We start from the raw sequence: 143,684 nt of genomic DNA, 5'->3' as shown, positions 1-143,684 counted from the left end.
GTTCGCGAGGTGCCCTGGCTCTCCGGGGTGGGTGGCCGCACTTCCAGCGGCCCCAGGATAAGTAGGCAAAAGAGAGGCAGCTGGGGCACAAAAGCAAAGACCCTGTCAGTGGGGACGCAGACTAGCAGAGGGTTTTTTCCCTTTGATGCTAAGTTTGCAGGCTTTGCCCGCTGGCGTGCTCTCCTCCATCCCTCTGCACTGCCGTCCAGCTCCCAGCTTCCAGCGAGCTGAGGCTCTTCCAAGGGTGGGCTGGGGCAGCAGCCCCTGGGAGCGCAGTGGGGCCGTGCAGAGGGACGAGCTCCCGCTGCAGAGAAGCACCTGCTCCCTCTCGCACTGACACATTCTTGGGTTTCTTTTGGGGTTCGGAGGGAACATCTGCTTTGCTACAGCTGGCAGATTGCGGTGCGGCCGTCAGACTGACTCTGCCAGTGGGGTGCTCTGGCAGAGCCCCTTGGCCGTAGCCGATACGCGGCAGGGATGGGCAGCCTCCTGCCCGAAAGCCAGCGCAGCCCTTCCACGGGGTGCAGTGCGCCCAGCGGGACTTGCCAGCCATGCTGCCTGTGAAAGGGGCAGAGATTAGCAGAAAAGAAGGCTGCGCAGCCTGGATGCAGGGTCCTGGGGGGCTGTGGGGTCCCAAGCTCTGTAGAAACAAGGAAATCCCAGGGCTGGTCCAGAGTCAGGGGTCATAAAAACGAAAGTGAGAGTCGAGCCCCTTCATCTACCCAGGCTTCATGTGCTGTTCCCTCAACCGGTGAGGGATGCAAGCTTCTTTAACCCCCAGCCCATTTCGTAGTTAAAGCCAAATGTCTCTTCCTGCAAATTCCCAGAGGCTCTGAGGGTGGCACCAGCAAGGCGAGAGCCGGGACCAGGTACCTGAACCTGCCATGTCACATCCGTGGTGCACACGGCTGGGCTGGGAGCGGTGCAGCCTGCCGGTGGCTTTCTGGGAAGGTTTCCCCAGTGCCCCCCAGCCCTGTTTGGCCACCAAATCCCCCCCACCATTTTCTCCGTGCCGCGCGGAAGCACTGGTCTCCCTCGGCGCAGGTTCACTGCAGCCCCTGCCCTCTCTCTGCCCCCAGCCGTGCGTGCAGACCGGATGCGCGGAGGGAGGAACAAGTTTGGACCCATGTACAAGCGGGACCGTGCCTTAAAGCAGCAGAAGAAAGCTCTGATCCGTGCCAATGGCTTCAAGCTGGAGACCGTGCCTCAGATCATGTCCCCAATGCAGAACGACTACAGCCTGTCCTCCACCATCCACAGCATCCACGCCATGTCCAAGACCTTGCCACCCAACCCTGCCGCCCTGACACCCATCGACTATGAGCGCAGCCCCTATGGGACACCCTCCCTGGGAGTGACTGTGCCCAGCCACATGCCGCTCGCCAGCTACCACTACCCCTCCTTCCCCAACCGCACCATCAAGTCCGAGTACCCGGACCACTACACAAACGTGCACGAGTCCGTGCCCGCCTACGTGTACCCAGAGACCTACCCCAGCATCTCCCCCCCCGACATCCCCGAGGTCATCCTGAAGCTGCTGCAGCTGGAGCCCGACGAGGCCCAGGTGAAGGCACGGATACTGTCCTGCCTGCAGCAAGAGCAAGGCAAAGGCCGCCATGAGAAACTCAGCACCTTCGGCCTCATGTGCAAGATGGCCGATCAGACCCTCTTCTCCATCGTGGAGTGGGCACGGAGCTGCATCTTCTTCAAGGAGCTGGAGGTAGGAGCCTGGGCAGGGGGGAGGGACGCTGCACTGGGCGGGTGGTGGGAGGCAGGTAGGACTGGGGCTGAAATGGTGTGAGGATGGGACGCTGCCATGGGCAGGACAGGCTGAAATGGCGTGAGGACGGGGCAACACCCCGTGGGCACAAGCCCGGGGCTGCCATTGCTGAAGATCTGCGGGTGCGTCCCTGGCCCGCTCCTGGCCCCCCACACAGCGGCGCTGGAGGCAGCGGGGCCCGGCTGCAACGCCGGAGCGATTCCCACTGTTGCCGCAGGGCTAATGAGTTCAGATTCATCATGGCGGGGCAGGTGTGGAAGCAATCGCCGGCAGAGTGACTGCAGTGTCAAGCCCAAGATATAATTGAAAAATGTAACGTTGAGGAATTATAGTTGAGACAATTCTCTCCTCCGCCTTTAGGAGGAAAATCGATGCCTTCGCATGGGTGCCTGTTAGCACCAGGCAGCCGGGGCAGGGCTGGCCGGGGCGGGGGCACCGCCAGGCCTCCTCCGGAGCCACTTCTGCTGCCGGCAGCCCGCGAGCGTGCCGGGCTGGGGGACCTGGAGCTGCCCCCCATCCTGGCAGGCCATCCCCTCTAGCAAATCGCCCCAAATACTTACGAGGCCAAGGGATGGACGAGCAGGGGTGGGGCAGCCTCTGCCATCCTGCAAACCTTGCCGAGCATTTGTGTCCGGGGCTGACTGAAGATCCCAAACTGGTGCAAAAATGGGAGACAAAATTTTGCAGCGTGGCCAAAACCCAGAGCGCCACGTCCCGGGGTGGCTGGGAGACCCCCGGCCCCTTCCCGTGCTTCCAGCGTGAGGCTGTGCTACCCGGCTCTGGCCAAAATCACCTTCCTCCCGCAGAGCCATGGGGACTGTGTCCCGGGACAGGGCCAGGCTCTTCCCCGTGCCCGCCCCATAGGGTGCCATGGGGCCGAGCGTGGCAGAGCCTTGCGGCTCAAAATAGCCCCCGGCTGCCAGAACAGTGTCAGGAAACGGCATTGTGGGGGTGGGTCGGGCTCGTTTCAATCGTATCAGTGTCCAGCCTGGATTTTGGGAACAGGGTGGTTGTTGTTTTGCAGGAGATATTGTAAACAGTGCATTGCCGCGTAGCCTTGTAACTCCATTGTCAGCTTGATTGCGCCACCAAAACAGGCTGTTTCCGTGTGAATCCGCTCCTCCTCCCGTGGGGCGCGGGGGGGGACGGCAGCGCCGGCGGCCTCACCTGGGCAGGGCCACCAGCGTCCTGCCGGGAGCGGGGACGTGGGGCGCGGTGCCCAGGGATGGGAGCTCGGCTGGGCATCCCCGTCCGTCATTGCCACCCCAGGGGCTCGTGCCTTTTGCCTTCATCCGCGCGGGGAGCGTGGGGCGGGCTCCCGGAGCCCCACGGGGCCAGGTTCCGCAGGACGCCACGTCCCGCCCTGACTCCAGAGGGAGCATGGTTTGAAAGCAGGGCGGCAGCTTTCCCTTGGGCGTGCGGAGAGAAGCCGCTGGGAAGCAGGATTAGGGCTGCAGCTCCTGGAACCCCACTCCTGCTCCTGCCCGGCACATAAAAGCAAACAGCTGCTGGGGTGGTAAATGAACTCCTGCTAGTGCAGCGTTTATGGCTTTACCCTAAAGCCCACGAGCACGGAGTAAAATCACGATCTCAGAGATCGACGACCGTCAGGCGGGCGGTGCCTGCTGGGTCCTCAGGGCTTCTTGGAGCGGGGGATGCCAGCGGCCCTCTCCAGCCCCTGGGAGCGTGAAGGCGATGGTCTCCATCCCCAGCCGGGGAAGGGCGGTTGGCCAAGGCCAGTGTGGGGACCCGGGCTGCAAGGGCATCGTGCTGGGACGTGGCTCCAGGGCATCATGCCGGGCTGATGCCCAGCGGGGAGGGGGTGCAGGCGGGTGAGGAGGTGCGGGCAGATGACCCCATGTGCGGCTGAACGCTCCCAGCACCCAGGGCCTCCTGCCACAGGGCTGTTCTGCAGGCGGCTGGCTTCTCCCCCGAGCCTGGCAGGGAGCCTGGAGAGGAGGGAGCAAACCCACGGGGCACGGGGACCCGCTGGCTCGTGCCTGGCCAGGACGGGCCTTCGCTCGCTGCCCAGGGAGCGCGGGAGCAGGTCCCCCCTGGAGCCGGCAGGTCTTCTTCCCATTCCCATTCCCACGCTAGCAGCCCGGTGAGGGGCAGCGGCAGACCGGGTGCTTTGCCATCGAAGGGCTGGCTGGGGTGAGGGGCTTTGGGGAGAGCCCCCCGCGGCTCCGCCGCTGCGCCCGGGGAAGGAGGGGGGAGGTGGGCTAATGGCCTCTTGACATCGGCTCACACGCCACGTCCGCCCGCAGGCGCGGGGCAGTCAGATTGAAAACAGATTTAACTTCCCAGATATATCGTTTCATTTAAGGGCCAGTAATTCTGTCAGTCTGCCACTGACAAACGAGGGTCCCCATGCCAATCCGCCGGGGAGACTGATGTCGCGGCGTTCATCTCGTGTCACCAGGCAGAGAATTACGGACTGCGCTGGCCTTCGGAGGCGAGACTAATAATGCCGCGCGGCAGAGGGGGATTTGGGGGCCTGCTTGTTTATCGAGGGCCGGCCAGGCAGCCGCGGCGCGAGGCTGCGCGGGCGGAGGTGGAAGAGGTCAGCGCTGACGCCCATAAATACGAACTTTAACTGAGTCTAGATGAGATGTGTCAGGACTGAGGGAAGATTTGCAGCATCTCTTCAGGAAGAAAAATATGGGCCGGGGGTGAAATATATTTTGTTGGGTCACGAGTCTCAGGCAACTTTGTCCTTTCAGATGTAATTTTTTTATATATATATGGAGAGAGACAGACAGAGAGATGTGCATACACACGCACACTTGCACGCTCACATTGTGTCTGGTTTCGGTTTGGTTTACATACACGTATCTTGCACGGCCTGGTTTACATAGGCGTTACTGCCATATGTACGTATAAATATCGAGCATACAGGGGGGCAGTGACCTTTAGATTGAGATGAGCAGCCAGCAACGTTAAACAAATTGCCACGGTTTCAGCCCGACGGCTGGGCTAGGCTGGGCATGCAGCGGGTCCCTGCCGCCGGCGGCGGAGCATGGCATGGCTGTGGGGGGGTGGGCTGATGCCGGTCCCCTCCTGGGCCCCTCCTCGCCGTGGGGCTGGGGAAAACTACCCTCCCAAGCATGGGCAAGTACCAGTGGGGGGGTGCTGAGGGCAGCGCTGTTCCCACGGGACAAGGGAACGGGTCGCTGGGTCTGTCTGCTGGGCTGCTCTCCCTCGCTTCTCATTAGAGATCTCAGAGCCACGACGAAGCCTATTTGTAGTCAGTTGCTTCTCTGCCTTTAGCATGCGTGGGTCATCTTGACCCCATCTCCTGGCTAACAGCCAGAGCGTTTTTGGCAGATTTAAAATCTCCTCCTGGTCGTGGATGCTGCAGCAATGTTTAGCATCCTGTGCACTGGGGGAAATGTGACGGCTTTCCCTGCTGGCGTCCCGGCTGGCACAGCCCTGCCCTCGCTCCCGGGGCGCACACGCAGGGCCACGATGCCCACGCAGCCGTGCAGCCGGCTGCCTGCGAGCACCAGCAAAAAGCAGCAGCCTGGACCACAGCAGCGTGCTCTGCCAGCCGGGAGATGAGATCCTGGCCCTGCCACACTGATCTTGGTGGTTTTTCACTTTAAGATGCCCATCGCGGTGGTATCTGGGCAGGGCGATGGGGACCCGCATTGACCATTAACACCTTGGACTTGCGTGGAGTTTCGATTGCGGGTGGCTGGTGGCTGGTAATCCACTTTTGCACTTCTCGGTAGCCAGGGTGACAGGTCCTGCTCACACCCAGCAATTGCCCGGGCTGCAGCTCGGGGCGCTGGCACATGCTGCGCCCCTGCGTGGGAGCTGCTGGGGCAAATCCTGCACCAGGGACCTGGGACCTCCCAGTGAGCATCCCTGGGAGGCAGGTCGGGGGCATCTGAGCACGTCTCGTGCCCGTGGCGTGCTGAAGCCGGGTGGGGAGAGGCTGGGGATCGATGTCCTGGGACCCACTCAGGGCTTCCAAACAAAGCGGGGTTGCTGGTGAGTCCCTGCTTCATAATGTGGCAGGGATGTTCGAGGGCGGACGGCAGTACCCGAGGTGGGGGATGCCCCGGAGCAGCTGTACAGGGAGCAGCGAGCACAGCGGGGCTGCGCCGTCCCCCTGGGCGTTTGGCTGCGGGATGCTGAGGCACTGGGGTGGCCTGGGCACATTTGGGGGAGACCCCACTCCCAGGGCTTTCCTCCCCTCGCGCCTACGAACCTGCAGGGAGGGTCGCAGGAGGTTTAAGACTCTCGTGTGGCACATCTGCATGCGGGTCCTGCAGCCCTGCGCCTGGGTAGCACCGTCCGTGCCTCCACACACCCTGCCTCCCCTCCGGCCCTTGCTCCGAGCCCATGTGTCGCAGAGAAATGGATTTTCCTGTGGGTCGCAGGCCTCCAGCAGCAAGGCACTTGGGGCAGCTGTGCGGCAGGGGAGTGCTCGCCCTGCGTGGGGAGAGTTTTGCTGCTGTGTTTTCTGAACGGGTTAAATGCTTGCTTTAAAAAAAAAAAAAAATCGCCTCTTAAAGACAGCTTGCATCAGGTCCTTGATAAAGCACTCCGTTGAAAAGCCTTGACATTAAAAGAGGAAGATCCTTTGCTTAACTTTTAAGGGCGAGAGTGCGTGCGTGCCGCCTTGCCGGGAGGATTGATTGACTCCGAGTGGCCGTCCATTAGCAGCCCGCTGCTCCCGGGAGGCCGGGCCGGCGCTGGGCACGGGGCGGTGATCCCCGGCCGGGAGCTCCCTTGCTGCCGGAGCGGGACCATGCGGGGATGCCCGCTGCCACCCCAGCCCGGGGCATGGGGATACTCAGCTTGGTGCTGGGGCGCGGGCAGGGCTGGGGACCCTGAAGAAGTCCCAGAGCCCTGCCCGGCCCCCAGAGACCCCAGCCCACCCAGTCACGCTCCCAACCACATCCCCCCATGCTGTGGCCATATGACTCTGGCATGCAGCGATGCTCCCAGGAAAGGGCACGGCACACCGGAGCGTGCCTGCAAGGGAGCGGCCGTGTGGCAGGCACACAGGACAAAATGTGCCACTGCTGGGAGCCAAGTGCTCTGCCAAGGGAGCTGAACCTGCTGCGGAGTTTGGGAGAAGCTGATTAGTCATTTTTAAAGGAAGAAAAGAATATTTCAAAATTGTTGAAATGCTTCCTTTTGAAAAAGCCAAATTTTTTTAAACCATTTTCAGAGCAAAACCTTCAGTCTGTCCCTTCCGGAGCTTGTCTCACTCAGGAATGAGGCACAGGAAGGAGCTTCCAAAACAACACTGCGACTCAGCCGGAGCGGAGGAGCTCGGCACCGGCCAGCAGCGTGTGGCTGGGCCGGCAGCGTGCTGCTGTGCCGGGAGCCCCGCTCCCCGCGAGGGCTGGCTGCGGATACAGCCAGCCTCTCGCCTCGGGGCAGAGGTCATCAGGAATGCAGAAAATCTCCATTTTGTTTTGATGCAGAATGAGCTTTTCCCCAGTTCTTTGTTCAGCAGCTGAACAGAAGCCTCACGGTCTGTACAGCTGGGCTGTGTACCGTGGGTCCTTTGCTGTCTCGGGTGATGTGGCGGAGCACCCGGCCTTGGCAGCCCCGTTGCACGCACCCATTGCACCTCGCTGCAGGCAGGTTTCACGCGTCGGGCAGGAGCGGGCGCCGCAGCCCCGGCCTCCGGCGCTGCCTTCTGTGCCGCACCTCCCTCCCCGGCGCTGCTGCGCGTCCAGGTCTGACCACCCACCGCACTTGAGAAGCAAATCCCGGCGGCTCGCGGGGAGTGCTGCGCTCCGAGACCATAAAGCTCTTTCTCATCTGACTTCCATTCCTTTTGCAATCTCCCAGTACTGGTTTATTGCAGCCTCTTCAGCAAAACGAGGGTATTATCCAGCCCTGTGATACTGCATCTGTCTTCCTTCTATTACGGCAGCGAGCACAATGGCACTGCAGAGCTCTTCTGGCGCTGAATTTGCTCTGCAGGGAAGCATTACTGATAACCCCCGGCCCTTCCCCTACGGCAGCCTTGCCGGAGAGGGGACTCTGGGCAGTGCGGGGGTTCAGCTCTTCGCAGAAAGGAGTTGGGGTGTCGCAGCAACGAGGGGATGCAGCTGGCGACCCATGGTGGTTCTCGGCAGGGCAGTGGGGGAAGCAGCGGAGCAGCGTGCCTGCTCCCCGAGGACCTGCACGGGGCCCGGCACAGCTCTTCGTTTTGCCGAACGTAGCTGTTGGCTGCAGCAGCTCATCCTGCCCGTTGCTGGCACTGCCTGCAGCCCACCGGCTTTCCTGCAAGACCTGGGGAGGCCCTTGCAGTTTGTGTCCCGGCTTGAGCTTTTTACCAGGGGCACTTGCAGGCATTTCTCTGAAAGCGTAGCTGTGCACGCTTAGAGCTGTGCCTGCACATACGCACCAGCGAACATGCACACGATCACACAGGTGTTGATGCGTGGGCAGCGGCCAACCCGGCATCTGCAGGGCACAGTGACGCCCCGTAGCCGGTGGCTCCCCCGCGGCCGTGCTGCGCTGCGGCAGCTCTGTGCACCCCCCGAAACCTGCCACCCTGGGCAGGGGGGCGAGGATGGGCGCCGTCTTCTTTCGCTGTGAAGTGTCTGGGGGGCCAGCCCGGAGACACGGTGCTTTGTGCAGCGGCGCCTGTCCCCCCCGCCTGGGTGCCAGCACACGGCCAGCAGTCATTTTGTTAAAGGTTTGTGTGCGGTTCAGGGAGGTTGTGCTCAGTGGCGGAAAACCCACGCTGATAAGGGCCAGCAAGTGCCACCGAAACATGCTGAGCTGCTTCAAAGCAGGCTCTGTGCAGCCCCCCAGCCCGTCTCCTCTTCTCCAGCCCGGGGTCCCCCTTGCTGGGGTGCAGCTCCAGCTCTCCGCGCCATCCTGAGGGGACCTCGCTGCCAGGCTGGCCTCCCCGGGGACATCTGCCGGGCGCGGGGCCGGTGCTGCGCGAGCGCGGTGCAAGGCGTGCGCGGGGCCTGAGCCTGCAGGTGTAACCCGGCCGCAGGGCGCTGGTGGTTGCAGTCCTTCCCGCTGACACTAACCAGTGCTGTGGGCACCAGTGTTGCTGTCCTCTCCTCCCACCCGCCGTGGAGGGAGGGCTGGAGGTGATGCATGGGGTACCAGCACTGAGATGAAGTGGGGCACCACGTCCAGCCCAGTTACGTGCTGGTACGGGCAGGCGTGGGAACCAGGAGCCAGACCAGGCAATTAATATTAATTGCAATTAGTATTTTATTAGTCAGATGCAGCATCTCCTTGCTAGGAGCTTGTTCACAGTCAGACTGCAATTTCTACATATAAATGTGTGCGTGAGACTTTGGGAAATGCTCTGCAGGCAGCGGAGGTGAGGAGGGTTTCAGGTTCTTAAAAAAACCAGGGCTTTTGCCAGGTTGCGAGGGTCAGGGGCAAAGTCCTGGAGGACAAAGTCCTGCCCCACCTGGAGGATCTGGATCCCCAAGGGCGACGGGTCATGCCCCCTGCACTCCCTGCGTGCTCCCGCGACGGGCCAGCAGACAAACGTGTGCACGGAGCAGACCTGGGGCCGGACCAGTCTCTGTTGATCAGGTCACCTGGGAGGTTTGTCACGTCTCCAGCACATCATGGTGATGCCTTATCCGTGCCAAGGCATTGCTCATCCTGGTGGCGGGCGGCCCCATCCACTCTCTGTGTCATGTAACAGCATCGATGACCCGACTCGCTTGGGCGCTTGAGCAGCGAAAATAGGTTGTTTTTTGACACTGATGCCAGTTTGGCAGAAAACCCCTTTCTGTTGTGCCCAGGGTGAGACACAGACGGGTGCGGCTCCCGCCCAGGTCCGATGCTAATACAGCAACGTGCTGTAGCGGCTGACGGTGCGAGTTTGAGCCGCCGCTGCCGCAGGGCTGGAGTGTGGAGCTGGCCCTCAACATGCAGAGCCGGCGGCTGGCGTGGTGGTGCGGGGAGCCGGGTGGCCCGACCCTCTCCTGCCAGCCTGGGCCCAGGAACCCCCCCGTGCGGACGCAGCCCGGGGCCACGCACGGTCGGCTGTGCCCCGGCGCGACGGGCGCCAGCGGTGCCGCTCTGCTGTGTTTCAGGTGGGCGACCAGATGAAGCTGCTGCAGAACTGCTGGAGCGAGCTGCTGGTGTTTGACCACGTCTACCGGCAGCTGCAGCACGGCAAGGAGCACAGCATGCTACTCGTCACCGGCCAGGAGGTGAGCGCTGGCCCACAGAGACCGCAGCGGCCACTGCGGTTGGGGTGGTGGGGGCCAAGTGGTGGGGCTGGCCAGGGGGGCGCGGGAGTGACTTTTGTCTTCTGGCTGAATGCAGCTGAGCCAGCGCGGGGCGGACGGGATGTTTTCGCTGTGCTGTGGGACTGCTTGTGCAGAAGGTCCCGTCCCAGCTCAGCCCGTCCCACCCTGTCCCACCGCCCAGCTCCTGCTTCTGGCAGCAAATACTTCTCGTGTAAAGACTAACGGCTGCGCCTGCACTGGCGGAGGCGGGGTGTGGGAAGGGGCTCGTCATCCCAGCGCTCTGCAAAGGGCCCCCCTGTTTTAAGCAGCGCTGGAGAAACGGGGTTCCCGTTTCACCCACCAGCCTTCCCTTTGATGCCCATAATTCTCGGTCAGCGCTGTGGGCTGGTGCCTGGCTCCTGCCCTGCGCAGGGTCCCCTGCGGCGGGTTCGGGGGGGCTGGGGCTGCAGTGGCTGATGCTGTCCCCGTTCCCGCAGGTGGACATGTCAACCGTGGCGGCCCAGGCCGGCTCCATCCTGAACACACTGGTGCTGCGGGCGCAGGAGCTCGTCCTGCACTTGCACTCGCTCCAGGTGGACCGGCAGGAGTTTGTGTGTCTCAAGTTCCTCATCCTCTTCAGCCTCGGTAAGCGCCGCCACAGCGGGCACCGGGATGAGGGGCGGCTGTGCTCGAGGGGGCGGGGGGCGGGAGCGCAGCTGGCGGGAGCGTGCGCAGCCCCGGCTCCAGCCGTGCTGGCTGCTGTGCTGACGGGCGACGAAGGAGCTTTTAATGAGGAGCCAGGAGCGAGAGCTGGGACCTGCCGCCTCCCCCGCCTTGCCGAGGCGTCCGAAACGTCTCCCGCTGCAGGGCCGGGCTCTGCCCCCAGCAGCGGGGGACGTTGCTGCCCCGTTGGCCAAGCGGAGCCTGTTTTGGTCACTCGCCCGTCGCTCTGGGCAGGGAAACAACCGGCTGATACGGCCACGGCAAAACAGGCGTGTTGGCAGAGGCTGCGGCCGGGGACAGCTCTATCTCCCGGGACTTGCGTCAGAGGGCCCGTGCCGCCACGGTGGGGCAGGGGCTGCGCGTGGCTCCTGATTAGGCTCAACCCCGGAGCCTGCGGTCAGGCCGAGGCGGCGGGTTCACATAGTCCTGCCTCACCTAGACAAAATACACGGGAGCCGCCGGCGCTGCTGCCAGAGCCCGCAACGTCCCCGGGGCTGCACAGCGGCTCTGCCCCAATCCTGCCCCGCTCCTGCCCCAGCCATGCTGCTGCCCCACAGGGAGCATCTCCCCATCCACCACGGCCAGGGATGTGCCTCCTTGCCCCGCGGGCATTGCCCTAAGGCTGGGATGCCTGTCGGAGACCCACCGGAGCGATCTCAGCCCTCAGCAGGGTGGCATGGCCGTGGCCAGTGGGGGCACCCCAGGGCGCCCGGCTACCTTCATTAGTGGTGCTGACACCTCTTCCTCTGCCCCGTCCCGGCGGGAGATCTCACGTCCCGTCGCAAGGACGGCGTTGGGGCCTGTGAAGGGCTCAGCTGGCTGCCATGCTCCTGGCTCGCGCTTCTGCCGCTGCGGCTGCTTCATTTCACACGCCTCCATGGCCGCTGCTAATTGCATGTACCAGGCAGGGCAGGAACCGGCATTTCCCCAGGAAAACTTGTGCTTGGGTCCCTGCAGAGCCCGGGTGCTGGTGCCGAGCTGGGACAGTGAGCCCAGCTCGGGCAGCCCTGTCCCCATCCCAACCCCAACGCATCCCCGACCCCATCCCCATCCCAGCGCCTCAGTCCGCACCTGCACCTCTGCACCCACGGTGTCCCACGCAGGGAGGGTGGGTGTCACAGTGGGTGTCACAGGCTCTGTGCCCCGTCGCCAAGTGCAGCAGGCCATGAGCAGCACTCCTGCACCGTATGGACACTGCCGTGTATTTTGGCGGTTTGGCGGGAGAGCTTGCGTCACGGTATGTCACCGTCGCCGGGGAGCCAGCCTGCTCCAGGAGCAGCACTGCCATGGCTTAATGGGTTAAGCGGGAGCACTGACATGCTGCAGGCAGTGGGAATCCACTCCCCCATCCGAGGGGCCAAGGTCAGGGCCAGTACGGTCTGAAGGACCACCGGTTTGACTCAGGTTTACTGTGGACGTGTCCCTGTTCGTAGGCGAATCCGGCAGCCACGGGCACCCCGGGGCCCAGGCAGGGCGGGTGTCTCGGGGTGCAGGAGCTGCACTGCCGTCCCATCCTGCACCTGCGGCAGCTCCTCCCGCTAAAACTGTTTTGAAATCCAGAGCAATTAGATACGATAATTTGCTGTTCAAACAGGGATAAGGTGTGGCACAGACAGTGCCGGGGCTGGGAAATACAGGAGCTGGTGGGGCTCGTGCTCCGGGCCAGGACCTTCCCCAGCCGCTGCCCCACAGGCTCAGCACCAGCAGGGCTGGTCCCCCGTGCTGCCCTGTGGCACGGCACGGCATGGCACGGCACAGCATGGCACGGCACAGTGAGCAGGAGCAGCGTCCTCCCAGAGCGCAGCCAGCACCAGCGGCTGCCGTGCCGAGTGTGGCTGCGGTTCTGCTTTCCCAGAGCAGCGGCTTTCAGGGAGGGCATGGAATCAAATAGCTGTATTTTCCCATACATCGTTTTGCCCAAATCCAACTTTTTCTCTCTGTATCGCAGAGCTCACTTGGAGTAATTTGCCCTTCGCAGGCTCAGCTGTAGAGGATGGGATTGTGTATTATGTGCAGGATGTAATTGCCTTTAACAAGAGAATTTCCACATTTACCACTCTGCCACAGCACAATCAAAGCCAAGCCCTGCTCACAAGAGATGCCATTTGAGTTCTAAATAGATTTCTCTCCTGAGCAGGTAAAGAGATTTAATTAAAATTAGGGCTTCTCAAAATAGCAATATTTATGAGGACGGCACAGGTTAGCTTTGTTCTACAGAAGGGCTTAATAGAGCCTTAATGGATTGACCTATCATTCGATTTCATGACTTACATTCATGAAGCAGCTACTCTTGGGGAGGGGAGGAAGAGAGGCTTTTATAGCCCACATTCCCTTAAGCGTTTGCAATTTATCAGCAGCTTCTCCCAAACAAAAGGAGCTGTGAATAGGAAGAACACTTGAGGGCATAGAAATAATCCCAGGCATATCTGTATGTGTGATGGGAGGCTTTGTCACAGGACAGTCTTTGCAACTGCTGCAGTGTCTCTAAATGAAGTGAGTCAATGTTATTTGGACAACATTCTTTATTCCTTGCAGGAATGAAAAGATTATTCAAATATTCAATTAAACAGTGAATAGGGTCTTTCAGAGAACCAGGTGAGTTCATCGAGTAGAACTAGCTATTGTTGAGTCAACTCAGGGGATAGATTTGACATTTATCAATATAACTTCTTTTTTTAATGACATGCACAATAACCTTATGCAGATAAAGAGATTTCATAACAACAACCTGGGTGCAAGGGAGACCGCCACAATAGGAGCAAATGTGCCGCAGGAGTGAAAAGGGGAGGGTGATCTGATAAAGTGCCTCTTGGCACGGCCCTCGGCACTTTGTGCCTGCGCCCCGCAGCACCCGGCCCGGCCGCACAGCCCGGGCTGTGTCTCCCCAGCAGCCCCGCAGCCCCCCCAGCTGCGCCCCCGCTCCCCGGGCTCTGCCCGAGCACGGGCCAGGGGTCCTGGCTTTGCTGGGCTGGAGCAGTGCTGGGTGCCATGGCCCTCCTGAGGGAGCCCTGTGGGGCCAGGTCGTATGGGGGGGCCATGGACACCCCTACTCTGTAATTGGGGTCCCGTCCACCCCCTCCTGCTCAGCCACCTCCACCGCCAGCACCGCGCTTTCTCCTCCCGGCAGCTTGCTCAGCCCTTTGGCTACAGCAGGGACCCATCCGGGTCAAAGCCATGTTTGATACCCCTCTTTTTTGGAGTGAAAGCTAAAAATAAACCTCAAACACCCAACTGCCTCAGGCAGAACTTGTGCCCAGATTTCCCAGTTCCCAGCCCGTGGGCGGGATGTGTCCGTTGGCAATTTGGCGGTGCGTCAGCAGCCGCCGGACGTGGGCAGCAGGGCTGGCAGCGCCGTTACCTGGGCGCGGCGCTGCTGGGTGCCTCCAGCAGTACGGTAAATCTATTAAATCCGCTCACCCCAAACGGTCTCGGTGCCAGGGCTTGCAGCAAGGTCTCCCACGGGCGGGCGCAGAGATACCATCGCTGTGTGTGGCTGTAGCTGGCTGACGGGGCGATGCACAGCACCATTTCCTAAAGCCACCGAAATCTGCATGTGGGGCTGGTTCAACAATGAGTCGCGCAGCTTGAAAACCAGCGCTTCGTTCAGAGAGCCCTCACGGCGCCCGAGCCCTGAGGCAGCGTCCTTGGAGGGCAGACCCCGGCTCAAGCTGCCCCAAGAGCCTGGCGAAACCCCGGGCCACCAGCCTGGGTTGTCCCGCAGTCGCCCTCCTGCCGTGTCTGCGGTCGCAGCGCAGTTACAGACCGGTCATCCCCAGGGACGAGCTCTGCCCCGCGGCTGCGCATGCCCCAGCTCTGCAGTGCTGCCATCAGGGCTGCGATGGCCCCTTGGCTGCCAGACCCTGCCTGCGCGTTGGTGCCGCTGCCTGCTGCGCCGCTTCCCACCGTGCCGGCAGCAGAGCTGGCAGCGGGATTACCGGGGAGCTGCTGCGACCCTGGCGAGGTGTGGGGGATTAGGGTTTCCAGGCTGGTGAGCCCTGTTGCCACACTGGGCAGACGAGGTTGATCGGGGACTTAGCTCAGCCGCGTCCTCGACCTTCGGGAATTAAAGGCGGCTGATGGCAACAGCTCGTGTGGGTGCAGCCAGGAACAAGTTTCGGCTTTGTGGCTTTCTGGGTGGGGAGGGCAGGGGGGCGCGGGCCCTCCCGCTGCCAGCAGAGGTTTGGGCGTCCGTCTTCAGCGCGGGGGGAGACCCGGGAGGCAGGGCAGGGATGGGGAGCCCGCGGCCGGGCAGGGGCAGGGCGCGGGGCCCCTCCCGCGCTGCGTTCCTGTGCACGGGGGGTGTTGATGCGGGAGCACGGGTTCCTCCGGGCGCAGCGCAGTACGGATGGGACGCACACGTGGGTTTGGCACCGTTTCACCGTCCCATCCCCCCCTTTGCAGACGTGAAGTACCTGGAGAACCACACGCTGGCTAAGGACGCTCAGGAGAAGGCCAACGCGGCGCTGCTGGAGTACACCATCTGCCACTACCCCCACTCCGCGGACAAGTTTCGCCAGCTGCTGCTGCGGCTGGCGGAGGTCCGGGCGCTGAGCATGCAGGCGGAGGAGTACCTCTACCACAAGCACCTGAGCGGGGAGGTGCCCTGCAACAACCTGCTCATCGAGATGCTGCACGCCAAGCGGACTTGAGCGTGGCCGCGAGCACGGACCCGGCAGAGCCCCGGCACTGCCAGCGGCATGGCAGGGGCAGGACGCGCGCCCAGGGCGGGCGGGCCGGCACCGCCTCTCCACCCCGCCTTTCTCAGTGATGCTGTTTAACCCGTACTATTGGAAAAGTCCCAGATGGTTTATTCTAATACACAGTGAGGAGGGTTGGTGGCTGTGGGGCCGTGGGCTTGGCTGCCGGAGTGCCCCATCAGCAGTGCTGCCCCCCGGCTCCTCCGCACAACCGCTGCTCGACCCGTTGCCTGCCCGACCCGGCTCTGTGGCGCGAAGGAAGGGTAAAGGCTGTCCCGGCATTTCTCCTATTTGTGCTCCTCTCCTGCTGCCCCTACCAGCCGTTTCTCCACCACTGCCATCCCTCCCCACCCCTGCCCCATGTCTCAGGGCCCCTCGTGCACAGGGCGGGGGAGAGGCGACGTGAACCCCCCCCAGTTGTGGTTTTGCGGGGGTCAGGGTGTCCCCAGGCACCAGCACGGAGGCAGAGGATTTCTGCAGGCGCCAAGCAGAACGCCGGGGCTGGGGCTGGAGTCGCCAGCCCCACGCAGCTGTGCTGGGACCCCAAGGTGCACGTGCCAGGGTCCCCGCTCCTGACTCCCTGCAGTATTGCTGCCTTCTCCGTGTCCCGCTGCAGCCCCGGCCAAGCAAGGGCAGGAGGGGACGGGCAGTGCTGAGCCCTCGGCTAAGATTCATTTTCTTGGTGCTTGCCAGTGCTGGAGGATGGTGCCCCGGGCCGCACAGGTCCTGCCTTGCTCCAGCCGTCAGCCATGTCCAGGCAGTGCCTGGAGAAGAGCCGAGGGGCCGGATGGGGCCGGGGATGGCCCCTGTCCCCTTCCTGCCTGCAGGTGATGCTGGCAGAGCAGCCGGGCAGGAGGAGGTGCAGGGTCCAGCAGCAGGTTCAGGCTGCAAAGAGCCCAGAGCTGCTCCCGCGCCAGCACGTGCCCAGGGGCTCAGGGGAGCTGGGGGCTTTGCAGCCCCCTCCTGCATTTACCTGCCCAAGCGTGTGGGTAAGGAGTAATAAGAATTGTCCTGTGCTTCATGCTGGGTTGAGCTGAGCCCCCAGACCCCCTGTCGCGCTCTGCCGTGTCCCCAGGTGACATCAAATGCTGCGCTGAAGCCATAAGCGAAGAGCTGTCGGTTCCTCTCCCATCATGGGACAGGGGCTCACAGACACAACTGGGCAGCACTGGGGGGGCTGCAGCCCCCCGAGCTGGGATGTGCCAGACTCTCGCTGCTGCTTTCTCTCGGTCTCAGCCATACTCTCGCCTCCTCCCGCCCTGCTGCAGCCACCGGGCAGCCCAGCACGGCCCCCGCCACGGCCGGCGCTGCTGGGGCTCCTCCAGCGCAGCTGGGGTTGGTTCAGGTCCGTTTTCCACGGCGGGTGTTTGCTCCTCGTTGGGAGGGGGCTGTCATCCGCTGCGGCGCCGCGCAGAGCCCGTGCCTTGAGGAGCTGCAGATGCTGCACCCGGAGCCGCGCGGTTTACGGAAGCTTGCTAGATGCAGAAGAGCGTGTTTGTCTCTTGCTTTTCAACATGTTTGTGCATTTTCCTCCTGAAGTCTGTGGTTCGGTTTGACCTTCTTCTTTTTGTGAACTTAAAGAACTGGAGAAAATGGTTTGGGAGGTAAAAGATGTTTTATTTTCAGAAAATGAAAAGTGTCCTTAAGTGTCTCTCTCCCTCTCTGTCTCTCACATCCTTTTCTCCCTCTCATCCCTCCCTTCCCCACTCCCCACCCTTCCTTCCCAGGCAGGAGGTTACCAACTTCCTTGTCAGGAGCAAACCACTGTAATAAATTTTGCAGTTCATTTAAAAAGGCAGACTTTGTCTTTTTTGACTGTCTTCCTAACCCTCCTTGTTGGTGCCACCCCCCCGGCTCCCACGGGCGGGTGGGATGCCCTGTCTAGTGACCGCCCAGGAGAGCGGCGCTTGGCCCCGGCAAGCCCCCGGTGCCCCCGGTGTCTCTCCTGGAGAGCCGCCTGCCTCCGGCGGGCCAGGGACGCACGGCTGCAGGAGGACGGTCGCTGCTGTGGTGTGATTCAAGGCATTGGCGTGTCAGGATCTGGCTCAAAGCGCTGCCGGGAATTGCCGTAGTGACTCTGAGGGTGTTTTGCAAGTGAGCTCACGAATGGCAACGTTTATGGGCAATTAGCTTAGACATGGGGTTTTTCATGTGGCTCCCGTTGGTCACCGTGGCCGAGAGCCCCCGGCGTGCTGTGCGCTGCGGCCAGGAGCAAAACCACGGCAAAGCACAGAGCTCCGCCACAGCTTTGATGACCCGCCTGTAAGCGCGGCAGTGCTGGGCAGTGCCCCGTGCCCCGGCTCTCCCCCACCCCAGCAGCCGGAGGTGCTGCTTGGCTGACCCCGACACCCAGAGCGAGGTCTGCACTCACACCCCGCTCTTCTGTCCAGCACGGGGCTGCTCGGGGGCCGCAGCTCCCAACAGCGCTTAAATGCGTGCGGGCCCGCACACGCTGCGCTGAGACCGGGGGACGCAGCACAACACGGAGGCAGCACACGGGAGCGTGCAGGGCCCCGATCCCCCGCGCCGTGGCCAAACCGCCCGCCCTGCGCTCAGCCGCGTGCAGCTGCTGCACGCTGCCACGCCTGAACGGAGCCCGTTCCCACGGACACGTTGGAACAAGGAGAGAAGGTTGCCTTTAAAATCAGCATTTACTGTCATCATAATCGGCAAAAAAACCCAACACGTTTTATGTGGTCTAAACACTAGGGAGGTAAGAGGAGAACGAGTCGGATGCAAGGAGCAGGGGGAGAGAAATCATAAGCCCAGCTGGCGAGGGGCCACGCCAGCCCGAGGGAGTCCCGGGAGGAGCAGGGAGAGGATTTTTGTCCTAAATAGCAGAAGATGCTATTGAAGTCAGCTGCTTTAGAACAGACGTGAAGCCAGCTGCTGTCTTCCTTAGCGCATGTGCTTCCTACACGGCCCGTCCCCAGCCCTGCCCCGGCAGCGCGGCGTGCCGGGCCGGCGGCGGGGCTGGGGAAGGCAGCCGTCCCTGCCGGCATGGAGGCGCGGGCGCTCCGCCTGGGCACAACTGCCATGAGTAAAGCTGGGCTTTCCCCCATGCCGCCGGCTCCAGGTCCCCCAAGCTAAACAAGGTCTACAGGCAACAACAAACACACGCAACTACGTGCTGCCGGCGGTGCCGCGGGGCGGCTGGCGGCAGCGCTGCACCAGGCCGGGCTTGGCTGCCCCGGCAGAGGCTACACGAGCCGCGGGGACCCCCGGGCCGGCACGCAGGCTGGGCAGGAGTCACGACGAGTACCTGCCAGTTGGTTGCCTGCCCCTGGAGAGGAGCAGGGCCGTCTTCAGCGGCAGGTGAAGCCCCGTGAGATCCCCCTGCTACCCTGGTCCTGTCTTGGTTTTGTCTGCACATGCTGCTAGGAAGAAGCACAGAGCTAACAGCTCTGCCTGGGCTGGGACAGCCCTCCGCATGGAAGCCAGCTCCTCCGACCTGCCGTCCTCCCGGCTGCTGGAAGAGCCTCGGCACTGTGGGCCCATCACTCGGAAACTTCTCAGAAACCTAAAGCAAAAGAGAGGTGGTCTCAGCCGCGCCAGCGGGGAGGGGAGGGCAGGGCTCCGGGGCAGCGGGTGCACCGGTGCGGGTCCCACAGCGCGCTGGGAGGAAGCACAGCCCAAACCTGCCGTAGGACCGAGTATGGCCAGCCCTGCCTTGTGCTGGTGCGGCTCTGCTGTCCCGCGCCCCCCCGGCCCCTTTAGGGGTCTCTGAAGTTCGGTCCTTGTGGCAGGGAGCCAAAGCAGCCTCCGTGCGCAGGGCTGGGGCTGTAAGGAGAAACCTCTTCTTCCCCCTGCTCAGTAATTAGCCCACCACGCACAGCGCCGAGCTCTGAGCACGCTGAAGAATGAGGTTTAAATGGGATTTAATGAAAATACCAGCGCTACCGTGGCAGAGAGCACTGACGACGCGTGGGCTGCACCTCATTCCGCCAGGGCATAAGGTACCCTCTGCCCATCGGGAAGGATCGTGGCACGGACGGCAGTGGCGATCCCACCACGGGAGAGCCCGGCGGGGTCAGCATGGGGGGGTCTGCATTTCTCTGAGTGCCCACGACACTCAGGTGCTTTCCTGGCTTTGAATCCCAAAGATTCATAATGTCCTTATTATTTTAAAACCAATCTTATTTAACAGGGTATGGCGAGAGTTGCAGAATTACCCGATATTGATCACAGAAAGGCTGGGCCATGGAGACAAGATCCATGTTGCTATGCGTGGCTTAGCAACATATAAATGTATTCAAACAGAATAATGAAATTATGGTGGGGAAACAAAGCAGCCATCACTTGAAGAGATGGAGGATGTGGAGGCCGCTTGGAGCTCTTGTTCGGCAAGACAAGGAAGACGGTACTTATTGTTTGTGCAAATATGTGAACCCCCCCAGCCATCCCCGGCTTGCATAAAGGGTGTAATGAATCCGGGCAGCGCGCTCGCTGCAACGCGCAGCTTTGTACAGCTGGGCCGCAGCTCATTACTGCGGAAACGTGCGGCCCCTCCGAGTGAATGGAGTCCTTGCGGGGGGAGCCCTAAAACTGGGGGGGGGGTCGATCCACAGGGCAGAGCGCAGCCCACGTCTGCCTCCTGGCCACAGCCACGCTGCAAAACTCCTCATTCCCGTGGTTCTGAAGCTGACCCGGGATTTACCTGCATTTTATCCGCCCTCATCCTCACCCGTGTTAACGCGCTGCCAGGAGCCCACCCCACTTCCCCCCCGCACCTACGGGCTGCCTCTTGCACCGAGAGCCAGCGCGATGCCCACAGCTCTGCGGCAGCACAGCGAGGCACTGGAGCAGAGAAGAGGTGGATCTTCAGCCAGAACCACCCAGATCCAGCACAGCTTTCCTGGGAGACTGCGAGCAAGTCATTTAAGCCCCGAGTCTCCCCCTCGTGCCCGGGGTCCAGCGCTCCTCCTGCCCACCAGCCCTCCCGGCTGGACTGCGGGCAGGCAGGCTCCTCCCGGGTCTCTGCAGGACCTGCTCCAAGCCCGCTGCAGGTACCACCGTCATTTTCACTGGGCCTGGCTGGAAATTTTCAAATAAAGATACCTGGGCAAAATACGTCTCTTTTCAATAAACTGTTGTGAAAGAAAACAAACAGAAGAGGGGAAGCAGTGTCTGTTGGCATGATTTGTCACTCGTTCATCATCAAGCACCAGGCTTACGGTTTGCTTCCCCCGGCAGCTGTCGTCCCCAAGAGCTACACGGCATTTTGCTCTGTGAAGACGGGAGCCTGTGCGACGCTGAGCTGCCCTGGGGTCTTCCAGGCATTGCTACGGGTGGGCATTACTGCCTTTTATTTTTGCTGTTAATGGCTGGAAGCACTTGTCTTTGAGCCCGGTGCCTCGGAGCAGCGCAGCGTAGCCGGCACCGGCGCTGTGCCGCACGCTGGCTTGCACGTACACAAGTGTGCGGAAGAGTGCTCTTCTGGTTCAAGGAGATCTTCTCGTTCGCCCCGGGCTGAAGGACTGCCCAACCGAGGGCTCCCTTGCCCCGCGACGCGCGAGGAGCCGCTCTCGGCGCTCGCGGAGAGGGTGGTCGTGCACGGCGCTGCCATGCACCCAGCGGCTGCTTCTGCAGCCGTTGTGCATCAGCCGGCGTGTGAGGGAGCAGGCGCCGAGCCCGGCCCGGCGTCCCCACCGGCCTCTGGGCAGACCCAGGCTTTGAAAAATATGCTGAGGGCTTACCTGAGAAAACAAAACCAAACTGAACAACCCGCCTCTTTGCACAGCTGGAGTTTAATTACACATGTGGCTAGATTAAAATACGCAGGAGCAGCTGAGGGTGAGGGTGCGGGGGACCGAGCACAAATGCACGTGCTGGGTGCAGGTCTTGCTGTCTCTGAGACCCCACTGCTACGCCTGAAATGCCGCAGCACTTTTACTCCCGGACGCCACCGTTTCTGCCTTGCTCATGTGTCCACTGTGGGGAGGAAAGCTGCAATGCTTCTGGGTGGCATCGTCTCGAAAATAGTCTAAGCACGCCCTGCTTAGACACTTAATGTGGAGCAAAATCAGAAACCTGCTAATGCACTCCTTCCTTCGACAAAAGAAACTGTAACAATGCAGAAAAAATAGTATCGGGCCATCCCTGGACCTTCTTCACTGCACTGTCTGCTTGAGTGACCCCATCCAGAGACCACACTGAGGGTGCTGGGAGTACTCGGCAGCGCTTGGTAAAAAAAGTAAAGCTAAACGTGCTACACCCGTGCCCAGAGGAGCGGGTGACTTGCCCAAGGGCAGGCAGGGACGTCGGGGTGGGAGCAGGGAGCTGCGGCAGGCCGGCCTCTCCCCAGCGCTGCAGTTGAGCAGAGGTCTGGGGCTTAGGAGGGATTTCTGGTTTTAATTCTATCCACCTCCATGGTGACATTGGCCTTTCTACAACCTGAAACAAAGGAAGCTAAACGGCTGCTTATAAGCTCATAAATCCAGCGCCGGCTGAACGCCCCACCTCTCCTGGCTGCCCGTCTTTGGGAGCAAGTCACCTGTAACGCCCGCCAGCGCCTTCGGCAGCAGCTGCTGGTACCCCGTGGCAGCAAAGAGCTGCTGCCCCCCCGGGAGCAGCCCAGGTGCTGCCGGGCTCCGAGCGTGCCGCGGCCGGCCGTGCCTCGCGGCCGTGCCTCGCGGCCGGGGTGCGCAGGCGGAGCGCTCAGCAGCGGGCACCCGCTGCGCCTCTGCTGCCGGCCACGGCCGCGACCCGCCGCTTCGCCGCCGCGGCGGGGCCCAGGGAGCCAGTGCGCAGCAAGCTGCAGGCACCGGGCGGCAGCAAGAAAGGGGCAGAGACGCGGGGAGAAACCCGGTGGGTGCTGTGAGATGGGCACCCTCGGCTGAGCCACCAGCGCTCTCCGAGACTCTCCCTGATCCGTTCAGGGGGACACGGATCTCCCCACAGCCTGGCCAGGACTGCACCCACCAGCGCAGTTTGGAAATAAAACGCTTCCTAAAGCCTGAGCAAAAAGCACCTGCCCTCCGGGCAGCTCTCCCCAGGCAACCACAGAGACCAGCATCAGCAGTAACAAAAATTAAAGAAAATGATGTGGGCAAACGTTACCTGAGGATTTGAACGCTGTCAGCTCTACAGCCTGAAAGAGGGGAGAACATTTGTTAGCAGAAGGTATGGATCTGATTGCTTTGCTGCTGGCAACCCCCGGCACACTCCCGGGGGCCAGGCAGGCCCCCCCAGCACCCCGCTGCTGTGTCTCCCACCGAGCCTCCCACCCGCTGCGAACCGGAGCCTTCATCCCAGCCCTGAGGGACGGGCACCGTGCAGCGTGCCGCCAGACGCAGCGGCACCTCTCGGCAGTGCTCGCGGGGTGAGCTGCCGCCCCGCTCCGCTCGCCCTTCCGGGGACCCCTCCGGCCCCGAGGTGACCCCGCGGGCCGGACACCGTGCTGGAGACCACAGGACGACGCCAGAGAAGAGGAGCGAGAACTTCCTCCCCTGTGCAGTGGTGGGAAGAGCAGGCACAAGCCTGCACCCTGTGCTTAAGTGATGGTTAATGCTCTGTGAGGTGTGAAATTCCTCAGCAATAAATATCACCAAACAACATCTAAAAAGGCTGAAACACAAAGAACATCTCGTCTGTGTTTGTATCTTCACTCGCTCAGTGTTTTGTCATTTTAAGTGTTTTCAAATGTTTTTAAGTAGCATCTTCTCTTCGTCCAAACTATTGTGCAGCTGCCAGTGACATTCTCAATTCGCCGCTCCTCCAGTGAGCGCCATGACTCATTTAGCCAAGGAGAAGGAAAAACAGCACGGACTTGTCCAACAGCCGAGCTCAGAGAGCAGCACCCATCCGGCACCGCCCGCGGCACAGCTGCGCCGACCACCTCTGCGGTGGACGTGGGGCTCGGATGGAAACTCCCGCAGCCCTGGCCAGCTCGGCACCGCGGGGCTCGCACTGACGGAGCTCCGAGCGCCGCGCTGCCGCAGCTGCCTCTGCACGGGCAGGGGCCGTGCTCCCCCTCCCCAGGCAGGCACCGGCCGCAGCCGCCTCACCTTTTGAAGGCAACGTTTAAGCAGCAAAGATGCGGCGAAATCCTCAGCGACCCTCACACGGAGGAAAGCGCTTTCTGTCTTTGCCTGCTAGGAAATGCCACGGCCTTGGCATTTAGCAGATCTGCTGCCTCCTAATGCTCCCCGCCTCGGGGAACCCAGGCCCCTGCGCTAATCCCTTCGGCCCACATCCCGTCTCCGGTGCCAGGCGCTTCGCCCTGGTCCCGGTTTACACAGCCAGCACCTGGCTGGCTGAGAAAAGCATCAGCTGCAAATGAATCCCAGTTGGCGTTCAGCACGAGGGGAGGAACGGCATTAACCACAATATAAATCATGAGAGATGAAAATACGGATTTTACTGAGTGGCTTCAAAAAGATATGCCCGCTATAGAAGTATTATCTATTGGATAAATAAGAGCTGTCTCTGTGACACAGGTTTTCAAAGGATAAATATTAGAGAGGGAGAGAGAGATCCTTCAGTGAGAGACTCATATGAAAGTAGTGTTGGATTTTATCCTGAGGAAATTACAGCACTTGTACGTCAAGTGCACAAGGACTGATGATCATTTCAATAGTGAGAGATGGAAGTGATATCAGAGTAGTCAAATTTAAATTGTTCCTCGCTTAGGCCATAGCTTGCTGAGCTCTACATCGCGCTCCTGTAGGCAACACAACCCAGCCTGCCCTCCTGGACGAACGCGGCTCGCCCGCCGCAGCGATGGCGAGCGCCTACCGCCCGCTTGTAATTTGCTGTCCCTGGGGCACGTCTCCTGCCTTGATCTGTACCAACCTCTGCTTGATGCTTTACTGGCTCCAATTCACTGGCTCCTTCTGCTCACGTACGCCCCTGCTACAATCGCCCTCCCGGCGCGGCCGTGGGGCTGGCTGCCCATGGGCTCAGGCGGGAGCTCTCACCTTGGAAACTGGCCGTCCTGGGTCCCCTCCTCTCCGCCCCAGAAGATGCGCTGGCCCGTGCTGCGCCGTGCTGCCTGCCCCTGCCCGTGCCAGCCCCAGCTCCGGCAGTCCGAGCCCTGCCCTCTCGGCACAGCCGAGGCGGGTCACTGGCCAGGAGCCCCTGCCTGCCAGCCCACCTCGCTCTGCACCTTACGCTCCTGCAGAAGCCAGCAAACGCTCAGTTCAAGCATCTGGCTTGACTCCACCAGGAGCGGCCACCATGGGCACGAAAACGTGCATCTCAAATGATTTAAATGATTCAAATCAATACACTGCTAATAACGAGTATGTATTTTAATAAACCAGAATCTTCAGGATATGTATCAAAACTTCCTTGGTTTTGATAGACAGGCCGTGTGTCCGCCCGGCCCTCGGGAGGAGGGCACGCATGCCGTGCTAGCACGCTGCCTGGTCCCTCACCAGCGCTCAGCAATTTCTGTAACACCCCGGGACAGAGGGGATCGGCGTTACCCTCAGTCCCCGCACAGGGTGAATGAGTTGGGCAGCTTCTGGGACTCGCTCAACATAAAACATTGAATTTGTGCCAGAACTGGTAACGCTACCAGGTGTCCCGAGTCCCAGCTCCTCACTGGAACCGCTAGACACCATTCCTACATAACTACTATGCTCTGTGTATGGATGAAGGTGGAAGAATAACTGCAGACGTTACATACCGGTCTCTCGGGTGACATAATTGATGAAATTCCCATGGGGATTTTGGCTCCAAAATTTCCTAGGGAGCGAAGCAGCACAATGAGTTTGGAGACTAGAGAGTAGAAATATTCATGCTTTAGCAAGACCTCGGTGCTTTGTGTCCCCTAAGTATCTCCCACTGAAGCAAAGCAGGTGGGTTACCTGCATAAACTGCACCCACAAACTCATCGGAGTTTGCAACACCTTCTTTCCCCGAAATTAAAAACCCTGTTTCCTACTGCCACCTTTGCCTAGCCTTCTCCAGAAAATTCATTTTAAGACACAAACATGGATTCTTGCCTCAAGAGAATGCAATGCTGCGTAACATGGGGATGAGACCCCATGCCCAGCCAGCCTGCAGGCACGAACCTGATCCCTCTGCGATCCACAGGCACACGATCCCTGCCTTGCCCGGGAATCCCTCGTCCCGTGCTGCACTTGCAGCACCCGACCCCAAGCGCTCACACAGGCACAGTGTGCCCATGGGCTCAACACAGTGCCAAGTGAACGCGCGCTAAAATTCAAGCCTTGGGAATAACGATTTTACTGAGGTCTCATCACAGAGCCTGGGCCAACAGCAACAACAACCCTCTTTACCTTTGCTGGTGATGTTCTTCACTGGTCGGTCTTTCTGCACAGGGCTCGGCAAGGCACTCTCGGCTGCAGAAGGACTCAGTTTCCCTGTCTCCCAGGAGGTCGTGTTTCTTGGGCTTGATAAGTAGTTGGTAGGATGAGAGCAGTTCTGTAATGTCGGGGAAGAGACACAGGACAGTGAAAACTGCAACATGCATCTTAGCCGGATGCAGGCCCAACTTTAAATATCGATTTCATCTGCACTGGGGCCCGTGGGACCTTGACTCCCATCCCACCCTGGTACAGCAGGCTGCTGCCTAATCAGGGTAGATTATCTTTGGGTCTGCAGTGTCCAGCAGGACTGCAAAGAAAGGAGACAAAAAAAAAAAAGACTTCTTTCCAACATCATCTCCTCAAAGCAGACCAAACGTACATCTGGGGCCCCGCTCTCGTGGGTGCATGACAAACGAAGCCGAGTAGCAGGACTCCCTTGCAACTTACTGTGAACGAGAGTGCTTTCTTCTTGTCCTTCATCCTCTGGATGGCATTCCTGACCTGGAACAGAGCAAGGACATTAGAAAGGGCCGCAGCAGCTCTAGCAGAGCAAGAGATCCTCCAGCAAGTCATAGCGAAAAAGCGACCGCTGTCGCAGAAGCGCAGCCGGGGCTATGCCGTCTGTCGCACCTACTACAAGCCCAGCTACCCCTCAGCTGCTCATAGTTCCTCTGAAGAGTGACTGAGCCTCAGCCAGGGGCATCTCTTACCTCGCTGTTATAGATTGCATAGACCAGGAATATGTACAGGCCCTGGGAAGGAGAGAGCACAGAAGGGTTAGAGATGCACAGCTGGTTTGTGCTACTTTGCATGGGAGGAAATGAGTTTGATGAGCACGAGAATGGGTGAGGACCGGGCTAAGGGGAAGAGGCACAGATGGAGGGCACGGCACAGCCCGGGACAGCCGGGCAGGAAGGACCTTCCTTAAAACCCCACTTGAGACCAGGCTCTTCACCAAGAGTCCAAAGGAGACACAGTTCCTGCCCCGCTCCCTCTTCCTTCTCCTCTCCCCCCACTTCATTCGGGGGGAGCGGGCATCTCTCACTCAGCTCCTCGAGCCCGAGCTCTCCCGTACTCCCGTTCACTCGTGCATGCAAAATCCCCCGGGAGAGACCTTCTTCAGATCTCAGAAGCAGGAAACACCAGGACTTAATTGCAATGGGAACTGAAATCTGGGAAGCAGACCTCCCTTCCCGCCGAGCGCCCACCCCCGGGAGGGGGGCTTTCGCCAGCCTCCGCAGACCAAGCGCAGCATGATGCCGGGGGCAGTTCCCCTGTCCCACGCAGTGACAGAGCACAGAGTTAACAGGACCCTGTGATGCAAATTCAGTGGGGTGCGGACCCAGAGGCTTTGCTCAGTGCCCGTCTGGACAGAGCTCTCTCCATCGCGCCGGCACGCCAGCGCTCCGGCACGCCAGCGCTCCGGCAGCACAGTCCCGGCCACCTTCTCCCCACCCGCCGAACCGGCGCTGTTGCATGCACACGCTGAGGACAGGCAAGCAACGGCACAGTCTGCCATAACCAAACGCTCGGCCACAGCTACATGCCCGGGGCCGGTGCGGGATGTGCTCCGGGAGAGCGCCTGGGGCAGGGCCGGAGCAAGCATCGCCTGGAGGCCACAGCTTGGGGCTAATTACAGCTCCAAACCAACGATTTTCGCCTTAACACAGCCCTATCTGGTCCACCAGATTTATGTTGTATCTGTGGGGTGTTTGTTATCGCAGCTAGATAAATCAGCTGCAGCAAGAAAAGTAATCCATCTTGTCTTCAATGAGTCCGGCTCTTCATCTGCGAGCTCTTGGCAGGCGTAATGGTAGCAGTACCCTGGCGCCGTGCCATGACCTGTCCTTCAGCCAGCAATGCTGGTCACTCCCCCAGACCAGATTTCTGGTCAGGCTGCCAAGGCAGGTCTTCCTTGAAATAATCATTCTGGATGAGCGCGGGGAGGGGGGGAGCAGCGAGGTCGGCTGGGAGGAGAGCAAGGAAGGAGAGGAGGCCCAGCTGCAGTGGCAGGCGGAAGCAGAGCCGCAGCTCTGGAGGAGCCCGCTCCTGCCCGCGCTCCTGCCCACGTTCCTGCCTGCGCTCCTGCCCGCACGCCATCTTCTCCCGACAGGGCCCGCCATGCCCGGGCCCCTGCGGCTCCCCGCTCACGGTGGAGCAGGCGCTGGATGGCCACAAGCGAGAGCGCGACACATGCCGGGACCCGCAGAGTGGGATGGGTGCTCCTGCCTGGTGTCCGTCCGTCCCGCTGCGCTCCGCGCCCCGCACCAGGCAGCGATGCCGTCTCCTGCTCCGCTCTCACCGCAGGTGGGCCAGTGGCTCTGCAAGTCCCTGCCCTGAGCCAGCCTCAGGACCGCCCTTCCAGCTCTACAAGTTCAAGTGAAGCCAGCAGGTTTTACCTACGCTGTTTCTTAACGTCGGGGACCCCCGCCCAGCGTTCGGTGCTTGGCAGGGTGCTGGTGCCGCTACCTCCGAAATCATGGGCTGGAGGGAAGGTGCTGCCGCCTGCTCGCCAGCCTGTGGGGCAGCCACCACGGCCACCTCCGGCGCAGCACCGCTTGGTGTTGCTTTTCAGTTATTTGTCCGAATTTCTGTGCTGCCTGGCTGGAGAAGGAGTTGTCATGTTTGGTGTCGACGCACAGAGTAACCTTGAAGACAGGCTTTGGTTTCCGCAGATAAACAGAAAGCAGCCAAACAAACAAACAACCACAGCAGCAAAACTTTCCTGCACGACACTCGCGCATGAAGAAGCACGCTGGCCTTAAAGGAAATTCCAAGGCGATCCATAAGACAGTCAGCAAAAGGGCTGAAATGGGATGGTTTTATCCCTGCTTTCTCTCAACTCCACAGCTTCCCACCAGCATCACAATTTCTCTTCTGGGGTAACCTGCAAATTGAGCTGAACTTGATAATCAAGGGACAGAAGGCAAAGAAGCACAGCATATCCATGGAAAACCCTCAGCTGTCTGTGCACACAACAGCCACGGCTCCTATGGAGCTTGAGGAGAAAGAAGAGAAACAAAAGCAGTTACTTAGAAAGTAAGGGAAGAAAACAAATCCTGATCCAGCAAACACCTCAGCTCCTATCTCACCCAAGGTAGATGTCATGGCTTGTGAGAGAGAGTTTCAGGAGATGTACCACCCGGAGGACACATTTATTCATTCCAGGAAAAAACCACGTATGCCCAGCATCCCACGTTATGACAGCCAGCACCCCACAGCCCCTCTGCGGGCACCCGCGATGGCTCAAAGGCTGAGCCCTGGAGCACGCAGTCTGGGCACTGACATTGACTAATGCCCAGGCCAAGGGGTGTTAGCAGTCACTGAACCAGGGAACTTGCCATGGGACTTCCCTTGCCAGTGCTGGGTTGCAGAGGACAGAGCAGCCCTGGGTGCTACTGGAGAGCAGCTCTCCTGAAGGTTATCCAAGCTGGAGATCCTCAGTGGGACCCCTCTGATGTGATATACAGCACGAACACTGAAGCGAGGCGGAGGAAGACTGCCAGGATGGTGCTGGGACGTGGTGCTCTGATCTGCCGCTCTACTGATGTTGATGGGGTTCACTCAAGCTGAGAAATGCTTTTCTTCTGTGAATGAAAAGATGCTGGTGCTGTTCTCTGCTGTGCTCACCTCACCTCTTCACAACACTGAGCCTGGACTTCTCTTCTGCTCAATAACCTAAGCATAGCATGAGGAGGCAAGGAGAACTGATGCTGTATTTAATTACGGTCAGGACAGGCCTCCTGCCACACTTCTGATATCCTTAATAGCAGAGATGCGGAGAGGTGGCCCTTGTCTGGCCTTGGAACATCCCCATCTGAGAGCCGACGGATGTGCGTGAGCAGCACCCGGCCGCTGGACCCACGCCAGCCACAGGCAGAACATCCCTGGAGCAACCGCCCATCTTGTGCACGTGGTGGTAACGCCTGCACTTCACCCTTGGAGAGCTGGGCCAATGCTACACTGAAACCGGCCAAGTATGCCAGAGGCAAGCGCTGCAAACTCTCCCGCTCCGTAAGCGAAAGCTACAGCAGGAGCCAGTTTCTACTGAATCCAAAGCAAAAAGGGAGACAGCTGGAGAGCCCTTTGGATCCCAGGTCTGGAGGGTAGTACGCAGTTGCTCTCTTGACTTGGATCCCCTGGGGCAGGATTTGTCCTCGAGCACTGGGCAAGGCACTCTGAAAGACACGGCCGTGACTGCGGAGCGCAGCGGGACAGGAGGGGCAGTGTGGGGACCCCCAGGTGCTGTCGCCGCTGGCAGGGTCGCAGCCCCCGGGGCCGGCTCCTGCCCCCGCGGCGCCCGGAGCAGCATTCGGTGCTGCTCTAGCTCCATCTGCAGCTGCGTCCTCTCGAGGGCTGGACAGCTTCCGCCGCTGCTTTGCATCGCAGGTGGCAAGCACACGTGCTGGGACTTCTTGTCACCGTGTGTCCCTGGCTTTCAGATATCCTGAGGTCCTGGGAACTGTTCTACCTCACTGCAGCACCCAGTGCTCCTGCCTGCTGTGACTAACACAATTTGCTTTGCTCTCTTAACCACATACCGGCTGGTTAAAGTTGTAAACTCTTTTGATGAAACCAGTGAATTTAGAAGCAAATATTAAGTATTGCTTTACACACCGGGGTTACTTTCTGCCCTATAGAGATCCCTATTAATACTAACACATTAACAACGCAACTCTGAAGTATTGTAGCATTCAGGAGTCACAGCCATGGCCCTGGAATACACTGAGACAAGCAAACAGCCCTAAAAACGTAGCCAGATGCTACCTGAAGAGACATTAAAAGACTGAAGGAGATGACATGACTCACCCAAGGTCTTGCACATCAGAGCTAGAAACCGCACACATCCTTCCAGCCTCCCTGTGCGAGGCCCTGATCACCAGCCCACGTTGCAATCTGTGCCACCTAACACTCCTGCATCCCATCGGATTCCAGTGCAGCTCTCACTGGGCACTGGGAGCATCCATGGGGAGCAGCTGCATGGCTGCAGACAATACAAATTTTTGCGGTAAAGATTTTCAGTCCTTGATTCTTAATTCTACTTCTCGCCTCCCTTCAATAAAGCTGACCTCCAGGCAAAGGGACGGTGGTTCTGCCCGTACAGTTCTTAGGCCACAACTAAGTTTGTCGGAACATGAACCAGACGAAAAGCACTGTAGAACACACACCATCTAAGCAGCAGTCAAACACGCTATGGCTGGAAGTGGCTTTTGAGACGCTCTCCATGAACAGCCCTATTCTGAGAGCGATGCTGGCGCACACGGCCCACCCTGTAGGAATGGGGCTCAAACAGCGGGTGGGATGTCTGCCCCATTAAACTGGGCAGTTACCATTTCAATTATCTGTTAAATGACGAAACCAAAACTCTAATGAAGCTCCCTACAAGCGTGTCAGTTGGGAAGTGTCATTTTGAAACCACGCTAATGTCAGAAAATCTAACGTGAGAAACAAGATTCAAACTGGAGAGCTGTGGCACCAGTAAGACATTCCAGAGATTGGTGGTGAAGGGCCAGGAGATGACCAAGGTCTCCAGGGCTGTATTTCATATCTTGGCAGCATGAACTTAGTTTCCTCAGACAAAACAGCAGAGCGGCTTGGGAAAGCTGGGCTGGGCTTCAGAGCTGACGAATGTCCCTGGCTCTTAGGACTGGTGGAGTACGCTGAAGCACAAGAAACTGCAGACAACTGCTGTGGTGTGAGGATCCACCCGGTACAGGACTCACCTGGAGGGAGTTCAGCACGATGAAGACATAGGCCCAAACGATGCTGAGGTGGACAAGGACCCCACACACCCAGGTCAGCCCCAGCACTGGCAGCAGCACCAGGACGGGCTTGGCTGTGGCCCTGTCAGGAGGAAGAGCTCGGCGTTACCCAGGCGCTTTTCAAAACTGAAACACTGCGCGCTGGCACCCACCTCCCAGCCACCAGCTCGCCCTGGGGGTCCCTGTTGCGCCCCACGTCCCTGAGCCCAGGGTGCCCCAGCCTGCCAAACGGCCTTGCTGGCTCTGCAAACCCTGCCCAGGGTCTCGCCATGATCTGCCTGGGGCGTCTGCACTAGGTTACAGAGCACGTGAGCGCATCTGCCCTGGAAATGGCTCCACGGGTTTAGGAGCACCCTGGCCTCCACCCTGCGATTCAGAAGAACCTCTCCTTGCCTCCACGCTGGAGATGGCTTTCCTCCCCCAGCAAGCGCCTTTCAGACAATGCGTCCACCAAGAGGCACCCAAGATGGTAGCTATGGAACAAATTCCTTTGCAAACAAAATCAGTTAAGAGAGGAAAAACCAAACATTTCACCTCCCAGCCCCCAGTGTGCCAGCTCTGCTCTTTATCACTGAGACTTAGCAAGAAAGGAGCTCGCTGACATCATTAGCCATGAGAAAACAGCTATTTTTCCCCCAATTTCTGCTACAAAGAGGGCTTCTGTATTTGTTTTATTAGCATATGGATGTCACCCTGCCCTCCAGCAATGCCCTATCTTTGTGCTTCTGTAAATTTGGGAAAATTTATTTATGATACAGGGGAACAATGCGTGTCTAGCAGGGGCATCCGGCGCCAGCTAACAACAATAAAGATTCACAGAGGATGATAAAATAATGACTCAAGCAGCAGTTTTTTAGAGGTTTCTCTATATTGACTGATTACAGAAGACTACATCGCCTCTTTCCCCAAGTATGTAATCCCCACCAGGGTACTTTCAATGCACAAAGTCCCAAACTCATACAGAAAATGCTTTTTATAATGGCAAATAGCCAAAACCCTGGCACTCTCTATAGCTGGCATCCTTCTGCGGGGCACACACAAATGCTAAGGACACTTAGGGTGTGAGATAAAATCAGTTACGACCCTTTCAAACTGCAACGTTCTGCGAAGCGGAAAGAAGCCGCTTCTGTGGCTCAGAGCTTATAAAATTCTTTCTGCCCCGACTCCCTCAGCTCATGGCCTTTCACTTCGCCAAGGCAAGGCGCTCAGCTTCACAGTAATTCCACCATTTCACACCCAGAGCAGCCATGGCTGGGAAAACCAGCCCCTTCCCTGCTCACCATATCTGTATTCCGATCTGTTTCTCCAGGCTGCTGTTGGGCGTCAGCATCTTGGATCTCCTGCGAGCACTGGACACAGTCACCATCACCACCCGGAGCAGCACAAAGGTGTTCACCTGTGAGAGAAGAGCCATTGGACCCAGTAACCTTCTGTAATCTCAGCTCCAGTGGGTGAGTCTTTTCTGCTGGGAGCTCAATAACCAAGTTTCAGACCTCAGGGAGAAACCTATCACTCCTGAGAAAGCAGTGAATAAAATAGGTCATAGAGCTATCCACACAAGGATCAAATTTATAAAACTTATCTCAAAACTTCTCTTGCAGAATGTCTTCTCTGTTAAGTGTCTACTCTAAACTCCTTAAATATTGCACCTTTCTCTGCTACTACATTGTTGTATAATGATGCTGATCCTACTTCCAGGATGCAGACGTTCCCATATTAATCAGACTTTTAGTTAAGGCAACGTCACCGTCAACCTACACATTTATCTACATTCCTAATTTAACAGGCAAAACAAGAACTAGTCAGCATAATTTTCTTAAAGGATGTTTTTTTCTATCAAAAAGCTGCTTTGATTAAAGAGATTTGTGTTGTGAAATTATATATAAAGCATAACAAAAATTCTCCTACAGATGCCGCAGGCACTCTGAGCCCTGCAAGCAAGCACCTTAGCGAGAGAAGTGCTGACACCCCTGACTCTGCAATGCTTTCCTAAAACCAGACACGAAGGAATCACACCTTCCCGGCAGGTTTTGGCACTTACAGCCAGGATGAAGAGAACAGGCCCAACAAAGGCCCAGATGACATTGGTCTGAACGTTCAGCCAGCAATGGTTGTCTGCCACATACTTTTTAAAGGAAGTTGCAAGGGTCGCACCCACGATAACAACTGGAAGGCCTGCAGAAAAAGAACAGAGATTAAGCCCCAAGAAAAGCTGAGATGACCCATGCAGGTCATCTGCGCTCCAGACAATTGCTTCAAAACCCCCATGACCAGACACGCTCCAGCATGAGCCAGCTTAGCCTCTGAAGCCCCATGAGCAACATCAATTTACTGCAGCTGAAATCTGTCCCGGCTCTGCAAGACCAGATTTATACGCTGTCAGCATCATCCTTCTAGGTATAAAGCATTCCAAGTCCTGAGTCCTGATCAAAGCAATTTACTCCTCAGATTGGTTTTTTAACAAAGTGGACAATCAAAGACATAAAACAATCCAAAATATTTTAACCAGTTGTCCAATGTCCAGCTAGGTGTGTGTTTTGCAAGGAGCACTGACTTAAAGAGGCTCCTCTTTGATATGAAACTCAGCTTATTCAAATGAATTCTATGTCCCTACAGGGCTCACTCAGAACAAAGGGTGCTTAGTTGGGGATATATCTATATTTTAATTACTATCGGGCAGTAGTAGTGCCCCCCAAGAACAAGAACTTACCATAAACTTCCTCTTCCATTTTTTGGTATTGAACTCTTGGTTTTAGAAAAATAACAGAAATGCTTTTTAACTTACATTCTAAGACTGGCAATTTGACAAATAAAGGTAAGAAAGCCTCGGCAGAGCAGAGGCATCTAGCGCTCGTATTGAATCAAACCAAACATTTGTGTGACTCAGCACCGCTACCGGGGAATCTCCCCTACTGAAACTTTTGCTAGAGGAAAAATGGACACGTTTTTCCGAGTGCCCAAGGCGGAGGAGTCTGTAGATACCCCAGCCTGTCACATAGTAGAACTTCATTCTCCTGTCTTCGCTCATGTTGACTGCTACCACTTTGCTCCACAGGAGAAGACCCTCTACCAGCATCCACGAAAAGGCTGCCATGAAGAAGAGATGAAGGCAGGCGGTGACCATGAAACACACCACCTGGAGAGAAGAGAAATCACATGCCGTGTCAGGAGGGGGAGTCCTCTGGGAGCTTCTGAGAGTGTGTGGTCAGGAAGAAGACGGCAACCTGCAAATCCTGTGGCAGAATGTGCAGAACACTTCTTGTTCTGCTTGTTCTGACAATAAGGCTTGAGCAGGCCCGGTGCTGCTGGCCAAACGGGACGCTTTCTAGTGACCTTACCTGGTTGGTCTTGGCCAATTCACTGAACATGAGCAGAGCTTCTGCTGCAGCCAATGCAAAGATCAGGTTCTTGTGCACCGTTGTTCGTTCACTCTTGGGGACGCTGAGGAAGAAGAAAGGGACTCCTCAGCGGCAGCCAGAGGAAAGGGTGCACATGTTCTTACTAGTCCTTGCTGGGCCGTGCAGACCTGCCTGGGTGACCTGCAGTCTCTTTGCAAAGACGACAGTCCGACGAGGCAGGGACTGCCCTGGTGTGCAAGCACTTGGTGCGGGGGAAGCGCTGGGGTACAGCTGCTCAGACCTTGGCCGCTGCTCCAAGGAACAGGCAGCGAGGAGGAGGTGGAGGGAGCCACTGCTGTGCTCACGAGGCAGATCTCAGTGCTTGCCGAGCCACACAGAAGGGTTTGCAATTGAAGAAATAGTCTTTGCTCCATTTATTTGACAAAAATTAACTCCAGCAGAGCAGATTTTATGGTAAATGCTGTCATTGATAAACATCTTTCCACAGGCACTCAGGTGTGTGCACAGCTCATACAAGCATCTCCACAGCACTGCACCCCCTCCCCAGCCAACGACAATGGCTGCCCTCCCTCTCTTCTGCTACCGACCACCAGTCCAGCTCCCCAGCCCCTCCCCACACACCTCCATCACCCCACACAGATGAAGGAGACCTTCTCTATATACTTGTTCTGAAGCAAAAAATTACAGAGAAGGCTACAAGTGTCTGGACTTTTCTTACCCAACTGCCAAGAATAAAATGAAGGTAGCTATCAAGGCACAGAAGGAAACTCCACAGCCAATAAAAGTCAAGGTCTGCAGCGTGAGCTCCTCCTTGGTGGTCCTCTGCTCCAATCACGAAACAACAGAAGACACAAAACCCTCACAAATTAACCACAGACTGCTCACAGTTCTGGCATCCACCCCACAGACCAGCAGAGAAAGGCTCCTCGCTTACCTGCATCTCGTACACCTGCAGCAGCACAGCAAAATTCGTGGTGTGGTTGCAAAAACAGGCAGTGGAGTCCGGGAGAGATGTCACCACAGAGCAGCCGGTTGTGGACCACATCCCGCCAGCATCTGGGCTAACATGCGGGAAAAAACAGAGAAAACACATGGAAATTACCATCCATTTCAACAGAAAGCCAAGTCGTTGAGGGAATTTCATTCTCCCAGGAGAAGCAGTTGAAACAAGGAAGAAGAGGGTATTGGAGACAGGTCTTCATATGGACTTCCCCTAGGCTCACCCTGTGCCTCAGCAGATATGCCTTATCCATCAGATGTGCACAAGAAAACGGGTCTAGTGTCAATGTGTGCGTTAAAAAGCACAGTTCAGCCATCACTGCTTTAAACAGAACCTGGTAATTGCATGGCTCTGGGAAGAGCTCCTTTTACAGCACATTCACCGAGAGCATCACTGGACCAGACATGTCTAAGCCTCTGCATCAGCCCGGCCTGCCGTGTGCCCTGTGCGGTTCCACTGGACTCTTGATTTTCAGGACAAGACAGCCTGTCTCCAGCCAGCCAGCTGCTCTGCGCTGCCCGGGCAGCTCCAGATCCAAATTCCCTGTGCAGGGACCAAGGCTGTACCAGGTCAGCTCTGTCCTCACGAGGCAGCACTGCCCCTCTGAGTCTGCCCCAGTACCAAGGAAAGAGCAAATTCAGAGCGGGGATAGTAGAACTGTTTGTGCAGCAACCACCTGCTTCCAAAAACACCCTCTTCCCACCTTCCCCGAAGTGGTCCATGCCTGTTACAAGACTGTGACTCTAAGGAGATTTTTTTTTCACTTGAATGACTTAATTACCAATCCATAATATATCACAGTCCCAGTGGTCTCACTGCGGTGACATTCAGCAAAAACACATCTCAGTGCCAAGCAGTATTTACGAGGCTGGGAGTCCTGCATGTCTGTTGAGCTATATATCATGGACCAACTCTTCTTTGTTGCAGGGAGCAATCATAATTAACTAGGGCTTTCCATTTCAGTTGTATCTATCTCATTAAAGGTCACTTGCTTGTGACTGTCTTTTCCAAAGGAAATCTTCCCAGGAGAGAGCTCTCTTCCAGCAGATAGAGAATGCCAGCATGCAAAGCAGGCAAAGAATTACAGATCCCTACTCTTACCGTTATATTTAGTTCTGCAGTGGAAATAAAAGCTCATAAATCTGGGGACCCGAACTGAAACAAGGCACCTGAGGCTGAAGTTCCAGAAGGCACAGATGGGCCCCACCAGCTTATCGGGCAGGTCCTGCAGGCAGAGAGGGAGAAGAGATTACACAGCCATGCACGTACTGCATGCAGACAGATGCAGTTCGCTCACTAGGCTGCAGCAAGGTCTGTCAGCATGGGACAAACGCCTCCCCTGGGAAACTGGAGCCAAGGTGAGAGAGCTGGGCATGGCACACCCCTAAGTCCAAGAGCTCTGGGGGCCTGGAGCAAAGGCTGGGCACAGCCTGCCGGGTCAGGCTGCGCGATGCCGCTGGCGGGGAAGGTGGCGGGGAAGCACAGCCCCTCCTGGGGGTACCTGGACGTGGTGCTGCAGGCGGTAGCGCACAGACGTGCTAATCTCCTGGTAGTCGCTGAGCAGAGCGGAGGAGATCACAGCAGTGCCCACCGTGGTGCCGAGGTACCTGTGAGGGAAAGCATGCTGCTCACGGGCAGGGGAACCACGAGACGTGCTCAGAAAACAGGAGCTCTCGTTATACCAGACAGGCGGAGAGACCCAGAGCCGCTCCTGGCGTGCCTCGGGGCCACGAGCGAAGGGCCCGGGCACAGGGCAGAAGTACCTCAGACTAACTGGCAAGCGGAAGGCACCACCGCTCCCCGTCCCCGCAGGAGCCGACCGTACAGAGCGGCTCCGGCGCATCCCCAGGGGCGGGCGGCGGAGCAGCGCCGTGGCAGAGCCAGAGGTCCGGTGCAGGAGCGGGATGCGCGGGCGGCCATCCCCACCTAGCGTTCAGCGCGCTCCCGGAGAGCAGCGGGGCTCTGCCCCGGCCCCCGGGCAGCCGCCGCCTGCAGAGCCACCCCGGCTCCGGCGGCTTCTGCCCCAGCCGGAGGGGACCCTGCCGCAGCCCCCGCGGGCTCCGACCCCAGCCCGCCGCGGCAGAGCCGGCAGCCGCAGGGAGCCAGCGGCACGCCGAGGGGGCACGGCGGTGCCTCGAGGCACACCGGCAGCCCCGCCGCCTCGGCGTGCCCCGGCCTCGGCCTCCACAAAGCGCTGACGCCCCTCGCTGTTGTCCGGCCACCACACACATACCGGAGAAAGCAGGGGACAAGGACAAACGGGATGGGATGGAGCAGTGTGGAGATGACCCCAAAACAGACACCCTGGGAGACTCGGCACAGACGTGGAAATGAATTCTCCGGTGGTACGAAGGGGGCAGCCCTGGGATGCGGGGCCGGTTCTGTTTCACTCACTTCTGGCCTCCGTCAGAGGCGGCCACGTCCTGGAAGACAGCACCGCTGCTGGTGCCGGACAGGCAGCGCTGCAGGGAGCCGTAGCCAAACCACATGTTTTTCACGGTGACTCTGCGGAGACCTGGACAGAGAGGACATGGCGGGGCAGGCGCGAGCACGCGGGGCAGGTGCGAGCACGCAGGGCAGCTCTGAGCAGGCCTTGCTTCAGCACCCCTGCCCCAATCCGGGGGTGTGATACCGGGGGTCCAGGGCACCGCAGCTCCAAGCTGCGCCTGTAGAGGGGCTGTAGATAATCTTTCCCCTACAGCCCATCTCCCATTCACCAAGGGCATCTCCTCCCCACACTTCTCCAGACTGCAGGTGTGCAGGGTAAAGAGTTCCTGCCATTAAGGAAGATGCTGCAGAAGTGCCGTGGGGAGACCCAGGGAAGCACAGGCATTATAACATACCTCTGGCTTTCAGTCTTTGCATTTCTTCTGCTGGAACTTCAATGAGGTCGTGCCTGCCTTCCTCAGAGCTCTGGACCAGGTATGCCTCACTGCTCAGCTCCTGCCTGCTCAGCTCCAGCTTCCTGACCTCCATCCCTGTGGAGGGGTAAAACCAGGTACTGAACCAGGGTTCAGCCCTCCTCCAGAGCTACTGCTACAGCAAAATACCACAAGGACATTATAACCCCAGCCAAGACTCACAGCAGCAGCAGACAGATCCCTTTCAGTGCAAACCATGTGCATTTGGACTTGGATTGTCTCCTGCACCCAAAGGTTTCTTACAATCCACATTGTGAGAGATGACTCCCACACTGCGACACTTCTGCACGGAGGGTATGGAGAGAAGGCTGTAAGGTTAGCAAGAGATGAGCCAGAGGAGGAGAGGTGCCAGGAATGGACTTGCAATGGGAACCAGATGGGATGACTAAGCTGGGTCCTGGTGAGATGCCCTCCCCAACTCTGCCAGTGCCACTCACCGACATTCCCGTGCTGGATCGTGATCTTTGTCCTCCCTGAGGTAAGCAGTGGGGCTAAGTGTGACACCATTCTGTCGCAGAGCTCAACAACAGCCATGGGCCCTCTGATAACCTGCAAACACAGAGAGCGCAATGGAAATCAGCACCTGCATCACCAGCTCACACTTCCCACAGGTCACAAGAGTTTTCTTAAATGCTTGGTCCTTGGCAGTAAAAGAGAAGTTGGGACTCAAGGCTTTTTCTTTGCTTTTCTTTGATTTCTCCAATAAAGGATGCTCCCAGTTCCTTCAGCAACGGAGACAAGACTGGCAATGAGGGAAACTTGCTGGTCTGTATAAAAACCCATTAAACCAGCATGGAAATAAATAACTAAATAACCATATGTAAAGAAAGTACTGATTTTTTAGACCTGACTCTTGATTCTTGCAAAGCTGTAGAACAACCATCCTCTCTTCCTTGAAAAGGTTGCACCCAGAAATAGGCTCTGCTGCTGGAAGTGCAGCAGGTGACTGGCCCCATTGCTCAAGGTCCTGCGTGTGCTGGGCAGCACAAGTGCCACCCCGTAGTACACAAAGTCAAACCCTTTCTCTCTCAGCAGATACGTCTGCTGCACCAGCTAAACTGGGCCAGAGCTGGTTTTATGCCACTATCGATAAGCTGTGAGTAATTGTGGCCACAGAGACTTAAGCTAAGCGATGAGGTAAACTTGAACTATTCAGCATCTTTTCGTCTCTGGAGGTCTCTGGCTTGGTTCCTGGAGCACTGGCCAGGCCAGATGCTGTCACACATTTCCCAGAGACAGGTGGGGAGTGCAGGCCATACAACAGACACAAAAGACCCGCGTGAGAAGGGTAGAAACCAACAGAGAAATTCCTGATGGGGATGGGATGATGGAAATCCCTCACACAAAGCCTGACCGTGTTTTGAACAGCGTGGGGGCTGATGAAAGATAGGTCCTTGGCAGCCCACCCATGGAAAATACAACAAACTGTAAAGTGAAGGGCATTGCCCTGCAAGAGACAGCAGGATGTTGGAGCAAGGAATCTACAAAGCACGGGGAATCTGCAAACTGTGTGTAGTCCTGTAAATCTAGGCCAACAAAGTGGAGAAACTTGAAGAGAGCTGAGACTTTGGAGGTGTTTGCAAGGAAGGCACCACTTGACTGCACTTGTTTGCAGACGAACTTATTCGCACCTCCAACACATGAGGCATCAGTAAGGCAGCTGGCCCTTATCTGAGCTGGCAAAGAGGCTCCATGCCCATGTTTACAGCATTTTCACAAGCTCCAGAATGCGGCCAGAAAGGCTACATGTGACCATGCAAGGACAGTCCTGACCCTGTGGCCATACAGCAGACCAAGGAGCTGCACACAGAACAAGGTGAACAGATGTGGCACACAGCAGCCAGAGTGCTGGTGACACCGTTACCTGGCTGACTGATGACCACGTTTCAATATTCTGCTCTTCCAAGATTAACTCAGTCACTTCCACGTAGTACTGGCCCAACTGCTCCAACATCTCCAGCTCCTCTCCCTCCTGGACTTCCACATCAGAAACTTGCTTTAGTAATTGAAGCACCACAAGGAGGTCAGACGACTCCAGCACGGGTGTCTCTCTTTCTCTCAGAATTGTTGCTAAGACATCAAGAGCACCAAGAGCAACAGAGAGGTTCATGTCTTGGACATCACTTGTGAAGACGTTCTCAGGAATCTGCCATGGAAAAGATGGTTTAGTTCAGCGCAGAGCCCTGATTCTGCCTGATCATCAGCTATGCCTTGGCAATGCCCTGCATGCCCTCGCCAGTGTGAGGACACCTGCCTAGCCAGCCAGGCGTATCTTAGGGGAAGGAGATCTGCCTTGGCATTTTGAACTCTCTTGTCCAGCCTCTCAACCACAGTGAGACGAGTCAACCTGAAGCAACACTTCACTTCTTTGATCACAGCACGAGTTAAAGCTGTATTGGTCACACTCTCTGACAGCAGCTGAGAAAAGGCCACGGGCATCACTGCTGGCAAAGTGACCTCAAACACCAGCAGGTGCCAGCAAGTCCACCCCAACAGCTCCTGCCCGCTCCCCGTGCCAGCCGCCACTGCTGGGGCTGCGGGACTCACCACAGTCCTCCCTGCAAGCACGTTCACACGGCTGACAAGCGAATGGCTGGATTCCAGCTGAGCTTTTTTCAGTTGCCAGTATGCATCTGAGAATAAAACAAAAGCATAACCATTGCTGTGATGTCTAGCAGCGTGGTTAGCACATGCCATGTTCAAAGCCTGGGGAATGGGCCTCAGATGGTGGGTAAGTTTGTAGGACAGTCAGGACGAGGAGACTTCACAGCTGTATTTTATTTCTAGTACAAGATCCCGTCTGGAGAGACAGTCTAACACTTCTTTTCTGCCTCCTCCCCATGTCCCCCTGGCCAGCGAGTCTGGGGGATGCCTGGACTGGGAGTCACTCTACAGCATTGCATCCAGAAGCCATGTAACACGTACAACCACTGCTTAACCGGAGAATAGCAAAGTAACCTGTCAGAGTGCATGCAACTGAAGCAAAGTCACAGCTACAGCAGCTTTTGCATGCCATCTCTTCAGAGCAGACACAAGGCCTCCACATCACTCCCATCAGCCTAGCTAGGACCTCCAGGAGCGAACGCAGTGGAAGTAGCGAATAAATAAATAACAGATGCTGTACCCTTTCTGTAGCGACAGATAAAAGGCAAAGACTGCAAACAAGATGCGTAACTGAATCCACTGCTGCCAACTTCAAAAACTTGGCATTCCTCAACAGGCCCTGTGGAAACACACACAAACAGAAGGGCCAGGTCCCCCAGAGACACTCCATCCCCAGCAGGTACCACATTTCCTGCAAGCAATCCACAAACCCCGTTGAAGACAAAAGCAGACTGCTTTTCTGTGCACTGCTCCTTAAGCAGCCCCCAAGCCGGCGCAGAGCAGGGTCTGGGCTCAGAAACTGCTCCCGACCCGCCTGGTAAACCCGCTCCAGAAGGAACTCGGAGGAGGCGGCAGTGCCAGGTCCAGAGTTTGTGATTTATCAGTAACGTCGCGCCAGCCTGGCTGGGAGACAGAATCCCTCCCCCCAGCAGAGCATCGGAGCACCGGGCGTGCAAACCCCAGGAAACAGCACCACTGACGAGTAAGCCTTTTCTCCCAGTAGAAGAGAGCACCTGGAAATAGCCCAGGACATGGGAACAGCTGCCTTTGCCAGGGTCATTGCAGGGGTCTTCATGACCAAAGCTTTAGGGATGACTGTGCCTCTAAGTACGATTTGTAAACTGCCCAGCCCAGCTCTGAATGTGCTTCTGCTTTCCTTCCCAGAGGAGAAGCATCATTCCACAAACCGCACCAAACTCCCTCTCTAAGGATGGGATTGGCTTCTCGGACTATCCCTGCATGCTGAGCTGCCGCTGCAGAAGGGAGCTGAAGAGCGAGGGTAATGAGACTTACCTGGGCAAAGAAACTGGGCGGTCATTTCCTGAACGGTGCTTTCAACCTCCAGAGCGTTTGAGCTCCACCCAAATACAAGGTCTTGTTCTACCACCCAGCACGACCGAACTTTCTCAATCTGCTCCACGCTGAGGACTTTCTGCCAGATGTGCAAGTCAGTGATGTTCCCACTGAAGGACTCCTTCTCCCTGAAGGTGCCCCCCAGGGAATCTTGGTCCTGCCCAATTATGAAGGTCCCCTGGCCATAGATGCCCTGGGGGGCAGATGACCCCATAGCACACAAGCCGCTGGCAGATGCCCTCCTTTTACCATCGGCATAGATGGCCCAGGTCCCATTTTCCTGCTGCCAGGTCACACAGAAGTGATGCCACTGTCCATCAGCACGGAACACGGGCAGGTATGGGGAATGGTGCCCATGGACTATGAGAGCAAATCGAACAAAGCCTTCCTCATCGACAAAGCCTCGGAGCTGGAACTCATTAATAAAAGCCGGCACAGCATAGGAGAAGATGGTAGCAATCTCCTGGGTCCTGGTGTCCCACTGGAGGTGAGAGCAGGCTGTGACAGCAGGCAGTGCTGGGAAGTCAGAGAGCACCTTCACATATTTTGTGTCTGTTTTGTGTCCGAATACCAGGACTGGTACAATGTGGTCCCCTAGAATGAGAAATTTCAGCCAGCATAAAGGAAGAAGCACGGGCCAAAGCCTGCTCATTTTCCATTGGGATGAAACCATCATTTTAATTTGCCTCCTACTCAAGCTAAGAACTCATGGGCCCCGCAGGCAAGGACATCCTGTAAGCGTTCAGCAAGGCTTCTGCTTCCCCCATGCCTGGAGGGGATCAGGAAGGCAGGCAAGCTGAGATTGCATCAGCAAGTGTAATTTCCAGAGACTTAGTTTTCTAGCAAATAGGATTGCAAACAGTGAATATGGAAGGAACAGCATGTTCTCAAGCATCCCATGCTATAGCAACCAAGAGCGTAGTCAAATAAGACCTTTGAGGCATCTGCCACACGGTGCCTCGCTGCTGGGGAACACCCATTCTCCTGGTCCTGTCTCTAACATCACTGCTCTGCAGGACCCACAGGTCACAAATGGCGAGGCTGAGCAAAGCCAGACCTGCTTCACAGGGAGATGGTACAGGAGGACAGAGCAGAGAAGCCCCTTTGCAACTCCCTTCTGTCACAATGCATTAAAAAATCTTGACAGTGACCAGCTGATGTGCTGGGATCACTGTTGTTCACACTGCCAATTCCAGCTTGTGACTAGAGGTCTTAGGTGTTACACAGTTACACAGTGACAGTAAAAAACGAGCGGCAGATTTTCCAGTCAGATTAATTTTTCAGAATGAAAAAGATCCAGCAGTGAACATGTCTCCAAATAGTCCAAATGCGCTTATACTCACGTCTCCGCTTTGGTTTGGGCAGGACACCATCCCTTTCATTTAGCCAGACAGAACCTCTGATGTGGTGGGACTGCAGCAGTTTGCTAAAGGAAGCTTGCTCACTGTCTCGGGGTTCAACGAGCAACTGAGCAAAGCGTTGTTCACAGTATCTGTCTGCATGCCACCAGTCCAACGCAGTGGCCACATATTCGTACATGTGTCTTGAGGTCTCAATCGTGACAGGAACAAAACCTGGAGAAAGACACAGGCAATATGGAGAAACAGAAAGCCTCTCCAAACCACTTTTGTGCCACATACGCTACAGGGTCAGTCTCTTGCAGCATCCCCAGGCATTTACAAACACCGCCTGGTGCACCCCAGAGGAGCTGGAGGCAGGAGCTCATTTCCGCATCCAGCCCTGGAGATGTTCAGTGAGCACAGTGTGACAGAAAAGTCCAGACTATACTGGACCTGAAGTGAGGGACATCTGTGAGTCTGCTCACAAACTGGATCGCTGGCCTAGGGCTGGAGCCGGGCACACAGAAAACCATGCTGAGCTCAGTCCAAAGGAAACGCTGGCTGTGGTACGTCCAGGGATTGCCCTCAGGGTAGCTTGTTCAAAGCAGTTACGTACGAGCAAATTTTCTCATTGTATCCCCACCTCCCAGCTCCTCCCAGCTTCTGCATTTGCAGCTGCAATTCACAAGCACAAAATAATCTGTTTTGTTTGCAGTTACAGTGGCACAAGGACTAGCACCTGAGCAGTACTTACCTGATTTTAGACAATAATTTCATAGTCAACCAAGCAAATACTTAGCTATGCAAATATAATTTCAGTGACAAAACACAGTATCAGAAAAAGTTTCTTTACCTTTGTTTCTGCCACTGGACACCTTTTTATGCATTGTTTCTCTGCGCTGAATACTACTTTTAAAAACATGCAGAAGTGCTGATAGAAACACTAACCTTTAGAAGTCTGATTCTTGTCAAGGGCTGCAAAGGCAAAGAGACTCCTGGAGAGACTACCGACCTGTTGGAGAGGATGTTTTGTAACATTCATATAAAGCATTAATACTATCTCAAATACTCAAATTATAGAAGTTACTGTAAAACTCACCAGAAAGCCGAAGAACCAAGAATCAGGTCTCAAGTCTCTACTAAACATGCTGACCAGTTGGAAAGCTTTCACCCTTTTCTAGAATAAACAAAATGTTACTAGAGGTGCATTGCAGAGAAGCATTCTGCAGAAAGCTAGTTGTCAGACAAGGCTGCTTTCCTCAGAAAGTCTTGAATCAAAAAAGAGAGAACGACTCTCTCTGAAATCCCTGTCCTGGGTAGTATTCTATCAAAATAATTCTCCATTCTTCTTAAAGACCTCAAGGTTCAGTTTAAGATTTGTTTCCAGGATATAGAACAATTAATCATAAAGCATATACAGGTGTGCGATGCTAGCAGACAGGTAAGTTAGCAGAGCCTCTTTATCTGCATTAACTAAATAAAAAAGCCATCATAAATTGCATTGTTAAAGACCGTCACATCACTGGCAGCTTTCCTCATTTCTTTTAAGGCCCACAGGAATACAGCACCAGAATGGATCCTGCAGACCAGTAAATCCAGCCTCCATGAGCAGTGCCCGAGAGCACGGCTCAGTACCACAGAGCCATCCCGGAGAGCTGCCCAACGCTGGGACGCCGCCGGTGAGCCCCCGCCGCACCACCTCTGCTCTGGCAGAGGGAAACCTGACTGCGTGGCCATATAAAACCTAGTAAAGTTGTAGATAAGGGTATGTAAAGATACAAACATGGAAACTGGCACTATGATCTCCAATGCAAACAAGTCCTAAAGCTGTCTCTCGGCACTGACACTGCCAGCCGTGAATAATCTCTTTGCTCTAGCTGGGGCTCTCCTGTGTGCACAGCAAAAACACATGTTTAAGCACTTTGCTGCCAAGGCACTAAGAAGATCAGTTGTGAAGCCCGGACTCTAAATACATTCACAAGCAGTCTTCCAAAGTTCAGCAGTGACTTTATAAGCACAGAACACAGCTCCAAGCCCTCCAGGGAGAAGTATGTTTGGCTCTGCGCTCATCTGATCGGCGAGCGACGGGAGCCAGGGGCAGCTGCCCGCAGAGCCTGGCGCTGCGTTAGCAGAAGGGCCCCACCAACCTCCCGCTCCTCGCCCTGTGCCTGCAGCCCAGGTCTTCCCTTCTCCAGGGAGGTCCCTGGAGATGCCACCACAGGGAATGTGGAACACAGTCTTGGCAGAGAAGTAGGGCGGCGGGGCAGCGACAAGTGGTCCAGCCGCAGCGAGGGTCTCAGCTCTCGCCTTGGGGAGCCGGGGGAAGGGGCCAGCTCCAGCTCAGGGCAAGCCCAGGGCCGGGCTGGCAGCAGAGCCCAGCTGGGCTGCAAGGCGCAGCTCTTGGAGTTTGGCAGCCACAGCCCCGACAGAGAGTGGGCTTCCGCAGCGAGTCCATGCCGCTCTGCTCTGTGGGACCACTGTGCTTGCAAACCGTGCCCCGCACACCGTGCCTGCACACTGCTCCCTGCGCCTCGCACACCGCGCTCAGCTCCCCACACACCGCACACCACTCCCGGCACACCACACACCGTGCCCCACTCCCCGCACACCGCTCCCGGCACGCCGCACCCCGTGTCCCGCACACCGCTCCCGGTACACCGCGCCCCGCTCCCTGCATACCGCTCCTGGCACGCCGCACCCCGCGCCCCGCACACCGCTCCGGGCACACCGCACACCGCACCCCGCGCCCCGCACCCCGCTCCCGGCACACCGCACCCCGCGCCCCGCACCGCGCTCCGCAGCCGCCGAGCATCCTCCGTGCCCGGCGCCTCGCCCCTCGCAGCCCCGCTCCCCCCCGCGCGGCCCCGCGGCTCCCCCGCCCCGCACGAAGGCGCTGCCGTTCCCTGCCCCGCGGGCACGGCCGGGCTGGGCGGCGGCTGAACGGCGACACCGGGTCCCCGGGCGCGGGGGGCTCGGGCACCCCCGCCCGCCCCCCGGCGCGCTCCGCTCCCGCCGCCCTCGCCCCGAGCAGAAGCAGCGCACTCACAGCGCGGCGCGCCCGGCCCGGGAGTCGCTCCTCCGCGGAAGGCCCCGGCGAAGCCTCCCCGGGCACTGGCAGCGGAACCGGGCGGGGGGGAGTTAAGGGATCCTGCAGCAGCGAGTCCAACACCAGCGTGCCCGGGAGCGCAGGCGGAGGCGGCCCGCGCCGGAGGAGATGTGCGGAGGACGGGGCAAAGACCCGCCTGAGCCGGCGAGCGGGGCTGGAAGGCAGAGTCAAACCGGCCGGAGCCTCGGGGGCACCTCCCGGCGCGATGTCCTCGCAGGGCGGCTTCAGCGTTCCGGCATTTCCTCAAGCCCGGGCCCGCGGCAGCCCGGGGACGACGTGCAGGCTGGAGGGCCCGGGCCCCCGCCACGGGTGGCTCCCCGCCTCACAGGGCAGAGCTGCGCTTCTGATTAATGCCCGCTCGCTTTCGCTACAGCAGCAGGCACGCAGTTCCCACTCCTCCCCTCCGAGCGAATGCTTGGATCACACCATGGATTCACGGGCAACTGACTTTTGTTCTTCAGGGTCTTCGTCCGGGAATGAAGGCAATTACCACATCCCAGCGCCTCTGCTCGCTGCAATAAATTTCTCACAGAAGAATGGACCTTTGAGGCAGGTGCTCTGGGCTGCTTAGTCACCACGGCCAGTTGGGAACGGCCTGGCACTGTCCGGCAGCACGGCGCACAGTGCCAAAGGCGTGCGGAGCAGCGTGGCGGCACCAGGAGAGGGCTCTGCAACTCACTGCGGTTTGGCCAAAACTGGATCCTGCTCCTCCGGTGATGGAGGGAGCAAAGGGTATGAGGCAGAGCCCAAGTTTACACCAAAGATCTTCAGAGGAAAAGTGCAAAGTGGTTTTCAGGCTTATGGCTGGATTAAGCCGAGTAAGAGTTATGAGCTCCCCAGCAGAGAGTAAACTCTTTTCTTTATGCCCATGTCTTGGAATGAAACACCTTTTGCAACAGCACTAAATGCATTTTTCTGGTAGCATTAGAAACAGAATCCAGCCCACAGCTTCCAGCATCACTCCTCTTTCTGTGCACACGCAGAGAGGTGAAGAAAAGTTTCCCATGCTCGTTGAATGCTGCTTGAGTTTCTAACCTCACCTACACAAGTTCTTTGGGTTTAAATGTGAACTAACGTCCACAATCACACACTGGACGTTCAAATAAGACCTGATACTTTGGCTGGCTTCAAGGACAGCTCTAGAGACTCTGGCAAGAGTGCTCTGCCAGCATGTCAGAGGAAAGGTCACAGCCAGCAAGGTGCCAATAATTGGCACCTCATTGTCCTCTCACCTAAAATCACACCTAAAAGGCTCCAAAAAGCACAGGCTCCTGGGCTGCTGAGCAAGTCCAGAAAGCGGGGTCCAGCACCTGGCCTGCTGGATGCTTCCTTTGGACCTCTCAGCTCTCCGGAGGATTTCCTGCAGCCACATGCGCACGTGGGCACTGCCATCTGTTTGCTCCTTGCCATGGCAGCAGGGTCGTTGCCATCAGTGCTGGTAATTCGTCATTGTATCTGCACTAATTCCCACAAAGCAAATATTCCCGACAGTCAGCTGTCTCCTTAAGACAACTGCAGTTCCTGAAGTCAGCCTCCATTAATATATCTCAAAATAAATTAGAAATAACAGAGTTCTTAGAGTTAAGAGGTGTCCATCCAGTGCAAGAAGACATACGACCTTGGGATGGTTAGAAGGTAAAATCCCAATGTACTTTTAATGCCTGTAAATCTCTCTAATAAGCAGCTGAGCAAAGGGCAAATCGTATTGCGCAGTTTGGGTGATGCTGTCACTCTGGGTTAGCTTATTTTTAAATAGGTTGCAATTCTGTTTACATGCAGTCAATTTAAAAAATCAGCTCAGGTGCATTTTAAGAAGCGTGATCCTTACCAGTTAGTAAACCCTGATCTGCCACCCTCAAGGCACGTCTTTCACACAACCCTTGGAAGAGCTTCCCAGCACATGGGCTAGCAACATGTTAATCTTTATAAATCAAATATTTGCCAACTGGAGTAGAAAGCCACACGTCTAAGGAAGATGCATTGAAAAAAGGAACAGAGCGCTGCGTCAGAGATCAGTAGGTCGTGTTGTAAGCCTGTCCCTCGCAGAGTTAGCCTTCGAAACAACATTTCCCTAGCTCAGCTGTAGATGTTATTCTACTCCAGCATTTGCATTTTCCCACTTTTTAGTGCACAAAACTGACCCTCTCTCTGACCCAGCTCCTCCTCAGAGTTTAATGTCACCCAAACTTTGTTTGAAAGAGATTTGGTTTTGAGCAGAGACAGGGCTTGCCAAGTGCTGACTTAGGAAGCACTGGTAGAAGAGATGCAGTATATATATACTGCAGTATATATCTACTTACCTCCGTCCCCACAGTACCGACGCTGTGAAAGTATGCCACACGCCTGCTGCATCTCAATTATTTTACTTTTTCACACACCTGAAAATTTCACAAGCTTCTGTTTGGTGCTGATGCCTCACACTGACACCAGCACTGCTTCTGCAGTTCAAGGCTTCCTTGGTACCCTTATTTATCTGCATATGGATGTTTCTCTGCTTCTGCAAGAGACAATTCTGTCGTAGGGTTTGGAAGGAAAGGAAAGCACAGTCTCCATCCTAATAAACCATCTTTGACTGCCCAACTACTTATTATTCAGAAAGAAAAGTGAAGCAGTTGCTGCTTCTCTTGGCTAACGCCGAGTACCTGAAAAGGGGCAGTTGGGCTGTTTGTCAGTGCACAAGTAAGAATTTGAACCTTCTGCTGCCTCTAGTTCAGGCAATTCCTTGAGAAGTGCAGACAGAGCCCCGATGTCTCACATGCAGAAACGAAAACTCCAAGCTGCTTCTGTGGGACCAAAACACTTCTGCTTTCCAGTTCCACCAACAAAGGCTTCCACCCAGTGCCATCCAGCGCAGCACAAGGGCATTGCAAATGGGCAGTCAGTAACTTCCCCACATAAAAGTCTGTGGCAGACGTAAGGCTGAGAACAGACAGTCTACCACTGAAACAGGGACAGGACTAATGGATTTCTGAGTGTGTTCTCAGCCTGTATATTTAACACATCCCTGGAACAGACACTTCCATGCTAAAGCTATTCTCCTTTCGTTCCCACACCCCTGAGATTCCCGTGTGTAATGAGAACCCAGGGCTTGCTGTCCCAGGAACTCCAGTTGGCCGAAAGGCTGCTGGCTTCCGCTCCTGCAGGACCTCCAGGTCAGCCCTCCCAAAAGAAGATTGATCACTATTGAGGAAGCAATTAACACTGCATTGCAGTGATCCGCTCATGGCACAACTTCCCGCTGTTCCAGCTGACAGGGAGATGTCAGTCCAGGACATCCCATGTCTGTCACTCCAAGCAAGCTGTTAACACACGTTATCACTCTCATGTGGATCAAGCGATCAGAAGCAGCAGTGCCTGGAAAAACCTGGACCACTCCTCTGGACAAAGTCATGGCATCACCACCCAACCTCCGTACACACATCACCCAGAAGACTGGTCTGTAGCTGCAGAGCAACCACTGACCGGCCAAGCTAGCAGCAGTCATCAAGGGACAATTTGCTCACTGGACTTTGGATCGTGGATGCAATTTCACATTCACAGCTCTGCAGGAGGGAGACATAGAGGACACATGTTCAAGCTAATTCTTCAAGTTTCCAAACAAGTGCCCTTATTCTGCACAGTAAAGGTCTACGCTGATTCGCTTTTATGGCCAGACACCTGCAGGTTTGGCAACCCCATTATTTGTCTGGTTCTCTCAGTTTCCTCTCCCCCTCTCCTTTCAAGTCTGTCACATCAGGCTTAACCAAGCTTCCTGGTGCTACAAGCTTCACATCAAGAGGCTGGTATGTCAGGGATATGTCCCTCAGGAAGCCGAAGGGAGAGGGAACAAGTTCACAGGCAGGAAAAGCAATACGTCCCCAAGGGGACAGAGTGACCCAGGCATGCAGGTCTCAAGAGCCGGTCTGTGCTGGCTCACTTCCTCGCACAGCAAAACGCGCAATTCGCCCTGCAGCCCGCACCCCACCGTGCCCCGTCAGCCGCGGCGTGGCCTGCCTTCAGCACGCAAGTCACACCTGCACTGCTTGCTGTGCAAGAGCTCTGCAGTGAACACCCGTGTCTCCTCTCCCTCTTTTGTGCGCTGCTGAAAGTACCGTGCGGGATCGATCACTGAAGACCCACAGCAGGCACTGCTTTGTGGCACATGACGATTGTAAGATATACGCTTGGGGAGACGGAACTGATAGCAAGGAAAAGACTTTCCTAATTTACCTCTGTGGCTTTCCTGATGCCGGCGAGTTGGAAGAACTCCTGCACCAGCAGAAAAAAGTTTGAGACGTGCTGACCAAATTAGCTTGTCCTAATAGCGTGCTCTACAGTGGCTGAGGTTGTCATCTGCTTCCGTTCCAGCTTCAGTACTGGTCGCAAGAGGCAGCTCAGACTACCTGTGTGTGCATTGCCTTCAGGGCCTTGTAGGGTTAGAAATTTGGGAGACTTTTAAACATCCAGAGTGCCGAGAATGGAGTGTTGCCCGGGGCTTAGAACTTGCATTAGTTGGGTAAAAAAGCTATTCCACGGACGCTGGTGCTTAGTCCTAGTCCTGGTGAAGAACTCCCACTGCAGCGTCAGTGCGCAGAACCCCACTTGGTGTGTATTTCCTACGATACACCGCTGACAGCTACGAGGCATCTCAGCTGAGAAGGAAGTCTTTCCTCCACAACCCCAGGCTTATATTTCTGAGGCCAATGATCCTATTCCAGCGCTATTTTGCTTTCTAGACTTATTTGTAGAGTTAGATTTAACCAGGGTGTTTTTTCGTTGTTTTTGTTTCTTAAATGCCCCGAAGTCTCAGTGAGGTTTGTTTCAACAATCTCTGGCGGACACGCCAGCCTTAATCTCACTCTTCCAGGCCCTTCTTATTGTCTGGGATGAAAGCACAACACAGAGCCTCCTCTGCTAATTGCCAGCAGCTTGATGTTTCCCAATGACAGGTGTATTGTCTGGCGGAACAGACCCGATTGTGTCCCTGCGCAGTAGGGCATCAGCTGCTGATATTGGAGAGCCTTTCAGGGGAGCTTGGGCACGGCTGGTTTTTTAGTGCCATCATTTATAACAAATCTGTGTAGCCTAGGAACTTTTAATAGAAAAAATAGGACCTGCTTTTATTATTCATCTTTGGTTTTTTCCCTCAAGCTACTAAGTACTCCTAAATCTTCCATCCTTCTACCAGCAAGACAGGGCATTTGGTTCTGATCCTCTTTGAAACACTAAATCTCTCTGTTACCCTTTTCCCATAGTTATATAATAAAGAGATTTTGCTGCTTTAACCAGCCACCCGCTGTGGATCTACATTAACCCGTAATCACAGCTAGCAAAAAGTTTGCAAACTACTATTCCTGTGCGGTGCATTCTGAAGCAATGGGGCTAGTCGATACGCGTGGGCGTATTCACAAACATCATGGAGAGGTGGTTTACATGCTCCCGAGATCCTGAGTAACAGCCCTGAGGAAGGGAGCTCTCTTCGGGGGACGGTGACTCTCCGCCAGCTTTACCAGGTAAAAAGAGGGGCTCTGGTGCTCAGAGTGGGGAGAGGCAGCAGCAAGAGAGCTCCTGAGAGATGAGAGGAGTAAGTACAGGAACAGTATTAGACCCAGATTGCATCTGTCTTTCCCATTTTTCACATTAAAGGGTAAAGCTTTCCATACGCGACTGTTGCACAACGCCAGAGCTCCAGCCAGTATGGCAGCACCATGCGACCAGAAACGCAACGGGCCATTAAGCAGATGGCCCAAGTTCTTGCTGAAGGAGCCTGGCAGCAGCGAAGCCACCTCTTTACGGGATTTATTCATGTCAGTCACAAGACAGAAAGGAGGGTCTACAAACAGCCGGCATAAGCACTTCCACATCAGCATAGAGGAATAGAGATGTTGAGAAAGAGGAAGCGTGTTGCGTCTGGCTGAGCCCGGGGTGCTTCCGCAGTTTTGGAGCTGTGTTTCGGTCAGATTAGCACAGGCAGCTCAAGGAGGTTTCCCCTTATTTCTGCTCTCTCCCACGCTGTGCAACGTCAATACGCGCATCCAAGGGGAGTGCTGGGAGACCCGTGCCTACACGCAGGGAGCGCACCAAGGAGCCGAGTGGTCTCCTGGGGCCACGGCACCTCCTTGGAGACCCTCCCTGGGCTGGCCATGGAGTCACAGCACCTCCCTGCAGTACGTGCTCTCACCCAGCAAAGCAGACCTACCCCCACACAGAAGCCTCTTTGAAATACCTTATGGCTATTTGTACAAAGCGACAGTGAGAGGTAAGAAAAGTAATTATGGCTTTTCTGGCTTAAAAAGGATCTGAGTCTTTCCTTCCACCAGGTACAGAGTGAGGCTTTTTCCCAGTGCCAGATAATTAATCCTGTGAGGCTGGAACAATCAGTTCAGTAGTTGATCAGCTGCCATCAGTACCTGAGCAACTCTTAGTTTTACCTCTGGGATGTTTGGTGGTTCCTGTTGTGATCCCAGGGAAGACAAAAGCATTTCGGGTCCCATGGGATGAAATACAGACTCAGCTCCAAAGCAGCATTATGGGTTTATCATCGCTTGTCCATTTGAACGAGACAATTGGACACTTCCCTACTCATCAGCTCTTCCCATCTTGGTCAGAATCAGGACATAAGACAGAATCAGGACAGAATCCCTGTGATTCCTGTCACAGGGATACCAGCAATAAAGGTTAAATGCAGATATTTAGGGCTATAAATTACAGACCACAGAATTATAAAATATGCTCAGGAGTTATAACAGAAGCTCCATATGTTGCTTTGAGCTCACAGAAGAAAGCCATCTCTTCTAACGCTGCCTTGGCTTTCCCTGCCCAAGGAGGAACAAAGGGGTAGTACTTGGAAGTGAAAGCACAGAAGGAACCAGAGATTCACAGGACATGTAATTGCTCCCTCAAGGACAAGCCACTGCTCAGATTAGGCTGCCACACACTCCTCCTTCCATCCCTTTTGGGTGCAATCCAGGTGATCATTTAGGTTTTATAGCCCAGTGTCAACTTCACTGTACTCACCTGCTTTCTGCAGGCAGAGAGGAAAGAACGCAGCAACCTAGGTACAGACCCACACTTAGGGTATGAAGGGACGGTCTGCACATAAGGCATTCTCAAAGCTAGGAAGACCCCAGTCTAAAAGCTTGCCTGTTTCTAAGAGACTCTCTTCCCTCTTCCCGGCCATCCCTGGCATAGCTGAGCCCGACCGCAACATTGGGAAGGCGTCGAACCTGCTGGAGAAGACCCATATTCTCAGACAGGAGCAAGCAGAGCCAGGGAAGCTGTGGGCTGTGATCCACACACAGCAGCAAGAACAGCAGCACCTGCAGCAGGTTGTGCTTCAAGAACCAGGCATCACGCCCTACTTCTCCGCAGTTTTCATCATGCTGGACTGCAGTACCCCCAGCTGCCCAGCTCCACACCACCCCAGTTTAAGATTGGGTCCTCACTGCTCAGCATTCCCACTGTATTTTTCTTCCTACCTCGCTCACATCTGGTGGCATTCCTCAGTGCAAACAGGAGATACTCTCCCTTTAATGCAGTAGGTTACAGCCATAATACATATACAGCCTCTACCTGCTGCTCCAAATGTGTTCTGCAAATGTGAACACTTACAGGTTACCAACACCTGTTTTGGGAAGTTTAGCCTGTCTTAATAACGGTTATACTTCTGCAGTCATGTTCAGTCAACTCAAATGCATATCCACAGTCTAGACGGAGACTCCCCACTTCACACCCCTTTTAATGACACGCACAGCATCTCAGAGCGCGGCACAGAGACCTCTTCATACCTGAAACTCTCCTCCTCTTCCAACCCGTGTAGTTTTGCCAGCTTGTTCTGCCAGAACCTAAAAAAAGCTGAAAACTTATTCCAACACTACTAACAGAAGGACTTTTGCAATTGTCAACAGAACACCAGAAATTCAGGCACTTCTCCTAAACAGTATTGACAAGTGATAGACAGTAGCATAATGATGTGAGTATCATAATGCTAGAAAATAGCGTAAGATCAGCACTGGACTTCCTCAAGTTTCTAGTATCCTATAGCATTTAGCTGAAAGCAAGCAAAGGGCTTCCCAGGTACTTCATTTGTCCCCCTCGCTTGGACGGAGACAGTCTGTTTCTTATGTCTACACCTCTGCTAGCTCTTTTTCACCGTTCAGGAAATGGTTATTTCAGAGACTCTTGGGAACTTGCTTCATATTTCAGTGCATCATCTCCTCGACTGCTCCCAGCTTCAATCTCTTCTTTCAGGTTTCAAAGTAATGAGGACACTTTCTTGGACTGAGGTCATCTCTCTATTTCCTGTAGTGAGTTTAAACACCCCAAGTACATCTCCTGCTTTTGGAAGCTACAGTTGGACAACAAAGAAGATCCCTGAGAGATCACCTTCTGTCCCGACCCGGGCAAGCACTTACTTGACTAGCTTTGGTTTAGCCACAAGTCAGTAAAGTTTTAGTCTATCTAGTCCTGATCTTGTCAGAATTGTATTTAAATTCTTCTGACAGATTCTTGGCCTGCAGTTTGTTAACAGATCGTCGTCGAGGCAAGATGTTTGAAATTAGAGTGGTTTTAAACAGGAGAGACACATGGTGCATTTATTCTCCAGTTCAGTGATTATCTCTCTGCCTGGCTCCACTCCTAACACAAGTTCACCTTGGGACATGACAGGAGTTGCTGGCTAGTTTGGGAACCAGCGAGTCCGTCTGCCGGAACACGCACACGACACAGCCGTGGCCAGGGTTCAAGCGCCAACTGCAGTACGGGCTTTCAGCTCCTGGACAATTTGCATTGCCTGCAGCCAGATCTAGTGAAATCAGTCCCATGCAGGGCTGGACGGTGCAGGGCCCCAGTGCATTCTCCCACGAGTTCTGTAGACAGACATTACGCCTAAGGACAGCCAGCCATTCAGTTAGCTGGACTTCACGCAGCAGAGATACAAGTGTGGCTATGCACAGCACAGGAAAGCATTTATTAGGTTTCTCTAATTGACTGTCATTTCACATGCATGTGCCAGGGGTGGTTTGTCACCTTTCCTTTTGAGCAGTTATAGGCACCAGTCCCATAAGCCACAAGCTACTGGGCACCGCGCTCCCACCAGCACTGCATTGGGATCCTTGCTGACGTTCACCTAACAGTGCCGCAGGCTTCACTGCCGTACCACGGCGCGCTCGAGCCCGTCTCAGCGTGCGCAGCTGCCGGGCCGACTGTGGCTATCAGGGTTGTCTGGCTGTTCTTTGAAAACCTTCAACAAACAGGTGCCAAGTTATGTCATCAGAGAGTGCTGGAACAACGGAAACCCGCCGTCCATCGCCCTAACCCGTTACCTAAAACCAATCCTGTCTCCACAGGATCAAAAGCCTCATCTGCCAAGACTTTACGTTCTGCGGCTCCCTTATTCTAGAGAGAAAAAAATTGACTGATGATTTACACTTGTTACCCCGAAGAAGCAGCATGTTTGTCTTTCATATTGCAAGAGCAGGTACGAGCTTCATAGAGTAAAACTCTACTGAAGATTCTGTTAAGCATTCCAAGCTACCCGATGTCTCTTTAAGATGTCATTTGGCACTCACGCACGAAGCAAGCACTGAATACAAAACTGGGAAACCAGGCAGGGGATAAAAGCAGACACCAAAATACCTGGGAGTTCATACACTACATACACACAGAAAGCGTAAAGACATAGGCCTCCGCTTGAATGCCCACCTGTTGAGAAAAACACTAACATTCCTTGTATCCCAAGTAAGTTTTTAAAAATGTGTCTGGAGTGCTATTTAACTTCCCTGTCAGATGTCTTGTAGGATGACAAACCTGGATTGTAGCTTTGTTAAGGCTTGAAACAGACTTCAGGGCTGCTTTAAAAAAATTATGAGAAAAGTTTGCATTCTTCAGGCTTCAGCACACTTCATCCTACCGGGTTAAGATAACCTCTGAAAAGTATGTAGCCCAAGATTTTCAGAGAGGCTATTTCAGACAGTACAAAGATGAACAGAAACTGCAGAACAGACTGTTTGCTGTCTGTCAGGAGACCATGCAAGCACTCCTTTATATATTGGCCCAGAACCTTAAAAATTTATTCAACGTGACACTCTTTTCCCCAGTGCGCTTTCTTCTAAACACGTTTAGACTTACAAAGCTCTTCAGAACAGGACCATCACATTATGTCTCTTCCAACCCAGTGCAGTGGGTACCCAATGACAGCGGTTATGCCTGGTGACGCCACCCATTACGCCATCAGTTCAGAGGAACGCAGGGCAGTTGTTAGGGTTCAGTGGTCCTGATACCACCTGTGCTGGAGGACTCTGAAGGGCTGTAGAAAACATGAACAATATATCTGTGTAGAAGGGGAGGGCATCAACCCAGAAGCAAAGTTTGCACTGCAACGGGTGTGCAAAAGCCCATGTAAGATGTTCCGAAAAGATCTTAAGACCATCAGCTGTATCTACATAAATGGGACTGGAAATAGGTATCCTATAAAGTTGAGAAGGAGAAACGAGTATTTGTCTGAATCTCAGCCAGCCATTACCCAGCAATAGATGGAGCTAGTGGTGCACTAAGACGGCTTTGAACTAGGGAAGAGATGTACCTGCGCATCTGCAAAAGAGCCAGTCGCGTACCTGGGAGGATAGGAGAAGACACTATATTACTAGAAGGTAAAACAATAATTGTAGGACATCTGCTTAGTTGTCAAGGACCAAGAGGGAAATAAAGCTGTTGTCCCCTCTAGCTAAAACCTGCTGTTTCTTTTTCCCCAGACTCCCAACCACCAACTGCTCTACAGTTTGTATGCCAATCCAATTTTGACGCTGTAATTCACCCCAGAGACTGTTTATTTTAACTTTATCAAGTGAAGAGAAAAACAACTGTGTTAGAATAAAAAAAGAGCATCTGGCAGCAGGATATTCTTTCTCTCAGACAGCTTCCCAGCCTAACTGGTGTACAAGAAAATGGGATTTTAGTTACTCAAGGGTGAAAGAAGGGGGAGAAGAGAAGGCAGAGTGCAGGTTCTCTGTGCTTATCTTAAGGATGGTCTTTTGTGGTCTGTTGGAAGAAATGCTCTCAGTACATTGCACTCAACCTCAAATCAGGCAGTCAAGCCTCATCTGGGCCCTACAGGACACAGCAGCGATGAGGACACTGTCCAATGTAGCCTATGCCAAAAAAGTGACCTCTGGAGCTCCACCAGCTTAGTAACGTATCCCCAGGAGCTCCCGGCCTGCGCGGGACAGAGCAATATGGCTTTCTGACGGTTAGCAGAAACCAAAGGGCACTTAGGAAAACAGACGTGTTTCCTCCTTTTTCCGTATTTCGAGTACCAGGCGCCTTTCCCCCCTCTTCAGCGGCACTGTGACTTTAAGCAATGTCAGCATGTGTCACGGAGTTGGCCGTCTGCAAGGTGTCCTCAGTGAGTGCTTGTAAATCATAGGATCTCGTTTCCCTCTCCTGTCATAAACTGATTGCCATAATCCTATGATTAGGAGCTCCTGTATATGTCATAAACATGATTCTTTCCTGTTTCATGACAGGACTTTCCTTCAAGTCCTTCCATGAAAAGGCAGGGGCTAGTGCCACGCTTGGCTCTGCAGCTCCTCCAGTGTGAACACGGCTTGTGCTTTTTTGCTGCAAGACTGACACAATCAAGAAAAAGGTTGGGGTTTGGTTTTCTTCACCGTGGCTGTTTTTATTCCCTCCCATCAGCAAGTATTTCCGAGCATTGGAGGAAAAAGCAGACAGTGCACACTAGCATTGCCCACCCACCCCATTTTTGTTTGCATACTTTAATCTGAATAACGCACTGATGGAGAACACCCATTTCTAAATAATTAGGAGGGACAGTGCAGACATGTAGATTTGGTGGGGACACATGGGACCCTAGTTTCATTTTTAGGCCATCTGCTAATCTGGTACTGTTCAGAGGGAGTCTGCAAGACGTCTGACTCGCTTCTGAGGTAAGAGACATCGTTCTTCTTGGAACCGAACACAGGCCTGCTCCCCCCAGCAACACCACCTACTCTAATGATGTCGTGTTCCGAGCGTTAACTACCTCAAGAAGGAAGACACTCGGTAAAATACTTGGAGAAAGTTTCCTTCAGGCAAGAAGGCGATGCAGTATTTAAGTTCTTGTGTAGTTCTAGAACACCAAGGGCCTCATGTAATTAACATTTAATGTTTGGAACAAATATAATTTTACTTTTTTTTTTTTAAATCAACAAGATTTTTAATTTCAGGCACTTCTGTATCTAGAAAGCAAATTAGGTATGTGGCAGACTTTGGAAAAATCTCACTATGTGTCTGCCTTGCTTTAAAATGCATAATTTCTTGAGATGTTGCCACAAGTTATTTTCTCTATGGATACATTAGGGCATTCCTTTTAACAGGTCAGTAAACGAGAGGAAAGGTTAAAATGGAGGTCAGCTGTAGTTTACCCAGAAAATACTAATTGTACTGACCTCCTTGACATACAGTAGGACTTAATTTTTGAAAAAGGGCATTTTTTTTTTTCATCATATAACCATTACATTAACAGCACAGCAATTTTAGGTAGGTTTCCATTTTCCCATGCAAGTATAGGGTTTTTGCAAGATCTAAACATAAAAATCCAGGATTTTTTTCCCTCTTTTTGTCCTTCACCATCCTTTCATTTTCTTCGCAAGTCTCAAAGCTTTTTACCAAACCAATCTGAGAGGTCCTACAACCCAGTAACCACAGCATTTCTTCCGTTTTAAATACGGTGGAACAAAGGCAAAGGCAGGGGCAGCAAGACGGCCCAGGTTCACACGGGAAAGCACACCAGGGCCTGCAGGAGCATCTCGCCCGTTCCCGGCCCTCCCTTCCCCAGGGACCGACGGCAGCTTCTCGGCGGTCCCGGAAGCCCGTCAGGGCAGCCGGGGAGCGGAGGGACGGGGTAGGCGGCTCGCTTAGCGGCTCAGCACGGACCGGCACCCGCCGCCCCGTACGACTGACACCTGAACGGAGGTTTGCCTGTGCGGGCTTTGCTGCTGCTCGCCCCGGCCGGCGGCAGCGCCGGCGCTCGCTCCCCGGGCTCCGGCACCTCCAGCCTCGGGCCAGGAACGCGCCGCCACCCACGGCCGGTCGCCGGATCCGTGCGGAACTGGGTGTGTTTCCCAGCCAAGGGACGACCGTGCCCGGCGCACAGCACGGGCTGCCGCCGCCACCGGGCTCGGCCCGCTGCCGCATGCGTTTGGCAAAGCCTCCTCAGAAACCGAGGGGGTTCGCTTTCAGTTGCCAATTACCAGAACACCAACAGGCGCCAAGCATGAAAGGCAGGTGCAGACACAAACCAGGCCAGAACCAAAGCCAGGCACATCCCCCGCTGGGGCAGCCGGGCCCTCTGCCGCGGTCCCTCCCCAGCGCCCCCGGGCCGGTAGCCCCGAAAAGCCGCCCGGCGCCACCACCGCCATTTCGCTGGCAGCGAGCAGGCAGCGGCGGGCCCGGCCTAGGCCCCTCCCCCGACAGCGGTCCCGCCCAGATGCGCGCGCCGGCGGCTGACCCGGAAGCACTCGGCCAGCAGCGCCCGTGCCTGCCGAAGGAGTAAAATGGCGGCGGTCTCCGTGCTCCAGGCGCCCGGTGGCGGCTTCAGCTTCGACAACTGTGCTCGGTGAGGCGTGGGGCGTCGCGGGCGGGACGCTGGGACTGGGCCCGGGTCGGCGGCGGGGTGCGGAGCTGTGACCGGGGGGAGGCCCCCGCCCGGGCCCACTTCTCGCCCTGTGTTGCAGGAACTCGCTCCTGGAGGCCGAGCTCGTCCGGAAGGGGCAGCGCCTGCCCGCCGCCCGCAAGACGGGCACCACCATCGCCGGCGTCGTCTTCAAGGTGAGGCGGGCGCCTGGTGCGTCCCTCCGGCACTTCGCGGCGGGCAGGAGGCCGCGTCGGCCCGCTGGGCCGCTCCTTCGCGCTGAGGCTGAGGGGTGTGGGGCCGCGGCCGCCCCTCGCTCCTGAGCAGGGGCCGGGGAAAGGCCGCTCGGGCCTGGGGTGGCCTCGTCGGGAAGCGGCAGCCTGGCCCTTGGCGGAGGTTCCGCGCTGCTGAGTCACGCCTGGCGGCCCGGCCAGCGCCGAGCCGGCGCCTGCGGGCTGCCTCCGGAGCTGCCCAGCGCCCCCGGGCCTCGCAGCCGATCTTGCCGTCGGCGCTCGGAAGGTCCCCTTTGGAGACCGAGGCTTTTGGGAACAATTCTCTCTTTCTGTAGGATGGCATAGTGCTCGGAGCAGATACGAGAGCAACTGAAGGAATGGTTGTTGCTGACAAGAACTGTTCAAAAATACACTTCATTTCTCCTAATATCTAGTAAGTATTAAAGTTGTTTATTGTGTAATGGTAGTAGCAATGCTATTGGGATTTTTAGCGATATCCTTTGCTAACAGCCAATATTAAGACGTACTTCAAAATGATAACTTAATTTCTTAGCAGAGCTTGGGGATTTTTGGCATTTCGTTTATATTTAAACAGACTGTCTTGTTTTGTACTCTGAAAATACTGACTGCATGAGAACTTAATTTCCTCAATTTTACAATGAGAAAACTTCAGCTTGTTGGATAAAGCATAGAGTTACTTGTTTCCCTTGTCCTCCTCACCTTTTCCTAACTTGCTCATGATATTTTTCAGCTGTTGTGGTGCTGGAACAGCTGCAGATACTGATATGACAACTCAGCTGATTTCTTCCAATCTGGAGCTCCATTCGCTATCTACTGGACGACTTCCAAGAGTTGTCACAGCTAATCGAATGCTAAAGCAAATGCTTTTCAGGTAAATTAATGGGTTTCTTATTTATTACCTGGTGCTTTAACAACATTTTTAAGTCTTGAGCTCCTGTGATGTAGCATGCTTTCTCAGTCTACTTAATGTCTATAACAAGCCTTTAGGAAAGATTTAGTAATTGCTCTTTGCTTCATAGGCTTTTGAGCTGAGATGGAAAAGAAATCAAGTCTATGGTGTTTTAGAGAATCGATACTATAGTTCTACTGTGTTCCTAGTGTTTACATGGCAAAACCAGAAGGACAATAGTTTAATAAATTGTTGGTCAGACCCATGAAAACTGGTTTGTGTCTTTGTGATAAGAGGGCTGGACCAGTATTAATCTTGTAACGTGCAAGCTTGTAAAATTGAGAATTTCATGTGACATTTTGAGGTAGTGATTCTATTACAAGTATTTTATTTTCAAAAGAATAAAATGTTTAACCATTTGAAGCCCACAGCTGTTAATATAGAAGTCTGCCAGTGGTACAGCAAGATAAATGAGTGAAATGGTTGGAATTTGTACTGCAGTTATATTAGGATTTTGATTGCTTGACTGATCACAGATCATTATTGTATGGCAGCTGAACTTTCTAACTAGCGGCATGACATAGAACATGCCCTTAGATTGAGGGCGTACTCTTCAAATCTTTAAGTGTTCCAGTACTGTTTAGTATTGTCTTTTGCAGAAGTAAAAAATGATGTTGAAAGAGAAGGAAAGAATGAAGCAAGTGTATTCAGTTAAAGATACTGTTCAAGCTATTGGAAAGTCTCCAGGAAGGTGAAATAAAGCAATGAAAAGAAAATGCTTTGTGTAATCAAGTGAACAAGATAAATGACAGTTCAGCTCAGTCGCTTAATGCTGTATTGCTGGGCACTTTACCTTTTTTTTTTAAGTGTGTCAAAAACCTATAATTTAAGATGTTAATGCAGGCAAGAACATCTCGTAGGGGAAATGAAGGAATATGTTTTCTTTGAAGTATCTAAATAAAAACTGAATTGCAGATAGAGGAATTTCATTTAAGGCTTGAAAACTAATCCAGATATTCCCCCTGTCAGTACAAATGTATCATCCGGACTGCTTGCTTTTCCAGTGCTTGTTTGTTCTGCATGCCACTGCAATATACCCTGTTTTAGTAAATTTCTTAATTTAAACTATTGCTCGCAGGTAGTAAAATCAATTTTTCTGTTACAGAGATGTACCTGGTGTAATCATGGGAAAAAAAAAAATCTCAAATGCATACATCATGTTAAAAAGAACTACATCTTTATTGTGGACTTTCAGATTCACATATAAACATTGCTCCTAGGTATCAAGGCTACATTGGTGCTGCCCTGGTTTTAGGGGGAGTAGATGTCACGGGACCCCACCTTTACAGCATATATCCCCATGGATCAACTGACAAATTGCCTTATGTTACCATGGGTAAGTGGTACTTACTGTAATACAACTGCCTGGTAAAATGGATGAACACTTCAAACGATTATTTAATGTGTTTTTACTTAAATTCCATTGTTTTCTGGGAGCTGGACAGGCCTCAGACTTCAAAGATAAAGTGGTACCCATATTTGCAAGGCAGGTGCACTGTTCTAGTTCTTTGCTGACACTTTAAAAACATGGGCTATTATAGTGTGTAAATCGAAGCTGCCAAAAAAATGGTATTAGGAAAGTTGCTGTATGTGTTCCTCAGCATACCTTAAAGCAAGAGAATTGGGGGCTTCCTAAAAAATTTCTGTAAAAAAAAAATCCTTAGAAACTTGATTTGCAGGTAGTCGTAACTCATGGTTCATATGAAGTCTCACTTGGGGAGTTACATTCTGCTTGAAGGTTTTGTGTAGTTTCATTAGGAAAAAAAATGTGCCTTGCTTCTCCTTTGGGACTGTTGTATTTCTGTATTTCTTGCTAAGCAGCAGCTGTATTTTACTCAAGAAGTTGCTTCATTGTAGTGAAGCAACACCTGGTTTACTTACCACATAGAATAATTAACTACTGTGTGGACCTTCTCAACAAAGAAGTTAAATTCTGTCTATTGCTGGGGTCAACTTGACATTAGTAGCCCATCATCAGGTTATTAAGTGTTAGTACCCCAACTCTTCTATGTAACGCTTTCTGTCACGGCAGTAATTTGAGCTATAGCTATATGCAATTCTGTGTACATCTCATTCAGTTTGGACTTGAGGAGTATGATAATATTGAAAACTGAAACCACAGATTTTTGCATGCTTTTTTGGAATTTGGGTACTATCCTGTCAGGACCAATTACAAAAGCAATGTTCAGGATATAAATAACGTACAGTATAAGATACTGTACAGATGTGTACAGTAAAATACAGTCTTGGTGAAAAAACAGCAAATAATATATTTAACTATAAATAAGAATATGGGATAATGTGGAAATAAGTACTTTGTGATAGCAGAATGCAAATCACATGTAGCTTTTCTGGAGTTTCTTGTCTTTCTCGCTTAAAAATCAGAAACATTGCTCCATTACTTCCCAGTTCTACAGAAGGAGATGAAGCATATCTACAGGAGAGAAGTAAGCTTTTGAACTCCTCAGTGCTGCTTTGCAGTAGCAATAATTTCAAATTGTGAAATGGCTCTTGAGCATGTACCCTTTTACCCGTGATCTTGCTAAAGCACTCAATTAGAAGCCTTCTATGAGTATATTCAGGAAGACACTGTATTACAGAATACAAAATCTTCATTCATCTCTAATCTTGATTTGTGAATTTAACTTGTCATTCCTTCTATATCTTCTAACTATTTTTGTCCATGTCCTCTAGATAAAATTGTTTCTTTAGATGTCTTGTTCTGTTTCTTAATTATTGAGGGATGGCTGGAGAGTCCCTGTGGTAAGAATGCTGACGTAATAAGCTATAATAAGCTTTGCAACTTGCAGGACAGCCTTAGTGATCACCATCATCCTCGTATGTTTTTGAGAAGGGAAATAACACATGCACATGTTGAAGGGAAGGACACATACATCTTGAAATATTACAGAACTTGCCCAGTCTTTGGCAAAGGGAATATTTTCAATAGTAGTGTCGGCTTGTTTGATTAGTTCTGATTTTTTTGTGTGTGTGATTTATAGGCAATACTCTGGGAATAAGGGATAAAAAATGGTAAAAGATCACTGAGACATTGGTAAGATTTAAACTAGTGCCTTCTGAGCTAATACTATTCTTGCACAGTTTCATCTGTGGCTTTTAAGGTTAATGCCCTACTGAGACTATCATATATCTGGAAAAAGGAAAATTCTAAACATAACCAGGGTTGCAATTATTTTTGCTCTCTGATCACTCAAGAAGACGCTATCATTTCAAACTTGTGTTTCATTTTGAAAACTTGGATGATTTTAAATGAAGGCTTGGTTTTGGTAGAGCTATGAAAGTGTAATGTAGAGTCCGAATGAATATATCAGAAAAGAAAACTTATCTGAAAACGAAGTGTGTCAGACTAGTAAATCAGATTCAACCTATGTCTGATGCAGCTTTTACTCTGTGATGGGAAAATACAACTTTAGTTAATCTTTTTCTGTTCATGGTTGGCATCTCTAGATAAAACACTTACTTATTCTATTCTTGGAAATGTTAAAGGTTTTTCTTTTTCTTGCGCTACTGAAACGGTGCAGCGTTTAAATTGAATCATCTGGTTAACTGTATAAAGGAAAACCATGATTAACTTCCAGAAATTCTGCAGAGGTGCTATCGGACCAATAGATGGTGCCATTATCTTAGGAACTGGCAAGTTACTTGGCAAATGAAATCCAACTAACAGACATGTGATGTTATTGTTTAGCCTTTGATAGAAAAAAAAGTTAATGTCTGATTCTTACAATACCTTATACCCAGTAATGTAGTTAACTGTAAAACTGTAACTGACTCTATACTGATAGCTGCTAGTAGTTGACTGCCTGAATAAAGGCACGCAATTTCTGTTATGTACATGGTCACTTTCATGTCTATGTTCTAAAAGCTGTAAAATGTGGCATTTCTGAAAATCCTGGCCACTCTTTCCCTCCACAAAAATATCATAGTAGCAGAATAAGTTCAAACAAGTAGGAAGTAGAATATGAACGGATTAAGTTCATTGTAGTTTAAACTTTGATTTGCTGTCAGCTGCATCGGGTCTGTGGCTGGTGATTACATGTTACTTTTGTCTATGGCAAACAAAGCCCCTCTCAGCATAAATGTCCTATACCTTTCTACATCTGGTACACTGATACTTTCTCCAGTGACTAGGATATATTTTAGTAAAAGGAGATTTGCTTATGCATATGAATGAAAGCTAGAACTGACATATGAGAAAAGGTATCAAAGGTCAAATCAGCGACAGTAGTTGGAATTGTATTTCCATCTTTTTTTAGACTATTCTAGTGTTTGTTATTTTTTTCCAGATGTTCTAAGGGCAGCTTATTAAGTCAGGATAGGCATTTTTGGCCAGTTAATTTCTGGAAATTCAGTGTTAAATAGGAAAGGTGTTGAGGTGTTGGATTGTTTTTGTTTTACTGTGCTGGAGCGTGTTTGTGGATGGACAGAGTGGTGTCCTCCCTTGCAAGGGAGATTTAAAAGCTACTCAGTGCTTACTCAGGAGTGAAAACATCAAATTAAATGTTTATGCTGACAAAGGACAAAACTGGATTTCAGCAAACGATGCAAGATTGTCTCATTGCTTGGCTTGTCTAGGAAAGCTTCTGGCCAAGACTTATAATGAAATGCATGCATAAAATTAAAGCCCTTGAAGTCTGTAGTTCAGCTTTCGGAAACAGTAAGTATGTTCCAGTTGTCTCTAGTGGCTAAAGCTAGTCCCTTGGTACCAGTCTTGCTTCATATTCATAAATCAGCCCTTCATGTGTTGGCAGTGTCATGCTGCAGAGCAAGCAGTACCACTGCTGAGACTCAGCCCCTCAGCCAGGAACCAGGTTGAAAAATGATCCCAATCGATGGGGCTATGGCGATCACCGAATTTTTACCTAGAATGAACAGCAAATTGAATAACAATGAGTGCGTGTGAATAAATGCCCTGTCAGGGAGCCCTGACACTGATGGATTAGGAAATGCTAAGTGGTACTCTATCAAGGCTCTGTACATCCTCCAGTGTGGCAGGCTGAGGTAGCACACAGGTCTGTGGGTGATGAAAATGGACTGTGCTTAGCAATAAGAAGTTGTTTTCAGTGAATGTTCTGCTAAAAAGATCCAGTTCATCTGCTATGGAAAAGCTACTGCAGCTGCAAAACGCAGTGGAAATGGTCAGCTGGATTTTTTGCTATGTATCAGTAATTATCTTTCATTTTAAATCAATACTGAAGTGGTACAACTCCTCAAGTAAAGACCAAATGGGATTTTCTGGACTCAAGTGTAATAAACTCACTTTAAAAATTTTTTATTAACTCAGTTGTGAAAACTTCAGAAATGACCAATGTTTCTTGAAGAAGAAAAAAATCTGTTATGGTCTCATAACTACCCTGGTTCATGCTAATTATCAAGCTGAAAAGCTTTTTCCTCAGAATACAGCTTTGCATTTCAGTTTCTTTAGTTCTTAATTTGTTTGGCAATCAGTATTTTTATATATTTAAATGCTAGATTAGTATTTCCTGAATATTTGTTTCTGAAGTATAGCTTACTGAAAATGTATGCAAAATAAATTCTTTGGAATTGAATACAGCATTTTTTCTTGATGATTGTGTTTCCAAGGTTGTTGAAGTCTAACCATTCATAGCAGTTAGTGGTTTTTAAAAAAATCTAGCTGAAAGATTTTTTTTTTCTGAATGTTGTATAATACCAATACATGACGACTTTACCAATTATACTTTTAATTATCCTTATTGCTCATACACAGAACAGTTGTAAACTTGCAACATTTAAAAAAAAAAAACCTACCCAAAAAGTTCATATTTCTGCATTGGTTGTGCATTGTTAAGATTTCACACTCAAGTTATCTAAGATAAATATCTGGTTTGGTATTACTTTGAGTCTAAGCTCAGTTAAAGAAGCATTCTATCACTGCTTTCCTGAGCAGATTTGAACTGCTGCGTCATAGCAATGTTGAATCCTAACTGGTAGTAACTTAAATCAGTTATTGTGTATATCAGGTGGGAACATCTATCCCTAATTAATGGAGGGTGTTTTGCAATGCTTGGATTTTACCTTTCTCCAGACATTATGTTTGGGAATTGTTAAGCTTGTTTCTACATAAAGGCAAAGCATGCTTGTTAAAAATGAATTACTGGTGGGCACTGAATACATGGACAAGAGAACAGCTGTTTCCCCACATACAAACAAGTTCCTCATAGACCCTAAATATCTAAGTTTTCTGTGCTTTTATAGGTACTACAGTAAGAAAACCATACTTCCAGTGTTTACTTAAGTTCACAGATTTTATTGCCAGCTCTCCAGTTACAATGCATAGCTTTCACAAGTCAGTTGAACTAGTTGGAACATTGTGGGGTTGTTTGGATTGTATGTGGAATTTCACAAGTAGAGGGAAGTTGGTGTAATTGAATAGTGAAGTTTGCAGCTGTGCTCACAAGCAACTGTCCGCTGCTGGTGTTCCGCATTTCTGCATGGACAGTCAAGTGATGGAGTTTCAGTCCACTAGCAGTGCAAATAAGGGGATTGAGGGGTTTTCCTTAGTTAATGTGCTACAGGTGTATATATGCACATCATTAGTGTTTCTCAAACAGCCCATATTGCTGTTGGCAAACAGCAGCTGGTATGTTTTGATGCAGAAACTCAAGTGTACGTCTATTTGTGTTTCTAAAAACACAGTGTTTACATCTGGTGTTAGTAAGAGTAAAGAATTTCATTGTGCTGTTTAAGATTACAAAAATCTGTTCTGTCAGAGAATGCTTAGCTGTGCTTTGAGACTTTTGCTAAGGTACTTTTTTAAATGCAAGCTTATAAAACTCATATTTAGGATTTATAAGCAGTAGAGGGAAAAAATCTCACGAGTTTATCAAGCTTTTCCAGCTTTACTTCCTCTTCTGTTAGAACCTCCTTGGGATCTTGGTTTTTAGATGTGTCTACATGTAGGTTTAATTAAATTAAGACTTTCAAAACCTCTGAAAACTCACATTATAGGACTGTCTGCATTTATTTAAAGTTGATATTAAATTTGGCATTTATTTGCGTCTTGGTAATATAGTGAGATAAATAATTGAACAGGATAATTCTTTATGTATAAAGGATTTTATATAAGGTAACATAAGGTGTGCCCTGCCTGCCTTTTTCCTTTTTCTTCTTCATAAGTCTGAGTTCTTGTCCATAGGTTCTTTTGGGCATTTCTTTTAAAAAGGAACTGGAGGAATGAATCCAGTCTGAGCCATCTATGAGATTATCGCAATATTTGCATTACTGATAATTTTTGTCAGTTGAAGTTTTAAGAAATTAAGGCCACTTTTCGTTACCTCAAACAGTAGTTACCTCAGTAGCTTTAACGTAGTAATTTCTTCATATATTACTTTTTATACTTTCATTCTTGCATATTTTTTAGTCTTTATACTCTAATTTTTTCAAAGAACCCTTATCAAATGTAAGATTGTTTTCCAGTTTCGAGGCTTCCCAGTCTGTTGTGGTAGGCCTTCATTTGAGTGTAGTAAGAATGTGGTCTTAGTTTGAGACCGTATCTTAGATCCCCACCCCCCTAGAAATGTTACTATGTCATTCCACAAGAAGAATTATTTTATGGTTCAAGTCCTGTATTTGTTTTGGAACACACCTTATTTTGACCTTGTTTGAAGGATCAGTAAAATTCCTTTTATATGTGATTTGTTCTGTGATATCAGCTGTTTGTATCAGCAGTTTATTTCTGCTGTTAGTTGCTTAAAAATATTTTTTTATTCCCAGTTTCAGCATTTAAAAAATGGAGTCGTGTATTGCTCCAAGGTGTAAATGAATAGTCATTGCCGGTAATACAAGTACACACTTAGTGTCCTACTGCTTTTAGATGTGATGTATTTGGTACTGTAAAGGTAATGATCCTCAACCACAGCAATGTTCTGTAACAGGAGTATCTGTCATATTCATTGGGATTACCATGTTCATTGATTTGTGTCTGTAAATCTGCTGTTTCTACCCTTTAAATTTGATCTATAATTGGACCTCCTTAAATGGTTCAGATAAGGTAGTCTGTATTTTCTCAACAGTGTCACTGTCAGCTTCTCCTTTTTCATTATACATTCAGCAGACTTGATAAAATCAGCAGGACACCTCATTTGAAACTGTTTAATCGCTGCCTTTTTCTTTCACTAAACCATTGAGGTGGTCAAGCGATATACACAAATCATTTTAAATAGAAAATATGGCTTTTTCTGTGACCCAGCTAAACAGATAGCAGTATGCAAAACAAGTTAAAAAGTAATAAATGCCAGAAAATCTTCTAATTGGAGTAAAAAATTGCAGGTAACTTTATTCACTCCCCCAAAATAGCACGCTCTGAAATACGGTTAGGACAACAGACAGACAAGATATCTTCCTGAAGATTCACTCTTTCTGAACAAAGCAAGTTTACAGTTTCAAGTAGTATAATACTGCTTTTTTGTATTAATTTACAGAAAGCATGTTTATAACACCTGCAGTTACAGTGCTTTGGGTAGAGGTGGCTTCTGTTCCATTACTACACTTGCACTGCATCCTTTGAAAGAAGTAACGTTAAACTCCTGTTTTCATATCTGTCATTTTGTCTATTCAGCTGTTACTGTTCAATGTAAAAATAATTGCACAAAGTAAATGCATAATAAACTGTTTTAAAGTAGATACGGGAAATAACCTGATGGCAGCAGCCAGCTACCCCATTACCATTGCTAGTTTACTCATCCCCATGCGTAAAGGTGACTGTGCCAGGGCAGCTCGTTAAAGCAATCTATTCATTCTGAGTGTCTTAGTGTTAGGTGACATACCCTCTAACATGGTCAGGCACAAAAGTGGGACAGGAGAAATGGAGGAGTAGGAATTACAAACTGTGGCATTCAGTTAACTCACTTTTTCTAACCTCATTTTCATATCTTGGTGTTCAAAATAGTAAAAAGAAAAAGAGTCAGAATGGGGACTGTGACAAGTCTGTGTACACTAGCTATAAATTTAGGATTGAATTAGGTGCTGGACTGAAAGAGGCTAGGCACTTTAGAGTGTGTAGTAAGCTAAGGAAGACTTCAGTCTGATTTGTGATGCTGATATTTGTTTTTTCTTCTAAAAAAACTGTATCTAAATACACTAATTTTGTTACTGTAGGTTCTGGATCATTAGCAGCTATGGCAGTATTTGAAGATAAATACAAACCGGACATGGAGGTAAGAAATGTTTTTTAAACCTCAGTGTTTCTTCCTTCAATAATTCTCATTACCTTAAGAATTTCAGAGGTTTGAAGCTTTAAAAAAAAGTTAAATTTGTTCTAGTTTCCCTGCGCTTCAAATATACTAATGTCAGCTTACTGCAAAGCTGCAAAAATTGATGGGTAAAATAAATTTAAAGAAATACAGCTTCTTGCAAATTCATATATGGAAAAACTTGTGTGATTTCAATGTAGGTGAAAGCTTTAAAAACACACAACTTGCTGATTATAGTTGACTTCAGGAATTTTTAACAGTCCTTGCACATTGCTGGTTTTCCCATGGTTGTCAGTCCTCCTCTCTCATTCAAGAGAGATTATAAAAGCAACAAAAAATGTTCAAGCAGTATATGAAACCAATTAGATTACCAATTGATTGGTTATGTTCAGAACTAGTAACTAGACTTTTATTTTTAACACCTACTTAAAAGCTGATTATCAGAAGATTTATAAGGTTGTGGGTTGTTTCTGTTTTGCTGATGATCTTGATAAAAATTGAAAAAATATTTGGTTCACTATAAAGAATCGTTCAGGAGAGCTAAAAGCTGGAGTATCATGATTAAGATCAGAATAAATAATTCAGTTATTTTTTTATGAATGTATGCAGCACATTATTTTTGTATTATCTGTAGTATTTCCTTACACTTAGTTACACCATGTTCTAAGTTACACTTGCTAAACTAGACACTGAAAAATCCAGTTATCTGCAGATAGACTATTGATGAAAATAAAACCAAAACAATTAAAGGGCTTTCTGTGCCCATATTGAATAAAATGCCTTGGTAGTGTCAAGCCCTCTTTTAAACCACATTAATCTCTTTAGACTTTCTGTGAATGCTTCTTCTCATTCCAATTGATTAATAATTTCACAGTAAAGAAAAAACTGAGAATTGAACACAAAATTGAAAATTGAACCTATTAAAAATTACTTGTAACACTAACAGTTGCAATCATTTCAGCCTAAAATGCAAATCACAGAATCACAGAATCACAGAATCACTAGGTTGGAAAGGACCTTTAAGATCATCAAGTCCAACCATTAATCCAGAACCACCATGTCCCCTAAACCATGTCCTGAAGCGCCACATCCACACGTTTTTTGAACACTTCCAGGGATGGCGACTCCACCACCTCCCTGGGCAGCCTGTTCTAATGCCTGACCACCCTCTCAGTGAAGAAATTTTTCCTAATATCCAATCTAAACCTCCCCTGGCGCAACTTGAGGCCATTTCCTCTTGTCCTATCACTAGTTACTTGGGAGAAGAGACCAACACCCTCATCGCCACAACCCCCTTTCAGGTAGTTGTAGAGAGCGATAAGGTCTCCCCTCAGCCTCCTCTTCTCCAGACTAAACAACCCCAGTTCCCTCAGCCGCTCCTCATAAGACATGTGCTCCAGACCCCTCACCAGCTTCGTTGCCCTTCTCTGGACACGCTCCAGCACCTCAACATCCTTCTTGTAGTGAGGGGCCCAAAACTGAACACAGTATTCAAGGTGCGGCCTCACCAGTGCCGAGTACAGGGGCACAATCACTTCCCTACTCCTGCTGGCCACACTATTCCTGATACAGGCCAGGACGCTGTTGGCCGCCTTGGCCACCTGGGCACACTGCTGGCTCATATTCAGCCGGCTGTCAACCAGCACCCCCAGGTCCCTTTCCGCCGGGCTGCTCTCCAGCCACTCCTCCCCAAGCCTGTAGCATTGCATGGGGTTGTTGTGGCCAAAGTGCAGGACCCTGCACTTGGCCTTATTAAACCTCATACAGTTGGCAAATATAACAAATCTTACAGCTATTCAGTATCATCGAATAACATGGAAAAGGAAGATGCTGATTTACTTCAGAAAAGGTCTTCAGATGTTCCTCATCTTTGTAATGCAACTGCTGTGGGTCACTTCCTCCCCTTCAAATGCACTGTATTTTCAGGCGGTGGTCCCATAAGTCCACTGAGTTCTTCACAAAAGTTGATCAATTAAATTTAAGTTTTTAAGTGATGTGTTTGTACCCTGGTAAATGTCCCGAAGAAATGTGATGTGTAATACCACTTGATTAAAAAAAAACCCTCGTTTTGAGAAGCTTTCCATTAGTTAAACTGTTTAAGAGTTAGTAGTAAGCAGTTTTCCAATTATTCCTGGAACTGGCTCCTTTTCTGTCAGTATATATGAAATAGTTGTAGGTGTGCAAAATTTTGAGAATGCAGTAAGATCAGGATTCCTGTGTTGCTGCAATGTTTTAGACTATATTTGAAGACTTCTGGCCTCTAGTATTTTTATAAATGCTATCAGAAATATTGGCATATTTTTAATAGGTATTCAAGTTTCTTTAAGTGGAATTACACTAGGTGACTGATGGAAAGAACTACTAGGTAGAGGTCGATTCTCTACTCTTTTTTTTTTTTCCCCCCCCCCCTCTCTCCCCTCATGCTGCTGTAACGATGCCAGTCTCTTTCCAGCCTGTTGTGTGACTGTACATTTGGCATATGTGCTAGTCATACTGAAAACATGGACTACAAATCCTTGGAATCAACAGCTACAGCATAATAGTCCACTTTCAAAGATGCAAATGTCAAAGAGCTATGCTATGAAAGTTAAAATTTGATCTTATTCTCAGCTAGTTTTCAAGCTTGTATTTTAAGTCATTCTTTCTGTAAGAGCAACCAAAAAGGCACCAAAAATTGGTAAATCTCCAACTTTTCCTATTTAGAAAGGTCATCCTAATTAAATTGGCTTCATACACAGCCATAAATGGCAGCAGATACTTGCTGTTCTAACAAGCACATAGAAATACAGCCTACCAATTTGTTGAAATAGATATTTAGAACTTTGAGGCTTGCATGCACCTTAACCCTTCCTTTGTTTTTACTAGATATTCTGTTATCTAATAATTTAGTAACAGTATTAACTAAATAAAAAAAGTTTCAGGTGATAAAGCTCAACTGTACTCTTAAGCACTTCCGTTATGGCTACCAGCTTACAATATTTACCTTCTAAATCAGATCTGTGCGGTTTTTTGGTTTTTTTTTTTCCCAGTAAAGTAACAAGTGGTAATTCTATTAAAATTTAAAACAAATCCAAAGTACACTATGTATATTTTTACATAAAATTTGCTATGGAGTGGCAATGACGATAAACTTAAAATTCCTAGATTTAATAAAATGGGTAGAGGATTAATATATTTCTGTCAAGATCAATACTGCTTTCTTTTGCGCTAATTGTCAGAATATCGTGCTAGGGCTACTGGAGGGTAGTGGTGTGCTTCAAGACCATCACATCACAGAAAAATGATTCAAAGGCAAACTGTCCTGCACCCTCTGGTATTGACTTGCAAATTAGCATCTGGAATGTAATTAAACAAGCTTAATGAAAGTAGCAGCTGAATACTACTGGAAAAGACAATCAGCTTTTTTGCCTCTGATATATATTCTGTACTATTGAAGCTGATCACCAAACGCATCGTGTGAGCACAGTTAAAAAAAAATTAGCATTTATTTGAAGAATAAGAACTGTTTTTCATTCTGTTATGCTTTTGGCATGCACTGGTGTCCCATGAGAACCATGCCACAGCAGATAGTGCACAATATTTATAAATCCATGACAGGCAATAATAGCAACTTGAAAAATTCTTTTGCTAGAATTTCAAGTTGAGAGCTGCCAAAAGCTGAGAGGATCAAATCTGCAGTGGCAGCTGCTGTGCCCTACAGTTAGAATTGTAGACTTTGAAGATGCTCAACTTAAAAAAAAAAAAAAAAAAAAAGACTGCAGGCTTAGCCAATTTTTTGCAGGTTTCTAGAGCCCTGGCTCTCTGCCTTTTGAAGATGAGTTGCTGAAGCTTCTACCACTGCCTGAGGCATGCTAACACCAGCAGGATGTGTTTTTTTTCCATAGACTTAGTGTGTCTTCAGATTTAAGTAGCACATGCTTTATCAATGCCAACTGTGATGGTCCTTTCCCTGGTTGCAATGCTGGGAGATGATCTTTACCCAACATCCTTCAGAGAAACTGCTAAGATAGATGGTGACGTACACAAGTGCCACTTCTGCAGTCTGATTTATGGAGGCATGTTTCATTATGAAGCCAGTGCTGGCCTCTAGAGGAACCATTATAGATTGCTGAAAATGTGAACACTTTCAGCCCTGAAGGCCTGTAGATGCTTCAAAAACGTAATGCCAAGCACCTAACTACCGTGGAACAATATTAATCTGTCATGTGGGCAGCTATAGATCTACTTTAAAAAACGTAAGTGGAAGAACAGCACATCTAATAGAGTATTTTGAGCTTAGATCTTTCATTGCAGCCGATTTTTTTCTTTCAATAGAGTTGCCACATGTTTTTTAAACCTTACAGTCAGATTTTGCAAATACATTCATGCCTTCTGGTGTTAAACAATAGTAGAGAAATACTCTGACTCAGTGGATACAAAAATCATCATGATCTGGGGAAAAAAATATCTGCCAGTATTAAATGCTGGAGTTCTGGGTTTATCTTTTAAGTTGTTGAATTTCTAGGGAGATTGGGGGAGTATTACATATTTATTGTGGTATTTGACTCCTGTTCTTTGAGAAGTAGAAGGTTTTTGTCTGTAGATTAATTACTTGATGTACAGCAAGGCAATGCTGTAGCTTTCTGACAAAAGCTTCATGTTTAAGCAAGGAAGGAGGCTAATTGCAACTTCATTTCTTCTCTGTATTTCATCAAAACAGCCGGGCTTAATAAAAAGAGGATCCAAAAGGAAGAGAATCAGTAGATGCCACAGAAAGCAGAACTGTTGTAGGGAAAAGGAGGTAAATCTTTGTGTAATGAGTTCAGGGGCACGGAATAGGTGGGAAAAATGGAAGGAAGTAGTCCAACAGATATTTAATAACTATTTCTAAAGTAGATCTCCTCAAAAATGTGAGATTATATTTACAGTCATTTATTATACCACTTTTTTTTTAGTGTGGCAGGGAATCAAGTGGTACTGAATGAAAACAAAAAGACTCTGGAAGGGTAGGGACAGATTAAAAATAAGAGGGGGCTGTTCTGACTATATTCTACTTGGTGCATAGGCACTTACCCTCCTGCAGCAGTTATGCTGTCTGAAAAACTAGGTCTTGCTCTCCTACCAGAGATTTGCACTCCTTCACCTGCTGGCCAGCTTTGCTTTTGTGGTCATTCCGCAGTGATTACTTTTGCTAACTACTTTGGTTTTGACAAGCATGGGTTAGGGAACAATCTCATGAGCAATTTGGCTGGCAGAATGGGGTAATCCTGTGAAAGGAGAAATGATGGGCAGACAGCAGTTGGAGGTAGTAACCTTTTTCAGTTAATCGTTGCAGCTGTCAGCGTAGGTGTGTTCACAAAGAAATTATAGGAAGGAAGAGGACTGGAAGCTGCAAAATGTGTAGACTTGGGCTCTTCTGGTCCACAGTTTTGTTTCTGGCTTTGCCACTGATTTTTGAGGTGCTTTTGAGCAGCCCCATATATCCAGGGTGAGGAAGCTGGGGTATAAAGAATGCCTTCCTCTGGATGCTTGCTGTGTGTGGAAGGTCTTTGCTGTATCAAAGTGGAAAGTAGCCTAAATTCAACTTTCACTGTGTACCTCTTTTCTGTAAAAAAAATAGACCAGGCGTAGCTACAAAATATTACAAAAACATGTTGCTTTCTTCTATTTTTAAACAGCTGCCATACAGATCATTCAAATGTTTCTCTGCTCATATTTCCTACTGTCCCTCAATATGGTGGTATTATTTTTGTTTATTAACTACTGACAATAATACTAAGCTATTTTTGGAAATGGTCAAAACTCTAATCTTCAACAATAGTTGTCTCATCAGTCTTATTTAGCCTGCGTCTGTGTGATTCGAGGCTCAAGAGCAATGACAAGCTGCATATGAATTCTGTATTCATTAGTGATGGTGATCAAAATGCCTGTGTCCCTGCCGTAGGGCTCAGGTGTGGAAGTCTGCAGGCTAATCCCACCAGCTGACATTCAGAGGTTTAATGACTCCATAGGAAGGTGACCACTTGCTGGGAGGTTTGTCGGCTGAACTCAGACAGCAGACAATAGAGATCAAGCCAGACTATCAGAGTTAAGCTGGAGAGCCTGCCTGAGATACTTGAACCCCTGTTGGTGTCAAACACAGAGATTAAGTAAATGGGGGAGGGGGGGGAATAATCTGATTCTGTGAACAAAAATAAGTACTTAGTATTTATGTGCTCTGTGTATCTGTTTATTCCATTACCCAGTGACAATAACTGAGACTGCTAGTGGCATATCTTCACTGTCTTTTCTGGCAGAGCTCATGGTGATACACATTTCATGCTTTCCCTACATACCTGTATTACTGTCTCCTTCAGAGCCTTGAATTTCTCTGGGTAAATATCAGGTGTTAGTGCAGACAGACATCCAGAAAATAGAGGCTTATCATGCTGTTTCGTATTTTTAGATTAGATTAAAATTATTCTATGGTAACCTGGTTTCTGCTTGACGCATTGGACAGTTAGTGCTGTTCTCATCTTCTTTCACAGAATTGTGCCTTGGATTGATTTCCTTTGTGGAACTAACGTTAAACAGGAAATATGAGGCTGATTTAAAATGTGCTAGCTAGCTGTGCTCTGGAATGGCTAGGATTACTGGAGCAGTGTTTTGAGGTGTGCTTTTTGAATACATCAAAACACAATTTCAGTGCAGAAATCAGGTGGGAAGCTGCCAGCAGTATCAGTCTGAGTTACCTGTGATGCCCAGTAGCACCTTCTTCTAGTTTTGTGTTTACAGACTATGTGGAGGGTAATAAATATTACCTTAGTTTAAACTGGGCCTTGCTGCATGACAAAGAGCAACAGTTTCTTCACCTTTATGAAAGTAACACTTAAACTTTGGGTGTCATAATGTAGACAAGCCAGTCGGAAACAGGGCTCCATGTTAAGAGATCATTTCACTGCACAGGGTAGGTGTAGGACAAGTAATTATTTTTGATGCATTTCTCAGGAGCAGGTGTTCCAGTTTAAATTGTTTCAGTTTGTGTATCTCCCATAACTGCAGAACACAGGCAAAACATACTGGAAAATATTTCACATGGCACAAAGCGTGAGTGCCGCTCCTGCGGCGAGGGCTGTGGAGGCAGAGTGCAATTTCTGCCTGGGCAGGGAGGAGTGAATGGGAATGGGGCGGAGGGTGGGAGTCAGCCTGGGCTGTCAGGGGAGGCTCCTGCCCAGCCAATGGGCTTTACAGAGCATTTTGGTGTATTAGGAAGGAAAAATTACCAGAAGGCCCAAGACTTCTTTTTCCAAATAAAATGTTGATCTTCATTCCCTTCCATCCTTTTTTTTTCAGAGGTAAAGGCAGTCATATGAACAGAGATTTGCTTTATTTGAAGACAGACATGTTATTGCTGGATATTCATTCTTTTATATGCAGTAATAATAAATAGTAATTTTAATTGTCATCTTTTGCATGGTTTACATTTCTGGCTACTTCCTGGTGGCTAAGGTTCAGTATGTTACTGTATGGCAATGCAGCTGTACAGAAAATTGAGGATATTGTGCCGTCAGAGTAGAACTTGCAGCCTGGCAGAATTTAGAGCTCTGTTGAGCAAGTTCATTTTATTTTGAGAATCAGTTCCCTAAAGAAACATGAACTTCGGCCAGACATAGGAAGTGATACTAGATGAATTTTCATATTTGTTCTTAGTTTGAAGTATGGAAATAGTGTTAAAAGAAATCCCGTAGGTGTGAGAGGAGCTTGTAATTTAATTCTGTACCATTGGAAATATGCATTGTACTAATCTTCATGTAAGGAATGACATATGGGAACTAATGTTATTGAATAGTAGTTCCGAAGCATGTAAGTTCCTTGCCTTGGCAGGTAATTTGGCATAAATTGTTAATGTAAATCCAGGTTAGTGGGGAAGACATTATTTTACTAAAAAAGATAAACTGCTGATTAATTCAGTATAGAACTCAATTACAAATTGAAAGTGTCTCTGCGGGACGCCAGTACCCTAAAGACAGCAGATGTTGAATTGATACTCCAGCATATTTCACGCTGGTATGAAATATTAACATGGTTTATTATACTTGTGGTGTACGGTATCAGAAAGGGGGAGGTGGTCATGAGTCTGGGCTTGCAGACGTCTACCATCAGAACGTGAAAAAACTAATCACTGAGTATAATAATTAGGGACGAAGGCACATTTATTTGAAAAGTTGAAAATGTTTATTTTTCTAACTAACATATTATTCATAACAAAACTGACATGAAGTGCAGCACAGAATTACCTGATCTGTGGTCTATTAATGAATGAATGTAGGTGCATTTGTGTAAGAATTCAAACTGCTGAGTTCTAGCAAGACTGCTAGGTCAGTGCTGTGCTCTGCTTGCTTTTTTGCATAATTTCCTGCCTGTGCAGTATTTGTGCTGAAGATTGCTACTTCCTAACAAAACTAATTATTCTGTATTTTTCTTGTGAAATGTAGGCGGCACATTAACCCTGATGTGTTCATAATCCAGGGATTTAAGTAAGTTGGGGTTTTGTCATCTAATGTATTGCGTTGGTGATGGTGGCACAGACAGGCTCTGTAGACGTTGCATTTGAGAAGGAGCCAAGTGATGAACAGGCTAAGTAGTACAGTAGCACAAGAAAATACAGGAACGCATGTAACAAACTGGTCTGCACTGCTTTTTGTTTTCTTTCTTTCTTTCAAATAGAAGTCCAGCTTTGAAAACTTCAGAGAAGTTACAGAAATTTATTTAAAGTTACCTTTCCAAACAGAAGGTGTGTTCCACAGTTTTTGAACAGGATGTATTCTGGAGAGAAAATTCTAATCATATTTAATAGTTTTCGAGTCCGTGACACTGTTTGTCCAAATATTGAGTCATTCACTTGTCTTCCTGCAAGTGAATGAAAGTAATGTTTCAGAATTTGGAGCATTTCAGTTTCTCGTTAAATAAGGCTGTGGAAACAGAACTGGAAAATAACATGATACATGTTACTTTGATTTAAAATAACTTAGCTGTTTAATACACAAAATAATAGAGTTATTTCACACACACTCCATTTTGTTCTAAAAACTACTACATTTCTGTTTGTCTTGGTCTTTAACAGCTGTTCAGTAAAACTAAATAAACCTGTATAGATACCTGAAGGCATATTTTTCTTTAGATTTAAGTTTTTTCTTCAGAGCATACATGAATCCAATAGTGTATGGTTGAAATTCAGCAGAATGGAGGCAATGCCATCTTTATACCTCTTACAGGGCATAGTTTTAGATACCTTAATTTTTTCATCACATGCTGGGAACATTGTAGTAATTTCTACTCATTCTTCTTAATACACAAACTGGTGGTTGTTCCTAGGACCCATGTCTCCCAGATGCTGCTATTCTTACAGATCCTGATTTTCATAACCCCCTTTGCCTTTGATGCGATCATTGCTTTCATTTTTTTATACTTGCTGTTTCTACATTGTAAATGTTTCTTTGTGCTGTGGTCATCTGGCATGTCAGTTTAATCCCGTTTTCTGTGATGTGGAATTCTGATCCTACATATTAATCCTGTACATCCATTTTAATAGCCTGTTTTGCATTGTTTGGATTGTTAGATCTCAGCATTCTGCTTCTAACTTCTTTTGTGACTTTTTAGAGCACTAACAAAAGATGGTGGGGGAAGAGCTAGAAAGACTGGGTACTTTTAAATTTCATTCACCTGATCAAAGATGAAAGAAAAGCAAAACATTTTGATTGTAGCATAGGTCTATTAAAAAAAAAGATTACGAGACAAGCTGTCATTCATCTGCTGATGAAGTACTACTTGAAATGCATACTTTTTTTTGCTGAAGACTTGTTAAACCTGAGTGGTTTAAATCACATGTGCCAGCCCCTTTCCAGCTTCAAAAGGTAGCCAAAACAAATTCATTCTCACTAATGGAGTCTTTCAACCTCCCCTTACAAGAAAAACACGACATACTTTGCTTCTCAGTTTTGTTATCTCTTTGGACGTAGCCAGCAGATTTTAGCATTGCTTCCAGTTACATATTGATCTCTACCACAGCTTCTCCCAACAGGCAGACTTCCACGTCCTCTCACATGTTGCAGTCTGCTGATTTACTCTTCCAAAGTCTAATTATGTTTCTGTAGGTGCTTATGTCCTTCAAGAGGTATCACTTTCCTAGCCCCAAATTCCCAACAATCCTTTATAGATTTTTTTTTTAATCATTGTTCTTCCTGAAGCTTCTGATTTTTTTTTTCCTCCTCTTCCCATGTGAGTCTTGTGGATTCTCACTTTAAATAGGATTGACTTTTTACACTATAATTTGAACAATTTTCATTCTGTTTTAAGACAGTTGTGATAAATGTTTGAAATTTATTTTTGCAAATATTGTTACACACTATCTCATTCATCCTATACTAATATGCACTGTGTACTATATTTCAAATTCTTATTTGAAAGTCTCCAGAATAAGTCTAAGACTTGTTATTGGAGAACTGTACTACGTATTGCATATTTAACAGGATACCGGTGACCTGCAGAAGGTATTAATTTCACTTTGGTAAGAATTAAAAAAAAACCCCTTTTTCTACAGTTTTTAAATCTGGAAAAGACATCTCCTGTTCAACTTGCTTGTGAGGTTACAAAATGTTGAGGAAAAAATACTTCGAAAGCTGTTCCAGCTTCTCCCTTTACTGCTGGAGGCATAATGATAAACTTGTTTAAAAGCTGTTAGTAAAGATAGTATTAATATGATGTAGAAATACGCCCATCTTGGGTGGGAAAGTCTCTTTTCTTTTTTACTTCAGTAGCATTTGAAATCTGGAAATTGCCTAAGTGAGAAGAGAAACTTGATTCAAGTCATATACAAGAATAATGTGTAAAAGTTCCTTATTGGTGCTGTTTGGGACTTGTACCATAGCAGCTGTAGAGAGGTAATCTATCAGTTCTTGAGTGTCTACAAAATGCAACTCTCTAGATAACAGGTTTAAAGTAAAGATTTAATACAGTCTCTATCTACTATGATGTTGCAGTGACAGTTTAAAACTCATTCTCTAAATCTCAGCAGACTTTATAGCTAGCAGTGGGCCCATATAAAGCTTAATGGCATTACAACACATAAATCATCTTTTAAAGATGCTACCAGTAGCTCCAATATTAAATGCAGACAATTGTCTGTGTTATAAATAATTTATCAAATACCATTTCAGATTAGCCTTCCATGCTGAGTTATTTATTTTAGCCTTTACTGTACTATTCCTAAGACACGTTTTGAAAGATCCATTACTGGTCACTTTAATGAACTCGGGGGTCTGTTTCCCCCCGCCCCAGCACTTCGGTACATCTGTGGTGACCGTTACACGGCTGAGCTGGCCCTCTTTGCGCCTCTTGCAAGCGCTGCCCATTTGTCATGTAGTGGTAAATGGAGTCGCACATTGGAGCCCTGGGACACATTGTGTGAGGTAGCGATGGAGACAAACAGATAGCTCTATAAAGTGCTGCTTGTCACCGCTGGCTTGCATTGCAGTACATCACTCTTGCTGTAATCTCATTTAAGAAGCAGTGTGGACCCAAGAGAATGGTATTCCCAGTTAGCTTGGTCTTTGCAACCATGAAGTAGGAAGTGCTCCTTTTATATATTCTGAACTTTCAGGGTTTTTTAAGATTAATTATTATAGTGGCTCATTCATGCCCCTGTACTTAAAGACTCTTGTCAGCACTTTCCATGATAACCCCCTATTTTCTGACTGTAAACCAGCAGTCCTTGCTAGAACTTCGTGTGCAGGATCTCTGTTAAGGAATGTTGTGGGTTTTTTTCCTTGTGGCTGTTCTGGTCATCTTTCTAAATGATGAAAAGAGCAGGAGGGGCAAACAGCACCGAGGCAGGGTTTTCTAAAATTAAAATTATTCCAGGTTCATGAACTAGCCTGCACTGTATCAGATGAAAGAGCCGAGATTACATTTTAGACTTTCTTGGTGTAGTGGATGCCTTAGTGCAGTTACAACTGAGCTCTACTGACTACGGGGTATTTTTAGAACTATTTGATAGAGTACCCTTTAAAAAGTACATTTTTTTAAAAAGTAAATTTACATTGTCAAAAAAAAAAAGACAAAATTAAAAGGGTGAGTGGAACAAATGTCCACCAATCTGCTTTAGTTTTCCTAAGATGTAATAGCTTAAAATTATTCTGGTTTTGCTACCATTTAATTTTTAAAACATATCTATGGATACTTCTTTGTTTTATTTTAGTATAGTTACTTTTAATGTAGTACTATAATACCCTTAGCATGCCACAAATCAGTGAAAGTAGTCTTCTGTCGGTTGAATGAGGAAATACTTGCTTTTATTAACAAAAAGACTGAAGACAGGTACAGGAATTATTTTTACAGCATGGCTGGTTTGTTCTAGTCAGCTTGGTAGAAAGTGTAGTTCAATTTAAAAAAAAATTTGTAAGACTAATAAAATTAGGAGTGAAATAAGAATTTATGCTATTTCTATAGTTTACTGAAAAAAATGCCCCCTTCCTGGTCAATACCTTAATGAAGCTGTTAGAATAGGAATGCTGTTATTAACAAGCTCTTTTATAGAGGGCCATCGGAGAATGCGAAGTATGCACTGGGAGCAGACGCAATTGTCGCTGAGCTAATTTTGGGCTCCTCTTCAGCTGTACTTGTACACTGGGGCTTGTGCAGCTGCTGTCTGAATCGGAGACGTTCTTGGAGCGGGCTGTGGATCTTAGCATCATCATCTTCACGTGGCAGGATACTGGCAGAGACACTAAGGCCTTTAAAATGAAGCAAATTTTAAAAAGCTGCATGTACCAAATCGGAATTGAGTAGTTGCTCTTCCATTCATGATGAAGTTTTTCCGAAGGCGTGAAACACAAGCAAAACAATGATGAGTGATCATGGTAAACTTAGCCTTCAGTTATGATCATGTTGGGCTTGCTGGGCAGCAACTGCCATGAGGAGAAAACAGTCCACATTTCTGTCTTCAGAGATGTGTTTCAGCCTTATTCTTTCTTCACTGAACAGGCCTGCTCTAGTCATGGTTTTCAAGTTTGTTCCTTATACACCTTTGAGAAAAATTAAGGGGTCTTACACTCTCTGTTATGTACTTGAGCTACTGAAAAGATTAAAGATTGTGTGTGTGTGTATATGGACACAATCAGTTTTCCTTGCATTCTGACACTTTTGCCACCTGCCACTTGCTCTCTACAGGCTTTGGTGGAGCTGAGGGTGCAGGACATGTCCTTGCTGGTTTTGTCTCTCTTAGCAAGCAATACAGTGCCTTGGGAAGAGGTGCCGGACAGAGGATGTGACCCCTGTGTGGAATCATAGGGCTCTGCCAGGCGGTAGCGTATCTTTTGTCATTAAGGACAGGCAGATGTTGGTACTGAGAACAGATGCCTGTACCTGGATTTTACAAGATTTAAAATGATACGTCAAGAAAGTTGCTTTGCAACATTTCTTCATACTCACCATCTTCAGTCACAGTGCGAAAGTGTGGGTTTCCTGGCTGTATCAGGTTATTTCTAATAGCATCGGCTCTGATCTGTGACTTTTCAATGAGCTGCCACTGAACCAAAGACGGGCCCTGCCTGGGAGCTGCAGAGGGAGCCAGCGCAGCTGCAGTAGCTTCTAGTAGCGCTGCCGGGTACCCGCACCCCTGCTTCCGAGGCCTCCACAGCAGCACCATCCAGGCATATTTCGCTGGGGCGTGGGGAACGAAGGTGATTACAGATCTGCTGTAGTATTTTACTGGACAGTTTGATGAACTGGAAGTGTTTCCTTGTAAAAGACGACACTCATCTGAATGTTACTTGTGTGTGTGTAACGCAGACACTATTGCACTCTGTTCCAGGCTAAATCTGAGTGGATTGCTCGCAGTCAGGTGCAGCATGTGTATTTCAGCAGTGGCATGTTTGCCCTTTTAAAAGAAAGTAGATATACAAAAGCTGTAAGAAAGCAAATGTTATGACTTTTGCAGGATTAGTGCATGCTTTCAGAAGAAATAAAAACGGTGAGCTTTATTTCCTGTTCTAGTCTTCTATTCTAGTTTTGTTGCAAATACAGTTCTACTAGTTGTATAGTGATTTAGAAATACACAAATACAGTATGCAGTAAATGGACTATATTAAATATATATTTTGCTTTAGTTACCTGTGGAATTTCTGAAGTGTACAGCAGAAAAGAAACTAGCAAATTTCCTGTATTTTTCTTCCCTTTTCACTTAAATGGTAAGAACTTAACTACAAATTGCAGTATTTTGACAGAGGTACCTAGTTTAACCAGTATTTTCAGCAGGTTTCTTTTAAATTCTCTGCACTTGGTGTTCAGGACTGGAATTAAAAATACTAGCCAGCTACAGTTCAGTACAGAGTCAGGCTGTTGTACAGCACAGTTACTATTAAGATGAGCTGAATAAGTGATGTTACAAAATCATAGAAATAATTTTGGTACTACAGAGGATGATTAAATAGTCTCTACCTGGGGAAGTCTTGTAACTAAACTAGTAAGAATCTCTAATTTGTATGCAGCTGTTACACAGAGGGCACTACAGGGAACTTGTAATGTACGTGTGCACAAAAGCCTGGAAGATAAAAAAATCATAAAATTTATTTCCTCCATTGATTATGAAAGAAATCTGAATTTTGCTTCCTTGACTGTCTGGTCAGCCCTGGGGGGTGGCTGATGAGCGGGATAAAAGGCTGCCCCTCCCCAGCGGTAGTCCCACTGTTCAGCTCTGTTAATGCTCTGCAGTTCTTGGGTGATTAAAAAGGTGCTGGTGTCTCATTTATTGTTCTGAGAGCTCACAGCCTCCGCTATCACATGGACAAACATTTCTGTGAAATGCCAGCACTTGGGCAGTGACAGCTTTTTTAACTTTTCCAGGAAGAGGAAGCCAAACAGCTTGTGCGAGATGCAATTGCAGCTGGCATATACAATGATCTGGGCTCCGGCAGTAACATAGATATCTGTGTTATAAGCAAGAACAAGCTTGATTTTCTCCGTCCGTATGATGTGGCCAACAGAAAGGGGGACAGGTTAGTACTTCTGAAGTGGTGCCTTATCCAGGCTCTTTCCAGCAATTCATATTTTCTGTAACGCTAATTTTTGTCAGAGTAATCTCTTGATTTGTAGATGAATTACAGCTAAATAAGAAAACAAAATTTGTGGCTGTATCTGCAGTTGAACAGAGCTGTCACTGGCACGTACAGCCATGTGAAGGAGACAACATGTTGCTTACCTGCTGCCACTTCACAGGCCAAGAGGCAGCCTTGAGGTTCAGGCAGTTTGACAAAGTAATGAAGTTTCACATGTGCGAGGGAGCAGATATTTGGGTTTCTTTCCCTGTCAGGTAGCAACACAGCTTTGTTCTGCTACGTTCTCGCTGACATTCGTGAAAGAAAGCCCAGTGCTATCCCTGCCCTCTGTGTGCGGAATTGAAAAGCAGTATGGGGCGGTGCAGCATACTCCAGCCTGTGAGAATCAGGCTGTGGTTTACTCTATTTCCAGAAGCCCTTTCTAGCCAGTGGCTGGAAAACATGCCTTATGCAGGATTTTTAAGACAACACAGGTATTGTTTTGACCACTAGTTTCCTCAAAATTGTCCAAAGTATACTGTGACAGTTAATAGCTAAAATACAGCAATTGCAAGTTGGTAGTTTTTTGTAGTTGGACTAATTTGAGTCCCATTTCATGTAAACTACAAAATGCATGTAAACATCCAGGCTTTTGTAATCAGTTCTCTCTCAATCATTGCCACTATGTAGAAACTTGTGCTTTCTTTTTCCCTAGCTCTGGCATTTGGCAAGCCCTGTCAAAAAGACAGATTTCTGTACAGCCCCCCCATTTTACAGTTCTCTCTGTTCATTTCCTTAAAGCACAGAGAACGCCTGCTGCATAGCGCATGAGGCTGTACTCTACATCCTTCACAAAGGTGACATTATTCTGTCCCTTGTTTCCTTAAATTTTGTCATAAACATTCAAGTAGGGAACTCTTGGGGAACAAGGTTACATTTAAGTATGTAGCATGTGGTCTTGTCATACTGCTAATGTTCAGGATACAAAGGTGATGAAATTCTGAAGTGAGCAAAGCTTGAGTGGGAGAGGAGCTGGCAAATTTTACTTCTTAAACACTCAGCTACATTGCTTGGTGAACTATGTTGCCTAATGGGTGAAATCACAGCCCCCCCAGGCAGCTAAAGGATTTTGCAATATATACTTTTATATGTAACAAGTTGTGCAACTTTTCAGGCCACTGCCAAGAGCAGAGTTTAAAGAAACTGCTTTTCCCCTTCTTTTTAATGCAAACACTATGGCCAAAGCCCCAAAGAATTGCACTGCTGCTGTTACAGGGCTTTTGGATTTCTTACCATATAGCTAATCCAAAGCTAATACATTCATAAAATTGTTTTAGAGTTGCAAAAAAATAGTTTGTTCTTTGAGTGAGGGTACACAGCAAGTGTCCTACACTATAATGAGATCCCACTTACTATTTCTGTAAAGCAGCCCTGCCAGTTACTTAGTAATTTTTTTTTTAAAGACTGTGTTTCCTAAAAATGCTAGTTTATCTGAAACTTTTTCAGTTACTGCAGCCAATTTAGATTTTACAGTAAGCACAGTTCCTTTACTTACTTTGGACTTTTATAAGAAACTTTGAGAGAAAGCTGATTAGTTCTAAAATCTTAAATGAGAGTTCTCCTATGAAGGACCATCTTCCTGCCTAATTTTCACCTATTTCTTTACCAGGTACGGTAGATACAAGTGTGAAAAAGGAACTACTGCTGTTCTCACAGAAAATGTAGCACTCCTGGAGATTGAGGTGGTAGATGAGACTGTGCAAACCATGGACACGTCCTGAACCATCTGTGTCATAGGAGACCAGCACTAGTTGCGCTTAGAAGCCTTCCAGCCTCAAGGGAAGCGTGCAGCTGATGCAGAATAAAGAGGGTTCTGACCATTCTCCTAATCTGTTTTTATGTGGTGCTAATTTCCTTTGATGCTTTTCCCTTCTTACACTGTTGAAAAGGTGAGGCTCCTGCAGGACAGACCTGCAGCATCTTGCCCACACACACTCCTTTTAGTGTTCCAGGCTGTGAAAGGGAGTTGGACTTCACCCTAAAAGATCTGTATTATCATGTGAAAGAGCACCAGGCTCTTGGAGCGGATACTGAGCAGTGTACTGTCATTTGGGGCAGAAAAACCACTAAGTACAACAGCCAGGTTTGTTTTTTTTTACTTCACTCTAGGAACAAAAGAGCAAAACTAGCAGAAACTCCACCTGCAGAATTATTTTCTCATGTAGTCAAAAGGGAAGATGTATCACCTGCAGTCAGTTTCAAAAGATTAACTGGTACCAGTCCTTAATCCTGCAACAGCCATCTAGAAAAAACAGCTTTAGCTGTGCCACAACATAGAAGGTAAAGATGCTCATTCATCAGTTTTTGCTGGGACAACTGGTACAGTTTGTGTAGTCCATTCACTCCTTTTCTGGAAAAGTAGCTACATATGAGACCTGTTAGGAACAGTTTCACACATGTTTAGGCCCATTTTCATTGTGTGTTGTTTTTGGGGTTTTTTTTAATGTGTTCCTTAATACTAGACTTTTTTTTTAAACAAAGGTGTTTATTTTGTAAATAATTTTTTATTTATCTAAAAATGCACAATTGCAAAAAAATTACCTTTTGAAATACATTTACTTACAAGCACTAATAAATTTTATGTAGCAAGAAAGTGACCAGACTTCTCAAGATACTCCAATTTAAGCTGAGCTTCCCTGGAAGCCAAAAGATCCTTTTCCATGTTACACCAAGCAAAGCGCAGCACAACCATCCCTCTGAATGTGTAGCTGCCACCAGGGCTTAAAGGAAAGCTGCAGTGTAGAAGTGACAGTCTTCAGTCTTAAATCTAAGAATTGCTAAAGAAGCCGGGTATAAATTAAACAAGTTAGCATGGGCACATTGGAAGCAATTCGGTGCCTCCACTCTATTCTCATGCTGATTTGAATTTCTCAAGTCTCTCATGAGAGCAGCAGGCTCAAATTTCTGCTGAGAAGACTCAATAAAATGGCATCTTGCATTAATGATACCAACATTATTCACAGCAATTAATAGCTTTTCTTTGCTACTTTGTATAAATATTTTGAAATTTGATGGAAAGTAGCTGAAGATGGCACTGCAGTTTTCCTTTAAGTAGAGCAAATCAGGTTAAAAAAAAAATCCACTAAAGCATATATATGTATGTAACCCTCTAACCCTAATCTTATTTCAAAAAAATTAAGGATTGTATGCTTCTCTTAAGAAAAAGAAAACAAAAAACAGGCACAGGCTGCATTTGAACTGTCACACACGAATCTACATTTTGGCATTGGCCACTGTCACACATGGAAGCAGCGCTGAAACAGTACAGGCTTACTCATTTCCCCGCTGTCGTCCTCAAGAGCGTTAAGTGCAGCCCCGCTCCTCTGAACAGGCAAATGAAATGGAAACACTTGAACGTGAATCCACGTTTGTTCCTAAAGCAGTGAATATTTTTCATTGACAGTAATGAAACAAATCATTGATTCAATGAATGAATTTAGTTGGCTGAAATTTTTCATGTAGTTAAAGAAGATGACTCCTTCAAATCAGGTTGAGATTTTATAAAAATTCACATTCTGTAAATTAGCTTTCACAGTTAACTAGACGGGGGCTGATCCTTATGTAGAATTAGATACACAAAGCATTTTACTTACTTTGTAAAAAATTTTCTAAGTGTTCAACACACTGCTTTGCTTAAGTTTTACCTACAGTACCTAATGTACTACTGAACGTGTAAAAGTGTCTTCACCAAAATCTAGTTGGTTTAGATAAACACTGGTTTTTAACAAGAACTTGTAGTCTAAAAAGACTCATGCCAAATGGGAAAATAAGTTTAAAGATATTTGCAGAAGCACTGCTTGGTTTGGCTTTGTTTGGCATGTTTTTCTTCTTTTTTCCCCAGGTACATGCTTAACTCATCTCATTGGCTGTAGCCAAGTTAACAGATAAATGCATCAGCAAAATACTCACTCTAAATTTTCAATTAAAAAAAAGAAATCTTGAAACAAATGTGTTTCCCACCCCCAACCCTTCCCAGTTTCTACGTGTGAAGAGGAGGGAATTAACAAAAACACATAAATGGCTGCTTTAAAAGATAATAAGTAAAAACTGAATTTGCTATTAACCATTTGCAGAAGAGGCAAAGTAGCAGTTATACAAATTACACAATCATCTATTGTAATTCTTACATTAGTATAAAGTGATTTCACTGAAGGAATTATTTCAATACTTCACATTACAGTTAAGATAGAAGGGGTGTGTCAAACGCTCCAACACCCTCATTAATATCATCTATCCTAGATTACACATGACAGTTTTAAGAAAGGACCCTTAAATGATCTACATCTGTACATGTTACTTGCCTTAAAAAAAAAAAAAAATCACTTGCAATACCTCACAGAATCTTCACTTTAAAGCATGACCACCTTGTAAGAGTCCTTGTCAAATAACCTACAGAAATAATGGAGCACCTTGCTACGAGTGCTCAGCCCTCTCGCTTGTGTGACCAGGCACCAGTCGGTTTCATCCGAGAAAAAAAATTCAAGTAAGACTAAGCTGTGCTGGCTTCTTGAGAGCATTCGCCGATGGTTCATGTGCTGGAGGTCCAAACATGCATTTGTTTTGCTATTTGGTGCACGTAACCAATGTCAGGTCTTTGATCTGGATCGGGGTATATGCACATGCTGACCAGCTCCCGCAGCTGAAAGACAGGAAGACGGGCACGAAACGTGAGTGCATCTGTGATTTCTTACTGGAAAAGGGTACGGGGGTATTCGTCCAACCACTGGAATCCAGGACAGGAGCTGGGAACCTCCCTTGTGCAGATGTTCCTGGGCAGATTGCAGGCACATGTCCATCCCGGCCCGTGTCCCCCCACCCTACAAAAGGACCAGGAAGAACCTTTTCCACCAAATCTTCAGCACTGAATATTTAAATCTTCTATACAACCCAGTGGATTTTACATCATCATTTAGAATGCACTAGTAGCATATATATCCCCAGGGGTTGCCAGCTCAGTGTGCCTCTACAGAGAATGCAACCACCACCTCCGAGCTGTTACTCCTGACACTGGGAATTTCTTGCCCCCTTTTTTTTTTTGTAAAAAACCTTTTTCCTGGGGGATTTTTGATTCACTTCAGAGAACCAGAGCAGAGATGACCAGTATCGTCAGGCGGCAGGCTGGAGGAGTGGGGAAGGGAGCCCAGCGCAGGAGGGCCCGGTGAAGCAGCGCCAGGCAGGGGGAGGCACCAGCGGTAGGAGCAGGATGAGGACGAAGGAAGGAAAAATGAGATCACTACCAGAAATCTGACAGCTGACAGGCAGGGATGGACTTGCCAGTGAAAGTGGACTCTGAGGAAAGGGGGAAGTAGCGGGAGGGGTTTAAAAACGTGTCCTGAACAGAGCTCTCCTGCACAACTGCACTTCCCACACCAATCCCTGGTAACAAGCCCATTCGAGGTTTTTGATGTAGGAAGTCTAAACAGCGCTTGTGTATCTTAAGATACTGGAGCACGGCTGTCAAACACCAGTGTTTCCTAAAAACCTTTGTGAAGAAGAGAGGCTGGTCATTGATTATGTTTAATAAATAAAATGCAGAAGGGCTGAAATCTCCCCACCTCCCAACCCTCTTTATTGTGCACATGAAAGATTGTAGCTTTTAATTATACAGACATTGAAAGCTGCTCATACCCCCGAGGCACCGGGGGAAACAGCCTTGAGCCTCTGATCTTCTCACATCCTCCCAGTAGCCACAGTGCCAATTATTTTAATGGTAATTAAAAGCATGACCATACAGCTATCAAGCACACTGCTTCAGCTGCATTACTGAACATACCCAAGTGAGGTTTTCAGCTCTGGATGGAGCAGTGCCCCATGCTTCAAGTTATCACTGAGCGCGACGCACGTTTCTGCGGGGATTCCTGCAGGGCGGCACGCGGCCGAGTGGCGAACGCGCAGGCAGGATGGAGGCCGGGGCACGGTGTAATGCAGTTACTGCTAACCACCCTGCCTGTCGCTGTGCGTGTACACGCCGAGAGCGATACAAACCCCCGAGCCAGGCTATCTCCAGAGCAAACCCAACTCCACCACCTGGCCCTGGCCCACTCATAACGGCTCTGCTGACTTTTTTTTTAAAATTCATCTGAGGGCAGGGGGGTTCTGCCTTTGTAACTGCTGAGACCCCAAAGATTTAACACATACCTCAGCCCTGAGCAGACAGACCACCACAGAACACCCACGAACAAATTAAAATGTTTCTCTGACCAGAGCCTGCGCTATCAGTACAATTTGTCCAACCAGCAGCTGTGCTCCCATGTAAATACAGCACTGAAAACACAGCCTGGGAAATTTTGTCTGTCGATGACCAGGACAGCACAGGCGTTCCACCATCATCTACAGGGAACCAGTGGACCAAGCCTTGATAAGCACTGCCAACCAGGATCTCCAATTACTAGCAAATTTGTTCCTGATATAGAAAACTAATCCTGGCTGGAGTCCCAGCTCCTCCTCCTCCTGCTACGAGCAGCACGGGAGGATTTGGACTGGTTAGCCACAAAAGGCTACAGAGAAGAGGAACATCACTGAAAGGGAACACCATTAAAGCAGGCATTCTTCAATAAATGCACTGCCTTGTTCATCTAAAACAACTAAAATATTCATGCGATCAGCAATCAGCCTGCAGCTGAAGCTTCGCTTTGAGACCACATTACTGAGGTGAAGGAAAGACATGCCGATGGCTCTGGAGCATCACTGAAAGCTTCGGTGGCATGGCATGGCCTAATCCTCACCCTTGCCCTCAGGCAGGAGGATGTAAAGTCTTTACTGCTTTCCCACATCACTCACAAACCTGCGGCAGTGATGATATTAGACGGGTTGTAAAGACTCTGCCCTTTCCATCTAAAATGGAGACTCTTGAAGGGAAACGCATACGTCCAAACAGAAATAGCTGCCCACCCACCGGCCGCGGGAAGAACAAGTTCTTTCTGGTGCAACTTGCTGCTGCAGGCAGCTGCCTCTAATTTCCCAGCCTTTCAGAAGAAACGATCCTGCCTGCATGGTTTATCTAGCTTGGCTGCTGGGAGACACCCACACACCTTTGCCTTTGGCTACCCACTCCAAAAGCTTTAAATCTTTAAAAGTATGAACTAAACCAAATATCATTCATGGTGGAGTCATGTTCTAATATTCACAAAATTGAAGCTCTTCACGGTTTCAGTCAGAAGCAGCAGCTAATGCAGCGAGATGAGCTACAGCCAAAGGCACAGCCCTCCTCAGACTTCGTCAAGCATTCTGTTAATAGTGCATGAACACCATCTGGAGTCTAGTTCTCTGGGACCTGGCGCCTTTGAGCTTTAAACCATCCTTCTCACCCTGGACTGTATCACTCCACTACACACTCTTTAGCACTGCCAGAGGGAAGCAAACAGACAGTAATTGTAAAGACAGGAAACACATCTGTCAGCTTACGCTAACTCTTGCTGCCAGCAGGCATATCCTGAAATGCATGCTACAACGGCACAGCAAACGTGCACGCACAGAGCTGGGACTTGCTGCTACGGCAGCTTGGGACAGGGGGCAGAAATAAAAAAATCCACTTTACCAGAACAGTTCCCAAATAATCTTTTTGCATGAGTTACTTCGCAAGTAAAAAACTAAGTAAAATGTGTGGTGCAGGGTCCCTCTCAGGGTGGAGACCAGACCGGCCGCTGCCGGCTGCGTATGGCATTTCCCCTGCATCCTGCCTCTTGCTCCTCAGAACTCTGAGGTAGAATAAAACAAAAGAAAAACCCCAAAGGATTTAAAAATTACATTAGCCATTTCCTTTCAAATAGAAGGCAACTGTAACTGAATGAGGAGGTAAGGAAAACCAGCTGGTTTGTCTAGGTAAGGGGGGGGGGTGGGGGGGTGGGTAGGGGGAATTTAAAAACCCAATTCCAAAGGCCCCGAACAAAAACAACACACATTTGCAGCTGAAGTGAAACACTGCCGAGCAAGCATGCACACTGACAATTTTTTCATATACGCCAGTTCAGCTACTGTTTGCCATCCCTCACTTTCATACGCACAAAATCCAGACTTTAAAAAGCCCCTGTACAGGTGTTGTATACATGCTCACTGCATTACAGTAGCTAGCTTTCCTCCCCTCGTCGTCTTAAAAAGAATCTTTCCCCCCTTGTCACACACTGAAAGCTTCATAAACAAAAACTGAAGCACTGTTTCATGGTATGTTATTGTAAGGGAAGGGAAGCAAAGGAAAGGGCTTTCCCACAGTTCGCTGTTGGTTTTTGCCAGCATAACAAACTTTCAGTTTCAAAATATTCCCCACATTAAGAAATCTCCTTTTCTGGCTTCATTTAGCTTGTCAGTAGTCAGACATCCCGACAACAGTTTCCTTTGCCAGCCATAAAGGTACCCAGGACGCGCTGGCCATCCCCTGTTCTACCTGGAACGTGGGGGCTTTCCCTCCCGCGTTCCCTCTCCCCTGCATGGGCAGGAACCTCATTGCACCCCCACCACACTGCCCTGCAAAAACACTCCCCATTTACCTTTTCAGAATAATGTTCAGCTGGGAGAGGTGGGTAGTCACATTGCTCTATTTTTTGGCAAAGAGAAAACAGGTTCATTTTATCTCCATAGAAAGGACTCTGAAGAGCTGCCATCTAGAGAAAAAAACAAACAGAAAATATTTCAGAAACACAAAGGATGCAACAGCACTCAGCACTGCTGATTTGCAAGAGCGAATTTTGCTCTTTGACACTGAGCAAGCGATGATGCTGCTCTCTCAAACTGTCCGCAGCCGAAGTTGCTCCAGGATCACGACAGTATTGCACAGAGTCACAGGGCTGCCATCGTGCGTGCCACCGCGCGCTTCCCAACGCCCAACTGTCCTCGCGTGCAGGCATGAGCGAGCGGAGCCGCGGCAGCGGCGCGGAGCCCCTCCGGCCACGCAGCGCCCTGTCCCCGATAAAGACGCGCAGTGTCTGTCGTGCCTGCTGGGGCAGCCAGGTCCCTGCTCCGACGCCGCTCTACGGAGCACGCCTGCGCCGCCAGCGCCTCGACCCTGCCTCTCGCCGGAGTTACCCGCGACCACTGGGCAGCGCCGAGCCTGGAAAAGTCTCCACGTTTTCCTGTCACTGATGCTTTCTGCCCAACACATTTCAGATGTGGGATGTTGGGTGTACACAGGGAATTTTACAGGTACATGGAAAAAAGTACCTTTTTTTTTGGAAAAAAAAAAAACCCAAGCAAACAAACAAGAAATAGGATGGGCTACTGTAGGGCAATCAGTTAGAAATCAACTGGCTCAAAGATGACTCTGAAAGCCTCTCAAACACCATCATCTCTTTAAAAAGTAGAAGCTCTTCTGTCTTTGATAACCTGTCACGGTTTCAATCTTCCTCGGTTATATCGGCATTCAGTTCATCTGCTCTCTGCCACTGGCTACAAAGAATAAATGGACTACTTCTGGACAATTAGCTACCTAGAATACGAGGAATCTTAAAAGCATTGTTCAATGTACTACAGCCTTTAAACCAAAAAAAAAAAAAAAAAAAAAACCACCCAACAAAACGACCTCATAAGAAACATCCCCTGCTGCTGGAAATCTATTTAGAAAAGAGTATCCCAGGCAGATTTGGGAACCAAACTACTGACACTTTTCCTAATCCATCTGGTGTTTTTCCTCTTTCAATTCTGTTTTATGAATCCAGTATTTGCATCTCGAAAAATATGACAGATGTCTGAGATAAACAGGCTGTTCACACAGCAAGGAGAGCACGATGGAAGGTTCTGGGTGGGGAAGAATTCCTTCCAGGGCATGCGAGACTCCTTACAAAGGTGTTTATATTTACTTAAGTCTCAGGAAGGAAACTGCATCTTTGTGCGCGGAAAACCATTTACACTGCAAGTTCTCAACCAGGAGGTCTCAAGGAACACTGAATGACGAGCCTCAGAAAAACAGCCGTAGCAACACAGGCATTTCTGAACTTAGAAAAGTGGCTTAAGTTGTGGCTATTAAGGTACACACGACGCGCTAAGCACCTTCCCACCCCGGGACCCACGCCAGCAGACCCGCCCGCGGCCGCTGACCGTGCCAGGCCCATCTGCTTCCTGGTCCAGGATGTCACTCCAGGGCTGCTGGCCCCAGGCAGCACAGCCATACCTCCTTCTAATGCAGCACCACGGGGCAATTGTGGGTATTATCCACTGTTTAGATCTTTTAAAATCATTTTGCTACAAGCTGCATCAAATCGGCGAGCTTTTCGTACTGAGACCAGCTGAAGTTGATACTCATCACTACGGCTTTAATAGGGGGTTATTTGATGATTATTAGTCTTTTGCTCATTACCATGCGCTATGAAAGCCATCTGAAGAACGCTGTCGTGTTGCTGACACACAGAGCAAGCTCCCAGCAGAGTTAAAAAAAGTCAATACTAGATCCTCCACTCTTATCCTGCAGTCAGGAATCAAGATTGATGGATTATTAACGATTTGGTGACAGACAAGCAGTTTTGGTTAGGGCAGGGTTTTGAAACGCTGCGTGGGGGCTGCATTTCCAGCAGCGGGATGCGGCGCGGGGCATCCCTGAGCTCCCCTCCGGGCACCGCGGGAGCGGGCTGCAGCCGGGGGCGTCTTACCGAAACCTCATTACGTTAACGCACCTTGCCCAAGCGGGTCCGCACAGAGGTAAGAGACCCTCTGCAGCGAGTTCTGAGCCAGTACAAGCAGTAAGGTAACCTTGGAGATTTAGCCAGAATGTATCTCCTTAGGTACCACCAGACTAATATATTTTTCAGGAAGCTTTTCCAGAGATATTTATCAAATATCCAGCTTACAAGTGGCAATACAGAACAGATGAAGGTACCCAAATTACACTGAAGGACACAATGAGCTGAGTACACAGCTCCCTAAAACATCTTGGAAAACTTCAGGCTTGTTCAGTTTTCTGCCTGCAATGCTTCCTGCAACGTAGCGCGAGATACTTGCTGCGCCAGTGACAGTTACTGCGCTTCGCTGCAGGCCGAGCAGGAGGAGGAATGACGCCTGCAGCGGCTGCCCAGAAGCGCGGGCTGGGAAGGGGCACGCTCCCCTCGCTGCGCTCCCACCCGCTGGTACCGCAGCAATGCCAAGCTACTCCTCAGAAAACCTACAGACCTGAGGCTGACGAGCTGCCCGACAGGCTTGTGAACGGGGCCCCAACAGCCAGGCGAGAGCCCAGCTGGCCCCGTGCTCGGGGCCTTCCGCAAGTTTTTGAAGGCAAAAAGGTGAAGCTGTATTGCTGTTACTCGATTACTGCAACGAGCAAATCAGTGGGGAAAAAATTACAGACTCCAATTAGGGACTCTAATCTCCAATTAGAGATTGATAGCAAACTGCTCTCAATCAGTTAAAACAAAACTGGAGAGCCCAGCATGCGAGATCGTTCCGAGAAAAACACTAATGGGTGCATTAGGGAAGGCACCGAAGGCAACCAAGGGTTAAACAAGGTCTCCGAGATGTCAATACAAACATCAATAATGCCAGTAAGGTTGAGAGGGATTTTTCAATTCCCATCAACTTTTCTTTCCAAGTCCAGTTAAGCAGTCATCTGCAAAAGAGGAAACAACGTGGGGTTTTGGGGTGCTAAATGCAAGGAATTAAAATGGAAAGAGATGGCACACGTGTTCTGACTGAAACAGTCGGGTCTGCGGGGGTCATCACCATAGGCGCTCCAAATACCTCACTAACAACAGTTTGCCATGCTACACTGGGGTTTGCTCCTGACATTTTGATTAGAGCAATTACCACAGGACAGCTAGATCTCAATTTAAAATGACCACCATGCAGTATGACTGGCTAAAAAAAAAAAAAATACACGAGAATCAGTGTTTAAATTGATCGTCTTGCCAGAACTGCTAAAGTCATTGCTTGTAGCTATATCCTAGGAATTAACAACTTATTTTCATGGCCTCCAAGTTATCTTGCTGACAGATACCTACAGAAAGTGAGGGATGAAGACAGTTACTACTATATTGATAAGATTTAATAAAAATCACTGTATGATTATCAAAGTTAAGTGGTGCTATGTGGCATCACATCCCAAACCCCTCAATGTTCCCTAAGTGGATTCCAGTGGACATGCGTGTCTCTGAAGGCAATTTGTACATTAAACCTCTCTGCAGCTTATCTACACAATCTATCTGGAGAAATATCAGAAGTGACTCACAACCAAACAAACATCTCTTCCTTACTTTTAAGCTGAATGGAAAAACATTCTCGTTACAAGAAATTAGTGACAATAAAATAAGCTCCTTCAAAGACATACAAATTTGACTTTTAATTTTCCAAATTCTAGGAAGTTTAAAAAGCCAAGTAGCTGTTTATCTACTGAATACAAAATTGGTAACTGTCCAGTCCTCCTCAGAATTTGCAAGATCTCACAGCTCCTGTTCACAAAGTTAAAGCTTACCTACGTAGGCAGTAAATTTAAAAATGCTTCACATGCCAAATCTTTCACGTTACTATAGTACTGCTACTCCTACCAGAGAATTACGTTTAGTGCGCAATTAAGTCAGCTTCTTGAAATACGAGTACCAAGACTACTGTGCCATAAGGGGACCATATTGCCTGCAACAAAAACATATCTTAGCACAACGCTAAATATTTCTCTCTGCATAAATCTGGAATCCCATCTCCAGCAGAGCTCAGCCTCAGAAATGCCTCAGAGCAGCTGACGGAGAAGCTGCACACTACGGCAGCAAATGATTAGCGGTGTCCAACTTGGGCGACTTTGACTGTTATCGATGGGCTTGGCAAGCCCAACACACTGTGGCAGGGCCAAAGTCCTCAACTCCGCAAAGCCCTGAACGGAGAATTCCTCTTCAGGCCCAACACATGAAATGCACCTGGAATTACTGGGGGCTCAGGCTTCCTTCCCCCTGTTCCCACAGAAGAGTCTCCAAATTCCTTTTCAAATGCCACCAGCAGACCCAGGTTCATACAGCTATACTGTATCATTCCTTTTTCAGCGTCTCATTAGAAGCATTACAAGCAAAACCATCCTTTATAAAAAATACCAGCTTTTCAATGGTATGTTGCTGCTGCTGCTGCTTTGGGAATTATGAAGTCTCGTGAATTCTTTCACCGGAGGTAATGAGAATTTGAGGATAGATACAATACCGCTCAATTTAAGTTCACAATTTTCCAAGTATTTTTGATCAAGTACTTAGCAGGGTGCCTTACACCCCTTCTCTCCCTCCGATCCCATAGAATTTTAACAACAGATCAGCGATACAACCGCGTCGGGCTGCAGTGTCTCCACCAGGGTGGATCTTCCCTTCAGCAGATCTAGTGGCTATTTGCTGGGAGCAGTAAGGCCAGTGCTGGGACTTGACACTGATTTTGGTGACTTATGAGGCATTTATGCTAGACACCCAGATTAAAAAAAAAAAAAAACCAAAAAAAACCAAAAAAACTTTCTCCTTAATTAAACTCTACGCCATGCCAAGTTGTGAGCAGACTGTCTGAAGAGCCTTTACACCACGGCAGAAATACAGTCTTTAGATAGACACTGGTAGGAGGATAAAAAGAATGGATAGTTGTGGGGTTGTTTTACCCACAAGAGCATTGTTTGGACCACATTCAAGTCCATAGCCACATCTGGGCCAGCTGTGCTACTACCACACAGGCGAGAAGCAGAGGGCTGTTAAGAGCAGAGCCCCCAAGACTGCCGAAGTCCGTCTAGCAGGATTTCAGCCATTTATTTCACTGAGTTTCCAGCACCAATCTCTCTCTGAAGATGCACACCACACGGCACGTTCACACTCTTGCCAGCAATAAATCAGCACCTATTGAACTGTGTGACTCAGGGCTTGGTAGCACACCGACGACAGCAGGTTACCTCACTGAACAAGCATTTAGTTGTACGAGGTGAGTGTTCTTCCCCAAAATACATAAACAGCGACAAGTTACAGGAAAATTTACTTCTATACCGTCTTTTCCCAAAAGGTTTGTTTAACGAAGTAGTTGAAGTACATGCTTAACTATAACAGTTTTCACATCTGACGTGCTCGCAAAAGAAATTACATTTCTGTTTATTCTCTAATTCCATGTGGTTATGAGAAGTTGTAATGAGAAGCAAAATGTCGTAACTTCACATCATTCATCATCCAAATAGGATGTGAGCAATAATCTTATTACTAAATATCCCATGGATTTTAAATTCTCTGGGAAGAGATAAAAACTCTAAATGTTGACATGCACTTTCACTTGACTTCAAAGATGATGCATACATTTAAAAACCCAATTAAGAGTAGATTACAAATGAGCACAAGATTGTTCGATACCCTCTGATCCCTGCTAAGAATGAAACCACAAAACTCGAAGTACTGTTAGGAAATCATAGCACTTTTTAAAAAATAGATGCAATAGTTCTTAAGAAAAAGTTACACACTAAGTGTACAGTTCATACAAAGTGTGCCAGCTCTGTATCTGTGCATTTGCCTAGAAAACAACACACTAGAAAAAAATTCAGCTATAGTCTAATAAGGTTAGAGAAATTATTTCACATTAGCTGAAAACCTGTTTTTCTTTATTGAAAGCTCTCAGAATTAAAATATTCCAACCGGTCAGAATTCTATTTACAAAACCAATAGTTTATATTCAAATGAATTTGCTATTTTTAAAACAAATGCAGCATTCAGGAGAAACTATGAATATGCTCCCCCAATAACTGCTCTGCTCACAGTAGGAAGAAAGAACGCAGTAAGCTTGCTTGTTTAGGTCTGTATCCTCAATGCCGACTGTGACCTACTAAAGTAACTGTGTAAGTACTGTGCTGTACGGCACAATCCCTTTGTTGTTCATGCTCAAAAAGCACATGATGAGTTAACTCTTCATAAGGTTTCTCAACAATTAAGCTAAAGTAAGTCTGACCTACTCAATTCCTGTACTGTATTGTGTGTTAAGAGAAACCTAGGGGAAAAAAAGTTAGAGGATACTTGCCTCATACAATAAACAGCCCAAAGACCAGATATCAGATTTAAAGTTATAGCCGTTTTCATGTATTCTTTCTGGGGACATATAGTATGGAGTTCCCACTGTAAAAAACAAACAAACAAACAAGGAGTTATCATCTTAAAAAGTGACTGTGCAACCTGTATTATACAGAAGTTTGACTTCATTAAAGGATTAGGTTTAGCACAAACAGCTACTCAGAAGAGATTGGCACAAAAATTCGGAAACAAATCATGGTTTCAAAAGTGTAGAACCAAATATATCCTCAGATGCAGAGCCAGAGGACTGGTGAACATTACTGAAAATATCTTCTGTATTTTTGCAACCTGAGGTATTTCGTCTTGCCCTTCCAGCCTTCCAAGTACCTTTGAAGTGTCCGAGACGGACAGAGCAATCATAAAGGATAATCCTCCTCCGGTTCACTCAACAGCACCGAAACTGCAATTTCGGTGTCATGAACGTACTCTGCTAGAACAAGAACCCCGTGCCAGTGTATCAGCTGAACGTTCACCCGACACACGCTGCTCTAGCAGCAGGACAGAGCGGCTCCAGATACGATGGGGTAGCCTTTTTAAGGGTTCAGGAGACCACCTACTGCAGCAGAGAAATGGAAGTAACAAGCCCAGCCCCAGACAGGTATTCAAGAACTTTCTGAAAGAACCAAGATAATCATTCCAAACTTTAAAACACTGCTCCAACTTGCAGTTATGTCAGAAGCTGTGGGATTTCTATGTAGTTCCAGAAGTCTGTATTTTATCAAAATAAATTTACTACAGCATTTTGGATGTTTGGAGTTACAGGAAATTATTAATAAATTCCTTACCTCAAAAAGGTTCTTTTTTAAAATCCTAAATAAGTTTCAGTTGTGGTACTGAAAATACAAGACACCCTGGCAGTCTCAACTACATCAAATAATCCTCAGATACATCATTTATTAAAACATCCAAGGACTTTACATGCTCTCTTTTCTGCTGTTCCTCTGCTTGCCCGTCCCCTGTCAAATTTTTTTTTTTTTCTTTTGGCATTCCAGTGTATCCTTCCCCTAATTAAAGGCTTTTCCTCACAAGATGGCAAATGTTTAATTTGCCTGTAACATTCAGTTTACAATTTGTCCATTCGAAACGCAGACAGCTGGAAGACTAATAAGCAGATGAATGACGGTGTTAGAGGTGGAGGGGGAAGAACAGCCACCGCCTTCCCCCAACGTTCCTAAGGAGGGCTTCACACGCTGTAGGAAACAAATGAGTTCTGGGGCAGAACGCAACAGCTTCCCAAAAGGCAAAGCTCAGCCCCCGCCGAGTGCACAGATGACACAGCACAAAGCTGCTGCTGTCGCTGCGGTGGCTGAGCAAGATCAGCTTGGGGTGCCTTTAGCTTAGACCACGCCGCGCTAAGGACACACGCGAGTCCAAAACTTAACTGCATTCCTCTGTCATCCAGAAAACCTAAACACAGGCCAGGATCCCTTTGATACAGGGACCACGCAAGGTTTGTCCTCATGGGACAAAGAGAAGTTTACAGCCCCAAAGAACTGACAAGACACATAGAAAGCAGGACACAGAGGAAACGGTTAGTTGTGGGGCAGCGCCTGCGGAGTCGGCCCACACTCGATCTCAGTACATCAGCATCCTAAGCTGGAAATCAGAGAAATGTAAAAAGATCTGATTTTAGGTTATTTAGCCAAAACAAAGAGCATTGGTTTGAAATTAGTGCTGTCAGCGCTAGCATGCAATTACCCAATTTACTCCAAAGCATCCCCAACATCCCCCCTTACGTAGGTCTTGCTGGCAGCATGGATGCCATATGCACCAGATGCTCACAGCTTACCCCATTACTAAAGCCTCTATCGCATCAACATTCTGAAGCCGTAAGTTTTCTGTGGGATGAAGTGGGATCATGTTGCACCAGCTACTCCACCTTAAATACTCGAGGCATTTTCTTTCTCTGGGGCGAACTAGGCAACTTTACCTCAAAACAAAAACAACAAAATGCCCTCCGTTTCAATCTTTATTCTACATTTTTGTCATGGATTTATATGCCCAAACCTTGAGCCTGCTGAACCGCAACAATTTTTAATCAGAGATATTCAGAAATGTAACATATAATGTGAAATTAATCCTATGGCATCGGTGTGAAACCTAAGATGTTACAGGAATACATACATAAAACTCTACTTCCCAAAATAGACCAAGTAACCAAGAAAGGGGACCACTGCCCTGCCTGGCTCATTTATTTGGTCACCCAGGACTTTCAGTAATCAGCTGCCCTATATGATAAACTCTGCTTGCGCTTGCAGGTCATTCAAATAAGAAATCACTTCACTTTCAATACGAAGGATACCCTAATGAGAAATTACATTTTTGCAAATTCTATATAAACTACAACACAGGATAAATAACACATGAAGATCATTATATTTCCATGCTCAGTAGTATCACATCCAGCCTCGGAGCATGCCAAACTGACATTGTCCCAGATCTGGCTGGTTTTAATTGCCAGTGAAAGGCCTCTGTGTGTGGATGAGACCAGAGTTCTGTTAATAGTTAACAATTTTTAACAGACTGCACAGAGTAACTTCACAGAACACCAAGAGCAGACAGGACTCCTTCAAAGAGCCAACACGGCTTTCCATGGATCTCTCCCATGTGCATGCAAGATGCACACAACGGACAGCAAAGCTATCCAAGTAATTCCCATGTATTTGCCAGATTTCTGTACAAGAACTGAGTCGGTTGGAATAGCAGTGATTCATTTTCCTGCTTAAAAATATGCAGCTGCAGAAGAAACGGTGATTCATTATGTGAAGTCCTTGAAGACAGTTTTGGAAGTCCCCACTGAGCACCAGCGCGTAAGACACTTCCCTACCTTCAACTTCTCAGTGCTGCTGCTTTTCTCAAACCTGCCCGGGGAGCTAACAGCGCAGCTGGAGCAGAAGACGTGCTAGCCCTTCGCCGACGGCGAGTGCAGGAGCTGAGCACGGGCGGCCAGCAGCGCACAGCTGGCAGAGGGGAACACGAAGATCGTTCCCATTCTTGCTCCCCGAAGTCTTTGTGCTTCAGAGCGCTGGTGCCAGGGGCGGCCTCCAGCCATAGCTGTTCTTGCGATCAGTTATTCTGGGTCACTGCGTGACAAGCTCAGAGCAAATAATAACGTGTGGGCTCTAAAGTTATGGCCTTGCCTTCCATGTTAGCAGGGGTCTGCTCGGTAGGCTAAAATTGTCGTTTCAGATAATGCCTTAAAACGACCTTCGATCAAAGCAGAATGACAGGGTTTATAATACGGATGAGTGCGTTATAGTCCGTATTTGATTTTCTGTGCATTAGTCTGTTCCATTATATTAATAGGTCTGTGGAGCAGCCCACGCCTCAGCTGATTTTATGCAGTCTACCTTGCACGTTTACCTACCATTAATATAGTGTTGTCAGCAAATGTATGAACAAGCAGGTCTCTGCGTTTCAAAACCGATGCATTAATTTTTAAATAACTGTCATGATAAAAGACTGACAAGCCCAATTCTCTTTATGGCCTGTCCAACATTACATGGGAATCTCCTGTAATGAGCATCTTCTAGAAAACCACACAGGGCTTCCAGTGCAATCAGTCAGGGCTCACCACTGCATTAGATTAGTCAATTTGACAAGACTAGCCTAATCGGAGACTATTAATCAGAAACTTTCTTTGGCATTTGCCCTGCTGAAAATACAAAATATTGTTCAGATTCAATATTAATCACCAGCTGGTAGAGCAATGCCTTTAAACTTACAAAGGTCGCAAAACGGTAGAAAGATTATGACTAAGTAAGCGTCTTCCCATTCTATTCCTGAAAGTCGAAGCACTTCGCTTTAACGTCGGCCTACTTCAGCGGTACCAGAACATTTCTTCCTGCTCTCCCCAGCACTGTCCGTGTGCACAGCTGCAACACCCACACGGACCAGAGCAGCTCTGGGATAGCTGCAACACCCAAGTTAGGGAAATGCTAATTATTCCAAGTTAGATTAGGAGCAGTCTCTCTCATTTCATCGGGAAAACACACAGGCAAAGGCAGCAAAGTTATTCCAGAAACAGAATTCAAATTGCCTTCCTCTCATGTATAGTCTGAATTAAAAACTCTATCCGTGCAACCACAGCAAGCAGCGTGCGTAGGTACTCGCTCCGAGCTGAATTCCCACATCTGCCACAGAAATACCCAGCGAAGAGCTACTTACTTCTGAGCTCGGCAGGTCCTTCCCTACACAGGGAAGATCACGCTCACCCGTTTTGAAAATGTTTTTCAGCTTGAATCAGAGGAGGTTTGTTGCTGTGAAAGTGGCAGTGGCCGGGTCACTAGTACAGTCGCACACACGAGCATTCTCTCCCGCACAGAACTTCTCGCGGGCAAACACAGTTCAGGCAGGGATCAGTGCCTCCTGTGACATCCATCCTTGTCTGCGCACAGGCAGAAACAAGAGAAAATCTGATTCACGCTTTTAGGAGGCTCTATCAGTCTCATTCACTGAATTTAATATACTGCAGAGGAGAGACTCTTGCGGCAGCCGTCTCCCGCACCTTTAGGCAGATTGTCATTAGACTGAAATCAGTACAGGGTATTTCCAAATACTTTAGTAGGCTCTGTATGCTGCGTTTTTTTAAAATGCTAGAAACAATGAGCACCTCTTGAAACTAATCAAACTGCGTAGCCATACTTGGCTGCAAAGTGCAAGAACAAGCGATAAGGAAAGCTTTTATCGTTCCGCCTTCACCAGCACCTTCCAGCTAATCTTTAATACTGAGCTGAAGAGTGTTTCTGAATCTATCGCTTCTCTTTCTCACAGCAGGGAACAGAGTTCTGAATATGAAAGAACCTAACAAATTCTGACCTTTATTGTATCTTTACAGAGTATTCCCAGTTTCAAACCAAGAGATATCAGAGCACAACGCGGGCCTCAAAGGGGAAATACTGATTAAAGCGTCCCTTCGTTCTAGAGACGTTCCACTCCTGTCAAAACAAACTTTGCAATGTTTTGAAATACTTGTGATTTTTGAAACATGCTCATTACAAATGAAAAAGGCAAAGAACTATGCTCAAAAACCTGAGATGCCATCCATGAGTAACAAAAAACCACCCAGTTTTAAAAATAAGAACTATCAGCTTTAACATGTAAGACACATGGTTACATGTTCCATGAACATACATACAGTTGAGAAAAATATTTTAGTATGTTTTAATAATATCCAGTGAACAAACACAGCAGGGAAGCAAATCTACTTGAAAATGAAAGTCCACAACTCTCACCTGTCTCATCTCTCCAGACATGCTTGTAGGTTACCAAGAAAAATTAAAGCATTATTTAAAAGGAGTCTAGTTCATAAGTCTCTCTTTCTAAAGTTTGCATTATTTGGGGTGTATTTCCAACAAGGTGGCTGAGGTCTCTTCCCGGAGGAGAATTTGGGAATTAGCTAAAGTGAAACAGTGGTCAAAGGCACTAAAATGTACTTTAAATTCCTTCAATTCTCAGTGTGAGGTACCCCCACTAATTGTTTCAAGGGGCAAAAAAAAAAAAAAAAAAAAGAAAAAAAAAAGAAAAAAGGGAGAAAAAAAGATTAAATCTACTTATTCTTACAAAAGAGAATAAATATTTTGTCCATAATACTGCAGCTGTTTTTAAGACCTGCTGCTCTAAGCTCTCTATTTTTTTCTTATTAGTATTTAATGGCACACACAACCCTACCAAAGTCCTTACAGTTTGGGGGAGGTGGGGTGGTTTTTTGTTTTTGTTTTGTTTTGGGTTTTTTTTGGTTTTTCCACATGTAGTTAGTATAATATACCTGCAGTAATTCTGCAGCAATCCTTTCTTCCACGAATACTGTACTACAGGCACAGGCCAAAAGGCCAGAATTTCTCAAAATGCACAGAATACTGGCTGCTGTAATTTTAAGTGAATTCCTTGTGTGTGTGCATTTTTTCTTAACAAGTACTCTTTACTAATCACTTGAAGTACCGGGATTTTGTTTCAGACGGCAAACTGGCTCAGCAAGCAAAAGAATAAAGAAAAAAAAAAAAAGACAAATAACCCATTTATAAAAGAGCTCTTCTCATGACTGCAGAGTTACTCCCTGTTCGGCCTCACATCCAGCAAGAAACCAGAAGGAACATGTAACACCCCACGTGCTCCAATCCACAGCTATTTGCATGTCCTAAACTGGGAAGCTTTGACTTATACGCATCCCCCCAAAGGAAAATATGCTCAAAGTTTATTCTTGTCCAAGAATAAATAATAAATCATCTGTTCCAAAACAAGACTATTCTGTGTAAAATTGGTTTTCGTTTTTTGTTTTTCTTTTGTCTTTTTTCTTCAAAATGTAAAGCCAATCAGAAGCTTTGGAAAATGTTACATTTATTTGGCTAAAACCAGGCATTTTACCAGTTCACAATTAAGTTATCCATTTTAATATTAATGAAAATTCTCTGTATTTATTACAGCTCCTAGTAAAACAAAATCTACTAGCTTACTGTTAACGTTTTCAAGTCTATGCAGTTTTCGAATATGCTCTGCTATTTATAATTTCTGTCTTATAACTAATTAGGTTTTCTAGCAAAGATAATGACTTAAATTTTCTAACAAGCATATTAGAATAGCCCTAAATGACAAGATACTCCTCTGGATGCCCACTTCAGAGATCAACAAAATAAATAATGAACACAATCAAACGTTAAAAACAAATACACCTAGCCTTATTATATGCTGAATGAGAGACAACACCTGGAAGCATATCACACACCACTACTATAAAATCAACCCAAACTGCACCATGTCACACATCCAAACTCCAGCATCCAGATGTCATTTCATCATCACTGGGTGCAAAGTCCTGGGTTAAGTACAGTCATTTTCTGTAGTGAAACAGCCTGCCAAACAGCCTTCTCTGGGGAAAAAAACAACATACAAATGAAAAAAAGACAGACAGACGACTATGAATGTAGTAAAATGCTCGCATTATAAACTGCAAAAGAACAGGTTGTGAAAGTTTTTCAAGAAAACAGTAAGCAGTACTGAAAATAAAAAAGGAAAAAAGCATTCCTCCTCACTTCGTGCTGAATTGCCCCCTCCAGTTCCCTCCTACGCCCCCCAATAAAATGAAGTTTCTGTGATATGCAGGTCCATCTCCATTAAACTACATCTCACAGCTTCTGCTAAGGGGAGCTTAAATTAGAGAATGAAGGATGGTAAGCCACCATGTTGTAACAAGAAGTAGTAAAATTCACCTTAGCCACACTCATTACCTTGAAAACGTGGGAGTTTTCTGGTAAAGCTTGTGCATGAAGAGCTCTCCCCTGTGGAAAAGTATCTGCTGTCTTCTCTCACAAGTCATACAGGAAAAAGGGAAAGCAGCAGAAAACGTGCCACCTGGTGAATTCACCCACACCCTCCAGCCCCCGATCACCCATCCCACAGTACTGCTGCCTTTCCCAACAGTTTTGTTACTTAGTGAGACAGGAGGTGTCCATGTTTCCCCTCTCACAGCTCTGCCCGTGGAGGTTTTCCAGGGGCCGGGGCTTTCCCTGCCTCACGGCCGCCCGCTGCCCCGGCGATGCTCGCGACCGGCCACGCTGCCGGCCAGGCATCCCGCTGTTGCTCCAAGCAAGGCGCTCGTCTGCGTCTCGTGAGCTGTGTACGGGCAAATCTTTCATTTTTCTTTCATTACCCCGGCATGTACTGTCACTTAATTTTTCTGTATGCAATCCTTCCTGACAAATATGATCTGCTGCCTGGTAATTCGTCTGACGTTCATTCTGTTCCTTGCTCTAATTACGGCTCCCATTCCTGACACGGCGGCAGCCACGCTGCCGCAGCCCGGTGGTACACCTGTCAGACGGGTCGTGGTACTGCCTAGCGCCCTTTCATGCCAGTCTGATGCTAGCAAATACAAAGAAAGAAAAAAATAATAGATGAATATATTTGCATAAGCCCTGCATTCAATTCATGGGTCAGCAGCCAGAGAAATGATGGTTCAGGGCGGTTGCCAGGGCAACGTGACTACGGGAAGTGCCCGGCGTCGCAGCCTGGCTCTGCGCGGGTACCATGCTCTGGTTTGCGGGGTGTTCATCACTCACAGCTACTTAAACAAATGTCTTAATTAAACCAAAACCAAGATCAGTAGGTTTCCTGCTGCTACAAAACCTGTATGTCTGGCAAATTACAAAAAAAGAAAAAAAAAGCTTCAAGTTTGCATATTTTTTGATTGTTAAAATGTTCTTTTTACTTGGATACAAGAACCACTGGAAATGGTGGTGCGTCCGTTCCTCCCATAACACATCACACTGTCTCCAGAATCACTCACTGCTACTCCTTTAGCATTGTGCACCTTATTCAGCTGTTTCCAGGATGCTGTTGATTTGAAGAAGGGCAAGGTTCATGCAGAAGAGGCTTAACTCTTCCTACACGATCTTTCTCAATTAAGAGAGAGCGCAACCCTGGTAAAGGTCACAAGCTTGGCTTACATGTGCAGCCAGTTTCCAAGCCCCAATTTATTCTTATTAATATAATAAGTGCAGCAGTCAAACTAGATAAGATCATATAATTAGACATGATCATATTTTTGCCTGTTCAGATGATGTGACTGTAACTTTCTGTGAAGAGGATTTATTTTAATCTATTAAGTATAGTATGTATATATCCTAGGATAGCTTTTGATGCAAAGGGAAATCTCCTAATATTTTATATAAGTAAACTGTAGAATTTTTTTTTTAAAGTCACATATCTTCCTTTCTTGTGCACTGAGAAGCCCCAGTACTGTTGGCAAGTATTATCAATTAAGTTTGTACGCGTATAGGAAACAATCGAGCAAGACTTGAAACAAACACATCACGTGTTCCAAAATCAACCGTTGAGAGCTAAATGTAAGAGCTTAAACACTGGGCTAAACCCCAAAGGTCCTTCACTGCTGTAACGCAGAAGTACCTTTGTGACTCAAAAAAAAAAAATGAGACCCATTCATAAAAATGGAAAAAATCAGACACCTCTCAAGAGGTTACAGACACAATTATGAAATACTTTACACTGTAAGACTTAAAGAATAACTGTATATACTGCACACTTTTCTATAGCATTGTAATTAATACTAATAGTAAAAATGAGAGAGAGAGGAACCCAGATGCTCTTAATCAGTCAGCTTAATTTCAATTCCCAGAAAAACGCTGGAGATATAATCATGCTACTTTTAAAACACAGAAAAAAAGGACAAGAAACAAATTATCATCATTATGACTGGTCTACAAAATATCATGACAAATGATGCAATTTTTTTCCATAAGATAAGAGGCTTCAGAGGTAGGGAAACAGAAGCAACAGATGTATTACACCTTCAACGCTTTCAGCAGAGGCTGATAAAACTTTGCTCATAAGCAAACTCTTAAATCTGCCTAATGAAACTACTTAACGGATGCACAATTGGCCAGAAAATCAACTCACTGTCAAAGTAGAAAGCTACTTCAAGTGAAGTCCTGCAAGACAGCTGATAGCTCTAGTTCTGTTCAACACAAGCATTAACACAGGGGACCACAGTGATGCTATCGCCTTTGTGGGTAACAAGACGCCGGGCAAACCGAAGCCCAGCAGAGTACAGAATAAAAATTCAGAGTGATCACAAGCAGGACGTTCTGGAAACAGTACAGATTTCAGTAAGAATAAAAACAAGGTACTATGCTTTGTCAAGAACAATTAGCTGCACCGACAAAAGAGCAGGAAAACAAGCTTGAGATACGTGGAAAACATTAAGAAAACTTGGATCTTTACAGCCTAAGCTGAGTTTCAAGTGAAGTCCCTTTTTGGAACAGATGAACCATGAGGGCTTTGAACACCTCCCTTAACTCAGACCACAGTCACAATCCCTGTTCAGGGCAAGACGACTGAGCAGCATCTGCTGCATCTTTAACATTTAATGCCAGTAAGCCGAGTGCAGGCAAACATGCTAGAGTGGAAAAAGCTGCATTTGTTACATTTGCTATAAACCATACATTTATCAGGCCAGGCCTTCCAGAAAAAAACAGTCAAGCAGAGTTTTAAAACAAAAAGATACCTACTAATTTCATATGAAGAGTCTTTAAAATACACATCATAGAAAACATAGTATGCATCCACTGAATCAAGCTTCTGCCCTAGTTAAGAGGACAGACACCACTTCTTTTAAACATCACAGCTGACAACTGTACAAGTACCATCTTACCTAAGGAATGTGCTGCAGTGGTTTTAGAACTAAAGAAACGGCCTAATCCAAGATCTCCCAGCTTCACCACCCCTGTGGCTGTTATAAACACGTTGGCTGGTTTTATGTCTGCAAGAAGAAAAAGGTAAAAGGTCAAAGTCACAAAAGGTTATTTGGTTCTAATACTGCAATAGAAACATAGCCTGGAGCGCGCTCCGTACAAAAGAGACTTGAGCAGAACCGTGTTTCTTTATAGCTTTGATAGGCTGAATCTTCCAAGACTTCAAGCTCTGCACATACACAAAAATCAGAGTATACTTCCTAGCACACAAGAAATACCAATGAGGGAAAAATGTAGGAAATAGCACAACAGAATAGAGGCAACCTCTTTAAGTGACGGAAATCAAAGAAGTAATACTGTTTCTCTCCAGAAATGATAGTTTTCTGCAGGAAACTGTACTGCCCGCCACGGTCGCCTCACACCAAGAGCAAATTATTGTCCTATACATACATAAATTCTGGGCTCTATACAGCCCCATTTGTTCATAGAATGTAAAAATTACTAGAACCCCATTTTCCCAAGCAGTCATGTCAGGATTGAGTTAGTGAGCCTCTCTCCTCATGTTACAGCAGACTAAATGTGCGAGGCTCCAAATTCAGCGAACAATTACAGACCTAATTCAGGTACAACTGATAAACTGCATCAGGGGATGTACAGAGGAGCAAAAATGGTATCACATCGCTGAGAAAAAAAAAAGTGAAGAATTCACTGCTTCAAAGGAAAAAGGAAATAACAAGCAGCAGAGATTGGTATTGGTGCCTTTCGGGGTATTTGCATTTCCTGGGTCAAGTCCTTCACAAAGGATTTCATTTACGCTGAAAGAAGCGACAATTTTGGGATAGAGCTCACAGTTACGAAAAGTTCTAAGACAAGAGATTCAAAATTAATGAAAATGGAGAACAGGTTATGAGAGTGTGGGACATATTTGTATTAATATTTCAGAAAAGCTTGCAAGACAGAAAAACTCTTCTATACTCTGTAAGGTCACAGCTAATATAATGAAGACTATTTCTTAAGACTTCGCTGTATCCAGTAGTCTCAGCATTTTACTTCTGACACTTTTCTAATGGCAAGTTTGACACTTCTACTTAATATCAGTGTCTGGAATACAAAGCAGCTCATCCTCCTAATACCACACTCACTTCGGACTGAATCCTTTAACAATGAGGCAAAGAGACAGAAGGAGAAATCCATCTTGCAAGCTCCAGCCTCTCTAAACATGCATTGGCTGAACATCAGCATAATTGTTTTTGAATGTAGGCGCTTACTAATTGGAACATTATATTATTATTCAGTGAAAAGAGACTGAATTAATGTTACCTCTGTGCATCACCCTGCGGGAGTGCATGTGTTCAACTGCACTGCATAACTGCACAAAATATTTCCACACCGTCCTTTCCGGGATTAACCGTTTCTGCTTTTTAAAATACTGTGGGAGGAAATAAATAAAAGATCAGTGAAAAAGCAACATATTTGACTAGTTCCTGGACTCATGTTAGTCAGATGCCGGTTGCTCATGTCTTCCAGATCTGCAGCAGCATGACTTTTCTTCTGATTAGCTTTTAACTCCTTCTCTCTGTATGTAAACTTCAATGCAGTTCACTAATTAACAACTATTATGAAAAATACGCTTAAATAGGTTTGACATTTTTGAACGGACACCAATTATAATTAGCATTAATCTCCTTAATTACCTTGCAAAGCATATTTAATGCCTCAAAACAACAAATGTCTCAAATATTTTGCCTTAAGTAACAAAAGATCATAAAAAAAATCTTGTAAACATTCATTATTGTACAGTCTATGACCAACAATAAGGAAATCTGTTTCCCCTTTTTAAAAGACGGCCAGAATATCAATGAAGTATCCATGTTTCTTCTGTGATCAGGTAGAATAATATATTCTATTTCATGCATAACAGGAATATTAAATGAACTGAACTCTCTCTAGTGAGACATAAAGACACTACTGATCAAGAGACACACAGATCTGGAAAAAGGCCGTTTGGTGCACATTTGTGAAGCGCGAAGCAAAGTCGAGTCCGAATTCAATGGACCTCTGGGTGCCAATAGGTCTCAGATAAAATAATCATAAGCATAATGCACACAACGTGAAGGAGCGCAGCATGGCGATGGCTCTCTGCAATACCGAAGTCTTCTTCCCCAGCAACTGATTACAGGAATACGTAACCAGCTGCACACTCCAGTGAAGGCTACACATTACACATCTCCAACTCCCCTCTTCCCATTTCAGAAATGCACCACAGCCACGCACATCACACGAGGTGTCCCAAAATCGCACTGCTTCAGATTATTGGTCCCTGACTTCTCATTGCTTCTTCCTGTGCTAGATACCGAGCCAGTTCTTCATCCAGAGCGTCAACACCACACACACGACGCTTCCAAAGGTTTAAGACTTATCCTCATCCTTTGACATGCGAGGTGTCATTGGACAACGACTGCCTCTGCAATGCTGTACACCCCTCTAGCACACTGCAACTGCATTTCTTCTGCACCATACCCTTGGGAATTCCCGTCAGCAGCGTGCAAGAGCAAGAATAAAGGAAGAGAATTGGTTGTTGCCCCTTTCTGCATCTCGTGCTTTTTCCTCTCGGTACAGACATCTGGTGTCCATTGTCACATTTTATATTTTATGCGAAATGCTGTTACTGGTTCGTGTTTGACTCAAGCAATGGCAAATTGTCTTTTGCAGATCAGCTGTGAAGGGGCACGACCGTGCAATTCCCCAGGCAGCAAATCTGACAGATTGCAACAGTTTCAAACCAAAACCTGAGAGAGAGCACAGAGGAATTACAGAGGGTGAGGGATAAAGTGTTATACACACGATAATATTAGTTAATTCTAATTAAAGTATTTAAGAGTGGATATGCAAGACCACAAGTGATGATTTTCTAAATGTCATGTCCAATAAGATTCGCCTGACATTTACAGGAAAGTCCCAACTCTCCAGTGGGTTATCCTGCAGCACTCTCTTACACCAGCTTTACAATACCTCATGAAGAATGCAGGCGCAGGGGCGTGACAAGGTCCCCGTTTTTATCACTCTCGCACCTTCAGAGTGCTGCTACTGCTGTTCCTACCGCCTCGACAAAACTGAAAATCCTCACATAAGCTTCAATTCCCAAGGGACGGGTGGGGCGTGGGGGTGACAGAGGGGCAGCAAACCCCACTTGTGCAGTGAAAGTTATGTTGAGGATGAGACTTCTGGTCTTAAGGGAGTTTTTTCCTTTTATTAAAAAGATGTAATTCAAATATTTGCACCAGTGGAAAAACATCATTTATATGACCTTGAAAAAACCTAATGCATCATCTTCATGCCTGCGATAACACATGGGAAAAAGAGACCAGACTGGGGGCCTCTGGCAGAAAGAACACAAGTTACAGTGCTGTTCAAGTTATCAACCTAAAAATCTACTAATTATGCTTTCAAAGATGTAACTCCTACTCATAATGACGTAATTTTTAAAGAAAATTAAAAAAACAACCCTGGTACATAAACGAACATATTTAGCAGGAGGGAAAGTTTTAAACTAAAAACTGTAAATGAAAAAAGCGCAAATATTTTATATGATGATATCTAACAATTATGTATGTAAAACTTTTTATAAGCTAAGATTTAGAAGTCAAGAAAAATACTTGCATATCCCAGGATGATCACAGCCCCAACTCCCGCTCTCATAATCCTCACTTTTTTCCCATCCTTAACCACAACTACTAAAAGCCTGAGATAAACTGCAAGTTTCCCAGGATCTGTGGGGAGAAGAGTAAAACGTACAAGAAGCCACAAGAAAACAGTGAAAGATAAAAATACACACGAGCTCTCCCCAGGCAGATGGACATGCTCTGTCCCAACTACCCTCAGCGAGCACAACCAGGACCGTGGCACCCGCGGTCACCACCGCTCGTCCCTCGGGCTTGGGGCAGATCTGACCATCGCTCCTGCTATTGAGCAGCTGTGGAGTGAGGCTGTATCTAGAATTTTGGGGGTCTCTCCAGGAACGGCGCTGCCAACTGCCTGTTCCCAGCTCACTCGCCCAGGGGGACTCTCCTGTGTGTGATGGAGCAGATTTTCACGGGTACTGTAAATTTAGCCGCCGACTATGGACTAAATGGATAACTTGTTTGACAGCCTTTGGCCTACTGCCTCATAGCTCTGCTGGCAAAGAAAACAAATCTGTTAATAAGATATTTTAACTGTGACAACAAGGAGGAGGAGAACTTTCCAAACATTCATTTATGATAATTACAGAATAATGATGGCAAAAAAACCAGGTAAAACATGGAGAGAAGGTTGAGAGTGCTAACAAACATGATATAACACATCTGTTCTCACAAGGGATGTATGTCTAAAGATTAACATGTCAAAGAAAATATAAAAGCAGGTGGTAACAGCTTAACTAAAGCTGGTTTGCAGCAATACAAGTATTCCTAAGAGCAACATAAAAGAAGAACAAGTACTTGAAACATTTTCTCAAACCCAAATCCCCATTGCAAAGAAAGTCAATACACTTTCTTGAATGTCTTCAGAGTGGCAGACAAGCTATGCGAATAGTGAATCTAACAATAATTAAACGTCCCCATCAGTCACAGACTGGATAAACCAACCTCGCAAGTAACGCATACGCCCCACCGAGTCATACAGAGGCTTGCTCCCTTCCGGAGCAACGACCAGAAGCAAGCGGCACAGCCTGGTAATATTTAAAACACCCCCAAACACTGCGGGTTAGGCTCTCGAAGCACCTTGTGGGTGTGCAAAACTGCAAGAACAGAATAAAAGTGCTTCTAGCACAGATGTGCTTACCCCCGCCGCCTCGTGTCTCTGCCTATCCTCGCAGTTCGTAGCGCCTCTAGAACGGACACGTCCTTACCTTAATCATCTGAGAGAGATCACCAGCGTCGGCCAGTTCCAGGACAATGTTAAGTTCATTGTCTTCAATAAAAGAATCCAAATACTTAATTATATTGGGGTGGTTCAGTTGCTGCAGATAGAGGGAATGGAAGAAAAAAAAACTTGTACCACTGTAGTAACAACAACTCCCAAGATACAATACCTGTACCGCTTTTTTCAGCACAATGCAAAACAACAGGTGCAACTACAAACCGTGCTCTGAGTTACTACAGACAAAAGCCCTGTAAGTATCATTTATTGCAAGCACGGCACAATGAGCATCTTGAATAAAGAGCAATACGGCCCAAAGCAGTGTGAAACAACCTTTTCTATTGTAACCTCACAAAATATTTAAAAGCAATGTCCTGAAAGCTTTGTTAAGCAATAACTGATTTTCCTCCTCGTTAAATATAAACAGAAAGTCCAACTGTTGATTACAGTACTCCGTGAGGTCTCTTTGCCCCTTAGAACAACATAACTAACTTAAAACTTTGATGGAGGAAAATAATGCACAAATCGCATACGTTGGTTTATTTTTCTGATTATTTATGCTTGCATGTTCACTAATTACTTTCTTTTTTTTTTCATTTCAATATAGCTTCTTATATTCACAACTGGTTTGTTCCCCCCCCCCAATGTTTCTTAAAAAACTGCATCTTCTCATACCGTTACACTTTACTCACAGGACTAAATTAGGAAACAGGCTTAACAAATGAAAATTTCTGTCGTAATATTTTATGTCTGAATTTCTTAATGTGGAAAACTGTAATTGCTTAGAAGGTAACGTAATATCTAGATCTCTCTGTTCACTCTCTTGCTCATTTTGCTTTAGATTATCTTTGTCTTGAGCTCTTCAAAACGCAGTAAATTTAGAAACTACTAAAGTGAGCATTTCATCTACTAAACAGCTGTGACTCAAGCTGTCTACTCCAGGGGTTACAAAGCCAAAAGAAACACTGTTGTGATCCATCACGCTAATCCCTCCTCTCCGCAGGCACAAGAGGGGATAGCTTCTCCTTCGCAACGCCTCGACACCAGCACGTGTTAGCGGCAATGGCATCCACGTGCAGGCATCGGCAGCCGCCGATAAATAAATAAATAAATATCATAGCCTGCCACCTCTGCTGACATTTCTTTTAAATGTCTGCTGTCAGGTACACCAACCAAAGATCAACTTCTGGCGAAAAAAGCACCAAAACGACGAGCAGGATAGGCCCCGAGACACGACTCATGTCAGGGTGCCTTCCCCCATCACCACGCACCGCCTCTCACGGCGGACCCGACGCCTGGGTGCTGCAGGCCGCTCTTGCGGGTAGAGGTAAGCCTATGATGCAAGAGATGTTTTCGGTCCTCTTTAGGACGCTGTGAGGGGAACCCTCTCCTGAGTTCCCCAAGGCAGCCCGGGGGAGCTCAAGCAGCAAGGTTTTCTCTAAGGTGCTCAGCACCACGCGCCAAGAAAACGCAACATCCAAATACCAGAGGCGTAAGAGGGAACGGAGCCCACGCACCGCCACGAGAGCTACGACACAAACACCCCTCCTGCCCTGCACCCCAGCCTTTGCTTAGTTTATCGTGTATAACGAAGCCCAACTTGTTCAGACCCTTATGCTTAACCGATATAAAGAATTAAATTATCTTTTTTGTGACACTGTACACACTTTTTACTGACGGTTTGTAGCGATGTGAAGAAACTCTTTAGATCTAAAGAGCAACGCTTCATCTATGACGGCGAAGTGGTGTAAAATGCAAAGCCGCGGCAGCAGACCTCCACGGACGCCTCCTCCAGCAGCAGAAGCCGACACCACCCTCTGCCGAAGCGGCGCAGAGGGACGAGCGCTCTAGACGGAGCCTTACCAGGCTCTTCTCTGGCGCAAAACACAGGAGACTGCCACGACCTTTAGGGGGGTGAATGCAGAAGTATACTTTTTTTCCTACAATTCACTGACCTTTGAACTCTGTTTTCCCCGAACAGCCAGGTAGACCACTCTGGATAAGCCAAACTTCCATCCTCCACACCTCCTTTTGTCAAATTTCTTTTAAATAAATACATTGACTCTGAGGGTTTTTTTAATAACTAACTATTGTATATTCGCGTGGCATAGAAAAGGCTACCTGAATTTTCTTTTGTCAGAAGGAAAGTGTATTCATTCTCACAAATGCACAAAACATTACCAACACTTTATCTTGGGTTAATGACATTTCCTATTTCTTTAATGCATCCTAAAAGTACGATGGCAGTTAATGCCTGATGTGTATGCACAGCAGCGCTGTCAGCAAGAGGCATGTGGAAGGGTAAGCCACCTCTAAATGAGCGAGTGTGGGTGCTGGCAGCCCAAATGCTGATTACAGCCACATTATCGAGCTGCTTCAGGTAAACCTTTCAGCCAGAACCACACTGAAAGCAATATGCAGTTTTGTCTGGCTTCTGTTCAATTTTGAATAATTATAACTCATTTACAGATCACAAAACCCCTCTTTGTCTCCATGGTCAAACAGAAGTCTTTGATCAAAAAGACAAAGTATTATTTTGACGGGGATGGACTACGGCAAGTCTATGCAATTCCTTCACAAATTCCTCACTGGTCTACATTAAAAATAAAAACAACCAAGAAAGAAAACCTCTTACAGCAGGTTGTTTTAGTAATAGTCTATAAATACTTCATACTAGACACCAGAATTTAAAAGTAGCATGAAAGTTTTAAAAATATGAACATCCCTTATTACATGGCCAGACACTAGACAATGGCAGGCAGACACGTACTTCACATCAACAGTGATGGAGAAAAGTCGAGCAAGACTTAAACAGACTCTGCAATACTGCGCTGAATCGGGTCACACATTACACTTCCTAGACGCAAGAACAACTATCTTAATTGAGAAACTTAGGCAGTTAAATGCATTTTATCTCTTAATATAATGACACTAAAAATGCTGAATTTAAAATTATTGAGAATAAGTCATTCATTTGCAAAAAATACACTTGTCCTACTTTCCTGAAGCTGCACACACACTATTTATTCTAAAGGAAACCCAAAATGTAAAAAGCTCACAAGAGAACAAGAAACCTCATGAAATTTTATCAAAAGCCAGGCTGGAGATCATGCATGTTCTGCAGCGAGAACACAAGTCTCACTTTAAAAACTTTTTCCGACTTCCAGGCACGGACCATTCTGCCCCACGCCGCACAGACGGTAACATCTACTGCCCAGCCTGGAGAAGGGACCCGTGTCCTACTCTGATGAAGCAGCTCTGAAGTTTTGAAACGTGACTTTCCATGACTGTGCCAGCACACCCACAGGCTTCCGGTTATTTTGATGAAGCTGCACGAACAGGCAGCGTGGGAGCGATCAGTTAGCAAAAGATGAGCTGCAGATACATCGACCTGGCCAGTTATTCGTCTTGGGGCACGGAGTGACGTGCAGTCCAGCTGCTGATGCTGATGCACCAGCCCTCCCCTGCCCGCACGCGAACCCTGAGCAACTCTGCCCGGCTGCCTGCGGGAAGAGCCTGCGCCGGGGCAGCAAACACGCTGACCAGAACAGCGCCATTGGCAACGGCTCCAAAATTGGTAACTTCAGCTGTGATTACTTTTTATTATCTACTGATTCTCTCAGAAGCTGAGCTACACACATCTTGGATAAAATTCAATGGATCTTGTTGACTCTGAGTTGAAAACTAGTAGTCATTTGAAGGAAGTGCACTACAGGCAGTATTAAGAAATATATCCTCTGCATCTGTAAATCAAGAGGATTAATCAAACTGTTTAACGTACTCCAACTTCAGATTCCTTGGATGGTGCTACACAACTGTCCAAGTAGAAAGATCTGTGGACATTCAACAATTAAACTACCAGCACAGTAATGTTTTGCATAATAAACAGCATATCAGTACGTTTCTGCAGACTGCCAGCAACTATTCCTGCTCCGCCCTTCACCTCCATCTAAATGGATTTACTGGAATGTTCTCTAGTTTTCTATAAAACATTGTGCAAAACAATCCAATTTTATCAACCAGTATTTTTCAAAGCAGAACTGCACTGCTGGTATAAGGGAAACTCACTCCCTCCAGAGAGCTCCAGGTACTATTAAAAAAAAAAACAAAAAACCCACAAACAAGCAGCTGTAAGCATGGCAAACATGCTACTCTGCTTGGAAGACATCCACCCAAGACTTCAAAATATGCATAGATACTGCTTAATTTCAGACAAACAGAGGTTTTAAACTTAAATAACACTGTCTCAGAGACATATACAACAGCTTTTGGCTTCAAAAGGAGCTGAATCAGGCTCCCAATACTGCCAAACAGTAGACAGCTTTGGTGATAGTATTAGAGTGGGAAGAGTAAGATACAATTTAAAGGACTTCAGCAGGGGATAGGGAAGCCCTGTGTAGCTCAGTGGATCGTATTTGCTTTCACAGCGCAGCCACTACGGTAACCCTGGTTTGGTATCTGGTTTCTTGGCGAGCTTTACTCAGGAAGGTAAGTTGCCTCTGGTTATTCCACACAGGTGGATGGGAGCTGACCTTCCAGAGGCTCCTGTCATTGTGGGCATTTCATTTTCAGTTTCCTCCGATTCTAGTAAATTTGCACATTCTTCTCTGAATAAATCCAGTGCAAGTTTACAACATCTTCCATAACTAGAGTTCAAGACAAAACTGATTAGATTACCTAGAATCCCAAAATATCACAAATTCTCTTTTTGAATGTTCATGTTGTCATTATTTTTCTCCATGACTGTTAAGCAAGTGGATCATGTTCACACAAACTGCTATCTTCATGTTTATCCTGTATGCCTTCACTACAGTCTAGCAACCTCAAGCTTTGTCTACAACTGCATGAATGTAAGTTGACAATTTAAATAGAAATACCTAAAATCACATTTACAAAATGAATTATTTAATATTTTAGAATTAAATTTGACCATGCAAACGATTTTAGCCTTCTACAATCTTCTGCATTCACTCAAAATAGGTATTTAAAGTGCAATGCGTATGGATCTTCTACCAACATTTTGCAAATGCAAATGACTGTTGCCAACCTGAAACCAATTTTTTTCTCAAAGCAAAAATGGAAAAGTCGTCGTAAAAATTCTTACCTTCAAGAGGTCAATTTCTTTAATGCAATCTTGCCTAGCCTTGGCATCCATCATTTCAAAAATCTTCAAAAACAAAAAACATATGAAAATGAAACAACAAAAAGAGAATTTTATGTTTTAACAAGAAATTGGTCTTTCCTCCCCCATTTGTATATCCTCTACTGTAATGAGTATACACACAATCCCCAAATCAAAGGAAGATCAATGTTTTCTTTATTTTGAAACCACTGAAGGGCTAGTGATAGGGTAAAACTAATCTTAGAACCTGTAGGCAATATTCTAAACAGCACGAAAAATAGAGATAACTACTTTGTGAATTTGCTGTCATGATTTTCAAAACATAGTTTAGTTGCTATTAATTTCACATGGTAAATACAAGATAAAATGCTACTCTCTTAAACAGAGATATAGCTTCCACTGATTTGTCTGTAATAATTAACAATGATATTGAGCATTAATAGTCATTCTGTAATAATCAGAAAGTCATTAGAAACAAGAGTTTGAAGGACCTGCTGAAGGACTGAAGTCAAATTTCTTCAAACAAAATGCTGTTCTGAACACTGCACAATACTTTAAAAGGATGTTACAAATCTATACTGCTTGCATCAAGTTTTTCAGAAATTCTTCTAAAACTCCACCAGCAAGCACTGGCATTCTTCTCTTTAGTGCTTTTGTGTTCTCGTGATTCATCTGTGTCGAGATGGCAGTCTCCTAGCTGTATGACTATGGCCATTAGGGTCTCGTTCTTTCACACACATTTAATTATAATTTAGCGAACCCTTATTATGAAGTAAAAAGCAAAATTAAAACTAAATAGAAAACAGCACTCCTGCTACATAACTCTGATTTAGAAACATAGCCCCACTCCCAGATGATGAGGAATAAAGACCATGCAGTGCAAACAGACTGCTCAAAATGGAAATAGGGTCCCATATACAGGATTATAGGGGCTATATGGAGAAGACAGCCACAGAGGATACAACCAAGGGGCAGGCAGGAGTGCAGTGAGGCCACTTGGCCTCTTACATCCAGATGTAAACTGAGCACCATGCAACTAACCTGATTTAATCAGTATTTGTAAAACTCCTTTGAGACCTTCAGAAGCATTATTCTTTATTCATTTTCTTGAAATAATAAAGCAAAAAAAACCCAAAACAAGCACCTTCTAAAACCCAACTGAGTAAAATAAGAAATCAGAGTGTTGGGTTTATTTTGATGTAAAATTATGAAACCAGAGCATCCACTGCTCTCAAACCTTAAATTCTTAGGTACATAAAGCATTTTATTGCATTATTACTGCTGACAAAAGAATGCTGAAAGAGATATTTGACTCAAAGTAATCCGTGTAGACACTTAAAAACATTTCCATTCTACATGCTAAATAGTAAGACTTTGACCTTAAATGCTCACCTGAACTTTCTTTAATGCCACAGGTTTTCTGTCCAGAAGACAAGTTGCTTTGTAAACTTCACTGAATTGTCCTCGTCCAATCTTCTTCTCTATCTGAAAGTCTGCCAATGTGCAGCGATATGGGTATGTTGTTAAATGTCTCTGTTCAAGCCAAAAGAAATTAAATCAATGAACTAGAAAAAAAAGTGATGCAAAACCATGAATTTGCATTCCCAATCTGTCTTCTTTACAACTGCAAACTAGCTGTTTCTATGACTAATCATATTCAAGAGGATAAATTCCTCACACTAAGGACTGCCCAGCAAGAAAGACAAAGAATTTGGTGTTGATGTGGTGTACAATGGACAACGGTGTGGTCCGGCTTTCCTTTTCCCACATTCAGTTTTCTTTGTCCACTTCAGAGCAGTCGCAATACAAAGCGCAGCATACAGGCGCAAGCACACACATGTAACAGCAGAGAGTTCTGTAAAACTATTAACCAAACCAAAGCATGAAACTAGCAACAGCTGCCAAAAACATACAAAGCAGAGTTAAGACTGCCAAATGTGGACACACTCTTGCTCTCATTGCTGATGGTGAAGAATTTAATCTTGGCTGATCAGTCTATAGATAATTTCAACCATAAACGCATTAATTCCTAGTAAATGTACTAGTAACATAGGCTGAATTAAGTTAAAAGACTTTTTTAAAAAGGAAATAAAGTCTTGCCGTCCATGTAAGTAACTAACTAGTCCCACACTACTAGCCTCATCAGCGCCGCCCGTTTGTGTCCCTTGGGAGATGCTGATGCCTACTTCTGAGCAGGCTCAGGTAAACATCCAGCCAGGCAGGGAGACGCAGCGTAACGAGGATTACGTACTCCATGGAGTAGGAACTGCTCCCTAGAGCCATTCCGGTCTCTTCTGTAGTTAACATGACTGCTAACCAATGTTTAAAAAAGAAGTAATGAAAATCGGTTACTTAAAGTTGCCATGCACGCTAAGTAGAGTATTTTTAAGCTTCAGCGTCTTAAGCCATTTCCACGTTCCCATCGAAAACCAAAAAAGACAAGTACACAGCAGAAGTTGAGTTCCCAGGACTCAGCCGTCGCTTACAGCCGAACCTTGAGCAGCCAGTGCCAGCACAAGCGCGCAGGGAGAGCAGGCCAGGAAGGCTGGGTGTCCTAAGGAGATGACTTACTGCTACCACCGTCACTTCCTAACACAGAGGGGTGGGGCTGCGAGTAAGATTTAAAATGCAGCTAAAGCCTTCAGTCCAGCATCTTTTGCCAGCACTACATAGAAGACTGTGTGAGGATCTCCTACAGTGTATATTTATTTTGATGAGTAACTAAGTTTGGACTTCTTTTCTTTGCAACAGAAATAAAAACAACTACTATTCAACAAACAATAAAAAGTATCAATCAGACATTTGGAAAAGCTTCCAGATTTCAAAGTGTCTGTGCAACTCCGAGCTACAGTCACAGTTATTTGGCAGAGGTTTTGTAAACAAAGTTATAAAAGTCAATGTTTTTGAGAAAACTCACCAATAAAGTCCCCTAAATAGAAATTTCTGACCCACAAACTGCATCAATCAACCAAGACAAGCTGTTTTGAAAACTGTCACCTTTACAGCATCTTTATCAGAACAAACGCAGGAGAAACGTTCACAACAAAAGCTGTGCTACTGCATACTCAAGAAAAATGACTACGTTTTACACATGCTGGCGATACAGAGATACAGATACAGACCACAAACCAGACAGTGAAAAGACTATCAGGTCTTTTTGCTGTCATCTTCCCCCTCAGCCCTCCGGCAGTGAACGGCTGTTTGCTCCTGGAGCTTGCCCCGCTTCCACTGCCCTGCGTCCCCCGTTGAGAACGCACTGAGGATAAAGCTCTGCACTTAGGAAAAGAGAGGACCGTTGCTAAACCGAAAGGCTTAGACCATTGTGAACTCCAGAGAAGGCAAAAACGCAACACCGTAATGTCCAGCCGATGCCTGCTAATTGAAGCAGGCACAAAACCGGAAATTTAACCCCAGGCCATCAAGATCATCAGCTTTCTCAGTTTAAGTTCCCTAAAAGAAGAAACCCACTCCTTTTCAGATGAAACGACACTTCGAGTAATTATTTTTGAAATGCCAAGGCCACAGGTTAAGTTTTTCCATGTATCACCACAAGCATTTAAATATTCTCATACTACGAGAAATGGTTTTCGTTTCTCTAGGCTAAAGACAACACAATAAAAATTTTTACTTCACCAACAATAACCTATGCAAATAAGGCAGCTGCATTAGAATCTGCAGCTATTCGTGAAGGCGAGTCACACAGAAATAGGAAACTAGTTTCATCAAGTATTTCCCTCGAGCAGTTCAGGGGGTGTTTCCCTTTGAAGATGGCTTTGGTCTCCCCCATACTCTGAGCGAAGCCCGTCACCCACCTCACTGCGCAGCCACCGCCGGCTGCAGCCGCAGTTTGTGCTAGCAAGCAAAGGACAGTTACTCTCAGTACTTCTGCTGTGCTTGGAGTTATACTGTGTTTACAAGCTCTTACACAGCAAAATAAAAATTAAAATGAAGAACCAGGGTTCGTTTCTCCAAGTTTTGCAGCATATACTATACAATAAAGTGGGAGTGTCCTTTCACTGATGAGGAAAAAGGCAGCCTATGGGTCATCAGATAAACTGTGGAATGTTAAGACAACACTGCTTTATTATTTACATACATTCACCTTTAACATACTAAATTATCAACGAAGTAAGGCAACATGGGATGAAACCAGACTAAGCAAATTAATTGAGCTGTCCCATGAAATTGCTTTACCCAGACAAAACAAAGGTGTCAGTATATAAAGTTATAAAACTGCCTCCTAATTAAAAAATAGAAAGGAATCAAAGCATTTCCTTAACCGTGGACATGTGCCCCCCGCGCCACCTCTTCTTGCGTGGTAAGAAAGTTTGAGCAAAAGCTTTTCTAACTTGGAGTTAACATTCACAACAGAAGTAGCCGTTTTAACGAGATTTTATGAAGGAGCTACCACAAAACTTTCTTTTAAAGGGAGAAATCCATGCTGCAATCAAGGATGGTATCTATTTGCCCTTCATAAATCATTAAATTGTGTGTTTAAACGAAGAGTGTTTAAGTGTAAATTAATATTTTAAGCATGTGCCAAGAAATATCTAGCAACTTCTTAACTTGAAAATATAAATAAACGTTAGGCAAGTGACAGGGGGGACGTGTGTCCCAACCGCTCTCACATGGTTAGCATATAAAGTCTGCTTGCCATGCTGGAGTTAATGCTGGGCGAAGACTGGACACCTTAGCTGATATGTTCTGGCATCCTCCAGGACTACAGCTGCATATTTACATATGCAATGACCTAGATTTGCATTTGCTATCACAACCTATCAGACCTAATTAAAGTAATGGAGCTTTCATACAGGCTAGAAGATATTTGATTATGGTATAAACCAGAGAACATGCTCAGGTTAGACCAAACCATACCAGAGAGCTCCCTATTGATTACAGCAGTCCATTTTTCCATACGTCTGCTTAAAATTAACCTTCTCTTACGCTTTACTGTGCTTAAATGTAAGCAGGTAACTCTTCTAAATACTGTTACAAGGACACATTTAGAATACCTAAGAAATATCTACCTCGTCAGAATACCACCCCTATAGTCTGTCCTTGCATACATTTCACTTATTTCAAGACTTTTGACAAGGGTAACTCAATTTTTTCAAGTACTTTCACGTTTAACCAGTACAATTTTTCATAAGGCTGTCAAGAAACCAATACCTATCCATTCAAATAAACCATGATCTTTATTTCTGCAAACCTGAGAGCTTTCATATACAATTTGTGTGTGAAAGTAGATACCACCATCATCTTCAAACCTCTTCATCAAAAACAGATTCTCTCATTTTCAGGACAGATTCAGGCTCAGTGAAGTGTTCACGTCTGCATGAATACAGTAAACCAAGCCGCTGTCTCTGCAGAACAGGTTTCAAGATCAGTGACAGAGCTTGAATTAAAAAAAAGAAATAAAAAGAAAGGAGGGGAGAAAAAAACAACCAAGCAAACAAACAAAAAAAACCTTCCAACCAGTGGACATCTAAAGACACTATGAACATTGGGCTGTTTGCACATTTCTGTTCCCGGGGCAGCTGTAGGAAGGGGACAGTCTGGGAAGAACTAGTTTTGAGACAAAGGCTGTTCTCTTTAGCCACACAATGAAGTCTCATTCTTCTACTACTCCATTAAAAAAAAAAAGATTAAAGTCAATTAATTCCTCATTCAAATAAAGAGGCTATTCATTTTTAAGAAGAAATGCAGAGATTATTCCAAGAACAAGCGCTCTGGACATCTCTGGCATACATGTTCTCTTTCAGATGTAATCACTGATGCGAGAGCAGAAATTTCAAAGCTGGCAAAAGCAAGCAACGGCAGCCCTCGTCACGATACTGAAGGGAGAAGTTCGCCAAAACTTTCAGTGTCAAGTTTTGAGGTGTTTGGAGATTTTCTGCAAAACAGAATTAGCAAGGTTTTGTAATGCTAAAAAAGCCAACAAACTAAAAACTTCAGTTATGTTACCTTGTACGCACCTGAAGCAAGGGTAAGAAACTTAATTAAAGATCAATAGGAGTCTCTACACACCAGATTATAAAGCAACCAGGCATATACGGAGGATGACAGGATTAGAAAAGTTCCTTGCTATATACTTGCTCCCTGGTGATAGGATGTAGTTTCTACTTGCTTCCACATTTTTGGGGATGTCTGTTACAGTACTACCAGAGGCACCTGACCACAGGTAGGACAGTTACATAACCTGAATATATTTTTTGCTTTTTTTTTTTTTCCCAAATAAGTAGTTGTACAGCTCAGAATTTGTATGTTGGGATAAGGAAGAGCAAGAAAAAACTGTTCTGTAGGAAGAGTTTCAATCTCCAGAACAATTAAAGTTTGGCAAATAAATTTACCTCACTGTAATTATTTAAGAGCTGGGGAAAACCTGAACAGTCCGAGCAGCCTTCCCTGCAGCCTCTAACCCAACATTTCTGGCAAAGGGGAATACTGAGAGACTGAAGACAAAAATATCAGTAAAATACTAACATGCTGCAGAGCAATGCCTGTATGACCGCTTCTCCCAGAGGCACAGGAGAAAAATAAGCCTGAATGAGCTGAAAAAAGGGGAATGTTCACTGCTAATTGCACAATACATAAACCTGGCATGCTAACGCTAATTAATAATAAAGTCAATTGTTTTACTGCTGTCTGATTGGCATGTGGAAAACAGCACCAGTCATCAGTCTGCACAAATGGCTACAAGGTCAGAGACATTTGGATTATTCATAATCACCTTAAAAACTGTTAAAGATAGGTTAACCAACAGTTAAAAAGTCAGAAACTACAATCTTTAGATGCCAATAAAAGCATCTTTCCTATAGTGCCATGAAATTAAATATTCTTTAGAAGAATAAAAACATACTCGCCCAATTAATTTTCTGAAACCTCATTAAAAAATTTAGCTCGACTAAGTCATACACTTCTGACCTGAATTTTAATTATCTTTATGCTGGATATAAGGGGTTTTTTTCTGATATTTGCAATGCATCATTAATTTTAGAGCAATGGTTTCCTTGCTTCTAAAGTGCATACTTCATCTGAATGACATTTACCGTAAACTAATTTCACCTTTAAAAGACATCTGTGATAGTAGATGGGGAAGCTTTAGCCCCTCCAGTTGAACACGTACGCATTATAGGCAATGATTTACTATCAACATCAGTGTTTCAAACCTCTTTATGATGTCCCAAATTATACACTCATCTCCATTCAATAATGCCTACCTGAAAAGAATTTTGCATACTTTGAGGTTGAAATTCTAGTGTGAATTTATGAGAACACATTAGAACAGATTGATTAAAAAAGAACTTCGAAGCTCACAAGAGATGAGGAAACTTTTAAAATATGGATTATCCTTCAGTTAGTCAAGTAATTATTGAAGAATACATCAGGTTTTTCAATTTGCAGCTTCAAACCTAGACTACACAGTCATCATAAAATATCCTTAACCTGATCAGCTACCTAGATTTTAAAGTCTGCTGAAGAACTTTGCTTGAATTTCCAGGTTTCAACATGCCTATCAGCAGATATTTGTACTAGCTTATGATAAGGAAAGAGAAATACCAGCTTGAGAATAGTAGACCAAGGTGATAGTCACAAAGAAATTACCACAGAAATAATCTAAGCATTTCGGAAAACGATGAACTGAAGAGTCTTTGCTGCTAGATGACCAGTTCAAATTTACCTTCAATTCGCAGACTGAAATGAAACTACTGTGAACAGGTCTGCTGCTAAGCTGTGCAAGTATACAAAAGGGTTGTTTAAGACTGAGTTATGTTTATTTAGCATGAAAACCAAGTAAAAAAATTATAGCTCCATATTTCCATATCACTGATTTACTCCTTAACAGCTTTTATTGCTTACTGCTATAAACACTAAGTAATCTAGAGACTTAAATAATTGACAGTTTCACTCTGGAACATTACAAGAAAATGTTCTGCCTCTTGCTGATGAACTTCATCAGGGTAATGCTGGGCAGGTAAGGGAGCCAGAAGCTAAAACTGTGATTTTATTGGGCTTTTTTTAACATTTATGTATTCACTTACTCTAGAAAACTTCTAAATATGAAGCATTACTCAAAAGCGTCATCTTACTACTAAACCATAGTAGTTAAAGATGGAAAGAAAAGTCTAATACACCTACTCATAGCTCTATACTAACTAGTTATAAAACAGAAATAACACCTCTGTCAGAACAAGAGGAAAAACCAAAAGCTTTAGGAAGCAGCAGAAGTATAGGAAAAGTTTCTACTAGAGGAGCATACTGTTGCTCTGGTCTCTTTAGGGCTGACACAGTAGTTTTGAATGAAAAGGCTGGAAGGAAGAAAGGGACATTCCATACAAAAACCCTTCCTCATCCAAGGCTCTAAAAGCTCAGTTTCTGGTTTTTTCTGCTTAAGCTTTTACTGCTGCCATTCATGACATTTCTTGTAAGACAAGTTTGGTCAATTTTTCCTTTCCAAACCTCTCTCTTCCACAAGCTATTATATAGCACATCTGCATTACTTGTATCTTCAGAAGAAAGAAATTATCTAATTTTGGATTCTTCCAGGTAATAGGTACCAGAAAATTGGAAATGATACATAATTATGTTCCTGCAAAATGGAAAATCAGAAATATGTAATAAGCAATCATATTATGCCATCGATGTAAGGTAGCTTGCCCTCTAAATAGTACAATTTCTGTTAATTTCTAAACTGAGTTTGCTGAGGAGACACATTTTTTTCAATTCTCTAGTAGACTGTATACTTTTGTTATTCAGCTTTTTAAAAATTTTATTTTAATAGCAAAACCAAAGAAAGTCTTTCTGCAATCCTAATTCCAAACTAGATCATTCTCAGAACAGTTAATATACTCCATTAACACAACCTGGATATTAACAGAGTTGAGGGGAGGTTTCACTCAGCAGTGACCATAAAGCAAAGTGAGCCCACTCACCATCAGCATAACAGCAGAACACAGATTATTAGCTACTAATTACACTTAACTATGTCATTACAAATTCTAACATGTGCTCCAAGATGCCATGAATGTATCTGCTGCACAGGAACACTTCCTAATCTTGTTCATGAAATAATTACAGGGGCTCTATCCTGCCAAATGAGGCAGTAATTAACCCTAATTGCTCAAAATGCAACTGGCTAATTCTAGGAGATTAATCAAGGGGATTCAATTATTATTAAATGACTTAATATGACAAATTGCTACATTAGGAGAGGGGGGCTGTGCTCCATACGACGTTACTTTCACAGCAGTGCTGCGTAAGATACATTCATCTTCGTACTCTGCGCATAGGCCACTTACCGCATCTGCAAATCCTCTACTGCGTTTTGATACAGCTTTCCTAACGACCGCTTCTTGTTCACAGAACCTGGGTCACTACCGGACTGCATGGTTGGAATGACAAATTAACACCCACAGCCCCCTCCCCGAGGTAACGTTACACCACAGCTGCAATAGTTTTCCTTCTGACAGCTTTTCCCTGATGCTTTTTGTTTACTCCTTAAAATACATATAGGTAAAACTTAATTGCTCTGCATAAACAGACAGTCTAAAAAAGGCAGGGAGCCAGAATTCACAAAATACAAGTTTTGTGAGTACAGTAAAGGTATCGCCATTACTTTGAATGCAGGTCTAACCCTCAGCTTAGCTCGCTTCTGCAGAAAGGCAGGGAAGAGAGAGAGAGGAGCCACTGTAGTGAAACTTGGTAATAGTACAGACAAAATACACTGCGGGAGAGATTCCAGAGACTCACAGGAAATGAAGTCAGAGAGCCTACAGTTTCATGTAGGATAAACTTTTTCTGGCATTTGTTAACTACTTCTTCAGCATTTATTATTAAACTATAAAAGGAGATAAAATATATTTATTCACTTACACAATCGACTGCTTTTCTTTTGCCTTTTTCCTCAAAGAATCAAAGAGAAGAGAAAGCCAACACAGTACATATTTTTATAAGATGATTTAAAAATGCTTGCTCTAAGCAAAATTCAAAGTATTTCCTTTTTCTCTTATTATCATCAAAAAAATGGATTCAGGAAACTCTGGCTGGCTGGCAGAATCCCAAACTGGATATATCCTAAAACTGCTATAACTGCAGTATAAAGAAAGGCGGGGGGGGGAGGCTAAATGCTAAGAAACCTATAGACCTTTATAAAAGGAACGGAAGAAAACAGAGGAGGAGAAAGACTGAAGAGACACACGCACTTACCTGAGGATCATGCTGATATTCCTGCCCTGGCAGCTTGCAAAGAGGGTTGTTCTGGTCCCCTAGATGATGTGGATGGTTATGCTGCCCTTCCATGGTATCATACCAAACTCTGCCTCACAGTTCTGCTGGAGTTAAAAGAAAGAGGGGAGAGAGAAGTCTCATCACTGTCAACCCAGCACTGAAAGCAAGAGACTCTTTCCAGGGGTGTGCCTACACGTGGTTGTACATCAAGACAGCAAGAACCAATTCCTCCCCCTTCTTCCCTCGGATTGACTCACGCATACAATTCGCAAAGAAAGAACACCCTGATCTACCACCAGCCGCACAGGAGCTCAGCTGGTCCCTGGCAACCCAGAACGCACCCGCTGCCGCCTGCAAGCTGAAAAATGCAGCAACAGGTCAAAGCTACCCTCGCTCTCCTGAGGTTACAAAACAAAAATACCGTTATCACAAATATTGCTGGTATAATTTCATAATGAGCAAAATAGCAGAAAATGAGTTTATTTGGTCAGTGGTACATTATCTACAACAGATACTGCTTTTGCCACCTGCAACTGCAGCTAGCACTATTGCCCTAGAACTGCTGAACCTCGGCGATCCCCAACGGTATCACCTAGCAGGCAGTTCAAGAAAGGTTAGCACACTTCCGCTCGTAGAACAAAACTGACAGTAATTCCCACCAGACAGCTGCAGCTTTCTTTGGCTGGAGACAACCTAAAAGTGTAGCTTTACCCCCATTCTTTCTTCCCCACCCCCAAGTCAGAAGTTTTCATGTTGGTTGGTAAGCCACAGGACGCAGTAGCTAGAAACCGTATTAGATTCCACAAGATCAAAGCGTTATTCTAGGAACGAACAAACAATCAAGGAAAAAATCCATGAATTAGTTTGTCCCAGCTTTACCTGCAGCAATTACTAAGCACAGTTGTCCAGCAGAATTTCCTACAAAAATAACAGAAATTAAAGGGATGAGGTGCTAGAGATGAGAATCTAGAAAAAGTTATCAGATACAGAGCTTACTGTAAGGAGGCAAAAATAAATTCACCATTACTGTTTGCAGTGATCCTTCATTTTCATTTTAAAACTACCCTCCACCCTAGAGAGACAAATTCAATCTCCCCTCCTGTTTTTCAGTGCAAAGATCTTGTTCGTGAAGTTCTGAGTCACAACCCAAAACAAAGTTTAACCTTCATTTATGCTGGCAGCACAACTGGTGACGAGCCGTGACATCCAGCACTTCAACATAAAACTTCTACACATCACATCTTGAATCAAATTATTTCACAGTATTATGGGATTAGTTTTATTTTCAGCAGTATTATAAAACCAAGCAAAAGCTTTGGGTAACAGGACAGAAGAAGAGACACTTGGGTGAGAGAGCTCAAAAAAAGAGGTTCTAATCAACCGTAACACACACCGATTAGAAGGCACTGGAAGTGTGGTAGTCAGTTTCCATTTTTTACAATTAAAAAGAGAAGAGAGAAAAAAAATTGAAAAGCTAAATTCTCACAATGGTTGAACGAGGCAAAGAAATTTATTTCCCAAACTGGATGTCCCAGACTTGTCATTATTTACACAGGTTGCTGGCCATTTGGAGACGCCACCCAAGTCCAACACACACAAGGTACTCCTGCTCCTCGCCACTGGGCAGAAATGCCGCATCCCTCCGAGCGCGTGCATGCAGCCGCCGCGCCTCAGCATCGGGACGAGCCACGCCGCCCACGAACCCCAGCCGCGACGCCGAGAGCACTCGAAGCGGTTTCCACGCTTTCCCTCTCAAGGTCCCTCCTTGCAGAGGGTGGGCTGAAATGCCGCAGTTTCCAGGCCAGCACACCGCAGTAATCCGAAATGATGGTCTGCTCACCTTAAATTGTAAAGAGTTGCCCATCAGGCAGCCGAGATATCCCCGGCACTGGAACGCTGTGATGCCAGATTAACTAACCCTCCTCTGACACGGAGCTGTTGCACAGACTTCAGGAACGCGGCAGTAAACCGTAACGAGGCAGTTACAGGCTTTTGGCTGGAAGCCTTCCAGATACATCTTCTGTTTGCAGAAGCGTAAGAGACACGAACATATTCTATCCCTTCTAGAAAACAAAACACATACTTGAACTGTTAGCGTCACCATGTCTGAGCCTGACTCTGGGGCAAATCCTGGTAATTTTGTCAGCTATTCAGGGGACACTTTGAGAGTGGATCACAGCACTCCTTGCTCCACGCCAGTTCTGGGGTCAGGCTCCGGCCCCGAGCAAAGCCCGTCCTCAAAATACATTCACAGCATATACAGATCACGCACAATAAACACACTAACGTCCTGTCCTCAGAAAGGACTACGTGCAGGATTTTTGGGCTCATTTAACAATGTTAATCATAGCTAGTTATTCATTATCCACACACGCTCTAGGTAACGTGTCATTTAGAGTCGCATTGCTGCTGTCCTTAGCAGCGACTAGGGAAGATTTAGTGGCCAACACAAGCATTTGCAGAAACTTGTTTCAACGGTTTTGGCAAGTATTCACTCAGTGAAAGAGCACCACCTGACCTCATTAGTGTATTAATAGTGCATGCCTAGCACTTGGGCAATGACTAACTTTATTTAAAATACAAAGGTATTTTAAATATTTGAGGGAGTGGGGGAGAAAATATGATGCAGAAGAATTTCCGTAGCAAGTTATGCTTGGTTCTTCTAACGGTTGTCAGTCAAACAAGCCTTTAGCTCTGGCAGTTCTTTCCCAACACCAGCTACTATAAACACATGCACACGCAGTATCAGGGAGAAAGCGGAGAAAAGGCTCTTCTTGTTCCTTACGCAAATGAACTTTCACTCTAACAAACACTCACTAGAAAAGAGTTGTGAGAGCTGGAGTACCTGCTGCATATAAACAGGCTAACACATCGGTTGCTTTCAATAAAAACAGGTTTTCAGGTTGGTACTATGAAACTCCAGTGGGAGATGGATAATCACTATTAATACGAAGAAGGTTGATTTTAAGATTCCTTCAGTATTGGGCATCTGTAGGTTTATTAGTAACCAGGTGAATACTTAAAAAATAAAAATATGTCTCAATATCAACATTAAACTGTCGTGTGAAATTTCTACTTTACATTACACTGCCAGAACTATCTTAATTATTTTATTATTCATGATTTGAAGAAAGGCTGTTTACTTGAAGGGAGCACCTTAACACAAGTTCTTTCTCTTCTAAGTCCACGAGCACAGAGAAAACACTGCTAGGGACTGCAGGCTACTGACAGCCTCACTTCTTGCCACTTATCTCTAAAGGAATTCAGAAATTTCACATTTACAGCCTCGAGATAAAAGGCAAGTCCAGGCAGCATTATGTGAAATATCTGCAGTCTAACACTGATCAAACATCGTATCTACTGCATCCTGCCTTTGGAAAGGACTAAAGCTCGAAAAGAGAAAAGGGAGTGATTTCTGAGTCAGAACCTGAGTCATCTGATCATACTGGGGATATGATGTCCCATATGGGACCCATACAAATCTGGGACGTTCCTAAGAGAACCGTAACTTTCCAGCTGCCGTAAGGAACCTCAAGGTACAATTACTTACTGTGAGGGATTAGACAGTGCGAAGGCAATTAACAGCTCAGAAGAGCCTAGCTGCCACGAGCCTGTACGGGAATGGCTTCGGCAGAGTATTTGGGTTTGGTCACTGTTTGTTTAAAGCACTACAGCTGGAAGCAAAGGAAGAAGAACAAAATATCAGCTTTGAAAAGAGATACGGCACAGCTCACATGACACCAGCTCCGAGCCTGCTGACACCTACGGGACAGCGTGTCCTGCTCCAAGCTGTCAGCTCGGCTATTCTGGGCTATGGGCAAGCACATGCTGTAGGTAGACTGGAAGGGGAATCCCTGGGAAGGGGCTTCACAGAGGGTCTTCAAATAGCAGCTAACAACACAAAGGTATGTTATTGTGTCAAAAAAGGTAGACAGATTGCACAAAATTGTAATTCTACAGGTATTTTGAGAGTCTCTCTTTTAAAAAGTCTAACTACAGAACCAGTATTGCAATTACATTTTTAAAAATTAAAACGTTGAGCAAAGAACCTGACAGTGCCCGATACAACTGCTTAAAACCAGTGACTTCCACCTCCGTTCCAGATACTTGCACTCTCCTGAGGAAGTGACCACACTTGGAGCTATGTTTTACTAATCCTCAAGTTAGTTTGGGTATTAGCTGCAAACATGTTAGATAGGAGAGAATTTAGACTACTGAAGAAAACAATAGACACCTAAGAAATGTTTAAATCTGTTTAGCCACCCCTTACTCAATCACTCCATTCCAGCTACACAGTCTGTGCATTAAGTTATCTCATGGAATCCAACAGTTACCACGAAACCCTTCCTTTAATTAACGTAAGCATCTGAATGAGATGTAGCATACCAAAAACTCCTTTGAAAAGGAATGATTTCGAAGCTACTTCAACGAGTTGTAATCTCCCACCTCACTCAGGCTAGATGGGTTAGGATGGAGTATCTCATACTAAGAGAAGCTGTTTCTACATACAGCATCATGTGAATGTTAACCACTCCACAGTAGAAAGGCTGAACTGCACAATATTTCAGCTCAGGTAAAGCATGTAATGTCTCATTAACTGATGGTGATACTAGTAAGTAATGAATTTTCCTTTAATCTTTAAGCAGCAATCTTAAATGCAATACTTAATTCACCAACATCTAGAATCAGTGGTCACCGTGTCTAAACCAAAGTTATGTCTCCCCATCTAATTCAGCCTTTGACCTGCATGAGAAGTGGCAGAAAATAAACCTACTATCCTGGTGTATTTTAGGATGTAACTCTACTAGCAACGGGACCAAGATCAACAAATTTATTTTATATGTCACTTCTTAGCAGCAGTATCATTGGGCACAATACAGCAACAAAAAAAAACAAATAGGGAGGGAAAAAAAAGCTACTGAACACCAAACCAAGCAGTGACAATAACACTCCAGATTTGGTCTCATTTCCTTAGGCGGGGGGGGAAGCAGTTTAAACAGCCAAAGACGATAGTAAGAAATAAGACAAGGTCTTGGAATAAACTCTCTTAACACTGGCACATTTTTACTTTACACTGTTCTAGCTCTGCACTTTTACTTCTCAAGTGATAGGCTTTTTTATCCCTGCTTCCAAATTTCCTACGAGCTTTGCAGTGTCAAAAACTTTCAGATTGGGTCTTGACCAACATTTTTTTAAATTGCATGAAGCATAACATATCTTTCCAGAAAGTAGATAAAAGAACAGGATCATCATCTGTGAAAGGCATTACAAGAACAACCTAACGGCTTTCTGGAATTACTACGAATACTCAAGTATCTCATACACTTAAGTCTCCAATAACACATATGCCTCAAAAATCCACATACACAAAAGGAAGGGCTGTATATAGTTCATAAAATCTCCTGCAGCATTTCCCAGCTTTTGAAGACAGATTTCCACCCTATTTTAACCAAAACTGAAGCATTTACCTCTACCTCCAGAAAAGCAATTATCTGCTTTGGGAACTATACACTAAAAAAAAAATAAAACAAATTATAGCAATCGGGTGCCAGTTCTGGAGAGAGGAACAGGTAAGCGAAGCAGATAACCATGTTTGTGCCTACTGGTGAATGAAGCGCAGGGAGAAAGATTTCAAAGCTCTATGGATGCAGCATCACTTCCAGAATATTCTAGCCAAATCGTGTTAAGGGTGTATCACAATTGTTTTAGTATTTGAGGTCAATTTTAATCAGCCAGACAAATTCCAAATTACTTGGCTTGGCTGCCAAATAGTGTAATAACTTTTATAACAGCAAAAGTGTCAGCAGTTCAGGTTACTTTCAAATACTGGAGTTTATGATCATTCAACATCAGCAAAATCAGTTACCTTGTATACATGCCATCTCTGTTTTACAGTAACAGACACAGGCTCACTTCCCTCTGCACCAGCCCCAGAAGTACCTTTACCATACTAACTCTCATGAATACACTGATATTTTCAATTATTAAAATATCAGTACTTAGCCGCATAGTAATAAAGTGACACATATGTTGTCTTGGTAAAGCTTTCAATTTTCTAATACAAGACAGACATCATGACAGCATAGAGCCACACACAAAAAATGGCAGGTCCCGTATAACTGAATGGTGCGGGATTGTTTGCCTATACCTGATCCACCGGGGGAAACAGTTTCCAAAAACAATGGAAGGAAGTGAAACATTTCCAATTAAATCAGAGGCCAACTTAAAATAAATATTTGAGAAAATAAAACTGAACTCAGAGTAGAGCTGCTTCACTTCTCTCAACAGATCTTAAGGTACAAGCTGAGAAATTTTGAAAACAATGCACTGGAAATACCCAAAGTACCAAAAACTTCCACCTCATTTTCTTAAGGTTCATATCTCAATAGTTTTGCAGGCAATTCAGTCATTCTCTAAGAATTCAGAATAAATTTAACACCACAGTGAGGAATATGACCAAAGCCCAGGTGGGATGAGCAGCTTATTCTCTCAAACTACAAGTTGATGTAGGTTTGTCTGTCACCATGTGCCCTCCACTCCATAGGGGAATAATGCACAAAGAGAAACACAAAATATATGTCCAGCTATACCAAACCATCTAAAAAAGAAAAGACTCCATCCATGCAGCAACATGACTGGCAGCATAGTCTTTAGGCATCCTACCGCTTACTGTCACCCTTCTGCAGCACAATTACTACTGCAGCAGCGCATACAGTGGCAGTATTCACAGGTAACCTGGGATTTTTACAAAGCAAGGGAAAATAAAAATACTCTTGTGCAGTCCACTCCCTTAGCACATCCCAGGCTGCACATCCTCTTTGGCTACCTAACTGTCCTTATGTCCCAACCCACCCCTCTGATGCCTGAATCGGTAGAAAGCAAAAACAAAACCCCATCAAACCCCGTGGTACCTTGCAGGTACCTGACAGGTGGGATTCTCAGAGCAGAACAGCCCAGGGCACTTGGTAGCAAAGGCCAAGATCATTAGTTACGAGACACTCATTAAGGAGCAGAACCTCATCAGCATCTTGGCAGTCAGTCTCACACACCCTACTGCCCGGGGTGAAGCTCCTCTCTAAAACCGGCTTGTGAAACAGCTGTGACCAGCTGAATCGGGTATCACCATGGGTCTCTGGATGCCTCAAACTCAACCACAGGCCAATTTACTTGCTCCCAGATGCATAATCAACATGACAGGACCATGCACCTCTAAAGAAACAGTAAAGCAGCAGAACGAGCGCTCAGTGTTACAACCGTTTTCTGTCCCAACACTCTTCACCTTCCTGCAAGACACACCAGCTGCTTCCATGTGCCCAGCATTCAGCTCTGCTGCTGCCTGCAACACCAGAGGAGCCAGCAAACCCAAACACTGCTAAACCGATCCTCAACGGTCGGGGACACAGCAAGGGGTGGCACTGCAGAGAGCAGCTCTTTCCGTAATACATATCGGAGACTTCACAGTGAACAGCTTTGTAAATGCAGAATGAACCACAGCAATTCCAGCTTTCCCTAGCAGTGCCACAAAAAGTATTCTGCAGAATAAACTATGAGGTTTTCCACTTTTGTTCTGCTTCCTACTGTAAAAGTGACACAACTCCATCTTGAGGAGTCTCAGTGTTCCTGGCTATGACGCGGAGGACATTGTGCCCTTTCTGGAAACGTTACAGGGCTTTTTGTACCTCTGACCTGCTCCAATGCCCTCAAATATCATGCAAGATATAGATATGCTTTCCCACGCAGTTACTATATCCGCCTCATATCCTCTCGCTACACAGGTACTTGGGAGGGGGAGGCAAGCAGCTCTGTTCAGGTACCTTGTGTAAAACAAAACAAAAAGGCGAGTCTTATAATAGTTCCAGAAATCCACGAGTTGTTTAAACAAAGTACATTACTAAACTACTGCATAAATCTCCATCTTTTAACATACGCAAAGAATTGAGATTAATGGTGAATAAAGTCTGCCAGTGCACATAAACCAGGCTCCTAGGTCAGCTGTCGACATCCGCAGCAGACGCACTGCCGGTGGGAGCCCAGGCTCTCCCACCTCCCCTGAGCCATCAGCATGCTGTTCACTGCAGACTCCCCAAAGACCGGAGGAATGCAAACTATTTTACAGAATAAACACAACCGCATCAGTAACACTTTCTTCCTCTCTACTGCCCAATAATATTCTTCCTCTTGCTTGCTCATAAAATAAATCTGTCAGGATACTATATGAGATTACCTATATATTTAAATGATGATCTTGGCTCACGGTTACATTATCGCTGAGGTTCAGGGTACGTGCTGTGGGGAAGGCAATCCAATCCTAGGAGAGTATTATTTTCGAGTGACTTTTATTGTCCATTATCTTACACCATTTCTGTCACAGCTATGATGTCTGGTAGGAATAGTTCACAACAGAAATATCTTTGTCGTTAGTATTCTCATTGCAATTTAGTCAGATCAACCTTTAAATCTCATCCATCATACTGAAGAGCTTTGGCAAAGCAAGCGCAATAATATATGCTTCCATGCAAAACCTAATTACAGGCTAGGTTAAAAAGCCTACCCCATTCCTTCTGCAGTGCAAGGTGACAGGAAATCCTGAGCATCCCTTGGTTTCTCACTCTCTCTTTTTGCTGGTGAAGTGCGTAACCCATTCATTACAGCAGACTGATTCTGTCTGGCACATGACAAACTTACTTGAACCTAACAATTAAACTTCTGACAGCATTTCCAAAAGCAGAGAGTATTTACTGTAAATGCTTGACAATTTTTTCCCTCTCTGCTCATCTCTCTCAACAGTCACCTTGTGATGACTGGAAATTACCATAAGCAAATAGCAGTCTAACATCCAAAAAACTCTCATGTTAATGTGAAATACACACCTGCCAACACTGAAAAAAAATATGAATATGAATGTTAAAGGAAACAACATGAGGAATGCCACTGAAATGCATCAGACAGGAGAGAATGCTGCAAGAGCAGAGGTAAATAATACAATTCAGTAAAAAATTGGTCAGAAAGAGCTGTCCAGACAACGTACAGCTGGCCGGAGCGCTGCGGTGGCAAGGCTGCCTATAAACACCACCAGCCCTGCAGAGAAGGGGCTGTACGGTTTGTCTTACCAACAGCTCCAGATTGCAATGAGGGAATTCAAGCAGGAACTGTTAAACAGAGTGCAGATATATCACCAGTAAATGGTTTCAAAATCTGAGATTTAGCATTAAGATGACACTGCGTCTATAGATACACACACACAAATGTAACAGAGCATGAGTTATGTACACCTGCAAAGCCCGAGAAAGCATAAAATACATGGAAGTGTGAACAGACTCTTAAAAACAATATATTAAGATCGCTCAGTTACACAACTTTGTTAGATTTAGTAATGCTGTCCATAGCCAAAGTGCTAATATATTATCTAATAGAACTTTACTCATCCTCATTGACATAAGCTCTAAAAGACAAATGAAAACTGGCAGAAATCAATTTTCCCAGCCTTTAATACCAGGGAAGCTTTAAAGGGTAGGCCCTGGATCTAATATTAAAAGTAATAAAAGCATCAGTCATCACACACAGTTAAAGACAATAGTTGTGTTTCAAAGTACAATTTTGTTTATCAGTATTTTTAAGTACTAAGGACTCCAGCTGTGTTTAACTCAACTTTTATTTGAATTTCATTTAACAGATGGATATTTTTGACAACTTTCAGAAACATATCCTCATCCAACCTTAAATAACGTGCATTAATAGAAGCGACAAATATTCAAACTATGGAATCGACCTCAATAAGAACAACCAAAAATGTATTTATATATTCAAAATTTTACAGGTAGCTGCTGCCCGATCAAAATGCGCAAGCCCAGTCACAGCCCTCAGTGAAAACTGTATCCACAATTTATAAACCCCTACAAAGGATGAGGCTGTTTGTAACAAATTGACCACTAAGTGGAAGAGCAGTGTTTTAATCACACCTGCCATTTTATGAGATTTGGAATTACTGTGAAAGCAGGTGTAGATGGGCTTGTGTTAAGACTTTGTGCAAACTAGATTTTCGACAGCCAGTAATGGAGTGCTGACTTCTCAAACACCCAAAATCCACTAACTGGGAATGTTTTAGTGAAATGGCTGAAAAGCCCTAGAGCTTTTTCATACTATGTCAACAACTGATATTCGTTAAACAAATGCTGTGACAGACACTGTAATGCACTGTTCCATACCTAGAAGCAAAATGACATTAAGTCAACTATTTAAAGCTATTCGGAGCCATGTCACCGTAGATGTCAATAAAACAAATGTTTTCCCGCCAATAATTAAGTAGCTGTGTCAAACTTTCCACTCTTCCAAAGCACTCCCTACATACAGCTCAGGTCCATACTCCCATTTTAAGCAAGCAAGATTATAATTTCAAATAGTGTGTATTCTAGTTTGGGGACAAATTCAGTAAAATGACTTAAAAATAGCAAGGTCTGACACAGTATTCTCCCCTCCCCGACTGTGTGCCTGAAGATGCTACTTGAGTTTATATAACTTTTTCTTTTGAGAGAATGTTTTGTAAGCTCATTACTTCCATCAGTTCTCACCACCAACCAGGAAGGCAGTTAGCCAACTTCTAATTTTGGTTTAAAAAGTTTTAGTTTGAGTTAAGGGTTGTTTTTTTGGTGTTGGGTTGTTCGTTTTTTCCTGTGTTGTATTATCAGCTCCCTAGAACTTGGTCCCAAATCAAAAGACAGAATTGTTTGTAAAAGTCTTCTGAATACACTTTAGATGCTATGTAGCTCAATCCATCCACTACAAGAGATGGTTTCACATGGCTCCTATTAAACAGTCCTAGGATCAGCGCCAAGAATACTTGGTGATTTATAGTTCTGACTAAGTAATCAATGCGGCAAGATAAATGTTCCTTTTCACTAGCCTAACTGCTATTCCTACCTCTTATTTCACTGCACAGAATTTCCTAGTGCAACACCACATGTAAATAGTTATGTACAATGTTTACGTAAGAGGTAGATAAATATCAAAGACATATTCACATCAAAAATTGAGGATGGATAGCAGTCAGCAGCATTTAAAGTGACAACCGTTCCTCTGAAGAGGGAGAATACTGCAAAAACAGTACAGCAACAGCAGGTTGCATTTTTCCCCAACTAGTTTTCACTTATGTATTTTTCAGGTAAGGTAAGAAGCCATCATACCTTAATTTATCTTCTTCTAATTGCAATTTTGAGCCTTCCAATATTATTCACTATATTCATTTTTACAACTTTTGAAACATTAGAAACAGACTTCTCAGGCCACTGCTGGTGCTAACAAAACACGTGTTAAAAATAAACATACGAAATCTACCTGGAATTTTGCTGTATCGCTTACTAAGCATGCAACAACATGCTCACCTTTTAATTTATAATGCAATAAAGCTTTCAAGCCTGGAGCCAAATTATTTAAGAATATCTCTGTTACCCTTTTCAGAATTCATTCATTTCTGATGAAGGAAAGATTAAATATAGGCTGGAAATATATTCATAACATATACGTTCACAGAAACTGCCAGACATTTTCACATCATTAAATCATAACTGAAATAAGTAACATCATATACAGCTATGAAACACGCACTCTGTACCAGTAATGTCAACTTCATTATCGCGTGGCTGTACAGTCTCCCTTCCGCATCAAGGGAACAATCAGCTACTTACAGCGAGTTTGCTTACTTATGTGCACTACCAGCAAGCTGACAATCTACATGTGAAATACAAGCAGTTTCCACTCTCGATCAACATCTGAAGAGCCCTTGTAAAAATGAAGAGCAAAAAAATCAAGTAGTAGGGAAGACTGATTGTTCCCAACCTATGGCAAAAACATCCAATTTAAGCCAATCCCCAAAATAAATTTCTACCACAGACAACTAAGAATCCAAACTACCTCCACAGCTTGTTCCTATCAAGACACCTTTAGCAACTAGCCACCTCAAACAAGAGCATGAGCAAACAGATCATTTTAAGCCAGTAAGA

General features: G+C 47.1%; 4 protein-coding genes across 4 annotated transcripts in view; 2 read left to right on the top strand and 2 right to left on the bottom strand.

The window, feature by feature from the left end:
• Positions 1-15,491, top strand: part of NR5A1 (nuclear receptor subfamily 5 group A member 1) — a gene marked incomplete at its 5' end in the record, with an annotated part of 18,721 nt that extends 3,230 nt beyond the window's left edge. The window contains 4 exons of the mRNA XM_082008935.1: positions 1,080-1,720; positions 9,832-9,951; positions 10,467-10,614; positions 15,094-15,491. Of these exons, the coding sequence (XP_081865061.1) occupies positions 1,080-1,720; positions 9,832-9,951; positions 10,467-10,614; positions 15,094-15,341 (1,157 nt within the window). The 3' untranslated portion in view covers positions 15,342-15,491. The remainder of the gene's footprint in view (positions 1-1,079; positions 1,721-9,831; positions 9,952-10,466; positions 10,615-15,093) is intronic.
• Positions 15,492-20,826: 5,335 nt separating this feature from the next.
• ADGRD2 (adhesion G protein-coupled receptor D2) lies at positions 20,827-45,152 on the bottom strand (the record flags this gene model as incomplete). The annotated part of the gene is made up of 25 exons (XM_082008830.1): positions 20,827-21,394; positions 22,449-22,479; positions 25,021-25,079; positions 25,637-25,781; positions 26,114-26,167; positions 26,377-26,418; positions 31,390-31,510; positions 32,709-32,824; positions 33,470-33,603; positions 34,411-34,564; positions 34,767-34,869; positions 35,506-35,609; positions 35,722-35,848; positions 36,957-37,012; positions 37,289-37,394; positions 38,182-38,302; positions 38,631-38,765; positions 39,146-39,257; positions 40,573-40,854; positions 41,256-41,341; positions 41,833-41,931; positions 42,606-43,259; positions 44,009-44,239; positions 44,954-45,017; positions 45,105-45,152. 25 exons carry the CDS (start codon positions 45,150-45,152, stop codon positions 21,279-21,281), a joined length of 3,300 nt encoding a protein of 1,099 aa, XP_081864956.1. The 3' UTR covers positions 20,827-21,278.
• A 15,491-nt stretch (positions 45,153-60,643) lies between these two features.
• Positions 60,644-87,987, top strand: PSMB7 (proteasome 20S subunit beta 7; the record flags this gene model as incomplete). The annotated part of the gene is made up of 8 exons (XM_082008969.1): positions 60,644-60,705; positions 60,824-60,917; positions 61,289-61,386; positions 61,705-61,845; positions 63,144-63,259; positions 71,062-71,120; positions 86,016-86,167; positions 87,876-87,987. 8 exons carry the CDS (start codon positions 60,644-60,646, stop codon positions 87,985-87,987), a joined length of 834 nt encoding a protein of 277 aa, XP_081865095.1.
• A 2,041-nt stretch (positions 87,988-90,028) lies between these two features.
• On the bottom strand, positions 90,029-131,775 carry NEK6 (NIMA related kinase 6). Its single transcript, XM_082008914.1, has 9 exons — positions 131,668-131,775; positions 122,854-122,994; positions 121,444-121,506; positions 116,329-116,439; positions 112,761-112,869; positions 111,401-111,508; positions 101,186-101,280; positions 94,750-94,863; positions 90,029-90,905 (listed from the first exon to the last, which is right to left on the bottom strand). Exons 1-9 carry the CDS (start codon positions 131,758-131,760, stop codon positions 90,795-90,797), a joined length of 945 nt encoding a protein of 314 aa, XP_081865040.1. The 5' UTR covers positions 131,761-131,775; the 3' UTR covers positions 90,029-90,794.
• Between the last annotated feature and the right edge of the window lie 11,909 nt (positions 131,776-143,684).

This window comes from Phaethon aethereus (assembly GCF_964289735.1).
Source record: "Phaethon aethereus genome assembly, chromosome: 20".
NCBI classification, from domain to species: Eukaryota; Metazoa; Chordata; class Aves; order Phaethontiformes; family Phaethontidae; genus Phaethon; species Phaethon aethereus.
This window is presented reverse-complemented; position numbering and strand designations above follow the sequence as displayed.

Coding starts and splice junctions, on each gene's coding strand:
- NEK6 (XM_082008914.1), bottom strand. CDS start 131,760: ATGGAAGGGCAGCATAACCATCCACATCATCTAGGGGACCAGAACAAC. Junction 116,440..121,443: donor AAGAAATTGACCTCTTGAAG/GTAAGAATTTTT, acceptor CTCTATCTGCAG/CAACTGAACCACCCCAATAT. Junction 112,870..116,328: donor ATCTCTCTCAGATGATTAAG/GTAAGGACGTGT, acceptor TTCCTCCCACAG/TATTTTAAAAAGCAGAAACG.